The 131030-nt window shown below is 49.0% G+C and overlaps 36 protein-coding genes across 36 annotated transcripts; 20 read left to right on the forward strand and 16 right to left on the reverse strand.

The window, feature by feature from the left end:
- Positions 1–1034: 1034 nt before the first annotated feature.
- On the forward strand, positions 1035–4025 carry BROUX77_006574 (uncharacterized protein; the record flags this gene model as incomplete). The annotated part of the gene is made up of 1 exon (XM_073751573.1): positions 1035–4025. The coding sequence occupies one exon, from the start codon at positions 1035–1037 to the stop codon at positions 4023–4025; it is 2991 nt and encodes a 996-aa protein (XP_073602721.1).
- Positions 4026–4943: 918 nt separating this feature from the next.
- Positions 4944–6200, forward strand: BROUX77_006575 (uncharacterized protein; the record flags this gene model as incomplete). Its single annotated transcript, XM_073751574.1, has 1 exon — positions 4944–6200. The coding sequence occupies one exon, from the start codon at positions 4944–4946 to the stop codon at positions 6198–6200; it is 1257 nt and encodes a 418-aa protein (XP_073602722.1).
- A 50-nt stretch (positions 6201–6250) lies between these two features.
- On the forward strand, positions 6251–9877 carry BROUX77_006576 (uncharacterized protein; the record flags this gene model as incomplete). Its single annotated transcript, XM_073751576.1, has 1 exon — positions 6251–9877. The coding sequence occupies one exon, from the start codon at positions 6251–6253 to the stop codon at positions 9875–9877; it is 3627 nt and encodes a 1208-aa protein (XP_073602723.1).
- Positions 9878–14235: 4358 nt separating this feature from the next.
- Positions 14236–14883, forward strand: BROUX77_006577 (uncharacterized protein; the record flags this gene model as incomplete). The annotated part of the gene is made up of 1 exon (XM_073751577.1): positions 14236–14883. One exon carries the CDS (start codon positions 14236–14238, stop codon positions 14881–14883), a length of 648 nt encoding a protein of 215 aa, XP_073602724.1.
- Positions 14884–20070: 5187 nt separating this feature from the next.
- Positions 20071–21008, reverse strand: BROUX77_006578 (uncharacterized protein; the record flags this gene model as incomplete). The annotated part of the gene is made up of 2 exons (XM_073751578.1): positions 20071–20841; positions 20901–21008. 2 exons carry the CDS (start codon positions 21006–21008, stop codon positions 20071–20073), a joined length of 879 nt encoding a protein of 292 aa, XP_073602725.1.
- Positions 21009–22788: 1780 nt separating this feature from the next.
- Positions 22789–23688, forward strand: BROUX77_006579 (uncharacterized protein; the record flags this gene model as incomplete). Its single annotated transcript, XM_073751579.1, has 1 exon — positions 22789–23688. The coding sequence occupies one exon, from the start codon at positions 22789–22791 to the stop codon at positions 23686–23688; it is 900 nt and encodes a 299-aa protein (XP_073602726.1).
- Positions 23689–24086: 398 nt separating this feature from the next.
- Positions 24087–26399, reverse strand: BROUX77_006580 (uncharacterized protein; the record flags this gene model as incomplete). The annotated part of the gene is made up of 3 exons (XM_073751580.1): positions 24087–25055; positions 25122–26035; positions 26099–26399. The coding sequence occupies 3 exons, from the start codon at positions 26397–26399 to the stop codon at positions 24087–24089; spliced, it is 2184 nt and encodes a 727-aa protein (XP_073602727.1).
- A 412-nt stretch (positions 26400–26811) lies between these two features.
- Positions 26812–27846, reverse strand: BROUX77_006581 (uncharacterized protein; the record flags this gene model as incomplete). The annotated part of the gene is made up of 1 exon (XM_073751581.1): positions 26812–27846. One exon carries the CDS (start codon positions 27844–27846, stop codon positions 26812–26814), a length of 1035 nt encoding a protein of 344 aa, XP_073602728.1.
- A 399-nt stretch (positions 27847–28245) lies between these two features.
- BROUX77_006582 (uncharacterized protein) lies at positions 28246–29985 on the reverse strand (the record flags this gene model as incomplete). Its single annotated transcript, XM_073751582.1, has 4 exons — positions 28246–28977; positions 29033–29433; positions 29492–29800; positions 29874–29985. The coding sequence occupies 4 exons, from the start codon at positions 29983–29985 to the stop codon at positions 28246–28248; spliced, it is 1554 nt and encodes a 517-aa protein (XP_073602729.1).
- A 2875-nt stretch (positions 29986–32860) lies between these two features.
- Positions 32861–34642, forward strand: BROUX77_006583 (uncharacterized protein; the record flags this gene model as incomplete). Its single annotated transcript, XM_073751583.1, has 3 exons — positions 32861–33186; positions 33263–33524; positions 33596–34642. 3 exons carry the CDS (start codon positions 32861–32863, stop codon positions 34640–34642), a joined length of 1635 nt encoding a protein of 544 aa, XP_073602730.1.
- Positions 34643–35125: 483 nt separating this feature from the next.
- BROUX77_006584 (uncharacterized protein) lies at positions 35126–35784 on the reverse strand (the record flags this gene model as incomplete). The annotated part of the gene is made up of 3 exons (XM_073751584.1): positions 35126–35155; positions 35219–35530; positions 35608–35784. The coding sequence occupies 3 exons, from the start codon at positions 35782–35784 to the stop codon at positions 35126–35128; spliced, it is 519 nt and encodes a 172-aa protein (XP_073602731.1).
- An 812-nt stretch (positions 35785–36596) lies between these two features.
- Positions 36597–41834, forward strand: BROUX77_006585 (uncharacterized protein; the record flags this gene model as incomplete). Its single annotated transcript, XM_073751585.1, has 1 exon — positions 36597–41834. One exon carries the CDS (start codon positions 36597–36599, stop codon positions 41832–41834), a length of 5238 nt encoding a protein of 1745 aa, XP_073602732.1.
- Positions 41835–42038: 204 nt separating this feature from the next.
- On the reverse strand, positions 42039–42446 carry BROUX77_006586 (uncharacterized protein; the record flags this gene model as incomplete). Its single annotated transcript, XM_073751587.1, has 2 exons — positions 42039–42195; positions 42259–42446. 2 exons carry the CDS (start codon positions 42444–42446, stop codon positions 42039–42041), a joined length of 345 nt encoding a protein of 114 aa, XP_073602733.1.
- Positions 42447–43604: 1158 nt separating this feature from the next.
- Positions 43605–45735, forward strand: BROUX77_006587 (uncharacterized protein; the record flags this gene model as incomplete). The annotated part of the gene is made up of 4 exons (XM_073751588.1): positions 43605–43827; positions 43919–43938; positions 44016–44099; positions 44167–45735. 4 exons carry the CDS (start codon positions 43605–43607, stop codon positions 45733–45735), a joined length of 1896 nt encoding a protein of 631 aa, XP_073602734.1.
- Positions 45736–45902: 167 nt separating this feature from the next.
- On the reverse strand, positions 45903–47857 carry BROUX77_006588 (uncharacterized protein; the record flags this gene model as incomplete). The annotated part of the gene is made up of 4 exons (XM_073751589.1): positions 45903–46898; positions 46959–47059; positions 47117–47458; positions 47515–47857. The coding sequence occupies 4 exons, from the start codon at positions 47855–47857 to the stop codon at positions 45903–45905; spliced, it is 1782 nt and encodes a 593-aa protein (XP_073602735.1).
- Positions 47858–51973: 4116 nt separating this feature from the next.
- BROUX77_006589 (uncharacterized protein) lies at positions 51974–53406 on the forward strand (the record flags this gene model as incomplete). Its single annotated transcript, XM_073751590.1, has 2 exons — positions 51974–53108; positions 53204–53406. 2 exons carry the CDS (start codon positions 51974–51976, stop codon positions 53404–53406), a joined length of 1338 nt encoding a protein of 445 aa, XP_073602736.1.
- A 116-nt stretch (positions 53407–53522) lies between these two features.
- On the reverse strand, positions 53523–54827 carry BROUX77_006590 (uncharacterized protein; the record flags this gene model as incomplete). The annotated part of the gene is made up of 3 exons (XM_073751591.1): positions 53523–54451; positions 54545–54610; positions 54686–54827. 3 exons carry the CDS (start codon positions 54825–54827, stop codon positions 53523–53525), a joined length of 1137 nt encoding a protein of 378 aa, XP_073602737.1.
- Positions 54828–55156: 329 nt separating this feature from the next.
- BROUX77_006591 (uncharacterized protein) lies at positions 55157–60046 on the forward strand (the record flags this gene model as incomplete). Its single annotated transcript, XM_073751592.1, has 3 exons — positions 55157–55190; positions 55330–58190; positions 58244–60046. The coding sequence occupies 3 exons, from the start codon at positions 55157–55159 to the stop codon at positions 60044–60046; spliced, it is 4698 nt and encodes a 1565-aa protein (XP_073602738.1).
- Positions 60047–60540: 494 nt separating this feature from the next.
- On the reverse strand, positions 60541–62365 carry BROUX77_006592 (uncharacterized protein; the record flags this gene model as incomplete). Its single annotated transcript, XM_073751593.1, has 2 exons — positions 60541–60711; positions 60788–62365. The coding sequence occupies 2 exons, from the start codon at positions 62363–62365 to the stop codon at positions 60541–60543; spliced, it is 1749 nt and encodes a 582-aa protein (XP_073602739.1).
- A 3591-nt stretch (positions 62366–65956) lies between these two features.
- On the reverse strand, positions 65957–67182 carry BROUX77_006593 (uncharacterized protein; the record flags this gene model as incomplete). The annotated part of the gene is made up of 6 exons (XM_073751594.1): positions 65957–66275; positions 66417–66657; positions 66734–66768; positions 66913–66927; positions 66998–67043; positions 67149–67182. The coding sequence occupies 6 exons, from the start codon at positions 67180–67182 to the stop codon at positions 65957–65959; spliced, it is 690 nt and encodes a 229-aa protein (XP_073602740.1).
- Positions 67183–67841: 659 nt separating this feature from the next.
- On the reverse strand, positions 67842–68549 carry BROUX77_006594 (uncharacterized protein; the record flags this gene model as incomplete). The annotated part of the gene is made up of 2 exons (XM_073751595.1): positions 67842–68199; positions 68362–68549. 2 exons carry the CDS (start codon positions 68547–68549, stop codon positions 67842–67844), a joined length of 546 nt encoding a protein of 181 aa, XP_073602741.1.
- Positions 68550–69236: 687 nt separating this feature from the next.
- Positions 69237–74616, reverse strand: BROUX77_006595 (uncharacterized protein; the record flags this gene model as incomplete). The annotated part of the gene is made up of 4 exons (XM_073751596.1): positions 69237–69572; positions 69664–73896; positions 73974–74345; positions 74530–74616. The coding sequence occupies 4 exons, from the start codon at positions 74614–74616 to the stop codon at positions 69237–69239; spliced, it is 5028 nt and encodes a 1675-aa protein (XP_073602742.1).
- Positions 74617–75960: 1344 nt separating this feature from the next.
- On the reverse strand, positions 75961–78707 carry BROUX77_006596 (uncharacterized protein; the record flags this gene model as incomplete). Its single annotated transcript, XM_073751599.1, has 2 exons — positions 75961–77489; positions 77549–78707. 2 exons carry the CDS (start codon positions 78705–78707, stop codon positions 75961–75963), a joined length of 2688 nt encoding a protein of 895 aa, XP_073602743.1.
- A 2332-nt stretch (positions 78708–81039) lies between these two features.
- Positions 81040–82509, forward strand: BROUX77_006597 (uncharacterized protein; the record flags this gene model as incomplete). Its single annotated transcript, XM_073751600.1, has 1 exon — positions 81040–82509. One exon carries the CDS (start codon positions 81040–81042, stop codon positions 82507–82509), a length of 1470 nt encoding a protein of 489 aa, XP_073602744.1.
- A 2770-nt stretch (positions 82510–85279) lies between these two features.
- Positions 85280–86759, forward strand: BROUX77_006598 (uncharacterized protein; the record flags this gene model as incomplete). Its single annotated transcript, XM_073751601.1, has 2 exons — positions 85280–85404; positions 85466–86759. The coding sequence occupies 2 exons, from the start codon at positions 85280–85282 to the stop codon at positions 86757–86759; spliced, it is 1419 nt and encodes a 472-aa protein (XP_073602745.1).
- A 557-nt stretch (positions 86760–87316) lies between these two features.
- On the forward strand, positions 87317–88560 carry BROUX77_006599 (uncharacterized protein; the record flags this gene model as incomplete). The annotated part of the gene is made up of 2 exons (XM_073751602.1): positions 87317–87702; positions 87759–88560. The coding sequence occupies 2 exons, from the start codon at positions 87317–87319 to the stop codon at positions 88558–88560; spliced, it is 1188 nt and encodes a 395-aa protein (XP_073602746.1).
- A 2563-nt stretch (positions 88561–91123) lies between these two features.
- On the reverse strand, positions 91124–93820 carry BROUX77_006600 (uncharacterized protein; the record flags this gene model as incomplete). Its single annotated transcript, XM_073751603.1, has 6 exons — positions 91124–91817; positions 91877–92440; positions 92495–92580; positions 92667–93157; positions 93272–93619; positions 93700–93820. The coding sequence occupies 6 exons, from the start codon at positions 93818–93820 to the stop codon at positions 91124–91126; spliced, it is 2304 nt and encodes a 767-aa protein (XP_073602747.1).
- Positions 93821–103044: 9224 nt separating this feature from the next.
- Positions 103045–104715, forward strand: BROUX77_006601 (uncharacterized protein; the record flags this gene model as incomplete). Its single annotated transcript, XM_073751604.1, has 1 exon — positions 103045–104715. One exon carries the CDS (start codon positions 103045–103047, stop codon positions 104713–104715), a length of 1671 nt encoding a protein of 556 aa, XP_073602748.1.
- Positions 104716–106433: 1718 nt separating this feature from the next.
- Positions 106434–108071, forward strand: BROUX77_006602 (uncharacterized protein; the record flags this gene model as incomplete). The annotated part of the gene is made up of 2 exons (XM_073751605.1): positions 106434–107371; positions 107465–108071. The coding sequence occupies 2 exons, from the start codon at positions 106434–106436 to the stop codon at positions 108069–108071; spliced, it is 1545 nt and encodes a 514-aa protein (XP_073602749.1).
- Positions 108072–109492: 1421 nt separating this feature from the next.
- On the reverse strand, positions 109493–110356 carry BROUX77_006603 (uncharacterized protein; the record flags this gene model as incomplete). The annotated part of the gene is made up of 1 exon (XM_073751606.1): positions 109493–110356. The coding sequence occupies one exon, from the start codon at positions 110354–110356 to the stop codon at positions 109493–109495; it is 864 nt and encodes a 287-aa protein (XP_073602750.1).
- A 2108-nt stretch (positions 110357–112464) lies between these two features.
- BROUX77_006604 (uncharacterized protein) lies at positions 112465–113892 on the forward strand (the record flags this gene model as incomplete). Its single annotated transcript, XM_073751607.1, has 1 exon — positions 112465–113892. The coding sequence occupies one exon, from the start codon at positions 112465–112467 to the stop codon at positions 113890–113892; it is 1428 nt and encodes a 475-aa protein (XP_073602751.1).
- A 3380-nt stretch (positions 113893–117272) lies between these two features.
- Positions 117273–117817, forward strand: BROUX77_006605 (uncharacterized protein; the record flags this gene model as incomplete). Its single annotated transcript, XM_073751608.1, has 2 exons — positions 117273–117304; positions 117388–117817. The coding sequence occupies 2 exons, from the start codon at positions 117273–117275 to the stop codon at positions 117815–117817; spliced, it is 462 nt and encodes a 153-aa protein (XP_073602752.1).
- A 2153-nt stretch (positions 117818–119970) lies between these two features.
- On the forward strand, positions 119971–121784 carry BROUX77_006606 (uncharacterized protein; the record flags this gene model as incomplete). The annotated part of the gene is made up of 3 exons (XM_073751610.1): positions 119971–120083; positions 120163–120417; positions 120485–121784. 3 exons carry the CDS (start codon positions 119971–119973, stop codon positions 121782–121784), a joined length of 1668 nt encoding a protein of 555 aa, XP_073602753.1.
- A 1305-nt stretch (positions 121785–123089) lies between these two features.
- Positions 123090–125063, forward strand: BROUX77_006607 (uncharacterized protein; the record flags this gene model as incomplete). The annotated part of the gene is made up of 1 exon (XM_073751611.1): positions 123090–125063. The coding sequence occupies one exon, from the start codon at positions 123090–123092 to the stop codon at positions 125061–125063; it is 1974 nt and encodes a 657-aa protein (XP_073602754.1).
- A 552-nt stretch (positions 125064–125615) lies between these two features.
- BROUX77_006608 (uncharacterized protein) lies at positions 125616–126477 on the forward strand (the record flags this gene model as incomplete). Its single annotated transcript, XM_073751612.1, has 6 exons — positions 125616–125635; positions 125770–125841; positions 125910–125915; positions 126000–126052; positions 126161–126232; positions 126305–126477. The coding sequence occupies 6 exons, from the start codon at positions 125616–125618 to the stop codon at positions 126475–126477; spliced, it is 396 nt and encodes a 131-aa protein (XP_073602755.1).
- Positions 126478–126987: 510 nt separating this feature from the next.
- BROUX77_006609 (uncharacterized protein) lies at positions 126988–128925 on the reverse strand (the record flags this gene model as incomplete). Its single annotated transcript, XM_073751613.1, has 3 exons — positions 126988–127934; positions 128007–128581; positions 128684–128925. 3 exons carry the CDS (start codon positions 128923–128925, stop codon positions 126988–126990), a joined length of 1764 nt encoding a protein of 587 aa, XP_073602756.1.
- Positions 128926–131030: the final 2105 nt, after the last annotated feature.

The following is a 131030-nucleotide window of genomic DNA, read 5'->3' on the forward strand; positions in this document are numbered from 1 at the left end:
TACCCTAAAACCCTAAAACCCTAAACCCTAAAACCCTAAAACCCTAAAACCCTAAAACCCTAAAACCCTAAAACCCTAAAACCCTAAAACCCTAAAACCCTAAAACCCTAAAACCCTAAAACCCTAAAACCCTAACCCCTAAAACCCTAAAACCCTAAAACCCTAAACCCTAAAACCCTAACCCTAAAACCCTAAACCCTAAAACCCTAAAACCCTAAAAACCCTAAAACCCTAAACCCTAACCCTAAAACCCTAAAACCCTAAAACCCTAAAACCCTAACCCTAAAACCCTAAAACCCTAAAACCCTAAAACCCTAAACCCTAAAACCCTAAAACCCTAAAACCCTAAAACCCTAAAACCCTAAAACCCTAAAACCCTAAAACCCTAAAACCCTAAAACCCTAAAACCCTAAAACCCTAAAACCCTAAAACCCTAAAACCCTAAAACCCTAAAACCCTAAAACCCTAAAACCCTAAAACCCTAAAACCCTAAAACCCTAAAACCCTAAAACCCTAAAACCCTAAAACCCTAAAACCCTAAAACCCTAAAACCCTAAAACCCTAAAACCCTAAAACCCTAAAACCCTAAAACCCTAAAACCCTAAAACCCTAAAACCCTAAAACCCTAAAACCCTAAAACCCTAAAACCCTAAAACCCTAAAACCCTAAAACCCTAAAACCCTAAAACCCTAACCCTAAAACCCTAAAACCCTAAACCCAAAACCCTAAAACCCTAAAACCCTAAAACCCTAACGAACTAACGAACTAACGAAACCCCACGCTCAAACGCTGTTGACACAAAAGGAACGAGAATAGCAGTCAACTCAGAATAAGCTGCATCAACTGCAGAGTACCGAGTTACCTAATAGCGATGATCTATAGTGTGCAAGCCGGCCACACCCGAGTAGATAAACCGGAGTGACACCTCAAGGTTACACAGACCACCAAGTGGTATAACCGTATCATCATACGTCCTTGGAACATTAGCGTGACACAACGGAAGCGGGGTAAGGTGCCAGGCATAACCCTATGCAATGGCAATGGCAAGAATGGCTATTCATGACATTGTTCTCAATAAAACTTGTTCTACCTCTGCCTTCGTCGACTCCGGTTGCCTGTGTCTTGCCACCGTCTCTCCGCGCACCGCCACCCGCGCCCACGCTACTATCCTGCCCATCTGCCCTCGTCCAATTGCTCAAGTAGTTAATGACCAAAACCCACCCGTCATCGATCAAGTCGCCGTTTTTGACCTTGGTCTCGGAGGATTGGACGAGAAACTCTACGCTTACATCGTCCCTGGTCAGACTGAGGACCTCATCCTGGGTCAAGGCTGGATTGCCAAGCACGACGCTTCCCTCCGCCCTGCCCAGAACGAAGTCTTCATCCGCTTGCCCACTCCCCTTCGTCTTACCAACTGTACTGCCAATCCCGATGTCCTCCCTGTTACTGCCCACGCCGTCCGCGCCTTTCACCTCAGAGCCCGCCGTTCTCACAATGTCCGCATCTTCTCCGCCACTCTTCACGACATTGAGAAGGCCCTCAAGGCCAAAATTTACACCGACCCCCGCGCCAACTGTCCCGAGTGGCTCCTTCCTGTCATCGACGCTTTCGACAGGAAGAAAGCTTCCGAGCTCCCCCCGAACCGCCCTGGCATTGATACAGAGATCCGCCTTAAACCAGGCTTGTCCCCGCCCTCGTGCCCTCTGTACTCAATGAGCCGAGAAGAACTGCTGCTGCTCCGGAAAACTCTCTACGACTTGCTCGACGCTGGCTTTATCCGAGCCAGTAGTGCTGAGGGAGGTGCTCCTGTCATCTTCGTGAAGAAACCTGGTGGTGGTCTTCGTTTTTGCGTAGACTACCGTGCCCTGAACAGCGTCACAGAGAAGGATGGTTACCCGTTACCACTGATCAACGACACCCTCCGTGACATCGCTGCCGCCAAGTACGTCTCCAAGGTCGATGTAATCTCCGCGTTCCACCGTCTCCGCCTGAAAGAAGGTAGTGAAGCCTACACGGCCTTCCGCACCCATCTCGGAGCGTATGAATGGCTAGTCACCCCTTTCGGCCTCACTGGTGCTCCTGCTGCTTTCCAACGTTTTATCAATCATGTGCTCTCCCGCTGGCTCGGTATCTCCTGCTCTGCTTACCTCGACGATGTAGTGATCTACAGCTCTGACTCCCGCAAAGAACACCGTAACCTTGTCTGTCAGATCATCCGCGCTCTCGGAGATGCTGGCTTACAGCTTGACTGGGATAAAAGTGAATTTGAGTCCCCGTCCATCAAGTACCTTGGTTTCATCGTTGAACCCGGCTCCGGCATCCGTGCAGACCCAGACAAAGTCAAGGCTATCCAGGAATGGGAGGCTCCCACGTCTGTCCGCGGAGTCCGTAGTTTTCTTGGGTTTGCCAACTTCTACCGCTGTTTTGTCCCCGAATACTCCACCGTCGCTGCTCCCCTGACTCTGCTGACCAAGAAGGATCAACCCTTCAAGTGGGAAGACGAACAACTCCGTTCGTTTGAAGCTTTGAAGAAGGCCCTTGTCTCTGCCCCGCTCCTTGCCACCTTTGACCCTGACCTCCCCACCATCGTTGAAGCCGATGCTTCCGGCTGGGCCCTGGGAGGTTCCCTCAGACAGCAAGGTGCTGATTCTCTTTGGCGTCCTGTTGCTTACTTCTCGCGAAAGCTCAGCCCAGCGGAAGTCAACTATCCTATCCACGATAAGGAAATGTTGGCCATCCACTCCTGCCTCCGCGCTTGGCGCTCCTACCTCGCTGGCATCCCGTTCGAAGTACACACCGACCACCAGAACCTTTTGTACTTCCAGAAGCAAAGAACCCTGTCAGAACGCCAACGCCGCTGGGCCCATGAATTGTCCGAGTTCGACTTTCGGTTAATTCATCGACCCGGCGTTACTCAAGTGACCTCCGATGCCCTTTCCCGCCGCGACCAAGACCTGCCCCAAGACCTCTCCGATGAACGCCTCCAGTCCCGTGTCCACCAAGTTCTGCGCCCTGACGGGCCCGACTTCGTCATTGCCGCCGCCGTTTGGGCTAAAGAGCCTGACAAAGACCCTGAAGGAACCCTGACCCTCGACCACGCTGCCCTAGATGCCCCTTTTGCTGACCCGGAACTCCAGACCCTCTGGCACTCGGCACTTACCCATAACGAACGTTATTGGCAAGCGCGACAAGCTGTCCAAGAACAAGCCCGCTCGTTCCCCAACGAGTGGGGCCTTCCTTGGCAGATCAGCGAGTGTACCCTCGACTCCGCCACCCGTCTCCTCTGGCGTGACCGCCTGTGGATCCCGTACTACGAGCCCCTCCGCACTCGTATCATCCAGCAAGTCCACGACTCCACGCTCACCGGTCACCCTGGAGGATCAGCAACCCGTGATCTAGTCAGCCGCTCCTACGCTTGGCCTGGCCTCTCTGACGATGTCCGCCGCTTCGTTGGTAATTGCGACACTTGCGGTAAAAGCAAGATTTGGCGCGACCAGAAGCGTGGCCTCCTGAAGCCCCTGCCCGTCCCGGACCGTGCCTGGCAAGAACTCGCCATGGATTTCATCGTCGGTCTCCCTGAGTCCGAAGGCTGCACTACTATCTTAGGTATTACAGACCGGCTGTCAAAGAGTAAAATCTTGATACCGCTGAAATCGTATACTGCCTCTGACGTAGCCAGAGCCTTCATCACACACGTCTTTGCCCACCATGGTCTACCCCGCGCCATCACGTCCGACCGAGGTCCCCAGTTCACCGGTTTATTCTGGACAGAAGTCTGTCGCCAGCTCTCCATCACCCGCCGCCTCTCCACTGCGTTCCATCCCGAGACCGACGGCGCCCAAGAGCGCTCCAACCAGGAGATCGAGACCTACCTCCGTGCCTTCACTGTTTTCCTGCAAGACGACTGGGCTGCACTTCTCCCCCAAGCCCAGGTCGCCCTGAACAATCGCACCGCTACTGCCACTGGCCTTTCCCCTTTTTTCTTCACCCATGGTATTACGGATAGGGCCCAAGGAAACCATTAGGGTTCTAGAAAGCCAACGACTCAGGACAATGATAGGTTCCAGAGGTGGACAGTCAGGCCTGCGCGGATATACGGCCGGGAGGAGAGGATAGAACTCTCTAGGTCGTATGGTCGGTTTGAGGTAAAGAGGCACACTCAACTAATTGATCTTATAACACACGGAAGGGAATAAACAATCACAGGAACACTGAGGTAACGAAGACGACAGAAGGTACTGATGCAATGAAGGCTATCAAGAAACAAGTGATAATTAAAGATATAGTACTAAAGAAGAAGGTACTATCGAAGAAGTGATACTATAAACTAGTATACAAAGAAGAATGGCAAAAGGGGTGTATGTGATTGTTAAGCTTGGGGAGCAAGAGTTAACCTGATCACACAGGGCAGAAGGCAACGCTATTTAAGGCGTTGCAGATTCTGACAACAGAGATCTTCCCAAGCTAGAACCAAATCACAGATAACCGAAAGTGGGGACTGTAACGATCTATGGATCGAGGTAGGCTCAGGCTCCGCCCTCACCGCCGTTTACACCGCCGTCCACACCGCCTTGCATACCGCCGTTACTCACCGCCTGCCAAACCCGTGTGCACACCGCCGTTGTCAAGGGTACGCGTCATGCCTCTACCGCGTGTATATAGATAGTGTTGTTTCCGCCCGTTTTCTTGTACATTAGTCTTTTCTCTTTATCTGTTTCTTAATTTATTTCTGCTGTTCTAAAAGCGTTCTCCTTTAGACCGTAAAGCCTTACAATAGAAACAGATCTTTCTTCGTCCTCTCGACCCCGTTCCCTGTCCTCGTTCCTCGACCTCGTTTCTTGTCCTCGTCCCTCGACTACGTTCCTTGAACCAGACCCTGTTCCCACCTTGTCCCCTCGTCCAACGCCAATTACCTCCGTTCCCAACGTTCCTGTGACCGTCACATGTCCTACCGCGTCCCCCCTCAAGACCCTGATTCTGACTCTGACGCTGCTTCTCAAAACTCTGTCTTCTTTGACCCCGCCTCGCCTCCCGCAACAATGTCCAACCCCACTGTCCCCGGCCCGAGCAACGCAGGCCCCTCCATGCAAGACTTGTTCCAAGCCCTCCAGACCATGCGTGAGGAAAATGAACGTGCGCAGCAACAACTGCGCGCAGACAACGAACGCGCACAGCTACAACTGCGCGAAGAGTTCTCCCGCGCGCAACAACAGCGGGACCAGGAGATCGCCAATCTCCAGGCCTTTGCCCGCGCTGCCACTGCCTCCCCTGCTCCCCCCGTTCTTGCTACTCCGTCCGTCCCCGTTGCCACAGCTGACGCCTTTGTCAAACGCCCCAAGCCCAAGATTCCCGACATTCCCCTGTTCAGCGGCAAGAGAGCCGAGTACCGCGTTTGGGCCATGTACGCCCGCCAAAAGATCGCGCGTGACGGTCCCTCCATCGGTGACGATGGGGATCAGTACACATATCTTTTTGCCCGTATGTCCACCGAAGCCCAGAACCTTGTTGCTGTTTACTTTGCCCGTGGCCTTGAGATGGGCTACACCGCTGCCACTTTCCTCGCATACCTGGACAGAATGTTCATCGACCCGTATGCTGCCGAGCGCGCCTCCACGCAACTCCAGAACCTCCGCCAGCGGGATAACGAGCCGTTCGCTCTTTTCCTGCCCAAGTTCGAGAAGTTGCTCGGCGAAGCTGGTACTGACTCCGACCGTGCCAGCATCTCTATCCTGCGCACCGCCCTCTGTCCAGAACTGCGTCGGGCCATGGCGAACCCGAGGACGGATTACACCTACGAGGATTACAAGTCCGAGTTGTTTACCGTCTCTTCCAAGCTGGAGGAATGCAACGTCCTCGAGCGTTCTTCCAGCAGGATAACCCCGTCCTTCCCTGCCAACCCTGCACCTGTCCGCCACCCCGACGCCATGGACTGGACCCCCACCATCACCACCACGGCCCTGAAGCCATTGACCGACGAGGAGCGCGAGCGCCTTCGCCGCAACCGCGCCTGCTTCCGCTGCCGGCAGACTGGCCATCTGCGCCAGAACTGCCCGCTAAACTTTGCTCCTACTACCACTGTCCCTGTCCGCTCCGCCAACCTTTACCAGCCTGCTATGCCGACCCCGGCTCTGCCTCTGCCTCTGCCCGCGCCTGCGCCCACGCCCGTGCCCCGCGACATGTCGGGAAATGGAGAGCTCTAGGCGAACGTCGCCGTCTAGAGCCCCAAGGAGAGAAGATCGCTCGGGAGGAAATGGGGGCTAGGGGTACTTATATAGATGTTGTTCTAAATAAAACTTGTTCTACCTCTGCCTTCGTCGACTCCGGTTGCCTGTGTCTTGCCACTGTCTCTCCGCGCACCGCTACCCGCGCCCACGCTGCCATCCTGCCCATCTGCCCTCGTCCAATTGCTCAAGTAGTTGATGACCGAAATCCACCCGTCATAGACCAAGTTGCTGTCTTCGATCTTGGTCTCGGAGGATTGGACGAGAAACTCTACGCCTACATCGTCCCCGGTCAGTCTGAAGACCTTATCCTCGGTCAAGGATGGATTGCCAAACACGATGCTTCCCTTCGCCCCGCGCAAAACGAAGTATTCATCCGCCTGCCCACGCCTCTTCGCCTGACTACAACCACCGCTGACCCCAACGTTCTCCCCGTCTCCGCCCGCGCCATCCGTGCCTTCCAGTTGAGAGCCCGACGCTCTCCCAATGTCCGCATTTTCTCCGCCACGCTCCATGACATTGAGAAAGCTCTCAAAGCCAAGATCTACACCGACCCCCGTGCCAACTGTCCCGAGTGGCTTCTTCCCGTCATCGACGCCTTCGATAGGAAGAAAGCTTCTGAGCTTCCCCCGAACCGCCCTGGAATTGATACAGAGATCCGCCTTAAACCAGGCTTGTCCCCGCCCTCGTGTCCTCTGTACTCAATGAGCCGAGAAGAACTGCTGCTCCTCCGGAAAACCCTCTACGACCTGCTGGACGCTGGCTTTATCCGAGCTAGTAGTGCTGAAGGCGGTGCCCCCGTCATCTTCGTGAAGAAACCTGGTGGTGGTCTTCGTTTTTGCGTAGACTACCGTGCCCTGAACAGCGTCACGGAGAAGGATGGTTACCCGTTACCACTGATCAACGACACCCTCCGTGATATTGCTGCTGCCAAGTACGTTTCCAAAGTTGACGTCATCTCTGCTTTCCATCGCCTCCGTCTTAAAGAAGGCAGTGAAGCCTACACGGCCTTCCGCACCCACCTCGGCGCGTATGAATGGCTGGTCACCCCTTTCGGTCTCACTGGTGCTCCTGCTGCGTTCCAACGTTTCATCAACCATGTTCTCTCCCGCTGGCTTGGAATATCCTGCTCCGCTTACCTCGATGATGTAGTGATTTACAGCTCTGACTCCCACGAACACCACCGTGACCTTGTCCGTCAGATCATCCGCGCTCTTGGAGATGCTGGCCTGCAACTTGATTGGGACAAAAGTGAATTCGAATCCCCGTCCATCAAGTACCTCGGCTTCATTGTTGAACCCGGCTCCGGCATCCGTGCAGACCCAGACAAAGTCAAAGCCATCCAGGAATGGGAGGCTCCCACGTCTGTCCGCGGAGTCCGTAGTTTTCTTGGGTTTGCCAACTTCTACCGCTGTTTTGTCCCCGAATACTCCACCGTCGCTGCTCCCCTGACTCTGCTGACCAAGAAGGACCAACCCTTCAAGTGGGAAGACGAACAACTCCGTTCGTTTGAAGCTTTGAAGAAGGCCCTTGTCTCTGCCCCGCTCCTTGCCACCTTTGACCCTGACCTCCCCACCATCGTTGAAGCCGATGCTTCCGGCTGGGCCCTGGGAGGTTCCCTCAGACAGCAAGGTGCTGATTCTCTTTGGCGTCCTGTTGCTTACTTCTCGCGAAAGCTCAGCCCAGCGGAAGTCAACTACCCTATCCACGATAAGGAAATGTTGGCCATCCACTCCTGCCTCCGCGCTTGGCGCTCCTACCTCGCTGGCATCCCGTTCGAAGTACACACCGACCACCAGAACCTTTTGTACTTCCAGAAGCAAAGAACCCTGTCAGAACGCCAACGCCGCTGGGCCCATGAATTGTCCGAGTTCGACTTTCGGTTAATTCATCGACCCGGCGTTACTCAAGTGACCTCCGATGCCCTTTCCCGCCGCGACCAAGACCTGCCCCAAGACCTCTCCGATGAACGCCTCCAGTCCCGTGTCCACCAAGTTCTGCGCCCTGACGGGCCCGACTTCGTCATTGCCGCCGCCGTTTGGGCTAAAGAGCCTGACAAAGACCCTGAAGGAACCCTGACCCTCGACCACGCTGCCCTAGATGCCCCTTTTGCTGACCCGGAACTCCAGACCCTCTGGCACTCGGCACTTACCCGTAACGAACGTTATTGGCAAGCGCGACAAGCTGTCCAAGAACAAGCCCGCTCGTTCCCCAACGAGTGGGGCCTTCCTTGGCAGATCAGCGAGTGTACCCTCGACTCCGCCACCCGTCTCCTCTGGCGTGACCGCCTGTGGATCCCGTACTACGAGCCCCTCCGCACTCGTATCATCCAGCAAGTCCATGACTCCACGCTTACCGGTCACCCTGGAGGATCAGCAACCCGTGATCTAGTCAGCCGCTCCTACGCTTGGCCTGGCCTCTCTGACGATGTCCGCCGCTTCGTTGGTAATTGCGACACTTGCGGTAAAAGCAAGATTTGGCGCGACCAGAAGCGTGGCCTCCTGAAGCCCCTGCCCGTCCCGGACCGTGCCTGGCAAGAACTCGCCATGGATTTCATCGTCGGTCTCCCTGAGTCCGAAGGCTGCACTACAATTTTGGGAATCACCGATCGGCTGTCGAAGAGTAAAATCTTGATACCGATGCAATCTTACACTGCCCCAGATGTTGCCAGAGCCTTTATAACCCATGTCTTTGCTCACCACGGCCTACCTCGCGCCATCACTTCCGACCGAGGCCCTCAGTTCACCGGTTTATTCTGGACAGAAGTCTGTCGCCAACTCTCCATCACCCGCCGCCTCTCCACCGCGTTTCACCCCGAGACCGACGGCGCCCAAGAGCGTTCCAACCAAGAGATCGAGACTTACCTTCGTGCCTTCACCGCTTTCCTGCAAGACGACTGGGCTGCACTTCTCCCCCAAGCCCAGGTCGCCCTGAACAATCGCACCGCTACTGCCACTGGCCTTTCCCCGTTTTTCTTTACCCACGGTTACAACATTGACCCCCTCGACTTGACTACCGACCACGAACCAGGCTCCACCGTCTCCCCCGCCACTGCCGGCCACAACTGGCTCGCCAAGCACCGCGACGCAACCGCGTTCGCCCAAGCCTCCATGGCTGTCGCCCTCGAAACACAGGAACGACATGCCAACCGGGGACGCCAGGCAGCGGAAGCTTTCAAAGTCGGCGACCGAGTCTACCTGCGTCTGCGCAACGTGCGCACCATCCGCCCCTCCAAGACACTCGACTGGCTTGCCTTGCCGTACCGCGTGATCCAAATCGTTGGCACACACGCCGTAAAACTCGACACGCCCACCGGTATCCACCCCGTCTTCCACGTGAGTCTTGTCCGCCGCGCCCGTGATGACCCTCTGCCTTCCCAAGTCCTAGCCAACCCGGAACCACCTGCAATCGCGCCCGAAGAAGCCTCCGGCGATTTAGTGGCTGGCGAGTATCTTGTCGACGAGATCCTACGACACAAGGTCGTCGACAAACGTCACAAAGTGCTCGTCCAGTGGACTGGATGGGCAGAGCCAACGTGGGAACCCTTGTCACACGTCAAAGACACAGCAGCCCTTGAGAGATACGAGCAGACCCACGAGTGCCCCTGGAAGTTGCCAGTAGTCCCCCGGAGGAGAGGGAGGAGGAGGCGATTGTAACGATCTATGGATCGAGGTAGGCTCAGGCTCCGCCCTCACCGCCGTTTACACCGCCGTCCACACCGCCTTGCATACCGCCGTTACTCACCGCCTGCCAAACCCGTGTGCACACCGCCGTTGTCAAGGGTACGCGTCATGCCTCTACCGCGTGTATATAGATAGTGTTGTTTCCGCCCGTTTTCTTGTACATTAGTCTTTTCTCTTTATCTGTTTCTTAATTTATTTCTGCTGTTCTAAAAGCGTTCTCCTTTAGACCGTAAAGCCTTACAGGGACATACGTAACTCAACGTTACCAGACGCTACTATCAAACCGGATGTTAGTTCACGAGATAAACCAACACGGCAGCAGCAGAACTGAAAATCCCTCAAGACACCCAGGCAACGATATGTCGCGTTACAGCGATATCGGCCTAACAGGTGTGGGCCCCACGCTCAAACGCTGTTGACACAAAAGGAACGAGAATAGCAGTCAACTCAGAATAAGCTGCATCAACTGCAGAGTACCGAGTTACCTAATAGCGATGATCTATAGTGTGCAAGCCGGCCACACCCGAGTAGATAAACCGGAGTGACACCTCAAGGTTACACAGACCACCAAGTGGTATAACCGTATCATCATACGTCCTTGGAACATTAGCGTGACACAACGGAAGCGGGGTAAGGTGCCAGGCATAACCCTATGCAATGGCAATGGCAAGAATGGCTATTCATGACAGTATGCTCCTTTTAAATGACTGATTTCCACAGCAGTACTAAGATCGCCACATCCTAGACTAGAATCAAGTCGGAGAATTCGCAAAAGGAAGCCGGGCATCTAGGGACACGGAAGTCCACCGGGCTTTGCAGAATCGGAACAGAAGGAATAAGCCAACCATACGGGTCTAGACACAGCATGACTCCGCAGGCAAGAATTGTAGATCTCGATGCACCAACAACATCGTGACGTATAGGGGATCAACGGAATCCCTAGCATGAAAGCTTGTACATCTGATCAACATAAAACAAGGCCTTGAAGTGCAACGACAACTTCGTAAGGGCCTCGTGTCCACAGACAAGAGGAAGGTAAAAAAGAATGGGAATAACGAAAGGCAACCTCATCAACCGAGGGGCAGCACCAAGGATCTTAAGTGGGAATAAGTTGAGAACGCAGCTCAGTACCCGCAAAGGCAAAGGTTTTTCAACCTTGTTGTCCTCCCTAGTTATGGCATTGGTCATAGAAGTAAGAGCCAGGCCTGTAGGTTATAACAAACAACAATCGCTCAGTTCCATAGCCCATAAATCTGTTGCCTGCAAGATGCAGAAGGTCCCCTGAGAACTACCAAGTTCTGGTAACAAGTGTACACCAGAGTGGCTACTCAGTTGGCACAATCATCAATCGCCGCGACATAATCGCCTCCACAATAGCTAAGAACCCCCTGGGACATGGTTCGATGGATGTAAACGAACACGATTCCGGTTGTGGGAGAATAGACTAACATGTGTAATGGGGACTCATCATCGATCGGGTAATTGGTATATGACAACAGACAGCATGGAAACAAAGACGTGCAGGATCCGTAAAGAGTATTGGTGAAAGGGGAAAACAAGAAATTGGTAATGTCAGCTTGTCAAACTTGGCAGTATTTCAGCACAAGATACAAGACTGGCCTGCACCACCATAGGCAGGACTTCGAAGAGGGACATCGTGTTTCTTTTAACGAGAAGAAAAACAACAAGATATTGTCCAAAAGAGAGAGGCAGAGAGTAGGCCCAAGTGAAGACACAAAGAGGTCGCAGAAAGGAGACATAGAGTAGTCGCAAGTAGACGTAACAGAGTCGAAGAAAGTAACAGGCAAGAGAGCTGTCCAAAGTAGAGGACACAGAACATGTCACAAGAAGTAGACGTATAGTGGTCGTAAGTAGACACAACAACAGCCGAAAGAAAATAGTCCGAACAGTGGCCTAACGCATTAGACACAACTGTGGCACGAAGACTAGACATAACTGTCAAGAAGTGGGACAGAAGCGAGCTGTTAACAAAGCGAGTAGACAGCAACTGTCAATACCCAGACAGACACGGGCTGTCAGCAAAGCGAGTAGATATAAACTATCAATACCCGGACAGACACGAGCTGTCGGCAATTATAACCCAGCAGGGGTCAAACGCAAGCACCATAGTGGTCAAAGAAGAGACACAAAAAAAGCAGTCGCCGATGGACACACGGTGTCACAAGGAAGAGGCATTAAGAGGTGTCAACCCAAAGAACAGACACGAGCTGTTCGTAGAACCAACGAGCTCAGCAAAGAACAGACACTAGCTGCTGATATCATATAAATAGACCCAACAGGAGTCAAAACAATTAGGCAAGACAAAGGCCAAGAAATACAGACACAGAGGTCTAAAAACAGACATAAACTGTCCAAGAAATCCCACAAGAACTCAATAACATGCTTTGGCACAATGGCAGGTGTGTGAGTAAACTCAACAACAACACTTTATACACTCAGGTACCATGTTGTAACTCAAAGTAATCTGGGAGTTGGCAACATCATTGCTGCAAGCCAAAAGGTGCATAGCTGGTAGACATGGCTTTCTGGAAACCCCCGTTCAGATGTGGCAAGTTGTAACGACTGGTTGATGCGGGACCAAATGAACAGCTTATAAAATAAGGTAGTTGACCGCCCGTAAATCAACAGAAGATCGTACACTGCCTGGTTCCCGAGGACAAAGAATCGGAGAAGCCAACACTGAAGAAGTAGGGGCAATGAAGCCACGTGTGAGCATGCCATCCAGGTTTTGCTTGACAAGTTGCAAATTTAGATGTGCATCATCAGACGGAAGAGTATTGATATGTTCGGCAGTCGAGACAAGATTAACAGCATGACCTGCGTCTTGACAAGAGGTGGTTGAAGGTACACCATCCCGCAAGAACACCGGACGCAAATCATAATAACTGTCCGAACTGCATTCGGGATATCGCTTGTGCACTTGTTCTAGCCGTAGGTCATCCTGATCAACAGGATCGAGAACCTGCTCAGCGGTAGTGCGGTGAGCCCGCCGGTTCTCATTGCTTGCAGTGGAACGCAAAGCTTGAGACGACATTAGCCTAGAGGAACAAAGTGCTTCAACGAAATTAAAGGAGCTGGGACAGAGACAGTGCCATCAACTGACTGTCCACAGAAGAAGAGAAGTAGATTGAGAAATGGAATCAACTAAGAACCAGAAAGAGCCGAGTTATGACTAGCGGACGAAGAAGGTTGTGTAACAACAGCAGCGCTAGTATGATCATAGGAAGACGGGATATCGGCCGTAGTCGAGAGCCGGAACGAAAAGAAGAATAAGGTGTGCTAAAGAATAACAAAGAGTTGGAAGAATGTGTGAGTCTTTAAATGAAGCTTAACAAAATATTACGGATAGGGCCCAAGGAAACCATTAGGGTTCTAGAAAGCCAACGACTCAGGACAATGATAGGTTCCAGAGGTGGACAGTCAGGCCTGCGCGGATATACGGCCGGGAGGAGAGGATAGAACTCTCTAGGTCGTATGGTCGGTTTGAGGTAAAGAGGCACACTCAACTAATTGATCTTATAACACACGGAAGGGAATAAACAATCACAGGAACACTGAGGTAACGAAGACGACAGAAGGTACTGATGCAATGAAGGCTATCAAGAAACAAGTGATAATTAAAGATATAGTACTAAAGAAGAAGGTACTATCGAAGAAGTGATACTATAAACTAGTATACAAAGAAGAATGGCAAAAGGGGTGTATGTGATTGTTAAGCTTGGGGAGCAAGAGTTAACCTGATCACACAGGGCAGAAGGCAACGCTATTTAAGGCGTTGCAGATTCTGACAACAGAGATCTTCCCAAGCTAGAACCAAATCACAGATAACCGAAAGTGGGGACATACGTAACTCAACGTTACCAGACGCTACTATCAAACCGGATGTTAGTTCACGAGATAAACCAACACGGCAGCAGCAGAACTGAAAATCCCTCAAGACACCCAGGCAACGATATGTCGCGTTACAGCGATATCGGCCTAACAGGTGTGGGCCCCACGCTCAAACGCTGTTGACACAAAAGGAACGAGAATAGCAGTCAACTCAGAATAAGCTGCATCAACTGCAGAGTACCGAGTTACCTAATAGCGATGATCTATAGTGTGCAAGCCGGCCACACCCGAGTAGATAAACCGGAGTGACACCTCAAGGTTACACAGACCACCAAGTGGTATAACCGTATCATCATACGTCCTTGGAACATTAGCGTGACACAACGGAAGCGGGGTAAGGTGCCAGGCATAACCCTATGCAATGGCAATGGCAAGAATGGCTATTCATGACACATGGTTACAACATTGACCCCCTTGACATGACTACCGACCACGAACCAGGCTCCACCGTTTCCCCCGCCACTGCCGGCCACAACTGGCTCGCCAAGCACCGCGACGCAACCGCGTTCGCCCAGGCCTCCATGGCATTCGCCCTTGAAACACAGGAACGACATGCCAACCGGGGACGCCAGGCAGCGGAAGCTTTCAAAGTCGGCGACCGAGTCTACCTGCGTCTGCGCAACGTGCGCACCATCCGCCCCTCGAAGACACTCGACTGGCTTGCCTTGCCCTACCGCGTTATCCAAGTCGTCGGTACGCACGCTGTCAAACTAGACACGCCCACCGGTATCCACCCCGTCTTCCACGTGAGTCTTGTCCGCCGCGCCCGTGATGACCCTCTGCCTTCCCAAGTCTTAGCCAACCCGGAACCACCTGCAATCGCGCCCGAAGAAGCCTCCGGCGATTTAGTGGCTGGCGAGTACCTTGTCGACGAGATCCTACAACACAAGGTCGTCGACAAACGTCACAAAGTGCTCGTCCAGTGGACTGGATGGGCAGAGCCAACATGGGAACCCTTGTCACACGTCCTAGACACAGCAGCGCTCGAGAGATACGAGCAGACCCACGAGTGCCCCTGGAAGTTGCCAGCAGTCCCCCGGAGGAGAGGGAGGAGGAGGCGATTGTAACGATCTATGGATCGAGGTAGGCTCAGGCTCCGCCCTCACCGCCGTTTACACCGCCGTCCACACCGCCTTGCACACCGCCGTTACTCACCGCCTGCCAAACCCGTGTGCACACCGTCGTTGTCAAGGGTACGCGTCATACCTCTACCGCGCGTATATAGATAGTGTTGTTTCTGCCCGTTTTCTTGTACATTAGTCTTTTCTCTTTATCTGTTTCTTAATTTATTTCTGCTGTTCTAAAAGCGTTCTCCTTTAGACCGTAAAGCCTTACACTCGCAAACCCCGCTACTTGACAATCACCATCATTCTTCATTCTTCATTCATCATTTCCATCCAACCTATGCTTGTGTCAATCTTGCCCTGTCATTCATACCAACCACTACACTTGTCCACTTACTTGTCCAACTATTCCTACACCCACGAGTCCACCTATCTATTAAACCACTTGTCCACCTGGTTGTCGACCTATGTAATAAACTACTTGTCAACCTACGTCTAAACATAATTGTCGACCTGTCTGTCAACCTAATTGTCAACTTATCCTGCCACTTATCCACTTAATTATCCTGCCTTTTGTCAACTTGCTTCTCAACTTGCTTGTCCACCTTGTTCTCAACTTGCTTGTCCTGATACTTGATGACATACCTGTTACACACCTTGTCCGCCCATGTCCCACCATAAATCTCCCGTCAGTTGTTCACCTATTCCTGGTCCTCTTTGTCCATCCCCTTGTCCACACCATTGCCACATACTACACACAATCTTGCCCTATGCCACTGTACCCCATGTCCTACCCTGTTAATCTGAATCAACCGACCGCAGCCTTATCCTATGCTCAACACTGAACCTCACCATCACTTCCACTACCTGTAATCAGCCTTTGTTTTCCATATCTTCTGTCGCCTGTCAGTCTTGCCTTGCATCTCAAAACAAGAGAGTATATACTGTACCTACTGCCACTACAGTTGAACGTAAGTCCAGGTACCACAAATATACTCCACTGTACTGTTTGTCGTTACACCCTAACAAACTGCATCGTCACTTCTTCAAACCCGTTAGTTCGTATCTGTTATTTACTGCAGTAGTCTGTTAAACAAAACCCTCGCCTTAGTTCATTTTTGCCTCAGCCTGCCTGTCTGGAATCACACAATCTGCACTTTGTTTTGTTCTCTTGAATGTCTGCGTGTCTGTAACTTGATTCCCGGAAACACCGCCCCGACCATCACCAGATGTTTACCATCGTTGCACATCAGCTACTTGTATCTAGCGCAATCAAGTCAAATAATATCAGTAAGCTCAATGACGTTGGGCCATCCCTCGAGTTCACTTTGGTTTCTTTATTTAAATCTCCACGTGCTTGTCACTTGCCTTACGGGATCACTGCCTTGACTACTACCACACGTTGAACTTCACTGTACCTCAACGATTTATAGCCCGGGAAATTAGACTGCATTAATAGGCTGAGCACTTTCTAGCCATCCTCCGAGTATACTTTGATGTCTCACTTCAAATGTCCTCACGTTCGTAACTTGACTTCAATGATCACCACCCCGATGCCCACCACACGTTGAGCTTCACTGCATGCGGACCACTGATCTCCAGTGCAAGCAAATTATACAAATAAGCCCGTCAAGGCTAGGCTATCCTCTGGGTGTTTTTTCATTTCCTGCTTTCATCGTGTTCATGTCTGTGGCTTGACTGACGAGATCACTTCTCTTAACAGCAAGCATCCTGCGTTCGACCTTACTACACTTCAATTACTCATCGTCAACGTGGTTGGGGTATATCAATGAACTCACCAAAGTTTGTCCACTTTGCCAGTATGCTTGGCTTTCCCAGTTTAAATCGCCTGATTTCTTTAACTTGGTTATTAGAATCACAGGCCCGATCACCACCACACGTCCGACGTCACTGCACCTCAACCGCTTGTTCCCTGCAGAATCCAATTATACCAATAGCCAGATCTTGCTCGGACTATTCCCTAGGTCTGTTTTTATTTTCGTGGTGCAGTGTCGTCATGTCGTCAAATCAATTTCGGCGTCTCCACCCCGTGCATACCCCGGGTCATCCCACCACGTTCGCCTTCACAGCACATGAGTTACTTTTCGCCTCTACATTTCAATTATACTGATAGTTTTCTCTCATTCCGTTGATTTCCCGAGTCTAGTTTACTTTTCTTCTTGCAATGTCTCCGTCTTTCGAAATGGATTTTGGCATCACCACCACGTACACACCTCCGAACACCACCACACGTGTACCGTCACAGCTCAACTAACTCTTGTCCCCTCTGCAATCCAATTGGTTTTTCGTGTGTATTTCAGTTGGTTCATCCTCCGCGCCTGTTTTTATTTTCAACCTGCACACTCCCTGCTCCGCTAAACCAAACTTCGCATCTCAACGCCGCGCACACCTCCGAACATCACAACACGTTTACCGCCACAGCTCAACCGCCTCTTGTCCCCTCTGCAATTCAATTGTATTTCCGTCTGCACTTTAGTTTGTTCATTCTCGGAGCATAGACTTTCTTTCGTCGTGCATTCTCCCCGTCTTGTCAAGTCAATTTTCGTATCACCACCGCGTTCACTGCTTCGAACATCACGACACGTTTACCGTCACAGCACATCGAAAACTTGTCGCCTATGAAATCCAATTATACCGGCGTGTGTGTATCACTCAGTTCATGCTCTGTGCCCAAACTTTCTTTTGTGATTTCAATCCTGTGTTGTTCGCAACTTGACTTCCGCATCACCACCCCGCTCACTACCCCGATCACCACAACACGTCTGCCTTCACTGCATCCCAACCACTTGTCACCTGCACAATCAAATTACACCGATATGCTCCCCCAAACCAGCTCATTCTCCGAGTATACTTTGCCCTCTTGCCTTATCACTCGTCATGATTGTCACTTGCCTTGACCTCACATCCGCTGCTCAAAGGAGATATTCAATTCCGGCCACCACCCAACTCTCGCCTGTGACACTTCACCAGCACCAATCTCAATCTCCAGCCTATACTCAATGTCCCTTTTGTATCTTGCGTCACATCTTGCTCTGTCTCTGTAACTATATCTGCTCAAACTCGGTGTTGTGATCTACCAATTGTCTTGTGTGCACTCCCATTTGTGTGATGTTCATTATGTCAGCCTTGTTCTCTTAACCCTACCCAATATTCATCAATGTGCAATGGCTACCAACAAGCCAAGCAAAAAACGAAGTCAACCAGTCTTCTAACTTTTCAAACAACCACCACACCTGCACCACGTCGTTCCAAAAAAAAAAAATATGAATACTACAGCAACCAGTCCAGTGGTTTATCTTCACTTTTAAACATCTTTTGTTCATTTTAATGCAGTTCTCGTGAGTGCATCGAGCTGTGAAGACAGCCAATTGCCTCGATCACTTCCAATACGAGTATGCTATTCTCTGATTCAGCGGATCCCTGTTACTTCCCCACTGTTTCCTGAGTTGCACAGCAGCCTTGTTCGTCGAATTCTTTTTTCAAACAACTTGGATTTTTTCTTGACTGATCACCCCATCCCGAATACTTTGTCACATTTTGTCGCAGTTGAACTTTCTTTGAAATCTTCAAACAGCCACCACAACTGCAAATATACTTCAAAAAAATCATGGTCTGTAATAGTTTGTCTCTTCAAGCCTCAGCTTCACTCTAATTCTCTTGTTTTCTTTTTTAATGTAGATCTCACCAGTGCATCCCAGTGCAAAGACACTCAAAGGCTGCGACAACTTCCAGGGCTTATCCACTGAAGCACCCACTGTAGCCACTGGAAAGCACAGTGAAGTCAGTCACGTCCAAATGATTTCAGTTTTTTTTTTTTCCGTCATCGCAAAACTTTAGAACTCAGTTCAGAATTCATTTTTCAAAATGGCCCATGCAGTCAAAGGAATCTATACCTGATGTCGCTCAATGCTTAATTCTAAATATGGTCAAGTCAGGGCAACTTTGGCAATCCGCCAAGTGTCTCGTCGCAGGCTTTATCTCTGGTTGCCGCTCTTTTTAATTTCGCGTGCACTGTCTGAGACATCCATATCCTGGTCGCTTGATCCTCGCTCCTTTATTTTCTGAATTCGTCTGGGTCACAACCCTTTGGCCAATGCCAGAACGGTTTCGTCAACAATATTCTTTTGTCTTTCCGAACTCCAAGCTCAACGCAGGGGACTGGCTCATATTTTGTCGCAATTGTGCCGCCTCATCCTCTTTCAACAGCCACCACAGCCGCAACACGTTTAATGCCAGCGTGGGAGTCAGCCAGTAGCTAATGTAATGACCCATCTTCACTTTGCATGTCCTTTTGTATATTTTAGTTTAGCCCCTTTGAGTGCATCTAGCTGCAAAGACACACAGCCATTTTCACCACCTCCAGACCTGCTGTACTTGTTCCTGATTCGTCAGACCCTGTCACTTCTGACATGTGTCCCCACTTGTACAAATCGGTTTTTTTTGCCAATTCTTTTCTTGCCACACACTTTGCCAACCCAGAACGCAGCCGACGCAGCAAACTTTGTCACAATTGAATGTTGGCCAACCTGTTTAGAGAGCCACGACAGCTGCACCACAATGTCCAGGAAACCCAGAAATTTTGCAGTGTAGTACAGTGACTTATCTTCACTTTGCATCTACGGTTGTCCATTTTAACGTAGTTCCCATGAGTGCATCCAACTGCAAACACACTCAGTGCTTGTGAAAACACACCAGTTCAGCATGCCTCCCGCCTGGCAAGCCAATTTTCGTCTGGGCCCACTGGATCCAAAAAGCTTTGAAATCGTTTTGTCAGGAAAAAAGCGGGGCAGACATCCAATTCCGGCCAATCAGAGCGACTGGCTCGAGGAATTGTCCACAAGCCGTGACACACCAAACCAAGGCAGTGGCCAGGTAGACGATTTGGACAATTTCCCCATAATAAAAGGCTAAACCCTCTGTCCCCAAGACATGGAACCGGCCAAACAAAGCTTATATATAGCCTTTAGCTCTGTCACGATCACTATTCTTCCCCACGTTCAGGCAATAATTTGCTTCAGCATGATTCTCAAGATACCTACTCATCCAGAAAGAAATGGGAAAAGAAAAAAGTAAAGTTTATTAAAAATGGGAGGAACGAAGTGAAGGGTTAATGTGTCCAGCTTTAGCCACAGCTCATTTTCACAAAATAGATGGCCCAATGCGTTGGACTCAAGCAATACCAAAAAACTTCAGGTCATTGCTCACTTGCATAGGGATGCTGTGCGTGACGCCACTTGCAACAACACCTCTCACCTTCTCGCCATAAACAGTCGTCGTCCAACCCGAGATGGGCTGATTTGCAGTTACCTTTCCAGCGGCCATGTTATATCCAAAGATCCCAGTCCATTGCTTAAGCGCCTCTTGAAGATTTTGAGGGTTAATGGTATCGTCGGCATCACCATGGTACAGAGTAATAGAGGGACGCGGGCCTTGGTAACCAGGATCCATGGCTTTAGCGATTCCAGCCCACTCGGCAGCAGTATGGATCTCCTGTCCATTGGCACAGGTCGAGTTCCACCCTGCTACAGTTCCAGTATAGAAGCACCCAGCCGCTACTCCAGCGTAGGAAGTAGCTCCTGCAAAGATCTCGGGGTACGTAGCTGCAAGAACATTGGTCATCATGGCACCGGAGGAGATGCCAGTGACAAAAATGCGCCGAGGGTCGGCCGAAATGGTCTTGTCGTTGAGGACATGACGAACCATGTTTGCAATGCTGGTTGAGTCGCCGTTTCCGTCGTGGGTAAGTGTTGCAGGAGACGAAACATCCCAGCAGCCGCTAGCATTAGGAGTTTCGCCATATATGACAGTGAAGCCGTGGCTAGTCGCAGCAGTGGCCCAGGCCGTGTTCGAGTACATGGCGTTAGCTGTTCCGCCGCAGTAATGAAGGACAAGAACTACAGGAGCATTCTTCGGAAGGTTATCTGGCTTGAAGGTATACATCTGAAAAATGAGTTAGTTAACAAACTACACAAGGTTGGAGATGTTTTGACAACACGCACCTTCGCCCCGGTAGGGTTAGAGCCAAAGTTTGTGACCTGGGTGAGATCAGCAGCGTTGGCGGCAGAAACGAGAGCGCCAATGGCGGTTAGGAAAGCTGAGGTCTTCATTTTGATGTTGACGTTGTGGTATGTAATGAACAAAAGAGGGAATGCAACTCTAACCAGAGAGAACGAGTGATGGGATTAAATGAAGATATAGATCTCTAGCCAGAGAGAAGAAACGCCAGTGCAGTATGATGCGATGAGATGGCCAAGAAGAAGATTTCGTCCCATATTCCTCGAGACAGCTCCTCCTTTTATACTTTTCTTTCTAAGTTTCCCAAGTAAACGTTGACATTACGTAGCCATAGTTGACCAAGTTCCTAGCCATCCTCAAACATGGACATGTATGTATGTGTTTTCATGATTACTCGCCTCCAGACTTCGCGGAAACTCGACTTTCCCCATCCTTCAAGCCTTGTCATTTCGGCATCCGAACTTTGGGGTTCCATGCTGTCTTTTGCCCCTGCGCTACTCTAGTTGTCTCAATTAGTTGGGAGAAATTGCCAGATCAGACTAACAGGGACACCCAACTCACCACAATCGCCTGAACCCACTACGATCAGCCGACGTTTGAACATCGGTGGATGTATTCGCCGACGACCAGATAGGAGAAAGTGCGGCATTTGCTTTGTTTGTACAAGTATAACTGACTACCGGGAGGTGAAGGAACATGGGTAGTCCTTGAAAGGTCCAGATTTCCAACAATCAAAAGATCACAGTTTGGATGATTTGAATCTTGTCGATGCATTAAAATCTTCTGATATGCCTGCATACATAATATAAAGGAACAAACCATAATCAAAGTTTCCATGAGCCACGATAATTATTATTCTCACAGCTGAATATATGACTACCATATGCGTAGGTACACACTCGGCCACGCTTGTATGTGTGTCCACTCCACGGACGGAGATAGTTGAGACATGGATACCAAGGGGGGATTTTGAGAACCTGAAAATCGCTAGCCCCAGGGGTGGCCGTGCAAACATCAACCTCACACTCGCTAAATAGTGGCATTGCATATAGCCAAAGCGGATGGGTGATAGTACTTATACAGTGCCATGAAACTTCGTAGAATGAGTCTCTAGCGCCAGGCCTTCTGAGCTCAGGTCGTTATCCGTTCATGGACCACGAAATCCATAGCTTTGTATAGGCGGCACTCCGTCTAGGTCTCGTTGTGCGTAAGTGCTTGTTGTACAAATGAATTTAAATACAAGGATGCTGAGGTTTTTATGGAACTCACTATGCCAAGAATTGGTATGAAACCTTATCGCCCCGTACTCTGTGGGGAAGTTTTGTCTAAAACTGGGGAAGAAGCGCATGCGTACATATCTTGGCTTCAAAAAGAACAACGACGAGCTAACTAACCACAATAGTTAGACACAAGTAGCTGTACATGCTTGTATCAAGTGGCCTTGATAGATTATCAATGTAGAGATGACAGGTTAATGCAACACTCCGAGTGAAGGTGGACCAAGTATAGATAGTTGACTACAACACGTAACTGGTAACTAGGAGATCATAACAAGTTGCACATTTGCACTAAAAACCCAGTTCTCAAGTGACGTAGCCCTATCTAACCCTATCTCCAAGTCAACAATGGGGGGTTGTGATGCATCTCTTCTCCAATTTTACACAAGTGAATGCAGCAAGTTATCCCGACTGAAATTGTTTACTGACAAATTGATCACATGATTCATTCTGTTCTCCATATATTTCTGAACAAGACTTGGCCATTTCCTCTCAAACTTCCGTCTTTCTTTCTGCACTTTAACCCACAGATCTCCACAACCCAACTCTCTCTGCGCGTCTAATAAAAGCACTGTGATCTCAGCCTATCTTCACCATGGCACCACACATTACAGAAACAGAGGCTTCTGAACAGCCCACTCAGACTGTTACGAAAAGCAAGCACACTCCGTATGGCAAAGACGGCATGACGCCCTTGGAAGCCATTTCTCAGGGCCCGAAGCTTGCTGGCATCCCCAGCTTTGTGTCCTTCCATGAACATCGTACCCACATTCTCGAACATATGGCGTGTGCTTTCAGGGTTTTTGCACGCAAGGGATTTCAGGAAGGACTTGCTGGTCATATTTCTGTCCGTGACCCTGAGAACCCCCATACATTCTGGACCAACCCGCTGGGTAGGACTTGGTCGCTGTTAAAGGCGAGCGACATGATTCTCGTTAATTACGACGGCAAAGCTATTGGTGGAAACATGAGCCGCCCAGCTAATGCTGCGGGCTTCTTGATTCATGGCGCTCTACACAAGGCACGCCCTGATGTCAACGCTGCCTGCCATGCCCACACTACTTACGGCAAGGCATGGTCGGCATTTGGGCGGCCACTCGAAATGCTAAACCAGGATGCATGCATTTTCTACGGCAAGGCCCAGGCTGTGTATGAAGACTTTGGCGGTGTTGTTTTCAATGACGAGGAAAGCAAGAGGCTTGCAGACTCTCTGGGCACAGAAGGGAAGATTATGATGTTGGCCAACCATGGACTGCTGACTGTGGGACAGACGGTAGACGAGGCTGCTTACCTGTTTACCATTTTTGAGAAGACCTGTCAGATTCAGCTACTGGTTGAAGCTGCCGCTGCTAATGGCATCCCCAAGTTGATCATTGGCGATGAGGTTGCTGCGTACACCCAGAAAATGACGGCGAATCCAGATAGTCTCTATTGCGGATTCCAAGCTGATTTCGAGACTGAAGATGAGCTAACCAAGGGTGCTTTCCGCAACTGAACAAGATGGTCCAAGCCATAATCACTCTAGATCATGAGTTTCCAGACAGGGCTAGTTATGTGTTGTTAATGCCTGTATTGAGCTACATCTCTTCTGAATAGTTACTATGCTTTTACCACTTTTTTGGAAGGCTGGGGGAAGGGGAGGAGAGTGAATCAGATAGTTGGTGAACAGTTCCTCTTTCTTTTTCATACAATCTTTTATTCAGTATTCGCATGGAACCTGGTTAACTCGTGATGCTTTCATACATCCTAATATCCCTCAACATATTTATGGCATTGTAGGTAGTGTGATGTAGTTAGTTTGGCGGACTTCTAAGGTTATGTGTTGTCCTGTGCTGTCAATGTACTTTCATCCTTGACCAAAAACTTGCCTTGTTCTGAGCTCTCCTGGCGTCTCTATGTCATGACCAACGATAGACGTCGTTCTCGTACAAAATCCATCCATGTCAGGAATGGCTCGTCGCTTTCTCGGCGAAGTTTCCAAAGTTTTGCGAGAATACTCGCCGCGAGTTCAAAATTCCACATTCCGCTGGTCTTTGCATCCTCATGCAGCTTCTTGAGAAACCTTGCCTGTAAAATCTCGTCCATAGCTTCAGCACCTGCAATGAACATTGGCCACACTACACCGCAGTTGACGATGGAAAAGTCGTGCTGTTTCTGCTCATACAGTTCTAGCTCGTTTAATGTCATTTCTACCCAGTGCTGAAGCATGAGCGGATGGACTCTCCGGATGCGACGGTAAAAATATATGAGAACGGCATTATGAAATGCCAGGATTAGGTGCGGCATGATGTTCTGGTTCGCAAAAGAAGATAAGGGATCTTCTACTTTATTTTGGCTCATGGCAGTGAAGTATTTCCATCCACAAATTTCAGCGTCTAGTTTGTTGCAAGCATCTTGAAGATCGAATGTGACTGTAAAGCCAGGTGGGTTTCGTTCTGATAAACACATTTCGTTTGCTAGAAATGTTGTTCTGGAAATAAATGACAGAAGCTCGTGAGGAATGCCGTAGATCTCAAAAAAGTAGGTTGGATGGGGAGTTTTCTCGAAGGCTCCGGGATCACTGAAGAGCCCACGCTCAAAATTCATGCCACACTGCTGATCGAGATCTCGACCAACGCAGAGACTGTTGGTTCTCAAAGATGGGAACAGCATGTTATCGAGCGGAATAGAAAGGTTACCCAAGGGTGGACGGTCAAGGGGGTATATATACGTGCTTTCTTCAATGACACGTAGGAAAAGATAAATGCAGTGAAGCAACTTTAGATTCCGTGACTTTCTAGCTTTCGGTATACCACGAAGACAAATGAAGAGCTCGGCATTGAGTAAAAATGAGCGAGCCTCGTTTTGTTGACCAGTAACAACCTACATGAAGAGTTAACATGCATTATCGGTGAAAGACCCGACTTTGAGTAACTTGGAAGGATATACCGCAATAGTTACCATAGCCAATGTTGACATTAATATGTCTTTGTACTTGGTTTTTCTCTCACCCAACACTTCAACCTCTCCCGCCATGCCCAAGTGATGCTTTGCGCCAAGCCAGTAGCATTTACCTGTGGCACGCCAATAGTCTGTCCAATTACCTTCGGAACGGTGTATATTGTCCCAGTTGAAGGCACTCACAGCAAGGACAGCATAAAAAATAGAGATGTGGGCATGGCTAAGGTGTCTGAAAACGGCAAGCTCAGAGAAGGCTGATAGTGCGCGAGGGAAATGGAGGATGCTCCACGGGGGCTTGCGAGCGCGCAGAGGAGAAAATATTTTGTTCATCTGTGATTTGTAATGGTTTAAAAGAAACTGAAACTGCCATATTGAAGAAGAATCGAGGGTAGAGGCCAGACTATCAGGGATTGGCGCATCAAGTGGCGAGGGGGCTGTGGGTTGCATATAATAGTTGGTAGAGGCACTAGAGCTGAGAGCTAGTGAATCGTGGCGAGCCAAATGTGAGTGATCATCGTCAATGTGATCTGGTTGTAATAGAGCTTGTTCACAGGCAAGCCAAGAAGATGGCACACTTGCAAGTGCCTTGGATGTGTAGTCGGAAAGTGTTTCGAGATGACCCTCTGACTGGTAGATGATACGGGAGTTGCCCAGTATAGAATTTGGTTCTGCCTGTGATGGTGAAACGGGGACACGTGTTGAAGGCGCTGAACCAGACTGATCTGATGAAAGATTGTGCCCTGGCTGGGCAACTTTAAAGATGTAAAATGGCCCGGAGTGAACTGCCGATGAAGGATTTGAATCTTGCTGCAATTCGGACTCTAGTTTGTTCAACAGTGCATCAAACTCATCTGTGTGAACCAACTTCTTCATGTGTTCGGACATGCCCTGCCGCTGATATTCTAGGAGATTAACATGTAAGCATGTCTAGTTATTCAACCCTGTCATCAAGAACGGATACTCACCGGTGAAAAGAATTCTGCGGCCATGGCCGCCGTCACGCTCGCCCTGGTCGCTATTTGGCTGTAGTGTGTTTGGCTGGAACAGAATAAACCGGACTTTTGCCTCATACCCGGCACATTGCAGCCCGGAGGCCTGGCATTGATTACATAGGGGGTGTATCTCATCACACTTGACTTTGCGGGATCTGCAGGTAAAGCAGCCGCCAAATGATCGGATGCGTGTTGGCCGCGGGTTCGCAGCCTGTTTGGTCAACTTGGAACCTGGCGGGCGAATGGCCTTTCTGATTGTATTTCTTGGTGGCATCTTTCTGTCGGCGTACTTCGCCGTGATCTATGTGGTCAGCAACAATGCAAGAAAGCTGTTGTTTGAGATGCTGATTGACGTAGATTTGGAAGTTGGTAGTTAACTAGTTACTAACAACTTCGTAAATCTTGACAAAGAAATGGTCAGTTAGTTAGTTGACATCGGAGAAACCTTCCTCTTTGATGGCTTGTCTCCAAATGAACTGAACCAATCATATCGAAGCAGATTCCTATTAATATGTGGGTCCGTGGTTATTTGTTAGTTGACTATTGGCAGCTGCGGCTAATATTGTCCAACTCTTGCTGTTTGTCTTATTCATCATGTACGGATTTGCTCATAGAAACTCGAGGCTAATCTGAGAGATGGTGGATAATGTTTATTCCTTTGAAGCAACCAACTAGTTACCGCAACATTACCTAAGAACTTGACCTTTGTAAACCACAGCCGTTGCCTTTGCCTCTGGACTATCGAGCAAGTCTCCCCTCACATGAGCCTCGACACCAACTTCCAACATGCGCCTTAAATTTACTCGGGTTTGAGACGAATACCACGCTACATGCGCGGTGATGGTCAGGTTGGGAATTGGTTCTTCTCCACTTGCGGGGTCAGGAATGAGCGGCGACGTGCCCCGCCCTGCTGGCTCTTTCTCAAGGACATCAATCCCGGCACCAAAGATTCTCCTGGATCGGAGAGCCTCGGCCAATGATTTCTCACAAACAATACCCCCGCGGGCAACATTGAGAATCAAAGCCTCTGGTCTCATGTTGGCAAACTCTTTGGATGTAATCAACCCAATTGTATCGGGGCCCTTAGGGCAACATACTACAATCGTGGTGGCAGATTGGATGACGTCATCAAAAAGTGTGCGTCCGACCCGGGGTGAAGAGGCCCCCTTGCGTTCTGCAACCAGTATCTTCCCAAATCCAACACCACGAGCCAGAGTTTCGATTTTTTTGCCCAGGGAACCATAGCCAATGATTCCCAGGGTTTCCTGGCCGCATCCAAGTGGCGGGCCTTGTTCCCAGAGAGAGGTCATGATTCGTTGCTGAAGCCAGGCCCCATCTTCGCCGACAACATCATTGTGAACATGTACTATTTTGCGACGGCAGGCAAAGTACAAGGCTAAGCAATGCTCGCTCACGGAGTTAACATTGCTCTGGGGGCAGTTGGTGACAGTGATTCCAGAATCGGCGAACAGTTTGCGGTCGACAAACTCAATGCCAGTGGCAGTGATGGCGATGCACTCCAGATTTGGCGCCATGGCCAAGTGGGCGGCTGTGATGGGCGTGGTGCTGGCTATGACGATGGTAGCATTTTTGATTCGTTCCCCAATATCTTCACTTGTACTAATCTCGTGGTACTCGATGGTATGGGGAAACTCAAACGAGAGTTTGGGCGAGTTGACAGCCTCCAGAACGACAATGTGATGCTTCTTCTGTGAAGACATAGTGCGAGCGTAGTGGAGGGAAAAAGAAGACTGGAGGGAGTTTGCGTTCCTGGAGAGGAGTCTGTAGATACAACCGGCTAGATGAGCCTTTTATACATGTGCACACAAACATAAATGGCACTTGGCAACAAATGTGTACTAATCACTGGTAGAAGCGTGTACACATAGATGACTAATACGGCTTATTTACTCTTTTACGAAATCGGAATTGATTTGTCTGCAACATAAACCCATAGTTGCATTCTTCTATCACGGCTTGCCTGGGAAAATTGATCGCCTTTGCCATGAATTTGAATGCAGTTATTTAATATTCATTAAGTTGTGTAAAATTGAAGCATTTATCAGAGCATGCCTATCTAGTCACGTCTCCCCCAGACCTTGCCAATCGTGACCATTCACTCACTCCCTTGCTTTCTCCATGTTATCCGAATATTTTGTTCCTGCCTTCATCCACCATCCCGTGATAAGTACTGTCAGGCCACCAATTACTACACAAGTGTAGTTCATGTTCTTCGCCGTCACGGGCTTGACGTATGGGAACGAGAAGAACACAATGGCAAATGTCAACCAAGCAATGGTCACGCAGTTAACAAAAAAGCCAAGTCCTTCGCCCATGTGAAAGACTCCTTTGTGCATGTTCTTTCTGCCTGTGAGAACATTAGTCACAATTGGGAACATATATGCAATGTTGTTGACGGTGACTGCAGTTCCAAGAAGCGAGTTGAAGGCTGTAGATGATCCCAAATAGAGACAACCGAGCAAAGCAACAACGGCCGAAACGACACACTGAGCGTTAATGGGCACCACAAAACGCTTGGACACCTTTGAGATTGTTGAGGAGAAAGGGAGTGCTTTATCACGAGCAAAAGCCCACACAACACGACTGGTTGACAGCTGTGAGGATACCATGCATGGTCCAAGAGCAATAAAGAGGATAAAGGTCAACCCGAAAGCACCGCCAACGGAATCGGTAGCCTGATGGAAGAGCTCGGTTAGAGGCAGGCCAGTGTTGGTGGTGGTGAGGGCGTCAAAATCTTGGATGGAGAACATGAGCGCAATCAAATATGTCAAGCCTGTGACAAATGCGATGCATAATGTTATGGCAATGGCAAGAGGGGCGTTTCGCGAAGGCTGGGTTACGAGTTAGCGTTGGTAATCAAGAGATTCATGGTACAGAGCAACATACATTGGGCATTTCCTCGGTGACGTGAGTGATGCCATCGAGACCACCAAGCGAATAAAGCGGGTTCACAAGACCTGTGATAAAGCATATCACATTGTTCTCCCAGCCCGTGTTGTTGATCCACGTACGGAATACAAATTTATCGTCGCGGTAGCTGGGTGAGCATGAAACAACAGTCACAAGGACCACGATCCAGCTGATTTGCAGATAGAACAATGAGAACTTGTTAAGCGCTGGAATTATGCGGTTTCCAAACATGACAACGCTTGACGTAGCTATGTTGAGGAACTGAAACACCAAGAAAGTGTGCCATGTTTTGATCTCAAAGTCGGAGTGCCACAACGCGGCCAGCGCCATGAGTAGTTGAGCATACATGAGATTAGTAGAGGCTGTAGTGAAGATCCCTGCGTATAGGTAAGCATTTGAATGTAACAACAGGTCCTTGAAACATGGCCGACTTACATCCAGAAACACTAAACCAGCCAGTGAGGAACGATAGTGTACCGCTATATTTCTTGGGAGCCACAGCTGCAATCCAGTGATACATACCGCCTGACGTTGGATACGAAGAAACAAACTCGGCTAGAGATGCACCAAGGAAACACTGCAAGACTGTGACGAGGATAAAGCCGTAGATCACGGCTCCTGGGCCACCTGCGCCAATCTCTGTGATCAAGGCTAGACCGAGACCAGTCCATGAGATCGTTGTTGTCGATGCCAATCCAATTAGAGATAAGATGCCAAAGTGACGTTTAAGCTCCTGTTGGTGGCCTTGGGTCATGTTAGCATGTTGCCTATTGCTAGCATATGAGTAGTTGTTGCTTTTTGCTATGGAAACTCTTACCCATTTGCGCAAGACGTAGTGCGTCTGCGTCACCATTTCCGCTTTGTGCCTCCAGGCTAGCTCTGACGTCGACCTCTTTGGAGGTCACTGGGGTCAGCTTTGAACTTGTCATGGTCGATAGGTACTATCAGAAGAGTGCAAGAAAAGAAAATGAAGTTGTTGGAAAGGTTGTTGAGAGAATTGAAGAAAGTGCGGCCAAGATCCAACAAGGGGACGATTTCCGTTAGCTATATACTTTGGCGTCAGGTTTCCTTCGCCGTCCGGTCCCGTCACACACTCCGCTATGTATTTGGTAGCAGGACGTAGCATAAGTAATTCAATTCGCTTCCACGCCCACCACACCTCCCTGCCACACTTTACCCCAGACCTATCTCGTGGTTCCCGTTCACTGGAACCGTGAATTGGCTGTAAGTGCCACTGATACTATTCTCCTCTCCTTATCAAGGAGATAGAACCCGGCCAAGTTTAGCCGTCTTTTGGCAAACCCTGAGTGGCTAACAGCGCTAAACTGGTCCGGCAATATAACTGTCTTTGAATCCAAGGATCGGGGAACTCGACCGGGTTTTAGTCTACCAGAGGATTGCCGGCCAAAATTCTACTACGACCCCATCATGTGGCCACTCTCACGTGAGAATTTCACGGAAAAGAAGACCGCTTTTCCGAAGTCTAGAAAGAGGGGCCGTGGGGTGTGCAACTGTATAACGAACAATGTACAACCGAATGCAAGTAAGGCTACCTCAGATGTACCATACAGTAAGTTGCCACAAGTTTGTCCCCACTAGTGACCAAACCACCATGGGGTTGGATGATGATGCATCCTTGTGTAGAATTTTCTCAATCATATGAAATTCAATTCGTATGTTCTTTATACGAAATTCAAGCTCTGCTTCTACTCTGCAAGATGTGATATACTAACCCAAGGCTAGGGGCAGATTTACGATCCTTTTTCTAATGAGGTGATTCGCCCCAAAATCAGAGGCTGTAAAATCTCTATCTATATTTTCTCGATGCAACGACGGAGTTCAACTCTACCATCTGAATTATTCACGGCATTTTGGAGGATAAAGCCTTCCGCATAAATCCATCTCTCCAGAATTCTCCCAGTGTTTCGACGAAAAAGGTTATGAAGCTTGGAAGAGGTTCGTGGTATTTGATAGTGATAATCAACTAGAATCACGAAACTTGCCCGAACTCTGAGACGCCATAACTCAATGAACATTCTGATATATTTGATGCAAGCTTGATGTCCATGTATCCTGATCATTTTTCTATCAGTAGCATGTCTTTGATTTAAAAATCTTTCCATTTGCCCGTGTAATATAAAGAAACATCAAGTTGGTCGGTTTCTCGGGGGTCGGAACGGTCTAGGTTTTCTGAAGGGTTTCCTACGCGATTAAGCGTTCATTATTGAAAGGTGACATGATAGATCAACTGTTGAATGAATTGCGCTTCTGTGGATATCCATATTGGAGCTTAGCCTTCGGTGTGGAAGTTTTGTTGGCGGTTTGAAGTATATGGGTGAAGTCTTGTGGTTTATCTGAGCCTTTTTCGCAATGGACATTGCCGATGTTTCTTCCTGTGAAAGCGCAACCATCGCTTTTTTTGCTTCCGGGAATATAATTCTGGCTTCTCTAGTGATTGGAGCATGTAATGCCACAAAAAAGGCGTTCTGAAGTTATTTTGTTGAAAAGCTGTCGTGGCTCAAGTTGAAGTGATGATTACCACGGTGTTAAGAATTTCGCTAAGTTTTTCAAAGTGGGGACGAACTTATGGCAGCTAACTGTACCTACTGGGGTTAGGGTCTTTTATTCTTTGCATGACATTTGCCAAGCCAAAATCGACTCCCAGAAGCTATGGCCATGTAGAGGGGCCAACCCCATGTGATTCATAGCATGTAGACGTAAGGCGAGTGTTGGTAACAGAGCGGTAGCATGGCTATATATTACTTAGACATCTAATCTACAGTGCTAGGCACATTTATCAGATACTAAGGCGGGCATTGTGCGAAGTTCTCGCTGGTTCAATTAGACATCTGACCTACGCTTTAGACTAACTATGCCATGATCCAGCCAATAAATCCACTAGATAGCTAGCTACTCCAGACAATTTGGCTCATGATAAGCACATTACATTGCACGTACGGTTGTATGTATGTACATACGTACATAGTTATATGCATATGTAACTACACTTGACTCCAAAGCTACAAGCTCCTGTGCGTGACTAACTAACTAACTCCAGATTGTCGGCCAAATCCGGCCCGGGCCATGCTACAATTTAAGCTTCCTTCGTGAATTACTAGAGTTCTTTTCTTTCCGCTATTAGCTCGTTAGGATGTCACAGGAGTAGAATCGGCCGCCTTCAACTCAAGCAACATATCCTTGTTCTTGTTGAATTCAGACTACCAGTTTGAGCTGCTTGTCATCCTATAGTTCAGACTCCCTTGATACATTTGGTAGCCAGAGTGGCTGGCTGTAAATGCCCGGTTCTCGCAAGATATATTCGGAGCAGCCCATCCTACCATTAACCGGATACACTTAATAGACGGGTTCTTACTAGCCCGGCAAGAAAAGCCCGGACGAGGACAGCTTCCTATCTGCTATAGACCGTTTAGCCGCTAACTACTCCGGAGTCCAATCATGGGGATTGAGCCGAATGTGTACAAGCTGCAGATAACCATCTGGAGAGTGGCAGCTAACCATGATCCATTGCGCCCTGCCCGGATCCCACGATACGGATGGTCATGTGTCCAATCACCAGAACACCCACACCTTTGGTTCTAGAAATCCATCGCCATGTTTTTGACATGTATAATTAGGCTGCTGTCCCCAGATTGAAGGTATTGTCTTGTATTACTTGAAGAAATGACCAAGCTTCCACCTTCGAGCTCTTTTACAATCTCTAGCGTTATCGTTTAAGCCCTTGGCCCTTTAATCATCGGTTAGCCCTACTTCACCCATTCTCAATTGTTCCTTTTACTCTCAATCATGGTTATTCTCAGCAAGATCAGTCTCTTGAGTACAGCCGCGCTGGCTGTCGCTGATGTTGGTGCCCATTCTTCCAAGCTTAAGCTAGGCAAGAATGCGCAGCAACTCCTTGACGAGTCTATGAATTGGATGGATGACTTTTATGATGAAAAGGCTGGTTACTTGTACGACTTTAGTGCTGCCGTTGCCCTCCGTCATGAGACTCGCAGTTCTGCGTGGTACGCCTTTGGACTTCTTGCTCGCAATCGCAAGTCTGATGTCAAGAACGCCGAGAATATCATTACCAACATTATCAGTGGCCAGTTTAAAGATCCCAAGGATCAATGGTAAGACGATCCCTGTTCTCCCCCATCGTGTGTTCAAGTGAAATAGTTTCACAGAGATTGACTTTTTTCTGTCTAGGTATGGTGATTACCAACAAGAGCCTGAAGAACCCGAGGTTGGCTCTCCGCATTACCCGCCCACAATGTATGGGTCGTGGGACCCCAATTGGCGTGGCTTCATTGGCACGACCTTCATCATGATGATGGAGGAGTTCCCTCATCTGCTGAGCAATGGAACTCAAGATCTCATCCTTGAGTCTTTACATAATGCCACCAAGGGCGACGAGTATCGCGTCGGTGGTGTGGATGATGACAACTTGTACCCCTCATATAGCAATCCTGTAAGCATTGTCACACTTTCCTCGCTCCCTCGAATTCATTCATGCCTCTTGCTAACACACTAATACTGCAGTCTATTATGCGTGCCTTTGCTTCAGGCTGGACTGGCCGCCGTCTTGGTGAGGCCAACATGACCACCGGAGGCGAGAAGTATGCACAGGACATCATTGACTTGTTCAATCGCAACAACACCCTTTCCGAGTTTAATTCGGGAACCTACACTGGTGTTTCGCTGTACGGAATGCTCCTGTGGTCAAAATACCTCCCCGAGGACTCCATCATGCGACAGAACGGGCCTCGCATGCTTCTTGAAACTTGGAAGGCTGTCTCCAAGCTTTGGCACCCTGGCATGAAGAACATGGCTGGTCCTTGGGATCGCTCATATGGCTATGACATGAACCGTTATGTCTCGCTAATGTCGCTGTGGTTCTCCATCCTGATTGGCAAAGACAAGTCGTCGCTCATTGAAAAGCCCTACGTCATGTCTCACATGGCGGACTATGCCTATGCGCCCCTGTTTGCTGTTCTGGGCAACTATCACAAGTCTCTACTACCTGCCGATCTTATCAAGGGGCTGTCAACCTTTAGTGGTGAACACACCTTTACAGCTTCGACATACTACCCCCCCTACGACTACTATCCCCGCAACATCACAACCTGGCTCTCCGAAAACATCACAATTGGAGCCGAGGCATTCAACGAGGATGTTATTGGTGGCCCAGCCCGCTCACCAACATCGTTCAACCCTGCTGTTGTCCAGTGGAAGAACGGTGACGAGATCATGTTTATCTCGCTGTACTCGACGGAAATGTCTCTGCAGGTTGATGTCGCCCCTAACAAGCTGAAACTCACCTACCCTAACGGCACCGCGGATTCGATCTTCAGCTTCGTCGTTGCTTCATCACCTGACAAGGTAACTTACAGCGGCTGGGATGACGTACCTGGCATCACTGTGACTGCTGAGGGCAATGTCAATCTCACGCACTCGTTAGACTTTGCTGGTACTTATGGCGGTGCCGACAAGCCCATACGCGACTTCGAGTTTTGGAATTTCACATACTCTATGCCTGGGGGTTTCCAAGGAACCCCTTACATTGAGCTTTCTCTTGTGGAGGACTAAGCTCTTCTAGGGCTTGTACTGACCAGTTACGGGTAGCTACACACAGCCATGTATATATGTACACGTGTGGATATCAATGTACAGTAGTTTGTTGGATGAGAAAGGAGTTGGAGTGGGCTAGGCGTGTGTGGCTGGGTGTTGAATAGCACTAATTGGTTATGGGGTTAATGATTCAATTCGTATAATTAGTTAATCAAATTGTTTGCTCTTACATTATGACATGATATGACTTGTCCTGGCGTTTACAGAATTACATGAGCCATGTTTCTATTTGGCGTTGAAATCCACAAGTTCCGCACTTTTTGAACTAAACCGTGTTTGTCGGTAGCATAACTAACTAATAGCTTTTGTTATTACTACGAAATTTAATTCTCTGGGGACTTGTCCCAGTGTATACTGTACTACAACTCTGGTTGATATAGGTAGGTCTGTTCTGTGGCCAGCTTCATCCAAGTGTTCATGGACAAAAAATAGTCTATGGGCTCACGGGTCTGGGTCACCAGCCATTCTTGCCTGTGGGAAGTTAGAGTGCGATTCGTACGAGAAAGAGTTTGTGACTCGATGGAAACAACGTACGCGTTTGGCCCCAGGACCACCCAGCTCTCTCTCCAGTCCACCCTCGAACTCACGCGGGTATGACTTTCTGTCTGGGTAGATCGTGGAGACTCCCGAGATTACAGCAAGGAAGACAGCAGTTACAGCAGCAAACATGACTGCGCCCTTGCCCGCAGTTGTCCAGGTGTATTCGTAGGGAGAGAAAATCGCGAGTCTGTCATTATCTTCGTGAATCGGCTCACCAAAGTTTCGGCGCTCCTGTTTGTCCCACCAGTCGCCGTAGGGATCACGGAACTGGTGCTTGATGTAGGGAGGGTTGATGTAGCCACCGTTCTATCAGTATGAAGCCTGGTTAGTCTTGGTTCTCACGTGCCGACAGGCCGGACTCTATGCCTGCGTCCATCACTTGCCATCTCGGGATCTTCCAGCTCGGTGAAAACCTTGCGCTGGGTCTCCTCGGAGTAGTGCTTGTCGATGGCAGAGCGACCGACAATGGACTCGGGGAGGAAAGTGCGCTTCTGAATCATGGGCAGCCGTGTGCTGGAAGCACGAAGCGCCCGAAGAGTGATCAAGCGGTTAGGGACCATCTAGAGTGAACAAAAAAGAGAGTGATTAGAGGGGAAGTCAATTGAAGCAGCAATTTGAGCAGACTCACCGTGGCCGAAGATGCTGGGCGCGATTAGTCTAGGCGAGTAAAGTAAACAAGAGGCGTTTTTCTGGTCACAGCGACGGGGAATAAAGACGAAGATTTCATGTCATGAGTGAATGGGCTGGGGCCTCACGATTGTGAGAAGTGACGATGGATGTGGGTCCGGGAAAGACAGGCAGGCAAGGCTGAGAGTTTTTTGGGCGAGAAAAGAGTGGGGGCTTGTAAGCTATTGGTATTGGTGTTGCGGCAGTTATCTTGTCTTGAGCCTTGATCTCCACTAACCACCACTGTAGCAACTAACCACATAGTTGACTGACTAGTTAGCTAGTTGAACATTTCACTAGGTAAGGCACCAACTTCGATTCTTCGTGTTCTGGCTCCTTGGAATGCCAGCAACTCTACCACACAATCCTAGGTACCCGTGACCCATGCTTCCATGTCCAAAATTCCCACCCTAAGCAAGGCATCAAATCAGGCCTTTTCTCTGCATTACCAATCCTCAACTTCGCAGCCTTTCCATCACAATTTTTTTTCGCCTTGTCCACACACACACATCACCGCAAATCCATCTTTGTTTCGCCATAACTTTCCCTACAGAGCCTTGGCCATGCTGAAACTTCACCACAATACTGGCTGAACTGCGACGATTCGACCGACACCCTTTTTGCCGCAAGATCCGCCAATTTCAGCTGTCACGGCGCCCAAGCATCCCCCATCTAGCCGCCAAAGCCACTACCAAAACAGGTTATTATGACCGGTTTCGCGTCGTCTGAAGGTTTACACGCCCCCCAACACTCAACTTCGCCGCTCTCCGATTCGCGACCTCGAACCCCAACACCTCCACTGGACTTTTCATCATCGCGCGCTGAAGATGCCAGCCAGGCTGCTAAAAATGGCTGCAGGTCGGAATCCCTCGCCTCACCCGCACCACCCGCACCACCCGCACTTCCTGCCGAGCCGACCTCCACCGAAGACCGCCCGCTAAAGCGCCGTCGCGTTGATGCTCTTCCCAATGGCAACGTCACTCCCACCAAAAACTCACAGCCGCGCAAGAAGGTCGAGTCGCCCCCATGGAAGAACGCCGCTGCCGATGGCCCAACCACAATTGTCGAAAACGGCCGCCGAAAATCCGGCCGCATCAGCACTGTGCAGTTGCTGCAGCGCACTGCTACCACAAGCTCCCCGTCGCCCCCTTCTGCCCCGCAGTCTATTGCCACGCGAATCTTGCGCGCTGATTCTACACCCTCTGCTGCCTCGAAGCAAGGCGCAACCTCGCACCAGACGCCCATGTCCGGTGGCCGGAGATCAGGTCGGACAACGCCCAGTTTACTGCCGCCCACCGCCACCCGTTCAACCCCTCGGAACCTGCCCACACGCGATACTCGGCCAGCTTCTAGAAATTCCCAAAGGCGTTCGCCGTCGCCCACACCTCAACCCACCCGCCAGTCCTCGAGAGCTACCCGAACTACCCGGATTTCCCTAGTCTCTCGCTCCCAACCAAGCCCAGATCGACCACAACGTACATCGTCTCGAAAACTACGCAACACTACACTCATACATACCGAAATTCCGCTGGTACATCCCGCCCAAGTCCCCCTCCACAATCGAATCGCTTCATCTTTCGAAGAGTTTTGGAATGTTGCCGCAACTCGCTCTGTTGAAGATGGTGGGCTCGTCACTGCCGATGATAGTCCGTATTACACAGAGGAGATGGCGTTAAGTGATGCCCAGGCTATTCTGCGCATTGAAGATGAGCTGGAGCCTGGCGGTCTACTGTCACAGGAACGCTGTTCGGTTTTTGTTCCCGAGACCACCGATGAGCCTCCGCGCCAGTGGGCACACTATGACCATCTTGTCAAGGCTTCTCAAAACTTTCGTCGCCTAATGTTTGCCGAACAAGCCCGTCATCGCTTCACTGCAAAGAAGCTCGCCGAAGCATGTCGCGACGAGTGGGTTCGTAGACAGCCCAAGTCTGACCATCAGCTGGAGGTCGAGGCACATGTTCGGAATATTGCTAAATATCGAATCGTTATGAGATCCATGGCAGGCATGTGGGAAAATGTCCGTGTCGAAGTCAACAAGAAACGCCTAGAAAAATGGGAAGCCGAGGAGCAAAAGCGAGTCAAGGCTGCCCTAAATGAAGCGGTCAATATGTCGGAACAAAAGCTTCAGGCCCGGCGAAACACCATGGGCGAAGGCGATAGCGATATTGAAGGTGCTGTTGTCAGTCCTCTTGTGAGACCCGACCTAGGTGACGCCATGGATATGATGACTGATTCTGCCGTGTCGTCTGATAATGATGTCAACAATTTGGAAACCAGCGCAAGTGAAGTGGACGACGACGAGATGAGCGACAGCGGTAACGAATCCGATACCAGGATGTACTCCGAAGATGCTGGTAGTGAAAAGCCCGATGTCGATGCCGATGACGCCGACGATGAAAACCTTACGACTGAGCAACTTCGTGCGAAATACTCCAGCCTCCCTGATTTTTCTGATAGAGCAAGTCCCGACGAAAATACTGTCGTAATCAAGGCCGATGATGCAGAGACCTCAGACGAATCCATTGACATGGATGACGACCTTGGCTCTAGTGACATGTCGGAAAATGAATCAGATGTTGATACTGGCTCAGACGATGATTCTGATTCAGAAGGCGATGCCACGACTGGCCTTCTCGGCATGCTCTTTGGAAAAAACGAACTTCTAACTTTCAGACAAGAAAAGTCACCAGATGACTATAAGTCGAATGCAACAATGGGAGAGACAGATATTGAGCTGGTAACCACCAATGACACCGGCGGTATGATAGTCAAGCATGATGAAAGCCTGAGCTTGACTCCGATTTCCCAAAATTGGATCGATAATAAGAATGCAGATAGGGAATGTACCCTGGTCGAACAAAATGTAAACCTTTTCTTCCCATCATCATTCATGGCCCATACTAACCCGATATTTTCTCAGGCTAAAGGTTCTCCCATCCCTGATTCTGGGACACCACCTATTTCTCAAGATCCAATTGTCAATGCGGTCTCTGCTGTGTCTGCATCAGAGAAATTTGTCAATACGCTACTGCCTACACATTTTGATCAATTGGAACCGAACCACATTACTTCCCCTAAGCATCCCAAACCGCTTATGAAACCCAATGGACCTGTTACAACCAGAGATGTCACTAGTGACCTTGATCTTCCCGTGCAAGAATCAAGAAGCGACATGCCGGACCAGATGTCACAAGATGTCCCACCCTCTCCCCGGCCCATTCAAAGCCGATCGCCCTCTATGACGCCCGAAGATGCACCAAAAACAGAAATCCCATTTCTTCTTCGTGGAAAACTCAGGGAGTACCAACACTATGGCCTAGACTGGCTTGCTGGCTTGTATGCCAATAACACAAACGGTATCCTAGCCGACGAGATGGGACTGGGAAAGACCATTCAGACAATATCCTTGCTTGCCCATCTTGCGTGTCACCATGGTATCTGGGGGCCACACTTGGTTGTTGTCCCAACTAGTGTCATGTTGAACTGGGAAATGGAGTTCAAAAAGTGGTGCCCGGGCTTCAAAATAATGGCTTACTATGGTAGCATTGAGGAGCGACGGCGCAAGCGACATGGTTGGAACAACGACGATCTTTGGAATGTCTGCATTACATCTTACCAACTTGTGCTTCAGGATAATCAGGTATTCCGGCGGCGGAAGTGGCATTATCTTATCCTTGACGAGGCCCATAACATCAAAAACTTTAAGTCGATGCGGTGGCAGACGCTATTGGGATTCAATACGCAAGCCCGCCTCCTAATAACTGGTACACCGTTACAAAACAACTTGACAGAACTTTGGTCACTTTTGTTTTTCCTTATGCCATCTGAGAACGGAGTAGGGGGCTTTGCCGACCTTCAGGAGTTTCATGACTGGTTTGCAAAGCCAGAGTCTCAGATCTTGGAAAACGGTAAAGAGCAACTAGATGAAGAAGGGCGAGCCATTATTTCCAAGCTTCACAAGGTCCTTCGGCCTTATCTTTTACGCCGTCTCAAGGCTGATGTCGAGAAACAAATGCCCGCCAAGTATGAACATGTTGTGTTTTGCCGTTTATCCAAACGGCAACGTGAACTATACGATGGTTTCCTGGCGCGTAGTGATACAAGGGCAACACTCGCTGGCGGAAACTACCTTTCGATCATCAACTGCTTGATGCAATTGCGAAAAGTCTGTAACCACCCCGATCTGTTTGTCGACCGACCTATCCAGACTTCCCTTCGTCTAGAGAAGAGTGTGGCCTCCGATTTTGTTTGGACCGAACAGGTGGTCAGGCGTCTCTTCTCTCCATTGGACTCAATGTCTTCAGTCAGTCTATCTTTTCTTAATCTTGTTCCTGTTGAGCATGAAAGAATTTCGTCGGAACATGCGCGACGGATCATGGAACTCAGTGCTCAGGATGAATTGATGGATTTCCGCGAGATTCAAAAGCAGAGAGCAAAGTTAGCATCTTCCACACTGGTTCCTACAACCGCCGAGACAAGTCTTGCTTTTCTGGAGGGATCCGCTCGATGGGGTCGGTTCGAGGAGCTTCAACACTGCGTTTATCTCAATGCCCTCCGTCGTCAGCGCACACCTATTTACGGCAAAAATCTGACCGACTTTTTGACCCTCGGCGTAAACGAGCGGCCCCGAACCCAACGACCTAATTCCCCGCAGAAGTTGATGGAGTGGTTCGAGAAGAAGTCCTTTTTGCTTGAGTCTATCATCAAAGACGTCAACCAGCGCTCAGACGAGCTTGAGACATCTATTCAAAAATTTGCTTGTGTTACTCCGGCGGTAGTTACACGAGATATGTCAGATATCTTTCTAGGACGTCAGCATCTGAATTATCTGAAGAAAACAGACTTTGCGCTTTCGGAACCTGTGCGCTGGAGTCCGTTCATCTCCCCGAGAGCACCCCTTGACCCATGGCACGAGGCGCGCATCCGTCTGAGTATCCAGTTTCCCGATAAGCGACTTCTCCAATATGATTGCGGTAAACTCCAGGCCCTTGATAAGCTTTTACGCAAGCTACAAGCGGGAGGACATCGTGCCTTAATCTTTACACAAATGACCCGTGTCTTGGACATTCTTGAGCAGTTCCTCAATATTCACGGCCACAAATACCTTCGACTAGATGGTGCTACTAAAGTCGAACAACGCCAGCTTCTCACCGATCGGTTTAATAGTGATAAGCGTATCTTGTGCTTTATTTTATCCACTCGGTCTGGCGGTCTGGGTATCAATCTTACTGGTGCTGATACAGTTATATTTTATGACCAGGACTGGAACCCCGCTATGGATAAGCAATGCCAAGACCGGTGCCATCGTATTGGCCAAACACGCGACGTGCATATTTACCGACTTGTCAGTGAGCACACGATTGAGTCCAATATCCTCCGCAAAGCTAGTCAAAAACAGATGCTTGACGATGTCGTCATTCAGGACGGAGGCTTCACTACAGACTATTTCAATCGGGTAAAAGTGCGTGATGCCCTTGACGAGGACGATCCTGAAGCCGACTTACAAGATGGTATTGCAGCAGCCAGTGCGGCCATGGACAGAGTTCTTGGGGGTGGGACAGGCGGGAATTCTTCGTCGGTTGGCCATCAGCTCGAACAGGTTGAAGACCGCGAAGATGTCACTGCCGCTCGGGCGGCCGAGAAGGAAATTCAAGATGACGAGGCCGATTTCAGTGAGCGCGCAATCCGTGATGATTCTCGATCTGCTCATCCTTCCAACACACCATCCGAGGGCCCAGGCACGCCTGGTACCATGGACATGGCAAATGGGATCGAGATCGTCGCTGAATTTGACCTAAGCGCCTATGGAAAACCAATCAAGACAATTGATAACTTCATGCTTGGCTGTATGGGCTGGATTCTAGAAGGTGTACCCTTAGAAATACCCAAGGATAAAAAGAAATCAAAAGGTCGCAAACGAGGCAAAGATATGCGCAGACGGTAACTTGCTTCCCCCTTTTCATCATCACTCACCACTGCACACACTCGACGCCGTCACTCCTCGGCATCACATTCAGCACATAACCGACAAGAATACTATCCACATTACGATCGAAATTCCTTTTATCTCTGTCTGACTAGCGTTGTTTCTTGGCCTGGCATCGGCCTCATGGTTGCTTTTTTAGCTGAAATATTTACCAGCATGCTTTCATTTTTTCTGTCCTGTAATATTATTTGTGCTCATCAGCTCGCCAATATATTTTTGCAGAAACACGTTATTACTATCCAGTCGAGTGTATTCAGACTGTATGGCTTCGATGCGCTGCAATGTTTTGAGAAGAGAATCTTGCAGCTTTTTCGTATCTCTGTAGATTATAACATCAGCACTTCGCGTACAACAGGCGTCAAAGACATGATGATGTACTCACTCATGAAGTTTTGCTCGTATTTCGGGTGATTCAGCATCCATATGTTGTTCAACAACCTCTGTTGCAAGAATTTCTTCCGGAGATGCACCTGCTACCCCCCCCATAGAAGTCTGTTGGGATTGAATGGCTAACGAAGAATCCCGCTCATATGCCAGATCATCAGAACCCTTATCGCCAGGGCGTTGCATTTGTTGGTCGTCAGGCTCGGTTCTCGAGTTGACATGATATGGCTGGTCTGATATGTCTGCCATTTCGTTTTGTCGTGACCTAGATGCTATGTAGATATCCAAATGGATATGTTTAAGTCGCTTCGTCGCGTGCTGGAGTTGTAATGTCGATAGAGTAATGAGGGAGCAACGGAACCCTTGATAGTAAAAAGATATCTTGCAAGGGTAGAGCAGATGCTAAGTATTCACGATATGGCAGTTCCAAACCAATTGCAAAGATGCGTAGAAAGTCCACGTGGAAGAAACTTGTGATAACTAGGCTTTATTCGATGTTGTTGAGTTGGCGTAAGGGTACAGCCAGGGTACATGATGACACGTGACCCAAGGGCACGTGCACATGGAGACCCACAGTTCCCACGACCTGGGATACAAAGGCAGGGAGAGGGAGAACATAGAACCTAGGGAGAACAAGAGAAGAGAAGTAACGATTCACTGACATATTCGCCCTCACCCCAAAAGATATTTTACATTGTCTAGAGGGTATGACGTGCATTTAAGAGTCGAGTTCCCCACGTGATTTAGATTATGAGGCTATGAAAGCTGGGTTAGCTCTAACTGGTGCGAACCCTAAATGAGTGTGAACTTGAACTTGACTCCTGTTGTGTATAGTTAACTACTTCTCTGCATTTCAACAAATACCACTATCGACTCCGTTGTAATTACACGTTATCGACAAATCCTTTTCTGGAATCACTTGCTCAGGGGAGCGTCCCCCACCTATCTCTAACTCTTTAGCCCGCCTATGTGTAGTTGTCTATAGGATGTAAACCGGAATCCCATCCTCACCAACAGCTCCTTCGGGCTTCTCACAAATATTCCTACATGGACTTGGTGCTGTTAATGGCTAAACACAGGGATGCTTGATAAGGCGGTAAAACCCGGAAAAACCGAGGGCCATGTGACATAACATGGTACTTGAGTCGGCTTGATGCTGGACTCTGAGATGGACAAGATACTGCCACTGCTAGTCTTGCGTACTCTTAAATATTCTTTCAAAGAATTCGGATTATACTTCTGGTTGCACCGATATCCGCTTGTCGCATTTACAAGCACAGCGGATCGCTATCAGCGATTTACAATTACTTGATCTTGAGTCACCTGCTATCTATTGCAGAAATCATGATATCGCTAAAGCCACGTTTAGAAGAGACTGTCGAAGCAGCTTCATTTACCTCATCGATTTCAAACTCGGATGTTGGTGTAGGTGCTAATGTTAACGCCAGTAATGACACCAACAACAGCAACACCGGCGCTGATGACAATGGCAATAATGGAGTGAAGAGCTCATCAGGATCGCTCCGGCCCGGAAGCCCGTTGCAGCCCAAAGCCCGGAAGGCCTGCCGTAAGTATCACCGGAACTGTTTTTCCAAGTTCGCTTACAGTCAAGGTTCAAAGAAGAAAATACAGAGTACTAATCGCATCGACCTTGCCAGTCAACTGCAGAAAACAAAAGGTGTGTGAATAGCGACACCACCGTAAAGAATCATGGATTATGCATGACACAATGGCTGACACTTAGCGACAATGTAGATGAAGTGTAGAATTGACAACGGCGAAACCTGTCGGCGATGTTTCAAGGCCGGAGTCCCCTGTGTTTTTGTGCCACGGGCAAATGTATGTCGTTCCCGGCATTTTTGTACTGGCAGCGATACAGGAAACTAGCTAACCTGAGTTTGTGTAGGCTTCGTATCTCCGCGATCTCATTGCATCTTCAGAATCCCGAGAACCGGACCAGACGTCTTTCAATCGGTCTGTCGAGTTCCGTTTGAAGCGGATTGAAGATTATCTTGGTCTCTTGGATGACCTTGCTGTTAATTCACCGCCAAGTGCCCAGGAATCTGATGTGGCTGCACCTACCGATATACCCTCTAGCCCTGACAATGACGTCTTTTGTGCTTTATGGCCGGCAGTTATGACTTTGAAAAAGTCCTGCAATACGAATGTCTCAGCCTGCATCTGGGACCGTGGTATAATCAAAACCTTATGGCGGACGTTTCACGATGCCATGCCTGGTCTGCATTTCTTGCCATCAAAACCGACTTTCTCGTCTCCCCGGCCATTGCTTTTGGCGGCCATGTTATTTTGCTCTAGCGTTCGTGGCTCAGCAGAAGCGGCCATATTCTCGCCAGACTATCTGTCTGTACTTTGCTGCGCAATCTCCCAGCTGTGTGTGCCTAACAGTGACATCGGTACTCTTCCTGCAGATCCCAAACTCCGTGAAGAATGGGCCTTCCAAACTATCTTGGGTCTTATTTTGGCTGGACTACTGAGGGAGGCTGTCAATACAGAGACCGGTCTATGGATTTCCCTGGCGTACCGGCTACTCTTGGATCACTGTCCATCTGAGTCTGATGTAAATATACACGGCCATGAGTGGCGGTTCCTGTTTTCTGGCCTGCAGATTGTCGACCTTGAACACGCATCGTTGGCATTAGCTTGTCCGGTGATTCCAATGACAGCGCCGTTTCTCCGACTACAAGTACCAATACATGATCAGCTATATCGCCTTTCACGTATGATGCATACGGGGCTAACCCATTTTACCGGACGCGGCCTACCGACAGTTTGGTCCGTCTTTAGCCCAGACCCTACTGGAACATCCTCAACACCGCTTGCACTCCAGATACAGAATCCCCAGCAACCACAGACTTCCCAAGTTCCCTTCACCGCAGTTGATGCTGCCGTGATTCGTGATTGGGCCAGGCAACTTGATGACTGGCTAGTTGAGTTCTCAAGCCGTGCCTATGAGAGTGAACATGAAAAGAAACTGGTGTTCCGACAGTATGTTCTTCATCGCCTTTTTGTGCTTTCTATCTACCATCCCGCTCGGGGTTGTAACTTGTTCGCCAATGAGATTACGCCAAACGAGCAACATGAACTGTTGATATCAGCAAGAGCTGCAGTGAGATTGCATGTGAACGACTCGTCTATCTGGTCAAACTGGGACCTAGTGGTCATCACATGGGCTGCACTGATTGTGCTTCAGGGCGTAGAAGGAGGCATGGGCGAAGCCACAGATATTGAACATGCATCCATTCATCTCGAGAATCTGAGGAACACGAATGAACTCAAGCCGAGCATACGTGAGCTCTTGGCCACAAACTTGGAAACCCGATTGAGAAACATGCACTCGCCGGTAGATTTGATTAGTCAACAGGGCCCTGCTGACTTGGCCGAAGATGCTTCAAACTGGTATATTTTCAACGAGGCCAGCCTTCAAGCTGGCTACGAACTATGGCAGTATGATTAAGTAACAACTATACAACTATTAGTTACCTCTGGCTGTAAGCTCTACATGTGAATGCTCAAGACGCTACGCAATATATTTCCCCCTATCACGTATTATGATATTCTTTGTTTCACGCACGGCTTTCTTTTTCTAAACTGACCCGCCGTCCCTGTTGTACTCTCTCATTGCTAACCAACCTTTTTCTGTATGTTTTTCCAATCAGCTGCTAATGAGCCAACTGTACTGATTCCTGCTGTGATGGCACACACCATAAAGACTTTTCGAAGGGCCTCGTTGTAGGCAATGACAATCAGCCCTACATCGCTCTCTGTGCCCAGATTCTTCACCGCCGCTGCTCCGACTTTTAAAATCATCTTTGCATCTATCGTGGGTACGTCTTGCTCTAACTTCTTGGTCAAGGCTTGAGCAAGTACTGTTTGGCCAACTGCGACAAACATAGAGCCACCGAGAGTTTGGAGAAACACCATTGTGCTAGTCCCGGTGGCCACATCAGAAATGTCCAAGACACTTTGTGCTGCCATCACAGGCAGCTGGAGACCACAGCCCACACCGGCTCCTGCGATTAGCTGAACTCCTACCCACAGTGTGGGGGGTGAGTTCAGATCTAGGATTTCGAATAGGCTATACCCAGCTGTCATCAAAACACTGGAGAACACCATGAAGGGCGCAAATAGTCCTGTAGCTGTAACTGCCATGCCAACGATGACGGAGAAGAAAACCACTATCAATAGGAGTGGTAGGTTCATGAGACCGCTTTCAAGTGCGGAGGCTCCCTTGACTGCCTGAAACCAGATTGGAAGATAATAAACGCTAGCAACATATGCAGCGCCCAAGTTGAATGTAAATATAGCGGCACTCCACACTGCTCTTTTTTTCATGATTCTGAGCGGAATCGTAGCTTTGTCTTTGAGACTAAGCTGTAAGACCACAAACATCACAAAACAAACTCCAGATGCAGACAAGAGTCCAATAATGCGTGTGGAGCTCCATGGGGGCTTAGTTCCCACTTGTTCCAGGGCTAACATAAGGCACACAACAGACGGAATGAAGAGTATGTTTCCCGCAAGATCCAAATGGGTTGCAAGAGATGCAAGGGATGGGGCTGGCGTTTCGTGCTTTGGAATCTTCAACCACACGGTCAATATAGTTAAAGAGACCATGCCCTATGGAGGATGGGTTAGGAGGGAACCGAAACTACACAAAGGTTTTGTAGTAAAACTCACTATTGGTATGTTAATCCAAAAACACCATCGCCACGTCAAGCTGTCTGCAAAGAGCCCTCCAAGCAATGGGCCAGCTAAGGAGGCGATACCCCAGACACTACCTGTCCTCAAAAGTTAGAACTCAATTTGGTCATATAACGGGGGGATGTCATGCATACCAACATATCCAGCGTACATTGGGCGTTGCTCAATAGGTACCAAGTAGGCTAGGATCACTAAAGCCCCAGAGAAAATACCAGCGCCGCCTGCTCCGGAAATCGTCCGACCCAGAATAAGAATTAGACTTGTTGGGGAAACTGCGCATATGAGGCTTCCGATTTCGAATATCACGATAGCTGAGATGTACACAGTCTTGATGTTGAAGAACTTATAAAACTTGCCAAAAAGGAGCTGTAGAGAGGCAGTAGCTAGTAAGTAGGAAGTCCCATACCACCCAACATCTTCCAGACTTGCGAAGTCATCTGTGATTTTCGGAATTGCCGTCGCAATGATGGAGTTGTCTAAGTATGAATTGTGTGAATTGGTGTCTTTATCATGGGACTGTGAACTGACTAACCAAGTGCCATAAGAAGCACACTCAGGCAGAGCGATAGTAAGATAATCATGCGTTCACGCTTTGGTGGATATTTTATATCCTGGGTATCATTGACTACAAGACGCTCCTCATCTCCATTTGCATCATGGTCAATTTTCATGGCCAATGATGTGGATGACTGTGTCAACTCAAAGCTAGGTGACTTTTCCGAAAAGCTGTAACTTAGGCTAGGCCTAGAATAGGATGAGGCAGAGTATACAGGACTAGGGCGAATTAGTCCGGTATGTCGGCTCTTATAAATAATAGACTGAGTCGTATCCGGGCTGAGGGTAGTGAGGCTTGAGAATCGGTCTTGAGAATACATCAACTGTGACGTTTTGGCGTTATTGCCCCATGAGAAAAGGGAAGTCTTGTGAATCATGATGAATAGATAATAAATAAAGTCAGTTTGGGGCGAAAAGAAACGAACCCGGCTTATTTGTATCAGTCTCCAGTATAAAAGCTGTTGAAGAGGATTGGGTGTTTGTGTATGCAGTTGCAAAAAGACAGACAAACACGGGAAATGCGGGATATTCTGCGAGCAACTCTCTGCTCTTTAATTGTATTGCTAACATATAGTTCGTTTTGCACATGTCCCTGTGCCTGCGTCCACCGCATTGAAAAAGTACCTTGAGATGTGCAATGCGGGATGCCCGACTCGGGTCGATGCATCCACCGAAAGATGTTATTGGGATTATTTTTAAAAAGAGCCGAAATTCTCCGACTACAAGAGACATTGACGGCAAGAGACCGAGCTGAATTCCTAGAACTTTAGAGAGACATGGCTTAGAGTCATCGCAAGACACGCCGGCTCCCGTCAATATACATACATGCGGCTACAGTCCAGCCTTGATATCACCCGTAGATTAGATTCAAACCCGCCATTTCTAGTAAATCTGTACAGAAAGCCCTAAAAAGTCTCTGAAATTACCGGGCATCACTACCCACCGCTAGTTTGCATTTCCTTTCAGTTGTTCTTGACCATCACCCAAGTACCACATCGTGTAACGACTACAAAAGGATTGTGTAACATAGGCATAGACTGCCTCTAACATCTATTCCCATTGAAAGAAACGGTACACTTCATACCCTTTTCCTAACAAGAGAAATGCACATAACAAACTTGAAATTACTGGGTATAAATAGAAGTTTCATGTCGATATTTATTCCTAGACGGCTTGCTTGCTTTCATTGCATTAGGCTTGTCTTCTCTCATAGAGCTCCACAAAAGAACACAGCTCTAGTCTTAGAAGCGGTCAGTATACCCAAACAACCGCCAAGCCAAGTGATGGGTGACAGGCACAGTGGACGTATCGATGACATACCTACCCCATTTTCGCCTGGCTGTCCAAATAATGCGTTAGTTTTAGTCTTGTTGTCTCTGTAGTGGCATTTCCCATATGTATGACAGGCGGCTTCGGTCTGCACGACGATTGATGGCGCGCTATATTTCTATGACTAAGACATCCGAGTCAATGTGTGTCGCATTCATAGAATCTCAAATTTTCTGACCAAATAAACCTGAATGATCGGTACAGGGTTATTACCACAAGCTTAGTTTCCCCTTGGCAGCCAATATTTATAGAACTAATCATGAAGCTATGGCGCTGGAGAGTTGCCTAACTTTGATGAAAGAAAGACCTTTGTTACAGCCGCGACGGCGGTACCGTGATAATCAGTCAATCAGCTTTGTACAGCAACGTAGCAGGTTTTCCAGCTCCTAGTTTCAATATCAAGGTTTCAAAAAAATGAAACTCTTTTATTCATCAAGTTTCTGCAGGCTCGCGTGCTTGTACCCCAATGTCTTATGCAACGCCTCTGACCTTGCCGCATAGGCGACCTGCGATTCGACATTGAACTTCTTGCATACAACAATGGCCTTCTTTTCAATTTTGCTACGGTTACTTTCCCCTTGCCAGAATCCATCGCAACTAGCTTTGTCAACAGTGTCACTGAGAAGCGAACAAAAGTTGGCTTTTCCCAATTGGACGTATTCCACCACATGACTTGGAAACAAAGAGGAAAGAAAAAGCTAGATATGACGGCAAATAATCATGAGCTTTGTCAAGTTGGATTGGCAACATGACCAAGGTGAAGATATTACGCCATCGCACTTGATGTATGAGAGTACAAAACCTGGTAGTAATACCTGAATGTTCTCATGCTTCTCCAAAGGGCTAATAGTGTGGCTTGTATGTATGCACAAGGGTACTCACTTTCCCCAAGCCAGTAACACAACCCGAACCGCGCAGCTGTGCTCTGTCAAACAATCAAATAAATGGATGTATAGATGCGTCCCAGGGACACCCAAGATTACTAGTATACGGAAGCATAACAACAAGCTGTTCATTGGATATCCCAGATATCACGTTATGCCCTTTGCGGCCTCGAGATGAGATGCTATGGCCATTAAAAGCCAAGTAGCTTGTAAAGAAGGTGATATTTAGCCTCGAGACATAGGACGTCCACCGAAGGGAGCAAGTCGATATACTCTGTATTGAGGAAGGAGCCTTTACTTGTTTGGAGACAGAGATGGCACGTTAGATAGAGTTAGTTTGGTTCTGGTTATTCTGAAACGATGGGCGACTTGATCCATATAATGCATGAATTTTAATTCATTGGCAGAATTCAAGACATAATACTCATTCATAGCTAACTCAATTTAAGGCTGAGAAGATTCGGCAGTAACAAGTATCATAAGAGAGTGAGAGCACGAACTTGAGCGAAGACATGAACCGAGAATATAGCACCGCCTGGAATAGTAACAGATGCTGAGACGGGAAGAAAGGAAGAAGGGAGCCCAGTTACTAGAGAGATACCTTCATCAGCCGGATAGCTGGAAGGTGATATGAGCGACTAAAGACAACAGGGCCTTTAGTCGAAGAAGTAGGCCCCAAGGTGGTATTGCCTTGATAAATCCTTGAAGATTCCTTGACTGACATGAGCAAAAACTTAAAGGACTTTATTTGCTTGGGCTCGCATAAGGTGCCTGGGTATAAAAGTCATATGCCAGTAGATGGGCAGAACCCAGAAGGTGATATAGTTGCACCATGAAGAGAACTCAGAATACCGAGCTCTTTTTCAGAGCGGCGTCCCATCAACACTAGGAGATGCTTACCATTTTGTCAAGGTTGGGACATAGAGAGAAGATTCCCCGGAATGTTTAACACATGGCAGACATCAAATAAGAGGATAGAAACCTTGGGTCCATCCAAAGTCCAAGTATCTATTTTGATGGTTGCCATACCGATGCAACGAAGGGTAACTCCTAAGCCGTGAATGGGATGGACTCTTCCGTGTTGTAATCGAAGAAAAGGGACCGATTTGAAGTCATGTGAAAGGAGGCTTCTGAATCTACGATCCAAAGATCTGGGCAAATAATATCTTTTTCCTTGACACTCACTTGACAAGGAAAACATGCGAAGAGTAGAATTAAATATGACTTATTTGCATCCTTGTTTGGTGAAACTGACGTCCTTGGTGATGGGGCTCGTGTGACAAGCCTCATTTGTATGATTAGCTCTTGGAAGACGAGGACATTTTCCTCTCTTCCCCTTTTTCTTGGTTTTTTTTTCGGCCCGCAGAGTATTGGCGAGCGCATTAGGGGTTTTCTGCCTCTCTGGTTGGCTGATCTCATGATTAACAGAGCCCATCACTTTGTCTAGTTCTGTTAGATGACGAAGGTGGGTGTGTTGATGTATTGCAAGTGCAAACCCTTGAACCCACTAAGCTTAGGGTTACCTCACAATTCCATCTCAGTTGTCTCCAAGATGGTGACAAAACTTCAGCCCACATTTGACATGGGACAATGAATGCGCCATCATCTTTTTGTAAGTTTTGCCCTCCGCCTCCATCGTGGCATGGTCACGGACATCACCTGTCATCAACATTATAGTATCAGCAATTATCTCTTATGCTAGCAATGGAACTTTGCCTTCCGCAGCGGAAGACCTATGGGCTACCTCGTCAGGACTGAGGTCTGATCACAAGGACTTGGATATACAGAATGGCTCTTTCTCTATATCTGGTGTATGTAGCTATTGGCTTGGAACTTATCGATCACCGTTCTTCTTTTCTGGGATAATTGATCCATTACCTTCATCTATCTCTTTGAACTTGTGACGGTCCAGAAGCATCTTCTGCGAAAGACAACAGTGAGTCCTCCAACACTGACAGGGTGAAAGGGGTGTAACCCTATTATATTTGCCCAAAATTCATTGCACGTGACTGATCCGAATCCTAGGGTTAGAAACCACAAGGCTCAGGTATGTGTCTCACCGTCTACAACTAGTCGATGAGATCAGTTGTTTGGTATATTCTAGCCTAGATCATCCTTTCTCTGATATTTCTCTTTTTGGCAGCCCACCTCAACTCCGAGGCTCACAAGACTCCTTCCTTGCTATATCTGTGGGCTCTATAACAAAGTCAAATTACACACATCATGAAGCTTGCCCTGTCCTCACTGCTGCTTGTTAGCAGCCCATTATCGTTTGCGGCCCTGAACCACAACGCCCAACAGGAACCTCTCGGCACTATTGTAGGTTTGGGTGCCGAATCAGGCCTGGCCCCAGATGATGCGTCACTTGGGACTATTGAAAATGACACACCTTCCTATCGCGCCGAGCTTCTGGATCTGCACAAATCTCTTGTTTCTATTTCTTCGACATCGCGTAACGAGACCACCGTAGGCTCCTTTCTCCGCTCCTATCTTGCTTCGCATGGCTTCACTACGCAGATCCAGTCACTGGCTGATGGTAAGCTAGTTAGCTCTAGTGGAGATAACTTCTTGGCCGGAAAAGCTACTACAGGCGGTACTCATCGCTTTAACATCATTGCTTGGCCATCTTCGGTCAAGAAATCGACCGGCCGTGTGCTCCTTACTTCTCACATTGATGTTGTTCCTCCACATATCCCGTACTGGATCTCCGACGAGGCTCCAACCAGCAAAACCCGCATCGGTGGTCGTGGCAGTGTCGACGCCAAGGGCAGTGTGGCGGCTCAAGTTATTGCCATGCAGGAGCTTTTAGCTTCTAATGCTATTGATCCCAGTCAAGTTGCTCTTGTATATGTGGTTGGTGAGGAGATCAATGGTGATGGGATGGAAGCCTTTGGGCACGCCATCAATGCCAATACTATTGAATTCGCCGCCGAGTCTGCCATTTTTGGTGAGCCCACACGAGGTAAGCTCGCCTGTGGCCACAAGGGCGGTCTCTTCTGCAAGCTTTACGCCCACGGCAAGGCAGGTCACTCGGGATATCCCTGGCTGGGGAAGTCTGCCAATCAGGCTCTAGTTCTGGCGCTTGCCAAGATAGCCACAGTTGACCTCGGAAGCAGTGACAAGTACGGCAATACGACAGTCAACATTGGGCGCATTGATGGTGGTGTAGCTGCCAATGTTATTCCTGACAAAGCTATGGCCGATCTTGGAATTCGAGTGGCCATTGGACCAACACAAACGGGTGGAGAGATTGTCAAGCAGCGAGTGTTGGACGTTTTGGCGAGTGTGGATGATGAGCTGGAGCTTGTATGCTCGGCAGGGCCTTATGGCGTTGTCGAATGTAATTGCGATGTTGATGGTAAGCCTTTGCCTTTGCATTCCCGTTGTCATATGTTGTACTGTTTCATTCAGTGTTTCTACCATCTTCTTCTATGGTCTTGCTAACCATCCTAGGGTTCGACACCACGATTGAAAACTACGGGACCGATATTCCCCACCTCCGCGTCAACCAAACAAACTACTTGTATGGTCCTGGATCGATCTTTGTTGCTCATGGTGACCATGAAGAATTGACTGTATCTGATCTTGAAGAAGCCGTTGAGGGCTTCAAAAAACTCGTCATCCATGCGCTCGATGAGTCAACCCCGAGCCTGTAGATACAGCAAACCCCCTTAATATTTTATAGCAAAGTAAAACAGCCAAGATTTAGGTTGGTTAGTTATGCTATGTTCTCATTTCCCGGTCTATCTCATGCTACTGTAGAATTTCCAGCTTATGCAAAAATCGAGGAAAAGTCAAAAACGCCGTCGGCGTTCTTTTCCACTACACCACTTTCCGTGACAATAACATCAATCAGATCTTGCGGAGTAACATCGAATGCAGGGTTCCACACGCCGATTCTCTGGTCCGCGATCGCCACTCTGACAGTGTTGTTGCTAATCTTTCCATCGGCATCAACCACAGCACCGCTAATCTGCGTCAGCTCCTCTCTTTTGCGCTCCTCTACGACAATGTCATCACCATGCTGCGTGTTTAGATCAATACTGGTTGTAGGGGCTGCAACCATGAATTTGATGCCATGGTGTCTAGCCAGAATCGCCAACTGGTACGTGCCAACCTTGTTAGCCGTGTCTCCGTTGCGTACGACACGGTCGGCTCCGACAATGACAGCTAAGATGTTAAGCTCGTTCTTGCGCCGTTTAAAAAGAGCAGCTGCCATGCTGTCCGTGATGAGAGTGCTGGGGATGTTTTCGTAGCTGAGTTCAAACGCTGTCAAGCGACTACCCTGGTTATAGGGACGAGTCTCGGTGCAAAAAGCATGCTTGAGAGTTCTCTCTTCATTGAGTGAGCGAATTATGCCCAGGGCCGTTCCATGACCGGCTGTGGCCAGAGAACCGGTGTTGCAGTGTGTAAGAACGCTGACCGGAGTTTCAGTTGAGGCGCCTGCATTTGCAGACAACCAAGCAGCTCCATGGGCCCCGATGGACCGGTTGGTAGTGACGTCCTTGGTGAGAATAGCTTCGGCCGCTTCAATGAAGGCGTTGGTCACAGAAGATGCATCGGTTGCCACCTCTGGTTTTCTAATCTTCTTCTTTAGGAGAGTAATGGCATTCGACAAGTCGACAGCAGTGGGCCGACTCTCCTTGAGGTAATCAAGGCGCTTGTCGATGTATGCGATGGTGTCAGCAGCCGAGGAAGCCGCTATAATTCCCAGTAGAATTGATTAGCGGTCTTTTGAGTACAGTTGTTTTGGGCATCGGTGATGTATCAAACACTGCTTCTTCTCTTACTCACCCGATGCGCCTCCACTCAGCTCCACGGCGAGTGCAAGACTAGCAACAATAGCAATAGCCGGAGCACCTATATCAATTCCATGCACAAGATCAGCAAACGAGACTTGCAAGCTCAAGAGAAGTCGGTTCTATAAGTCGGTACCTCTAACACGCATAGAATGAATCGAGTCAAAAGCCTCCTCACAGTTCTTCACTTCGTCATGGTGAATTTCGTGGGGAAGGCGCAGCTGATCAAGAACCTGCAAATGGCCCCGAGAGTAAATGACGGACTCAAGGCAAGGCATAATGTTGGTGTCCAAGTCAGGTTCACATGAGACGAGTGATGCAAGGAGAAACAATGGTCTTTGACTGGATTTTAATGACGTTATATCACTGCTAGCTAGTTATCTATGTAGTACGAACGAATATTTCATCATATCCCACTCAACCCTAGTTTCTTTGCGGGGTGGCTGTCGGCTTGTTGGCAGCTGTCAAGACTTCCCCGATAAGATAGCATAGGGAGCTTCATTACCACACAGAGAAATCCACCAAGGTTCAACTTAACCAGTTCGATCGATGCATCGCCCTTTGCGCCCAGAAACATAACAAGCGCTGCGTCACGAATCATTTCACTATGGAACAACCGTTTTCTACATCAAAGGTCACAGGTAAATACGGGAAAATGGGCTCTTGTTTCATTAAAGTCTCTCTCAACCCCCCTTCCCTACTCTCATCTGATTACCCAGCTATCTCCATCTTCGTCACTTGTGTCAAGCACCACTAACAACCCCCCTCTGTGTACTGCAGTGGAATATTTCGATCCCCATGACGTCTTCAAACTCATTGAATCAAACTTACTCCCGCGGCTACCTTTGCGACACTTGAATTGGCAGTCACACTCCGGGCCTATCCGATCAATCGATACTCTCCACATTGACCTTGTGCCGTTCGGTTCCGCAGCCGCTATCGCTGCCACAGCAGCGCCTTCCACTACATCCGATGACGGTTTTCAAACACAGAGCGTGAGCGGAATCAAATCTACTGCAACGACTTCTATGGTATCTACCTCTGTGGCCGTTGACGACGGCTCTATACACAGCTCTCGAGCCTCTCTAGGCCCTGCTCGCCGACACCAAATTCCAGGTCTCCGACGCACCTCATATCTTAAGCTTCTACTTGTTCGATGTGATGACAATGATATTTACAAAGAAAAAGTCCGTGGCGAAATCAAGGAATGGCTCAAGGTGCACACCCCTAAAGACGCCGATGGCAGACACAAACTATCAAAACAAGAAGGCCATGATGCATTTGAGTGGCTGATAGTCCACGTTGTCCTTCCAAATACCGTCGCTGCCACACAGCCCCGAACTACTGCAAAGACCGGCGACAGCATTACTGTTGAAAACAAGACAGCAGCAAAGTGGCGCGGAGGAGGTAGTACACTCCTGGAAAGACTACGCACGGATTTCAACACTACCGGAAAGCTGGCCCCAGACCGAATAGCACAGCTTCGTATTGGAATCAATGATGTGCCTTACGACCTTCTTCCTCGTGTTGTCCCTGCGGTTCCTTCTGGCTACGTCGAGACCCGTGAGGATGTTGATGCTGCCTGGGGAGACTTCATGAACAAGCTCAAGAATCAAATATTGCAGTCTTTTGACACGCGAGTACACTTTTATGAAGAAGACATTAAAGAAAAAGATGCACAACGAGCATTTGCCGGCTGGAACTTCTGTACCTTTTTCATACTCAAAGAAGGCCTCGCGCGCGGCTTTGAAAGCGTGGGCCTAGTCGAAGACGCTCTTGTGGGCTACGATGAGCTCAGTGTTGGTCTTGATACCATTACCAAAGAGCAAGTTAGTTCGGGGACCCCAAGTTTACTTCCATGGACACCAGAGCTTTATGAGAGGGCCAAATTAGCTTTAGGTAACCCTAGTCCGACGTCGGGAGACGAGGAGGCGGTTGATCTACAATCAACCAATGCGGATAAAAAACGCGAATATGATGACATCCCGCTCAGTGCCTCCAAGAAGCCGTACCGAGAGCTTATTTTAGCAAATAACGTGTCTCTATTTGACTTTAGATGCTACATATTTGCGCGTCAGATTGCTTTGCTCTCTCGTCTCGGAAACGCCATGTCCACGCGCGAGGAGCTTCTTGCTAAGCTTCACAGCCAACAGGAAGCAATCCAGCCTGGTGTCGCGCCCCTAATAATTGTTCCGCCACAGAAAGGAGATGACACGGAAAATCTTTCTCATCTAGCAGAAGTATGCCGTCGTACACTACAGTTCATCCCTGCCGCCTCAGCCATCATGCGTGCCGATATAATAGCCTCCTTTACGCCATCCGATGCCGCTCAGGCTAAGCAATGGAAACCTGACGCCCGACTTTTAGATGTCACGGAAAATCTTGTTTCAGCGTTTGCTTTTGCTGCTGCTCAACAAATTCTGGCACAAACTTCAACCTCGGCTGTTCCGATTCCGCCGCCAAGTACACCCAACACACCCATTATTAACACCAAGATTGTTTTCCTTGACCCCAAGTCTCATTCTACAAAGAAGAATAATTCTCTTCCTATTTCTCGGCCTTCCAACTCGGTACCACCCGGAAAACTGTCACCAAAAAGCCCAGGCATCTTTCCTGGTCCAGCAGCCCATGAGGCTATTCAGGCGCTTCAGGCGCAGGCTACCAAACAGCAAAACAAAACAGGACTAGACGACCTAGCCGCTCGTCGGGCTGAACTTTATACTTTGTGTCGCAATGTACTGGAACAGCTTGGGAAGAAGAAGGGCTGGATGAACGGCTGGGCAACAACGCCAATGGTTGGGTCGCTGAATATCAATGACGACTACACCAATCTCGAAGACATCGATTTGTCCGACGACACTGTGGGGTCTCCTATGACACCTGCCTCTCCGTTTGCTGATGAACTCACATCAGTTTCCGTCAACTCCTCTCGTCTACTCGCTGCAGCGTTGGATCGCCAAGAAGGCTTCTACAGACTTTACGAAATGCTAACCGATAAAGCACTGCGGCATTATACAATTTCAGGCTACGATAGCGCGGTACAAACACACATGGCAGACCTCGCTGTTTTTAAAATGCATCTGGGTGACTATGCCGCAGCCGCACTATATCTTCAAGTCAGTATAGATTTCTTTGGAGATCGCGGATGGAGCATGGTAGAGCTTTCCCTCCTCGTCCAGTATAGCAAATGTCTGAGGCAACTGGGGTGGCGAGAGGAATTCGTGAAAATAGGTCTCAGGCTATTAACAAAAGCTGCGATATGTCGACTTGAAATGTTACAGCCCGGAACATCGATGCCGCCACAAGCCCTGATCCGACCTGACCTCCGGGTCATCTCTGGCCTTGTTTCAGAGCTTCTTTCCATCTCTAAAACCCTATCTGTGCCTCAAAGAATAGCTTTGGTGGACTTCTTTTCTGGCGCAGAAATCTCTGGCCCGCCGGAATATCTTGAAGGCAAGGATATGTTCAGCCTGCCATTAACCTTTACAAGTCTTTTGATGGAGGACATTCCCATTGACTCAGCTACCCTCAGACTATCGAGTACAGCTCCTGGAGTTCAGCGAACTATTGTTCTTCAAATATCCAAAGACCAGGTTTCGACTCTCAAGCCAGGAACGTCAATATTGAAGTTTGCAGGAAGTGTAAGTTCATCTAAAATAATCCATATCAAACCACCGTCACTAATCATCCACAGGCCGCAATTCCTGGTCACTATAAAGCCAACCATTTAATTCTCAGTTCTGGTAAAGTTCAGTTGATTTGGGATGTGGCGTCCTTGCAACCCTCTGAGTCGGATGGTCTATTCAAGCAGCCATTCATTACAGTTTTCCAACGCGCCAATGCTTTTGATGTCGACGCAGCGGCTTCTTCACATACACATCTGCACACCAACAATTGCGTGGATATTACTCTTTCGACAGGTTGGAACGCAGTTTCATCGTGTGAGGTCATTATCCGTCCAGCAAGCGGTGGGTTGAGGATCTTGACATCCGAAGTCATACTCATCACTCCCGGAGTATCCTTTGCCAAGAAGCCCGAATCAGGCTATTTCAAGTTTTCGGCATTGGAGAAACAAAGTAAGGTTACTTTCCGCTTCCCGTTCAGCCTCGAAACCGATGGCGCCATGACGATCACCCTACGTCTTGAAGCCTCGTACTCAACCACCGATGGCACCTTTGCTTTTGCCCGCATCAAAAACATACCTGTCAGTCTGGCTGTAGGAGTCAATGTGCAAGATGTCTTCAAACATGACGCATTGTTCTCGCGGTTTACCGTTTCTTCAGCCACTCCTAGTCCCATGCGTTTGTTCAGCAGCTCTCTAGAAGAATCAGACATCTATACTGCCAAGTCGAATTTTGTGGCGTCAGAAGAAAATCCAGTGGTAATCTTCACCAAACAGCCTGCCAGTGTTCTATACCGCATCTCCCGAGCTGATATGCCTTTCACCTCCTCCTCAGCGGCATCCATGACCCTAAATCTAGCATATGCGCTTGTTCGGGATGAGGTGTCACTTGTTGTTCAGCAATCTATTAACCGCGCTTTCGCTGAAGCACCATCTCCTCTCGGTGAATACTCGGTACTTATGGCAGAGATTGCTTTAACTCACGCCCAGACTGCTCTTTCACCATACGACTTGGAAAAAAACACGCTACTCGGATATCTTCCTACTTCCTTTCTCAGTGCAATCGATTGGCCATTACAACTGGCAAAGCTCGGTGGTATCCCTTCTAGCAGTGAGGTTGTGAAAGAACTGGCGTCCTACATGGCAACTTGGCTGTCAGCTACGCCAAAGCTGCCCATGGTTCCTGAAGCTGACTCGGATGGCAAAAACCCTTCGGCCCGTAGCATCGAAATACCCGTTGATATTCCCCCTCTCAGCATGCTAATCACAGCTGACATCAACGTTGACACTTCTGATGCAGCCCACAATATTTCACTCTCGCACGAGCCATCCAACACCGAGGTCTCAACAGCATGTGTCAATCAAATGCTTCCGGCTACTCTCCGGCTCAAATGGACCCGGCGATGGGCAGCTGAAGCTTTGTCCACTACACCTGCCAGTTCCGCACCAATCCATTACGCCTACGAAGTTACTGCGCCTCCCGAGACCTGGCTTATTGGTGGGCGAAAGAAGGGCGTCCTCACCATCAACAGATCAAACGCCATTTCCAGTGACGAAAACACGGCAGTTGAGGTCCCGCTGATGCTTGTGCCGTTGCGCGAGGGCTGGATCACATATCCCATTGTAGACATTCGTGAAACAGCTGCCTTAGGCCCTGCGGGTGCGCCGGTTGAGAGCAACAATGGCACTGGTCTTGCAGCGTCAATAGCTAACGGGGCAAACACTATTGAGATTGACTTTAAGAATCTTGGACAGGTCCTGCGGGTAGTCAATGATCGTGGAAAGGTCACGCTCAGTCTCAACTCTAGCGGGCCCGGCGGTGGGCCGCTAGTTCTTGAGAGTGAACAAGTGATGGATGAGCGGATTGTGGTGTAGAGTTGAAATTACTACTAGCCACACGATTAAACCGTCCTTACACTTCATGGCATGTTTCCCATAAACTCATAACTATTGTAACCACAACTTAGTTAACTAGTTGATTAGTCAAGTTAACTATCAGATAAAAGCCCTTCCTGTACAATTCATTTAGAATTCAATAAATCTTGTGATAAAAAAAGCTCTACTATTCATACAGTGCTCCAATCGGGACTTGTGTAGAACGCAGGTGGTTTGTAAGATGCGTAGAAATTAAAAGCTCCGCTGCGGATTTCTCTCAACGGGTGCATTGGTTCATGCTGCTGTAAAACAAAGAGTACTGTATCATGTCCATATCAGATGTGACTGGAGTTGTAACTTTCCTTCGCCGAATACCCATATTATCATAGCCCAAGAACAAGCAGTGACTTGTCTCGTCTTCTTTCGAATGATACGTCGTGACTATATTCGGGCTCGGTGCGGTGTTGTGCACAAGATGTTACTCTGTGTACTTCTCACTCGCCATCAATGTTCGCACGCTGTAGAACAACCTCGCGTGCATAGAATTCTACCAACATGGTAGCATATGCTTCAAGATCCTCGGCCGGGATAAAGAGACGAAAGTCATTGAGGAGAAGAAATTGCACCTCTAGATGGTTGAGCTCTGCCAAAGGAAGCCCGCCAACCTACAAGGGAACAAAAAAAAAGAGGTTAGTATGTAGATACACAAGACTCAGCTCAGCGGCGTGCTAGAATACTAACTTTAGCATATCGTGAGTTGGTGTAAAACACGTCAGAAAAGAACTTGCTGGCGCACGTAACGCCTGCAATAATCAAACGATGTATGTTGTAGCTGTCAACAACAAAATATGTAGATGGGCCATTAGCTACAGCCGAGAATGTGGTCATAGAGGGTTTGATTCGCGCCGAAGTCGTGTCGTCTGAGCTCTTAGCAGTATCGACGGTGTTTTCGCCGTCATCGGCTATGTCGGAGTCGCTACTGCTGCTGTAAGAGTCAGCCCTATAACCATGGCTAGACTCTGTCGAAGCTGGGTGCGATGTCGGATGATTCGAAATGTCGGGTTTGGCCAGCCTTTCGGCCAGTTGCTTTCCCTTCTCGCTCTTCACAACTTTGCTATTGACACGTTCGGTCATCCGATCGAAGTAGACCAGCAAGCTTAGAAACACTTCGTAAGTTGTAGGGCAATAACGGTGAACCCGTGATAGATAACTCAGTATGGTAATAGCAGGAATGTTCTTGCCATGAAACGCGAGTACAGACGTGCTCGTAGAGCTCAATGTAGCCGAGGGATCGGTGTAGCTTGTACTTCGCTGTGTCGGATCATGGTGCAAATCATTAGTTGATGTGATTTTGGTTAGCAAAGCAGCGGCCATTTCAATGACATCCTCAACAGGCATGCCACTAATGTCGTAGCGCACGTGTTCAGTGTCCTCTAATGGCGTGCCTGTCAACAGCTCTGCCCGGACAAGCCCGCGGACATGAGACAGGTCACGGATCTTGACCACGTGGCTCTTGGGCTGAGGAACGAGGGTTGACCTTGGTACGGTAGCGGAAGGTGATGCCTGATTAGTACAACATCCTAGTGCTTGCTGAGACTCAGTCTCGGTCTCAGTCTCTGATTCGTATTGTGAGTCGGTGTGGTGAGCCGCTATACCATCAGCAACAAAAGCGGAATCCATGTAGGGCTCCGTACCGTCATTCTTTGCGCAAGCGGTCTTATGGGAAGAGGATGGCCTAACTAAGGCTCTGTCTCCTCTTCGGTCGCTCAAATCACGGGTAGACACAGAATGTGGAACAGTGGGCGAGGGGCTGCGCAAAGACGAGCGGTCCGAGGTAGCAGGGTCGGTGGCCTGGGTTGTGGCTGACCCAACGTTGGATGCCAAAACCGACACTGAGCCTGTGGAGGCTATTGATACCGACGATGACCCAGGAGATAGCGTGGCGTGCGTGGCGTGTGTGTCGCGGGTGGTGTGGATGATGTGGGTATCGTTTGAGGGATCGGGCGTCGACTGGGGGCCCGAGGCAGCTCGGAGGGGTTTTGCGGATGAGCGGGCGATGGGAACGGATCGGTCGCTGCTAGTATTGCTAGTTCCTTGAGAAGCAATGGAGGGGCGTCCCCGGCAGACAGGGGACAGTTTGCGGCTGGATGGCGGTGACGGCACGGCGGCGGCGTGTGGTTGTGTGTGGTTGTGGGTGTGGGTATGAGCGTGTGGATGGCTGTGTGCTATCATGGCATGCGGAGCAACTAACGATCCCGAGCCAGAGTTAATGCTGAGGTGGTTATGGTGGTGGTTATGATTGCCAATCAAGATATCCATAGCATCAGTTTTGAAAAGCCGGCAGAGAGTTGTCGGAGCAGGTGTCAGGGTTTAGGAGTCGGGATCGGAGCGGCTGGCGAAAGTCTGTAGAAAGCGATGCTAAAGACGACGATGGAAGCGATATCAAGCGGTGTTTGTGGTTACAAGCGGTCGTGATGATTTTTGGTACGATGGCGATGAATCATGACCTTTCTATTGAGCCAGGAGAACGGAAGGACGAGGAGGGGGGTTGGTATTTATCGCTCAGCTGATAGAGGAAGTAGTTACTTGTACTTGTCGTTAGTTATCTGTACCTGTACTTTTATGTACAAATGTACAAGGAAGGCATGTACGTAAAGCACAAGACAAGGGTGTCCTAAAAGAAGCAGGAAGTCGGGTTGCTGTTTCTGTGACTGATAACGGGTTGGGAATGGAGGAAACCACACAGACTAGAATCCGGAAAGGGACGCAGGACGGCTATTCCAAGCAAGCATGAAGAACAAGGCAAAAGCGTAGGAAAATTCAAAGCTGAAGGCAGATTTCACAAAGCTCAAGGACAATCAAGTACCAAATTAGCAACCATGAAAGATGGCAAAACCGAGAGCATGAAGGAAATCAAAAGCTACGAGAGAGGGAGGAAAGAAAAGATAGAGACGACTTCACGGTAAGCAACAGGAAGATGTAAATATCTAGCAGCTGGTGCATAGGCCACCCAGCCTGTACCTGTACAAGAATACAGTGGGACCTGTGTATGGGCAACTATGTACCGGTACACGGCTTCAGCACGGCCTGTATAGCAATGTCAAGTACTAGGCTAGCTCTGTACAAATAGCCAGTTAGTTACTTGCAGTTACAGATAGTTAACACAGAAAAGGAGGAAAGAGCAGCAAATCCACCTGCCAAAGGCGGTCCAGACCTGGCTCTTCTTCAAGAGAAGGAGAGGGGGAGGGGAAAGTAAAAAGGAAGCCCGGAAGGAAGAAGTTCTGGCAACTGCAGCCACAGGAAATCAACGCAGACCTGGAGCACAAAGATGAAGGCAGGAGCTGAGCACACTTAGGGAAGATCCGGAGAACCAAGATGCAAAAGCCGTGACAGCCTGCTTTGTTTTTGGCCCTACCCAAGGAATGGGATGGAATCCCCGAAGCAAATAACGACAGATGCAGACAAAGGTAAACTTGACGTTTAGCCGCGTCCAGGCTGCTGTCTAGTCCATCACTGGGCATCCAATAGCAGCCCATATGATGATGCGGCAACAGCAAGCAGGCCATGGTCCGGGATTAGTGGGGTTTGGCGAGTCTAGCGGAAGGCAAAGGAAGGAACGTACACCAGGCCAAACAGAAACACACAGGGGGTAAACAGAGACATCAAAGATAAACCTCGAAAGTAGGGACCAGGGTGTGAGACATGGCCTGACTGATTTGATATTCTGCTCCTGGATCGAGACTGATTCGTCTGCTGCAAGGACAGTACAGATGGATGTGAATGTGCGGCCGCCGACTAGGTCGAGAGGCGGGCAGACGAGGAGTTCTGCTAAAGAGCCAACCAAGCCTTCCGCCCTGTCCTGTCCTGTCCTTTTCTCAACTCCCTATTCTTTCGTCATGACTAGGAGGTAGGCCAGTGATGGCAACTACCCCAGCCGCCCATCCCAGCATATCGTCGTTGCGATCACTGGTAGTAGTACAAGTATCTACATGCTACATACATGTATGTACGAGCCGCTTCCCATCCTGGCCTCAATATAGACCGACTGAGCCCGGGCTTGAGATCGGGCCCGGGCTGAGACTGAGGCTGAGGCTCGGAACCCAACCTTTCTTTCCTCTTTCTCTCGCTGCACCCTTCCGCACAGAGAAGGCGAAGCAGACAGCCTGGGCTATTGGGCATGAGGCAACTAGTTACCCACTTGTACAAGTACATAGCTACATCTACATGTACACTGGTAAAACCTCCTTGACGACAGGCTCTCGGATCAAACAGAGGCATGATGACACAGTGAGTGGGAGGGCACCACCTCCGGCAACTAGTTATACCATTTACACACACACATTTAGTTCTTTCTATGCACATATACTAACACTTTCTTCACGTCTTTCCAAACGACAACACCTGCTCTGCTCGAAGCTCCTCTACACCCGGTTCTCATCAAAGTGCACACAGACAAGAATTCACAGATGAAAGATAAGACGCTGCCCCATGCTCTTTCTCTCTCTCTCCTCTTTTTGTTTCTTGTCGTAGCATTCGAATCGGAGCCATGCTCTTCATCACCTTGTAATGTGGGAAGGATTGAAATCTTTGTTTTGAATGGAGAGGGGGAAGGAGAGTGACAACCATACAAGAGGAAAGATAGGGGAGGTCCTTGAAGTCATGAATCTCGGTGTAATGACTTCATCATGCCCACACATATATATGTGCATATGTACTTGTACTTTTGCATACCCGTGATCTATAACAAATAGCATCACCTTTCAAGTCTTTATCCATAGACACATGTAACTAGCTATATACATTGGTAACGGGTAGTTATCTGCAAACAAGTACGAATATTCAACCTTGGGTCCGCCACACAACCTGCCACCACGCACCAACTCTGCCACGTGATCGTCATCCACAGTCCTGTAAAGCCTGCAGGCGCTTCTACCGAATATCCATCTACACAGTCTCTCGTATGGATATTGAACTGCAACCAACCATGGCTCCATCAATCCAACTCTATTTTACAGCCTCAACCCCCAGAGATCGCAGCGCGCATGTTCATGTTGCATGTTGCATGTCACATACGCCAGAACCTTCTAGGGGCCCAACACCCGCGACACGGCAAACACAACACCCACGGTCCTTGGCTTACTCTCCTCGCTCACGCGTTCGTCCTTACGAGGCAACCTCTCATGTGCCTTCTCCTCTTTATCTAGAGTCCAAGCCCTTGTCGTCAGCGCCTTGACCGTTTAATGCTCAAATACTCGACTCCTTACCAAATCGCCCATCCATCCCAGATCCCAGAACAATGCCATTATCCCGCCGTCAACCAATACCAGTTGCAGCTTTGCACACGGGGTTTAAAGCGCGCAGAGTCAGTAGGCGCTGCTTTCCTATAGCTAGTTGTGCATATACTTGTGCACACTTTAAACCCAGATGGTTCTTATCGGTTAGGGTTATCTTATCTCACCCCGCTTTGTTGATATGCATCGCGACTTTGCCACTCGACTCGCCCTTGCTTTCCCTCATTGGGATACACTACGCAAGCCGTTGCAATACAAGTATGTACATACTGGTACAATTAACTACAATCCTTGGTTCGCCAGTCGCTTGTTCCAATAGTATGAGGCATCCGACTAGAGGAGGCAACTTGATGCTCTTGAGGCCTAACAGCCCAGAGAGGTTGGCCAACACTTGGAATATCTGGCAAGACCCTAAAACTATCAAAGTACGTGGGTCTGGCACATCCTAGAAGTTCTTGCGTCATATCAATGTCATTCATTAGCTACCTGCTTGGATGGTGGCTCTCATGTCAAGCCGTCCCTCCTATCAATAGAGCTGCATCGCTTGGAGGAATGTTGAGGCGAACATCCACCAAGAGCGCCAACTTTCTTCTGCCATTGCACTCTCTCGAGGTTCTCTCTACATGTGTCGCACTTTGTAGTCGGTATCCGGCAGATACAAGTGTCTGTCAGCGCCCTTGCGCGTCAGCACCACCATGCGGATCACACCACCCGAGCTGCCATCCCATTTTATAGCCTCGCGCAGCGAGCCCTTGACAAACTCAACTGCTTCCGCCTCTTCCATGCCCTCTTTCCAGTGCGCATCGGTGTAGCCGTAGATGTAAGTTGATCCAGATCCGCCAATAGCGAAACTTTGCTTGTGTAGCGAACCGCCGAGGGGGATGGAGTAGACCTGTCCGCCGTGCTGCTCGTCCCAACCGGCAATGATTAGGCCAGCACTATTTTAGGAAGGGCCATTGTTAGCGCTTGAATATTGTCTGAAATAGAATAGAGTAAATGCCAATTTGTCTCGCTGCGTCACCACACCAAGACATGAGACTCCTGGATTTGTTACAGCAAGTCCGCATGTTCCAACCTACCTCAATTGGTCTTTGTTATCATAGCAAATCTCCTGAAAGAGCGCTGCTGCTGTCTGCGTGGTGGGAGGCTTGCCGTGCATGGCTGAGTACAGGCCAAGGTGATACTGAACGATATCGGCCACGGCCTGGGTATCAGCCGCCGAGCCGGAGCGGCAGCACCAGATAGTGTCGTGAACACGAGTGAGTTTGTCCGTCACTCGGTTGGCAATGTAGGCGCCAGTTGTTGTACGAGAATCGGCACCTGTTATGACGAGTGTTGGATTAGCATAAATGAGTCTAGATGGGAGCTTGCGCCAAAACCGAACAGGAGAACACACCCAAGATAACACCGTCTTTAAAAGTAATGGCCATACTAACAATACGCGCATGTCAGCATGGGACATCTTTTCACTTGGTATCATTGCCTTCTCTTGCGCATCGTGCTTCACATGAGGATGTCTCTCTCGTGGTTAAGAAATGCCTGTAGAGGCTGCATAGTCGCGGCGAAGCTACTTACATGGAAGTACCGAGGCTAGAAAGAACAGACTGTTAGCATTGAGTTTTGTCTCGGGGTTTTGTACGGCGATATTTCAGAAACTCACTTGACCTCGCCCTTCTTTAACCGGTCCATGTCAACATGAATGCCATCTACAGATGCATAACAACGTTAGCTTCTACCCACGCCAACTGCGTCCTTCTAAGTCTCAAACCCCGAGAGACGTAGACCCGACCGCCAGTTTACATAGGTCGCACCTTCGTTAATGACGCCAGCTTTGCCGTACTCCATGTTTGCGAGGAGAAAGAGCCACGATGGGGGGGCGAGAGGGGGGGATATAAAGCGAAGCTTGAATGAACCGTTGGTGTTGAAAGACCGAGCAACAGCCAAAGATTTGAAACTTGAAAATATATCGCAGCAAGGAAAAAGCCAAAGCAGCGCTGGTAACTGTGGACGTGAGCAAGAGTTGGTGGAGCTGGCTTGAAGTTGCGAAGTTGCAGCTAATGATCAGCTCAGTAAAGCCATTGGGCAATAGGCAGCTCAACAACGCGTTGCTGAAAGGTAAGGTAGAGCTTCTTGCTCCGAACCCTAATAGTATGGTCACGTGATAAGGCTGAAGGGGGGGGGGGGGGGGGGGGGGAGTGGGGGCCAGGGCTCCAAATCAACTTGTTTTCTACGCAGAATAGTCAATGGGGATTTATAGTGAACTGGTCAATTGTAAAGAAAAAATGGCTAGATTTCCACATAGTTAACTAGATTAGGTAGGAGTTGCAGAAAGCCGGACAAAACGAAGCTACAGTGTCTGATGTGTAGTCGGCAGAGCTCACTGATGAAGCACAGGCGGCTCCAAGCTTCAGATGACCTAATAGCCCAGATTTATAATCCTAGATCTACTACACCGCGGCCGCTAATGCCCCTCGGCTTATCTACCTGGCTAGCGACCAGCTGGTCTAATCTAATTCCAGCCTTGTATCATGGCCCTCGCGCATGGCCTTGTCGGAATCGGCACAGCCGCAGTCATACGCGTCTCCGATATTGGCACAGTCGAAGATGGGTTTCTTCAACCGCTCGTTGACGATGTTGTGGGCAAAGCAGGCCCAGCCCACGGCCGCATTCCGAGAGCTGACTTGCGGCGGGTACTTTGCCAGCAGCTTGCGGAAGTGAGCTGCGCACTCGCCGCACGGGTACAGGCGCGAGAAGAGCGTGATGTAAGTCAGCAGCGCTGTGCTTTCGTCGTCGGTGGGCTTCTCGGGGAAACGAGCCATCATGGTGTGAAGGACCTTCCACGAGGCACGGCCGAGCTCGGCTCTGGTAATAGGGGAGAGTGGTTAGAGCGAGGCCCAACACATGGGAGTAGTCGATGGGGGCAGCGGGGGCAGGAGCGGCAGAGCCATGTGCGCGGAAGAGGGGGGCGGGGGTTTCCAGGGATTCAACAATATCCGCAGACAGATGCCAAAGGGCTCTACTTACTTCGCTGTCGCATTGCCGAGCTTGGGCGCAATCGATCCGCCCTTGAGAATGTTGTCGCCAATCTGCGACAGATCAAACTTGGGCATCGCATAGTCAGCGGCACTCAACCCGCTGCCCGAGCTGGAGAAGAAGTACATGATGCTGAGAAGGGCAGCGACCGCCAGCAGGATGGGAGTTTTGCGGGTCATGGCTGTTGAGGGCGCGGGAGTAGGGGAGATGCGCAATCGTGAGATGGAAATAAAAATGCGTGTATCTGTAATGAAGGACGGTTGGTTTTATTGTGTACTGTATACACGGATGGTGACAAAGAGAGTATCAGATAACGAACGATGATGGGAATCCGGCCCAACGCGAGAAAAAAAAAGGTTAAAGAAGAAAAATGAACTGAGGCCTGAAAAAGAAAGGAAAAAAGGAAAAAAGGAAAACAAATCAATCCCCCGAACGCAAATTGCAAGACCAGCGAAGCACCAAAAAGGAACAATGAGGCCAAATATTTCTAGAAACAGACCACACGGGTCCAAGACCTCGTTCGCCCAGACCACCAGCCAGGCTTCCCCCCCCCCTCTCAAAGCCCCTTAGTCAACGTCAGTCAGCCAGAAGTCTAGTTTTATTAAACTAACTATTACTAGCATGCGATTATTAGCGCAGCGGCGTAGTTATCCCGCATATTGCAAGATAACTACTAACTTCACGAAGTGGTCCGTTTCTGTGCCGAGACATGCCCACGCATTCTTTTTCACTCATTGTGCTCACAAGCCATGTTAAGAACAAATATTTACTTCAAGCATCTCGATTCACCAACGCCACACAAAAAACATAATCAGAAAATTACAGACCATGCTTAGAACCCATCCTCCAGAATTCCCCCAACAAGCCTAAAAGGCACCAAAACCAGTGGGCTGCGGAGCAAACCCGTTCGCCGGCATGGCGCCGCCAGGACCCGCTGTAATCATCAGCCGGTTCATTCCCAAAATTGGACCAGTGGCTTCCTCCGTGCTGTTCTCCGCCTCTTTGGCCTTGCGGGCTTCGTTGTCTGCCTTGATAGCTGCAAGCTCCTTGGTTTGCTGCGCGAGCATGTTGATCATGTACGGCATCGTGAAGTCCTGGAGGCCATTGCGCCACGAAAGCTCCATCACGAAATCGGGCCGCAGGAGTTCATAGCAAGCGTACAGCATACCGACATAGCACTCACGCGATCCAATATCGACAAACTAAAATAAAGGAAACACACACAGGTTAGTATATAGTCTTCATCGTTCCAGCCTTTAGTCATGGCAAGCTTCAGAGAAACAAAGAACTCACGTAGCGAATCAGGTCTTGCACAATCTCAGTCTTGCCTGAGATGGCAGCGGTCTCAATAGCATCCTTGAACAGTTTGTCCTGCTTAGATAACGCAATCGACTTCTCCCATCTCTTGTTCTTGCGGTAGATGGAAGCAGCAATCTGGCGGAAGAAAATGAGGTCGTGCTTTTCCAATCTACCTGCCAGATCCACTGCATCATAATTGTCGTAGTTTTCTACAGAGTCACGAAGAGTCTTGTAGTCTTCCTCCTCGATAAGCAAGTCGTTGATGGCGTCATTGACAATGCGCTTGTTCTGACTCTGGACATTGAGCAGGAAGGGCTTGATCAAGGGGAGATCGTCACTCTTCTGGAACATTTTTACCACACGGTTAACATCCACACGGGGTGTCAGGATCTGCAGCAGGTCCGTCAACAGAGAAGGGTGCTGTTCCATATAGAACTTGATGGCGCGGTAGTAGATTTCGAGATTGGCAACCTTGACAACAATCTCTTTGAAGTGCTGGTGCTCCCATGAGTTCTCGGCACGTTCAATAATGGCTAGAGCCGCGTTGTCAAACTCATCATAGTGCTGGTAGCAGAAAACTAGCTCAGGCCAGAGGTTGGCTTCCTCGCAGGCCTTGATCATCTTGGGCATGTTCAGGCGCGACCAGAACAAGTTCAGGTGCTCCATTAGCTTTTCAGGACGGTACTTGGACAGGGCAATACCTAATTCAGTGAACATACCCATGTGAGCACGCTCAAGGCCTAAGCCCTGCTCCAACAGGCTGATCAGTTCATCAAAGTTGCCATTGCGCTCGTACTGTTTGACAAGACTCTGCAACTCCTCGGCATCGATAATGAGATTGAGGCCGCAAATTTGAGCCAGACGAAATTCTTGCTTATCCACGCAAGCACCGTGAACCTCCTTCCACACCTTGATGTTGTTGGCCTTGCGAGCAGATTCAACGGCAGCCTGGTAGTCGTTCAAGTACACCAGTGTAGTAGCAAGCTTAGCCCAGTTAGAAATACTGGAGAAGAAGATCTTGGCAGCCTCATATAGACCCTCAGCATAAGCCTTATCACCAGACTCCTCAATGTTGGCTACGTTGGTTCCACGGAGGAAATCTTCGAGCTCGCTCAGTTGGTCCAAGCGGGCATAGCAAAAAGCAAGTGCCGTATCAATCTCAGTCTCCCGCAAAGTTTTGCGCGCCATGCGCAGATACTTGATCAGGTCTTCATCCTTGCCGGCGTGAACACCAATCTCGATGACCTCGGAGTAATTCTTAGGGTCCTCGGCCTTGATGTAAGACTCAATACCGTCGCTAACACGGAGACCATCGAGCTGGGCCTTGGCAACCTTGCTCCACACTTCAGGAAGATCTACATTTTCAGCAAAGTCCTGGGCACGGTCAATACTGACAATGTTCTCAATAAGAACACCAACGGCTGAAAGCTTATCGTCAGTCTTCCTGTAGATCTCAAAAGCCTCCTCATGAAGTCCGACATCAATGCAAGCAGTCGCAATTTCGGGGGCACTGAATCCGTCAAGCTTATGAATGTAATCCATGACGCGAGCCTTGTCGGCTTTGGCAGCAGTAAACATGAGCAGGTTCTGCAGGTTCTGGTTGTCGCTGAACGGCGAAGGCTCAAGAACAATCTTTTCCAGGAGCTCAATCAATTCCAGGGGAAGGTCGCACTCCAGAAAAGCAGCGACAGCCTCTGAAACCTTTGCAGGATCAGTGGACTCGGGGACAGCGGTAGAAATAACCTGGTCAATGACAAAGCGGCGATGAACATTGTTTTCGCTCAGAACAAACTTCCACAACTCACGGTCGGCACGCTCTAGCAGGTAACGGCCTTGGGCACGGTACATAGAGTTTTCGTTGGTAATGTTGACCAACTCCAAGTCGTTCTGGCCCTTGGAGTACGCAATGTACGCAAGTTGGGGGTCACGCTTCTCGCAGTACTTTCCAACAACAAGAGAGTCGTACTGGCTGTTCTCCTTGAGGAAGCGCTCAGGATCATTGTTGGAATCGATGTAGATTTTGGCCAGGGCATTGTACAAAGCCTGCTGTTGGCTACCTGCAGCGAGGGTGGCCTCCAGGAAAGGAAGAAGAATCTTGAGGCGGTTGCGCTTCTCGACCTCTTCGACCAGCTGGTCGATGGCAATGGACGCAGGGCTCACAGTGCTTAGAAGCTTCTTTATAATCTCCTCATCACAGTCAACATCAAGAAGACCGCCGATAACCTCAGGAGTTCGTGCAGCGTTGACTCTCTGCACATAAGCTTCAATTGCAGTGAATTGGCGGTTCTGGTAGAGGTAAAGAACAAGATCATGGACAAAGCCAAAACGGTCGCATACGATAATCAGAGGCAATTGCTCAGCAAGTTTAGCCTCCTTGAGGAAGTTCTTGACCTTCTCGGGATTGTAGTAGTTGCTATCACGGCAAATACGCTCAACTTCATTGAACTGGCCCATCTTAGTAGCAGCCTCAATGTACTTAAAATGCACATCGGGCTCCTCAGATAGATTGACGATGCTGCCCAGGTAGTAAAATAGACCCTCCGCAGTCTTGTACTTTTCGAACAAATCGATAAGATGAACGGGACCAAGAAGATCAGAGTACTTGGTAGCAACCTGAACAACAGCCTGAAGATTCTGACGAATATTGTGTTTCATCATGGCATCCAAACAGGCCAGAGACTGTTCAACCGAAAGCTTTCCAAAGAAGGAGGTGAGCCAGTCCAAGTTGAAGTTCGGGGTACCAGCGATTCCAACAACGACACGCTTGACAGCCTCAGGATCCTCGTACAGTTCAAGGGCACGCTGAAACAGTCCAGCTTGTTCGCACAGGGTAGCAATGCGGCCCTTGTCAAAGTGTGTAAACATGTCGTTACCCAGAATGGCATCAGCAACTTGAGGAGCTTGAACCAAGTTCATTTCCAGTAGGCGAGTCTGAAGATGGCCATGCTCAGGGTTGTTGTCCTTAAGGGCATCTAGCAGGAAGGCGGTGCCCTGTTGAATCATGCCTTGGGACTGGAAAATGTCGACAACACGATCCAAGTCAACGAGCGACCCACCCTCATTGTTGGCAAGGGAGGTGGCAAACTCGGCACCCTTTTCGGGATTAACGCGAACGATGTGCTGAAGAAGCTGGATGTAGTCGGGAGTGAAGCCAACCTTGGAGCTATAGGGAATGATCTTATCAAACTGGCCAGTTTCGGCAAAGGCAGCAACGACCTTGTAAGGAACGTTGGCTTTGAGGTAGATAGTCAGGGCCAGGTTCAGATCGTGGGGTCGTACCAAGTCACCAAGCTGCTCGGAGCAATCCAACTTTCCCTCGCCAAGCCATTTTTCCAGCAGAGCCTTGCGGTTTTGCGCCAGAACAGGCTGTGCGAGCTCCAAGGTTTCGTGTGTGTTAAGAGAACCCTTGTCCAGTAGAAGACCAAAGTACTGCAGAATATAGGACATCTGGCCATTAACCGCAGGCAAACGTTTGAACTTTTCGATTGTCTGGGGGGTACGCAGGAAACCCCGGGGTGAGTTGGCAGCAATTTTGGCGGCTTCCATGTAGTTTCCACTGTTAAAGAGCTGCTCAAACTGCCGACCATACAAGTCATCGGCACCAGCAAGACCGCCACGCGATGCCAGCTTAATAGCTATTTCGGTGTTGGCAGGGTTTTGCAGCAGGTAAGGAACCATGTTGGTCTCGTCGACAGTCACAAAGAGCACCTGGCCCTTGCGATTGATTCCAACAATGCCACCTCCTTCAGTCTCAGGGCAAGTAGTGAAAATCGTCTCGCTAGAAATGCGATTCATGAAAAGGCAAGAGCCAGTTTCAAGATCATAGAGATGGATGAAGCCGTACTTGGTGACCATGTAAATAATTCCGTACTTTTGGGAGACCTGAATGGCTACAGGGAAATCATTGGTCGCCTCGTCGGGGAAATACATGTCGACGGCCTTCTTGGGAAAGACGGGATCGCCTTCCACGTGGTCAATTTCTACAATGTGGATCTTAGCTCCAGTGGCAGTTCGAACCGCAAAAGCAAAGACTTTGGTTTCAGAGCTGCAGCCGTCGCGTTGAATAGTGCCGAAGGTAGCAGCGTGGCCCTCAATAGCCTGGCTAATACCACGGTCCTTGGAGTATAGCTGGAGGGATCCGACGACACGGCCGGCTTGTTGAGAAATACCGACAACAACCATCCACTTTCCATCCGAGTTGATGCGATAGTTGATGATTTGGCAGCCCTGGCAGTAGCTTGTTAGTCCCAATGTTATGCAGCACAAAATCATTGCGCAAGATACGGTGAAGTAAAGGTGCTTACAGAGAGGTTTGGATTGCGCTCAAACATCTTGACAGGCATGGCCTGGCTAGGGTCAAAAACATCCCAGTGATAAACGGAGGTATCGGTAACCAGACCAAGAGAGGTCTCGGTGATCCATTTCCAGTACTGAACATCTTCGTTCATTGTAGCAGACTTGATCTTGGATTTGTTGGCCAGATCAAAGATCTGGAGTGTCCTAGACTGGGCCTTCAAGGCGATCACTTGCTTTGACCAGTGCATGATGGCGCTATCGGCCTTGATGGGCCGTCTAATGACATTGTTGCCATTCTTGATGTCAATGATGACAACTTCAGGCTGAGCAGCCTCGTTTTTCTTTTCTCGCACGCAGACGAAGGCATCGGATTCGAGTGTCTAGATGAAGCAAAGAAGACAAGTGTTAGCTACAGACTGAGTATCACAGAACGTATCAGACATGCAGCGGATAAGCGTGGAAATGTTGCTGGTAAGAACCTGTGGGCTACAAATTGAGGTATTCGGGTTGTTGATGAAAGCTTCTTGTACTGCATCTTGTTTGAGGGTGCGACTGGCTACATACGCAAGCATTAAAAGTGACGGCGGCAGGGTCGACACCAAGGCTGGTCAGCTGCACCAGCTCAGTAAACCGGATAGGTAGAGGAGACATGGTAGACGGTTCGGGATGTCACGATGGTGTGGTGTGGTAGATTGAGATGGAAGTCGAGGAGAATGCCGTGGAGAGCTAGCTCCCGGGGGGAACAGGTGGCGAGATCGGGGAGAGCTAATCAAAGACGCCCAGATCGCGGACAAGGAGACGAAAGACAAAGATAGGGGAAAGAATGATTGGCGATACGCTGGCGATTAAAGCGATTACGAGATTTGATGGATGGAGTAGTAAAGGTAAAGGTGGCTGTTCAATGGCCAACGTGGGAGGAGATGGAGAGTCGTAAAGTGGGAGTTGTAGAGCATCAAGAATGAGCCAAGGAAGGATGGTGATTGCCAGGAAACCTAAAGCCCGTTTCTTTGCAATTGGGCACGTCCGCGCTAATTAGAAGCTGGCCGTGACAGGTGATAAACAAAGCACATAAAAAGGGAAAAGGAAGGTAAATGAACAAAGACGTGGAAATCATCTAGCGATTTAGTAGTAAAGAGAGCAAAAAAGAAGAGACCAACACAGAATACAGAGAATAACAAGAAAAAAGGAACGAATTGAGGGAGCAGCTCGTGGACAGAAAATAGCTGCTTGTCTGCGTAGGCAACAAACAAGATCAAGACACACGTAATTAGTAACTATACAGTAGAAGCTTAGTGTAGCTTGGTGCAGGGCTAGTGATGAGTGGCCCTGTATACAGCTTCAGCTTCAGTGGCTGCGAGCACTAACTGGGAGCTTGGTTGACCACTATCAGTTCAAGCCCTCTGAAGCTATGGCTACTGGCCCAATCAGCCCACCCAGCTCAGCCTGCTCAGCTCTCAGCTCTCACATTCTTTGCGGGTTTGAGTCACGTGTAAGGTCACGTGGGGTTTGTTTCAACATGTTGCCGCAACCAAATAACCCGAAGTTATGTGCGAGGGCCGAATTCCGAACGACTCCGTAAACAAACTCTGCACAGCCTCATGCCCTCGCCTTGCGCTAAGAGATAGATCTCTTTTCAAGAGCTATGCACTACCATTTTCTTGGTTCTTTTGACCAACTTGTTGCTACATGTGTACATAGTTAACTGGGTGTTCTTGCTTTGTGTTACTACACTTGTCCATGTACATACATACAAGTAGCATATGTGGCTCCATCGTATGCACACTTCTTAATCTAATAGGGATAGTAGCATGCCAAACAGCGTTCTATCACGACGACGTATATGTAAGAGTTTGGCGATGCGTGTAGTTCACGAATACGGACAAAGCCATGACTATAATTCTCATAACAAATTGAAATAACAGCCACACAGACAATCCGCCATACAAGGAAGGTAAAAAACAAGACAAGACCAGACACCAAGCGACGCCTTCGTCTCTACATGCTGACGTCACGCTTTCTCTCTGGCTTTGGTGTAGGGCTGTTCACCTTGAGCCATTCGCCGTTGAACGCATTGATAAGCCAGCTGCTGAGCTTGTCGTACACAATGCGGTTGGCGTTGTGGAAGTAGATTCCGTGATCGCTGTCTGGGAACATGTGTACATCATAGTTCTCCACATTAGCAAGATCCAATTTGTCCAGCAGCGTCAAAGTATTTTGCATGTGTACGTTGTCGTCGCCCGTGCCATGCATCACCAAGAAGCGCACATTTTCCCCAAGGGCCGTAGCATTCATGACAGCGCTACGTTCATATCCGTTGGGGTTGTCCTGTGGTGTGAGCATGTACCGCTCCGTGTAGACTGAATCGTAGTATCTCCAATCCGTCACAGGTGCCACAGCCATACCATAGCTAAATGTCTTTCCAGCATCTTGCTCCAGAGTCTTGAGTGTGTTGAAGCCACCAAAAGACCAGCCCCAAATTGCGAGACGGGAAGCGTCCACATACGGAAGGGTTGCCCAATGCTGTGCCGCGGCAATTTGGTCATGGGATTCCCAAACTCCCAGCTCGCCACGAACAATCACTCGGGCTTTTCGTCCAATGAAGCCGGTACCTCGACCGTCAACAGTAACGCAAAGATAGCCAAGAGAAGAGGCAACATAGGTTTGAAAATCAATAGAAAAGCGCTTGCTAACGGACTGCGAGCCAGGTCCTGAATACTGCTGAAAGAGTACGGGATACTTCTTGTTGGGGTTGAAGTTGGATGGACGACGCTCAACATAATTCAAAGCCACGCCATCAACCTTGATAGTGCCATAGACAAAGTCGGGAAGATCCGTCTTGGAGACCTTTTTGGCCAAACCAGAATTATCCTCAATGACACGTGAATAGGTGTTGGGGTTTCCGGGTGTTGATATAATCTTTTGCCATGGAATTTCTGGACCGTGGTAGCTGAGGAGGGCAAACCCAGCGCCATTGGAAAAAGAGACATCATAGTAGCCCTCGCCAGACACATTAGTCAAAGGTTTCAGGCTAGAGCCATCAAGCTTGACAGAGTAGACGTGGCGCTGGATGGAAGACTCCCGTGTAGAGATAAAGTAGACAAGATTATTCTTCAGGTCCACTGCAGATGGCGCATCAACGACCTCCCAATCGCCCTTGGTCAGCATAATGGGTGTAGGGTTCTCCATTGGAGTAAAGTAAGCCAAGTGATCCCGATCTTCGTAGATCACTGAGTCAATATAACCATCATGGGGACGGCCATTGTTGGGGTCCGCTGGAATGAACCTAGTGTTTGTAGAAATTTCAAACCATCCACCATCTATCTCCTTGACGTTTATCGTCTGAATGGTCTTTCCCGTACGAGCACCTACATCAATGAGAACAACGCGCATTATATCACTTACACGGTTCGTTTCTTTGACAAGAACCTTTTCACCGGCCCAAAGGACGGTCGTGATGAGGCGATTGTCGTTGGAAAACTCGCCCTCAATATCAATTGAGAAGACATCACCCTTTTCAACAGAGACTAGACGGTGTTAAATTTCAAGTTGCGGGACGATACCAAGAAGGGGATAGGGCACTCACAGAATAAAAGATCAACAACGGGGTTGTGAGCCCCGGCTTTGGGATACTTGATCTGGCGAATATCAGGGTATGACTTCTCGCCTTCGTCAGCATCTCCGTTGGGACGCGAGATATAGTAGTCTATGGAATACTCAGGCACACCAGACTCATTCGTGCGGAGAAAAGCAATGAATTTCCCATCATCACTCCACCATGTGGCAGTTCTCCCTGCAAAGACTTCTTCCTCGTATACCCAATCAGGAATACCATAAAAGTATTCCCGTCCACCATCTTTCGTAATTTGAGTGATGGACTGCTTGGCATCAGAGGTTATCGAGCGCAAGTATAGGTTGTTGTCGCGAGTATACGCAATGGCATCTCCCTTGGGGCTCCAAGAGGCGAGCTGTATGACAGCTGATTCATCATCTGGGATCAAAGGTTCAACGCTCTGCGACTCAACATCGACAATCCAATACGTAGCGGAAAACGAGCGGCGCCAGTTCTTTTTGACGTTGCTGGCCACCAAAACCTTTGTGAGAGGAGAGTTTGGGTATGTTTTCTGCGGGGTAATATCTTCACCGTTGTAAGACAGCGTGGGCTCCCGAATGAGGGTGCGTGACGAGTCGGCTCCCTTCCCCGCAATACTGGAATCAACAGAGCGTACGTCTTCAACAAGCAAAAAATCTTTGCCAGAGGCTCCGCGTTCCATCAGAAGACCATCCTCGCCATTTGGACCAGCAATCCAGCTGATGACATGTGACTTGGCATACCACTCGCCTTGGAGCACTGAGTCCAGCGTCACCGAGTTTCCTACAGCATGTCTCTGGGTAGAACTTGATGAGTTAGAGCCGAGGAATGAGAGCATTGCAATCACCCACAAGGCAGCCAGCACACAAAATCCTATCAATCCATATTTGCGCAGACTGCGATCCATACCACGCTGCACGGATGGCATGAGTTCATCGTCGTGGGTAGAAGACGGCAAAAATCGCGCCGTTTCGAGATCTGTGCCGTCGTTGACCGGTGCTTTTTCGGCGTCATCGCGATTCGAGGCGTAGGACTTGATCCGAGCGGTTTTGAGGTGGTTTTGCTCGTCAATATGGTCAAAGACAAGGCTTGTGGTCGAGACGGACGATAGTGAATCCCGTGAGCTACGGGAGTCGTCCGTGAAGGGAGCCATGTTGATAAGCAGCGAATGTATTGTATGGTGTGAGGCTGAGAAAATATTCGAGCTGGGTTGGGCTGTAATGAAGCTGAATATTCAAAGGCACCGAGGTGCTGGCGCCATGAACAAGGGCGTCTTTTTGTTGCGAGTAGGAAGACGGCTGAAGGCGTACAATAATGAGGACGAGTTCGAGCTATCACGGTAGAGTCAAGCAAGAGCGTCTCTGCGCAAGTTTTATTAAGCTTGACTCTACAATACCTTGGGGCGAAAGAGGTCTAGATTTATTGTATTGCGCGAGTTGAACAAACTCAACAAAGGACTCTATTACATGATGTTTTGGAATGGGATGCGACATGATGTGATGTGATAACAATCGTAATCAAGGTCAATGTGGCTTAGTGTTACTGAGTCAGCAAAAAAGCACGCCTCAAACCCTTGTATCTCGTAACCCTAAAGTTTATCCAACAGTGTTGATCTGACTATAGTTATTCATCTTTAACCAACTTGCCCATAGAAAAACTTGGATAGTTACTAGTATCAATTGGCAGATAGTTGGATGGTGGCATCTGCATCGTCATCCTTTGCTTCTCCGGCACAGTGCACTCCGTGACGTTGCGGCAGACCTGTATGTATTACATGCATATTCACGATAGATACATATGCGCATAGTTCTATAACTATAGCTAGTTGTGTATGCTTACATCCTGGGCGTGAACCGGCGCAGGTCCCCGCTCGTCACGCTCTTTCAACAAATGGCCATGCTGGCCGCAATATTGCGGCTGCAGCTGGTTAGGCCACTAAAAGCACCGGGTACTGACACCACGCGATAGTCTGGGAGATCCATCATGGCTGGCGACAAGGGAACAAGAAAAAAAAGGGTGACGCCGCACATGTCTGACAACATACATACATATGTATGCGTTAGCGTTAGCGTAGTTAGTTAGCCCTACGTAGATACACAGAAGAGTAGCAAGAAAGGCAGTCATGTAACATTATCATGTACTTGTGTGTGCATCAAACCATGCGTGTCGGCAAGGTATTCTTGTGTGCGCAGGTATCGGCTATTAATGGAGCTCTGCAACAGGCTCGGCTTCGTGACCATGGATGGCATGGAATCTTGCAAAATGCACTGTGATTTTTGAACAGCTGTGGTTGTTTGTGGTGGTTGGTTGATGTACATATGTGTGTACATACATTACATAACGACTTGTAGCTAAGGGTAACTAGCCAACTAACTAACTAGTAACTAATTGTACGTCGGACTTGTTTTTTCCCCGTCTGATCTAGAGCCAGCCTTTTTCTCCCTTGAGTCTGGGCCACCCTCTCCCTTAATTGCCTCTTCCTTTCTCTAGACTAACAAAATACCGCCAGGCCAGCCCCTTCCTCCTCTTTCTCTCTCCTGTTCTTGATTTGACTTGCTTATGAAAAGAAGCAGACTTGCTTTGATATAGCTTCGTAGGCCTTGTCATAACTATCAGGCCTCCAGAGATTGATCCGGGGCTGATTATTACAGGCGCCTGTGAACGGGCCTTCTTGTTTCATCCCCCCTTTTCTCCCCCTTCTCTTGCTCCCACGCGAGGCCCGGCTTTTGCTAAGTAGAATGCCAAATACAGGCAAGCCCAGTCTAGCATGCCACGAGTGCCGGCGACGAAGGGTCAAGGTATGCACAATCGAACCCCCTCCTCAGAGCTTGCGGCTTGTTACTATGCTCTACACCCTTTGTCCACACCCAAGGGAATCCATCTCATCTCCCTGTGCTCTGCTTCTACGTGTACAGGTGCACATTTAATAGGTCCGAATCTTGGGGTTTCTAGAAGCCTTACACACGGGACTTGGCCGGTTGTTACATAGTTGCTAGTGCCTGGCTGGCTTCTATGTGTGTGACATGAGACAACGTCCGCATCGTTATACTCATCATAGCCATTGTGAACTGTGAAAAAAGCACGGACTAGATTGTCAAGTGACATTCTGTGAGATCAACTCGGGATATCGTGTGTCTGCATGATTCTTAAGATTCAGAATCTTTTGCCCGCTATTCTTTCTTTACTTAAACATTGCCAGCTTTTCTTTCCCTTTGTCTTCTGTCATACCCGCTGACTTGGATATCTAGTGTGATCTTGGCCGACCAGGATGTACTCGGTGTGCCAAGTATGATCTTGTCTGTCCAGGCTATCGAGATGAAACAGATCTTCGCTTTCGTCATAGCAACACTGACACCATAAAGTTCAAGACATCAGCCGGCAGTACACGTCGCGGTCGCCGAGGAGGCAGAGAAGGGCGTGCTGATAGAAAGACTCAGCCAGATCAAAAGACCAACAGTACTGTTGCGGCACAGTCTGTACGGAATATGTTTGGTACAGCCGAAGAGTCCATCCATGTGATAGCTGAGCGTCTCGATGAAGAATATGCTACACCCCTGCCGACATGTTCGACATCTACCGAGCCTTTTGCAAATGAGTTTGCATCCAAGTCTACGTTAAAATCCACGCCTGCTGCGGTATCTTCGTCGTCACATTTGTCGACTTCCTCCGGATCCTTCTGCCCCTGTTCCGCCTCTAACAACCTAGATGATCTAGCTACAAAAGCCATTGGGGCTGTTTCGATAAGGACCCTACAGGGCCCTGCCCATGCCTGGCACTCCCACTCCCATCGTGTCGTGATTGATTGTTACCCATGGGTGTCTGTTTTGGAGCCTCTGATGAACAATGCCCAGCGGGATAGTCCTCTACATATGTCAACTCTGATGCTCGCACGGGCGTACCTGGTAAATAGACGCATGCTACAGGCGTCAAAAGTCGAAGAGAATCGTATCCGTGGCATATGTTTAGCTTCAGTGCGCTCCGCGCTTGCAAACCCTACCATGGCTACCAAGGACGCAACCATAATGGCAGTTTGGCTTTTGGGGACCTACGAAGTGCTTCAGGGTTCTATCAAATGGCCACCTGACAAGGCCAACAGCTGGGGGATTCACCAGACAGGCTTAGTCTCTTTGATTACCGCACGAGGGATTGACCAGTTTAAGACAGCACAGGGCCGGCAAATATTTTGGCTATGTGTTGAATCCGTGCAGATATACCACAATGCGACATCGCAGCCATGTTCGGCGTCGCTGCTTGCTTGGCTACACCGGCTGAAGCGGTGGAAGCTGAGTAAGGCAGAAAACCTAGTGCTAGCTGGTGCATTTTTGAGTGCCCGTGTGAGTGAGTTGTACCCGCACATGCGAGAGGTCGTTTTCAGCAATAGTCCCGAGTTTGCCGCTGCAGCAATCCCGGCCTTGGTTGCCGAGACAAACTCCATCGAGCAGGAGTATGCAGCGTGGGCTGAACTGGCGCTAGACCCGGACCTCTTGGCACAGGCGCGTTCGCAGTACAAGCTTCCTGTATGCCGAATGAAGCTACACAACTTTCTTGTGTACTGTATAAACTTGGGTCTACAGGCCGGTAATTTCTCACAGTCGTTGCCGGAGGCGGAGCTTAGATCCCAGCGACACCAGTCGATGATGCTGATTCAGGACATAGCCGAGCAACTTCTTGAGACAGCACCGCCAACGGCCATTACACGATCAAATGAACAGGCGTTGGGCCATGAGTGGACCAAGAAGATGGCCATGATGTACCCATTTGCCAGCATCTGCCACATGCAAACACCGCGGTTGGAGCAACGTGTCCGGGCACGTGAGGTCCTCAAGTTTATCGGCCGTGAGTGCGGCATTTTACAGGCGTTGCGGCCATCGATGGGGACACAAATGCCGGAACGGGCAAGTAGGGGGATGCCAGACGTGAAACTTGTTGGTGAGGAGGGAATCCCGCTGACTTAGAGCAGGCGATGGCGAAAGCTTTAACTATTAACTGATTAGTTTCAATGTTTTACATACATACGCACACGTTAATGAGGGTCCATGTGTGATCACATGTGTATCATCAAGGAATGTCCACGAAGTTTCGTTGCCAGTGGATGAAGCACGAAGTAACTGACTAGTTGCCATGTCCTACATAACATGTCCACCTTTGTCTTTCAATTCCATCGTTACTCATATGTATCTTCCTTTGTTAAGTTGTGTGCACAGATCATGCTTCTCCTCCTGGCATAGGCCTTCATTGGGCCCGAGACAAGCCGTGACCTTTTATCAATCATGTCATTAGCTTCTCGCTTGCTATATTTCTCTCTTTTGCTAGTTTTGTTTTCCCTCTTTTTTTTTCTACCATCTTTTGCGTGTTTGTTCAAGTCGCTTTGATACGGTCGGGTTGGGGGCTCCGTTGACAGGCTTGAGTGCAGCCCCCCGTAAGTTTGGAGGCCGGCATGCCTACTCTTAGTGCTACTGATATCCTAGGTTAGTTACTGATCATAGAGTGTTAGCAAATCCTGTGGCTAGCAGCCTAAAGAAAAAGCTTGACTAAGAACTGGCGCACGAAAGGGGGCTGTTGTGGAGGAGCTGGGCGTTGTTCATGCGGCAGATCACTGCACAAGTGCGCGATGTTTGCCTTGCTCATGACCGGATAAGGAGCGGTAGCAGCGGTTCATCTCACATCACGGGCTTATTAAGTGAGAGATTTGCCTGTTGGAGGCGAGGGATGGGAGCAATCGGAGATGGGAAGTGGGCACCATCGCTGATTTACATGACTATTATGGATGCAACCCTTGGTGATCTTGAGCATGTTTGCTTTTTCTTGCCTCTTTTTAATTTTCCAGAGCCTTCGTTTCGTTCCCCTTGCAGCAGCATTAAGGATTGGATGCTAGCTTGTTCGCGTGGAGCTTAAACTTTACCGGCAATCTCAAAGTTTGTACTTCGATACAGGGGAAGGAGAAGGGGAGAGGCAAGGACATGGGTTGACATGCATACTAATCTTGCATCATATGTTTAGTTAGGTATGATTGACTTGAGGGATCGAGATTGGGTAAGCAAAGGCAACGGGTCTAGTTACATGTAGCTATAGCCACGCACATACATACATACAAATAGACATATATCATACGGTACCGTCCATGTGTGGCCAGAGATGAGGCAATGGTAGAAACAAACGGAAGAGACAGAGTTCTTGGAGACAGCAAAAGTGCAGAGAAAGCATTGGACTATTTGACAACTTATCTGGACGTGTGTGTACCTGTACTTGTATGGTTGCAAGTTTATGAGTCTTTGCACACTAAAAATACCCTCGAATGCAGTCTTGAATGAACCATCTGAATGGTCAACTCTTGCCGGTTTCTCCTCATGGCATCACCGGGCAGCCAATGAAGCAATGAGATATGGAAACATCCATCAAGTCAGTACAGCGCAGAGCCAGTCTGCAGCCTTTGTGTCCACACAAAAAAAGCAGACGTCGAGGTCAATGCACCTTGGTTTGCAGTGGCAAAAGGAAGCAGAAGGTTTGAGCTTTTTAGGCAGTGCTTGGGTTAAGCCTAGTGTTGCTGGACATTGCACGTTACTTATCGCCTGTGCCACAAATTAAGACGCCGCGGCCCTTGTTCGCGGAGTCTGGCATACATATGCACATATACCGTGTATGTTTACGTCTTGTCGGGTGACATGGTGTTTGTAATACTTGAGCGCAAGCAAAGCAAGGTATTATTTTCCAGGGGAAGGATCGTGATGAGCACTATCTAAGACCGGCGTCGTATGTGCCTCATGGTCGGTACATATCAGCAGGAGCTCAAGTGCCGAAACTGGTGGCACTCGTTTACAATAAAAAAGGTAGGATATGTACCCACAGTCGGCTATTTTAATCGCAATGCCGCCGGTTGCGGTTTGGTGGCTCCTGGTTGTGTTTGTTTAGAAAGGACAAGAAGCACAAAGGACCTGTTGGCTCGGATGTCTTTAGCCATTCCCCCAGTCTTGAGCAGCTCCCATGGGATCCAGAAGAGGCCTGTGCTAACTCGCAATCCCATATGCCTATACACAGAGTCAAAACTGAGAGTCGTAAAGCCACGGGCTTACTCGGATCTATGTACTTCCACAAGTAAACCCTACAACTGGTGTAGAGAGGCAAAGAAGACGTCTCCCAAAGGTTGCATTAACGGGGGCACCCCTTGTCAAAAGGAACAGGGAAAGGGGGTAGCGAGACATGACCAAGTTCCCACAGCCATGTCCATGCACTCACAACCCACACACCATACACACACCCTGCTCGTACCAAAATTCTTCCCTGATGTGTGTACTGCGCTGCGTACTGGTTGCTTGTTGTCTTTGCTTGGTGTGCTGCTCTAAGATGAGACTCGGGGAAAAGTGTCCAGATACAGCCAGTGCCTTGGTAATTCTACAAGTATACTTGTACCCAAAGGTGAACATGAGGAGGTCCCAAGAGAGGCCCGTCCATATTGTGTATAAGAACCTGACACTGTCGCGATTCCTCTCCTCTCATTCACTTCCGTCTCTACTTCACTGACAGACACTACACTTCCAGCAACTCTTTGCTGTGTCTCTCCTTTCGCTTGTTCTGTTTTGTTTTGCTCGTCCCAAAGCCTTTCCTAGTGAAGACTTTTGCTCACTCTCTTTTGCTACTTCGCAACACCCATTCCAATTTTGACGCTTGAAGCATCAAAAACCACCATCACTTTTAAATTACAACCCAAAACATCCCACACATTCCAACATGTCTGTTAAGACGTTACTTGCCGGCGCTCTGGTTCTTGCTGGTACCGCTAAAGCTGCTCCGACAGATTCGAAAGCCAGCGCTAACCCTGATGGATTCATGAACATGGTCTACTACACTGACTGGTATGTCATTGAAACGAAGCACAATGCTGTATCTACTTGTTTCTCACTAACACGTGCACAGGTCCATCTACGCCCGTGACTTCCCGGTTGCTAACATGACCGCTAACACGCTGACCCATGTCAACTTCGCCTTCCTGAACGTTCACAAGAACGGCACCGTTTTCTCGGGTGACGTTTGGGCCGACATTGAGAAGCCCTTTAGCGATGAAACCCCGGCTACCTATGTCGACGACAATGGTGTCACCCAAACCAAGGCATACGGCTGTGTTGGCGAGTTGTACAAGCTCAAGGAAAAGAACAGACGCCTCAAGACCCTCCTGTCAATTGGTGGATGGACTTGGTCTACTAACTTCACCTTCGTCGCTGCTGAGGAGGCCAGCCGTGATGAGTTCGCCAAAAGCTCCGTGAACCTGCTGCGCGATTGGGGCTTTGACGGTATCGATGTTGACTGGGAATACCCTAAGAGCAAGGCCGACGGTGACAACTTTGTCACTCTTCTTAAGCGGGTTCGCCAGGAGCTAGATGACTACGCCGCCAAGTACACGCCTGGATACCACTACCCATTGACCATTGCTGCTCCTGCTGGTCAGGCTAACTACCAGTACCTTGACATGAAGGGCCTCGGTGAAGTCCTTGACTACGTCAACCTTATGGGTTATGACTACGGTGGCAGCTGGAGCGCGGCGTCTGGATACCTGGCTAATGTCTACCCCTCCACGGAAAACCCTGCTTCTACTGAGTTCAACACCGAGGATGCTGTTGAGGCTTACCTGAACGGCGGTGTTCCTTCCCACAAGCTTGTTCTCGGCATGCCCGTCTATGGCCGCTCTTTCGACCAGACCGACGGTATGGGCAAGTCCTTTGTAAAGCCTGCGGATGACAAGGTCTTCGAGGCTGGTGTCGATGGCACCTGGGAGATCGGTGCTTGGGATTACAAGGCTCTTCCCCTCGAGGGCGCCGAGGAGTTCGACGACAACAAGGTCATTGGCCACTACTCCTATGACAAGACCAAGAAGCAGCTCATTTCCTACGACACTCCCAAGATTATTGCTTCCAAGGTCGATTACCTGCGCAGCAAGAAGCTTGGTGGCTCCATGTTCTGGGAAGCTAGTGCTGACAAGCTCGGCGAGGGCTCTCTGATTGCCGCAGCCTACGAAGCCCAGGGCGGCACCTTCCGTGCTTCCTGCAGCCAGAACCAACTGAACTACCCTGACAGTATCTTTGTCAACATCGCTGCTGCTGGTAAGGGTGCTAGTGAGGGCAGTGACTCACCTGCCACTACTTCTGCTGCTTATGCCTCCAGCACTGCTTCCAGCACCGCTACTGCAACTGCTTCTGCTGCCAGCTACGCCTGAGCACTTGGCTAAACCTCCCTTGTCTTTTACTGTTATAACTGGCGGAGTACATTTGACTTTCATTTCCGGCACTTTTGTTAGGTGCATATTTCAATTCTTTTTTCTTTTCCCAGGGAAGATCGTCCGTGCTTGGACCATTGAGGCTGAAGTCGCTAGATCTGATACCAGGGGCTTCTTTCCATGTTTCATCTTAGTTTATTCCCACATGAATCTCAAATCAGGCTGTGTGTTGAAGAATCAGCATTGAACTTAATCTCCGCAAAGTAGGCTCTAACTATTTTAAACCGCGTACATCAAACGTTCTGACGTCACTTCCATCTTTGGATAATCAGTGCTGTGAGACGTCACACAACATGTTGTAGTTATGTTGTCTGAATAACATCGTCCGGGGTTATTGGTTTAGGGTTTTAAAGAGTCAGCATACACCTGGCCTGTTCAAACCCCTGCAACTCAGGGTGACTTTGTATAGTTACTTCTTTGGCTGCTTGCGAAAGGTTTTTCCCCAAGCACATTCGCTCTTCTCTTTAGGTTCACCGTCTATACCTCTGTAACCTCTCATGTCTAACCCAATTTTTCTTCTCCGTGTGTTATGGGCTGACCCCCGACCTTTTTTGCCGACCATATTTCTCGGCAGCTTCGTGCTGGCGGGGTACTATTGTCTTGTCGATTCTCAGCAACGTCGGGGCTATTTTGACTTCCTCGCTCATATCGGAGCTTCCGATACTTTACTCGATGGGGTGTCACTTATGCGCGAGTTCACTGGAGTGCCTGAAATCGATGAAGTTGCCCAACACGTAGTTATTTCCTCGTGGCCATTAGTCAGTGGTGAAATGCCAGCCTTGACGCTGTTTGGCGTTTACTATCTCGGGCAACTGATGGCGTTGCATTCGGTGGTAACCATTGGAGGCCTAAGAGCAGGCAACGTGCAGACAATAATTGCATTGCAAGTATTTTTCAAGTGTGAATGGAATTTCAATTCTTGGCTCTAACACATTTTAGAACTTCTATCTGGGGCATCTTCTACCAGTGTATTCCATGGGGCATTCTGATGCCTGTATACTGGATCTCTTTCCTTTGGATTTCGCCGATTGCTACCGCACAGGGCTTGGTTGAAAAAGTACAGACTTCTTACATCAATCTTGCTGCAGCCATGGTTTTACCATGGTCTATCATCATCGGATTTGTTATTCCCTCTGTATTGGTCGCCTTGCCTACCTCCGTCGTCCCCAGCCACAATCTTAAACAATTCTTGATCGCTGTGTGGCAGTTATATCCCGTGTATATTGGCGTTCTGCAATTTACCCTCACTGAGCTGTTCAAGCTCGTGTTCCGCGTACCCGTAGCAGAGAAGCAGTCTGCCGAGAAAAGACTGGCAGCCCAAACACGCATGTATGCTATGCTGGCTAACATGACCAGCCTAGTTCACCTCGGTGTTCTCTGGGTCGCGCTTTCACCTTCGCTTACATCCCGATTAGGGGTGAGTCCCGACTCGCCGTGGACACAGATTTCATTCTATGATACATTTGTACCGGACCTTCCCAACAGCCAGACTGTCTTTACATCAGTATCACAAGGAGCTTTGACACAGCTACAGTATGATATGCTTTTTGCGACCGGCAGCTCTATGGCATTTACATTGTATAGGGACGGGTTCAAGTTAGGAAGCATTGTCATCATGCTACAAAGAATGACGCTCTATGGACCGGCAGGTGCAGTACTAATGTGGGAACGGGAACAGGACGAAATTGTGTTAAGGGCAGCCGCGCAGATTGAAAAGGCAGACAAGGATCATAAGGATTAGTTCTGTTAGTGAAGGGAAACAAGTATCAAAGAAGTGAATTTTTTAACCTCTGCTAAAACCCCCTTGTTTTTGACAATATCAATGATCAAAGAGTCAATTCTTTGTTGAAATATGAAGTTTTAACTAGAGAGTGTTTGTTAATATGAAGATTTAGGTTTGTTTCACAGTAGAACTTGAAACGTAGTCATTGTTTTGTTGCGCCTGTCTTTATGCTTTTGATGATCTTTGTATTTCCCGTAATGTCGTTTCTCAAAAGCTCTCCTTTGGTGTGTCGTTGCCACGAAGAGATCAACATGGCTGTCTTTGAATCTAGGAATTGTATTTGCCAATATGAGAATACTGCTGTTTGAAGCCTGCTGATTATATGAAGGCTCTGTGCAATATAAAGGCCGGATTGATCCACGTTGAACAAAAATTGATCATCCCATCACGCTCATCACATTGTGTGTAGTAAGATCCCATTTCACTCATTCTTTCAACTGTAATCTGTAGGCTGCATTGACTGGTAAGTCCCTTTCCCCCCATCTTATCTACTAAACTGTTACAGGATCTATCCCCCCATACAACATGAACCTATCAAGGGAAAATTGCGAGCCCACTCGAGGCCAGTCGATAATAGACCTCAACAGATACAAATGAGTTATTGGTAAGTTAACACCCCTTTTCATCGTTGCATTAACAATCGATAGTTCCTGTGCATTTGTCTAGTGAATGAAACCACTGAAGCCCTGTCTTCGAAAAATAGAGGCGCTTCCATAATACTGTCAAGTAAGTACTCACCCCTCCCTCCTCAGTTGAACCTCACAGATTGGTATGTAGTACATCGGTTTCTGGGAAAAGTATGCGATTATTTTTTTACTTTTTTTATTATATTAGCCTAACCATATTGTAAGTCCCTCCCGTGCCACCCAATCCGTATTCACTAATGTCGCGCAGATTCTTGAATTATTTGGACGATTTTCTTGACGTCAAAGCCGAGTCGACTGGTCAGGCTTTCAGTCTTCTTCTCCGCCACATTAAGAAAACAGGTGTTCGATGACGTGCATAAATACCACTGCGACAAATAACGGATGGCTTTAGACTTGATTAAACTTTGGAGCCTTCGTGGGTCAATCCAGTGAGTCCGTTGCTTTCCAGTCTTCAAAGCCTGATCACATTTATCTAACACCAACCACCAGCGTCTAAAAAACCATTATAATGACCTTATTCTTCGCCTTTCTACTGCAACTTGAAACATAATCTTTGATGTGACCCGAAGTAAAGTCTGTGTAGAAGTATTATGAAATCACAATGCCATACGTGCAATTGCCTGATGGAACAGTGGGTGTTCTTGAAGAGATTAGCAAACTTAGAAACTACGCCGTTTGAATGGCAAGTCCATTTCTTCCAGATCTATTGGACTCGAGAATAGCAACTGCCTCTCACAATGTAAATATTTACCAATTTTGATTATCTTCGAGACCAGCTACTTTTCCACCCTCCCCTCTTCAAACCTGACCTTGGAATTATTAAAACTCGGTACTTCCTCCATATCGCCCATCGTCAAAAACATGCCGGTCGATTTTGCTATCTTTTTTCTTTTCTTTGCCATGACTTACAAGTCTTATCACTGGCTGATTGCGCAGCCACATACTCCCAGAAGAAATTAATGCCAATACGGCAGTGATAACAGCGAAAATGTGAGTGATTGATGTCAAACGGCCGGTCATCTGCTTTATACCTGTTAAGTTCAGCAGCTGTTCTAACTCGTGTTTTACCTACAGTGCTTCTATCAGTGTTTAATAGGAGGACTCACTGTTGTCCTGTACGGAGAAGTATCCGGAACGTCACAAGTTCAAAGAGTTCAATGAAAGAGAATGTATTCAATGAAGGGGAAGAAAGGCGAACGATGATCGATGCCTTCTATTCTAGATACTATGGAAGAGAGGGAGAGAGCAGCCCTTTTATGCCCAGCAGTCCATTGATGTCTTGTGCTAGAGTCAAGTAGTAGTCGGAGGAGAATGCCTAGTGAAGCTTAGAAGCAAAGTCTAGTCCGAGCAAGAAAAGGAGAAGTACGGCCTTTTGTCGTTCAGCTTCCACTAGGTTGGGAACTTTTACAATGGCGTTCCTCTTGTGGCGATTTGTGATGTTAGAACGTGAACGAGTTGAAGGCAATTCCGATGTAGTCAGAGGAGCACAACCCTAAGATGCTTCTATTTGTAGGGTTGGCATGCTGACAATATCAACAGCTTCTCCTCTCCAACCAACTCTTTCAGTCCCGGCTTGTTAATCTACTCCATGAACTCTACAGGGCACAAGGATGCTTTCCTCGTATAGGGATAATCATTACACCGTCAATGTCAACACTGGAGTCAAGCTTTAAAAGACATATCACGAAAGTAGTAAAACTATCAAGTATGTCTGAAAACTGTATGTATATGCTAGCCTAGGGTCTAAATTTATAACTGGGCTAAAAAGAAAAATCAAAATAGGCGAAGAAACGAATTGAAACGAATTGAAAGAAGAAAAGAAACGCAATATTTACATCACAAGAACGATTGACGTAACTGACCCAATCCTATACCTAGACATAGGATGTTGCATCGGGAGAGTCACAGGGCTCCTCCGTAGTATACGTGACCGTAACGGTTGACTTGGGATTCTTCGTGATGGTCGAAGTCAGTGTCTTAAGGGTAGTCCACAATGACTGTGGAGTCGTTGTGCCAGTTACAGTAGGGGTGACAGGACGAGTGTAGTTTCCAGTGGAGGTCAGCGTGACGAACTTGGAGGTGTAGACAGTAGACAGTGACATGGTCTTAGTAGTAACAGGAGATGTTCTAGTTTCGGTTGAGATGCAAGTTGTGCTCTTGGTGGAAGTAGGAGGAATGACCGTGGGGGGAAGTTGAGTATGCTTGGGATCAGAGTGGCTCGGCTTGGAGGGAGAAGGATCATTGTTTCCGGGGTTGGACGGAGCAGGGCCGTTGTTTCCGGGGTTGGACGGAGCAGGGCCGTTGTTTCCGGGGTTGGACGGGGCGGGTCCGTTGTTTCCGGGGTTGGACGGAGCAGGGCCGTTGTTTCCGGGGTTGGACGGAGCAGGGCCGTTGTTTCCGGGGTTGGACGGAGCAGGGCCGTTGTTTCCGGGATTGGACGGTGCGGGTCCGTTGTTGCTGGTGCTGGAAGGTACAGGAACGTTCGAGGTAGGACCATTGGGTTGAGGGCCAGCAGACGTAGCACTGTTGGCACACATGGCAGACTCTTCTGCAGCATCATACAGGGCACTGTAAGAAACAAGCTGTCAGTATAGTCTTCACTCTTATCAAACAGGTATAAAACTTACCCATGGTCCGGAAGCATCGGTGTGTCATTGGCACCAGTCAGATCGAGAGGGTCCACAACGTTGCCGGCAGCATTTCCCTTATTAAAACCACACGCACAAACATCGAAGTGATCTTTGGGGACAACCAGGCTCTTTTGTAGCTCCAGCGGGGCGGTGACGAAAGTAGCAGTGCCGCCCATGTGAACGTGCCATTCCATGTGGCAGTGGAAGATCCAGGCACCGGCACGCTTGGCCAGGTAGCGAATTACCACGTACGAGTTACCCTCAACAATGACGGTGTCACGGTACAGAGGTGAAGCAGGAATCTGAGAAAGCGTGCCGTTGAAGATGCCGGCACCGTGGGCTCCGCGACCAACGACCTGGAAGTGGTGACCATGGAGATGGAAGGGGTGGTTGGCAGGGGTACGGTTGTTGAGAACAATCTGGACTACAGCCATCTTGTCGGTAATAACAGTGTTGGTGTCGCCATAGACTACAGGGTTGGTTGCATCCTCGCCTACTGTGAGAGCAGTGTAGAGCGTGGGAACCTTTTGGTCAATGTACATCTCGCCGTTGAGGTAGGCACTTGAGGAAGAGTTAGAAGTAGTACACAGTTGGGGATAGTTCTGGGATACTTACCGAGGCACGCCTTCAGCATCTAGAGAAAAGCTGAAGTTCTTTCTGTACTCGACGGTGTAGTTGTGTGCGGGCTCGCGATCATAGGGCTGGTGTAATCATGTCAGTACATTGTCGCACAAAGTCTTTGTTTAGTAGACTTTATTCTCTTCTTGTAACAACGGGAAAGGCTTACACTCAGAGTCCACTCATCCAGAACCGTAATAGGAGAGTGGATGACTATCGGGGATGGCTGCGCATTGGTCGCTGAGTACTGAAGCAGACCGGTAGTATTGACGGGAAAGCCCAGTTGGGGTTGGCGGAAGTTGGGGTTCATATCGAGCATCACAAGGTAGGGGTAGTTGGCACTAGCATCAGGCTTGGCCTCAATAATGACGCTGTAGCGCTGACCGGCACCGACAATAAGGCGATTGGTAGTCGTTGCAACAACTGGGATACCATCGGTTTCAATTACAGTCATGGAATGACCGCCGAACTCGATGATAGTGTTGGCCAGGGCTGAGTAGTTGATGATGCGGAAGCGGTACTTTTTGCTAGGGGTCATGGCAAAAGCGGAGTTTTGGCGTTCATTAACTAGTGCCGAGTCGGCAATCGGGGGACGGAAGTTGGTGTTGTTGGTGCTCAGTAGCTCTGATAGCAGGGTGGGGACTTCATCGTTGTACCAATCTGAATAGCGTAACAGATGTTAATATTGAGTCGTGTTTCATCAGAGTTTGTGTCACGAAGTGGATGTCACTCATGGGATGGATATAGTATCATCGTGGCGGGCTTATCACTTACCAGAAACGCTCATGAGATACTCTTCATCGTACTCGGACTTGTGAGGGTCTTCGGGGTCATGCACGATGAGAGGTCCACGCAGTCCATCGGCGTATTGACCACCCTCATGCGAGTGCCACCAGTATGTGCCGGCCTGCTCCAGCTCAAATTCGTAGGTAAAGTTGTGGCCGGGAGGAATAGCACACTGGCTGACAGCTGCAGCACCGTCCATGTGTGGAGTATCAGTCATGTACAGACCATGCCAGTGGAGACTGGTGGTCTCATTGCCAAGGGCGTTGTGGACATTGACGATAATACGGTCACCTATCTGGCCTTCAATAGTGGGATTGGGCCACTGGTTGTTGATTCCTGGGCGGTTTTATGATTGTTAGCATACAAAAGAATTCGGGAACCACACTTGACTACTATACAACAGGAAGATGACTGACCAACAACGGGACGACCGAAGCCATTTGGTGCCTTATTAACCCAGGTGACCTGCCAGTCATAAGTTCTAACAGCTGCCATGGCCACCGAGGCAAAGGCGGCAAGCGAGAGAGAGGAGCGCATGGTAAGAAAATTAGAATAGGCAGAACGAGTGATGTGAAGTTAAGCAGAGAAGGTGAGAAGATGAAATTAATAATACAGATTAATGCAAGAAAGAAGCCGCAGCGCGGCAGAAACGAGTGTCAGAAGAAAGAAGATTGAACAAAAGAGGCCGATCTCACAGTGGCCCTGATGATCAACTCTGTTAGATTCTGCCCCAAACGGCGTTGCGATCAGAGCTTCTTATACATGTTACCTTGGCTGATTTTCAGCGGTGATAGCTCCCTGGGCATCGTATTTTTGGCCTCCCTTGGACTGACAATGGCTTCGTCCATCAAGTGTCCCGTCTTTCTTTCTCCCTAGCTCGCCCAATTAAGCGACGCCTGGATGGATGCAACGGGGAAAAGAAGGCTCCCTGTCCCGTCCCTTTGTTTCTTTTTCTTTGCTGATCCCTTCTTCTACCAGTTGCAGCATCTGACCTTAATCAAAGTTGGCGTGCCGTGTCTCAGCGACGACAGGCTTTCATAATGCATCTTCACTTGCACTCTAAATCCGGGCTAAAATCCAAGTGTCTCTTGAGCGTCAGATTCTATGCGGGCTGTTGGGGATTTGGCTGCAAACATCATAACATATCTGCATCCAGTCAGTCACCCGACTCAACCAGAGCCTAGGTCACGTTGATATCCAACTTTCTTCGTTCGTATCTCTGTGTGACGCTAGGTCGCTTAACGCCTCTGTCAAATATCTGCTAAACAACCAAAAAGGATTCGCTAATGGGGATTTGTTGTCCCTTTCAGTCGGGCGGATTTGACCATGCACTTCCTTCGACAGCTGCAGCTGCCAACGCATACAGCCTAGGGTCTTACGTCTGGCATGATGTCGCTTTGTCGTTGAAGCAAGCTCAAGGTGTCTCTAGCCTTTTCTAGCCATGGACAATAGATAATTAAGATTCTCGACCCGTGAGATTCTCCAACCAGTCACGTGCATGCAAAAACCAAAGCTAGAAGCACTTAGTCCATTTGCCCCTGTGGCCTGCATGAGCCCCTGCAGTAGCTCAATCTGTCCTAGTCTACAGGTCGCCATTTCTTTGAACATGTATTTGTGGATGTTAGTTAATTAAAAATAAGGGCAAATGAAATATGTAGTGCGAGAGGTGAAGAGCCAGTCAGTAGCTGACCAAACATGCCACAAATATACCTATGTATGTAGTATTGGTCAAATGTGTACCTGCATGATCAAAGACGAGGACACTGCTCCTAAAACAACATGCACGTAGGCTATTTCCAAGAAGCTGTAGATAGATGCAACTAAATGAACATGCAGAGTTGTAGCCACATGCATACAGGTCTCTCTTCGAGGAAAGACATGGCTTACACGATATAGCTGGAACTGCGGCTCGGAAAAAGACAAAACAGGGCAAAGTGGATGTGCATGACGATGTGATCTCGTATAAAATTGCACTGGGGGTTTGGGTTCAAGTCTATAGTTTGTTTTGTCGAAGCCTCTCTATACAAGTGCAGGTGAGTGTACTCCAATGACACACACTAGCTAGAGACCTTGGCTTCCTCTAGCCGCTTGACAGATTTATGGATTTATTCATCGTACTTCTTGTGATGATCATTATGTGTCGTATGTATCGAAGGATGGCTTACACACAAAAATGTCAATTCGATCAATTCATTAGTGTGTGTGGACTCGAAATCCTCCTTGTGCAACACTCGCCCCTTCCCCACGATTCCTCGGCTTCTCGTCTCGTCTGTCTTTTAGGCATTATTGTCAACACTCGCTCAACATCCATTCCCGGACTTTCTTCTGCTCAAAACACAAGAGGCAAAATAGGGCTGCGCTCGTGACCGAATCCATCCTCTAGGTGCATCAAAAATGCGGGTCAATGACATGAGACATTTCAGGGTTATTGTTTTGTACTACTTGTGCTTGGGTATACATATACATACATCCGTACACATGCATATTTTGCACATTCGACTCCGGAGGCAATGTCTCATTTGAGAGACAACGTCATGTTACCATCAGTAGCATTAATTCAGACTTGCCTAATATATGCTGTCTTACCTATTGGACAGGAACCATTGCTAATACGAGCCCAAGTGTAGACTTGGGCTTGTAGGGTTAAAATTGAGTTACGGCTTGTAACAGTCAAGCCATGATGTAATGTACTACCCCTCACATCGCCCCAATTGCCCACAAATAATGGTAATGGCACAGTGAGATTGAACTGCTTGTGTGTGCTCAACAATAATCCCTACCTTTTCATGCATACTACTCCCCTGTACTTGCTTATACTAGTACACTCGAAAGTCGTTGTTGATGGTGCCCTCCTTCATATTCTCTCCCCTTTCTGTTTCCAGGTATGCTTGTACAATGAAAGAGAAAGTCTTCATTGGACAAGTATCAAAATCTGGGCAATGATGTTCCCTCTTACACTTCTTACATATAACTAGTTCTAGTTCTGTAAAATCGCCTGTTTTTGAGAGAAAAAGACAAGTTGAATCATTACTTGGGGATAAGAACTAGATGGCATTTTTCGACTCTACAGATCATGTCTTGTCAAAACCCCTTGTGTAGTCTCGTGAAGCATAAACTCTATCTGCACTCCGAAACCCTACTGATTGTGTTTGCGTTCGGTTACTTCAAAGTAACCTAATTCAGCCAGCCTCAAGTCTAATCTCTTCAGCTTCAAGTTAAGAATGGCTCTGAACTCCTCGATGGTGAAACTCTCAAAGACAACAGGATTACTAAAAAAGAAACCGCCCTTTGGCTTCAAATAGAAGAAGCAATATTTACTATATATATCCTGCCTCTTTGCCCAATAGGCGCATTTCAGAACTCATAATCGTTTTGTTCATGTTGAACTGAGGTTAGGCTTTATTTGTAACAACTCCAAAACTTTGAACAACCAAGCTGGTAATCCAAAAATCACACATGATATCTGTCACGATGCCGGTCGTATGTCGAGAATCCCTCGCGAGTAGACAGGTTAATAAAGACTTTTAACATCAACATCATCATCAACATCTGTCACGATGACCCAGCCATGACACCCTCCCTTGCCTTGTACGATAACCCGGATTGCCTGGAGCTTACACGTAAATTTAGCTGGTTCGCTTGCCCGTATCGGACTTTATCACCAGAGCTCTGTTGCTACATGATTTGTGAATCCGTTGGGCTTTGGATTGCTATATCTCAGCTCAGGACCTTCAACGCGATGAAACTCGAGACGCCAAAATCCGCCTAATGCAGGCCTGCTTCTGTTCGCCTAGATTTGCTCAGCCTTGAGAGCTTCATTTCTTGATCTTGTCTACGATAAGGCTCGTCAGTTTCTGGGGTTTCTCGAGCCATATACCCAAAGTGGCCACTTGAGGGCCCTTTTTTTAACTCAAGAGTGCTTCTCCAGGATATTGTTCTAGAAAATATAAAAAATCTTTTGCAAGACTAAATCAAATCATCCCTCAGAAAGATGTAAAGCTGAACACTTGCTCTACTATGTCAATCTCGAATTTTCACATATACTTTAAACATGATTATCACGAATAAAAAGAGCTGCGTTTTACACTCACTTTTCAGACACGCCTTTGTGTTTTTCCATGATATACGCTGAAAGAACACAGAAGATTCAAGTGAAAATAACAAGTCCATTGTGTCAAACTCCAAAGCTCGGCCCTATATTAGCCATAACCAGTTCTTCTCTTGGTGATCTTCTTTGTTGGAAATCGGGTCGGGTTACACAAGTACAGTTAGTTCACGACAGGCTCACTTGAACCTAGAAAACCACATGTAAAACATTGCTTTTCGAACCACACATTCTATGCGTCATACAAGTTAGGCTACATGCTTCTTGTATCATACAGCGTCACCTTCGCACGGCTGCTTTCTACAAAGAAGTCCGCGTAATCATCTATGGAACTACGCCCTATAAATTGGACACTTGACTGTAACTCGTACTCTGGCCGAGGACGAGGGACAAGATCTTAAGCATACAATGGCTACTCTCTTTTTCTCAACTTTTGGGCTTGGCCTATTGTACATCAAATCCTCATGATCATTCCGCCAGTATCCAATAGGAGGGATTATCGCTGTTCTTGGGCAGAAATAAATGACCGGTAATGTCACAAGTTCTAATACACATGATGATGAGATTCAATATTCGGGAAGAACAGAACGATAATAGGTGCATGTCCAAGAATTGAGGTTTTCGTGTAGTTGAATTCGTGACAAAAACTACCCGAATATTACAACATGATCACAGCTAGCATTGATTTATCGAATGGTCAAAGTTCGCATCAAGCATATTTTCCAAAAAACGTGAAAGCTGGAAGAAGTAACTAGGTATTCGACAAAGCTACTTGAAAACATGCTAGTATACAAACCCCAAATAATCATCCAAGGCCAAGTACTGTAAGATATAATCGAATCCTTTTCAGGCATTCAATGTTTCTCATTATAATATTTTGTTCGGAAGTACAACTACCGATGGACAATAGTGCATAGCTACGAGGGGTATGGTATTGCATTCTATAAAACTTCGCTAAGCCTTGATTCTAGATAATCAAGATTTCTTTCGTGTAAAGCTCAAGCCCGTTCTTTCTTGTTAAAATTGTACAGTCTCTGCCTCTTATGACTGAGTCTGCCAATGCATTGAATCAAAGCATCATAATCAAAGGCTGAAATCAGTTGTTTCTCCGGAGGGAAAAAATGATAGTTTGACGGCGTAGCTATATTGGCGGTTGAGTACTGGATACTTTTTCACCTGCTTGCTTGCATACTGAGTTTGATCATTGTAAACAGTCTGTATGTTTTTCATTGTACTCTTCCTGATATTGATGTCTTGAGGGTAAAAGCGTCTGTCGCCTGGGTTTTGCCTACCCCATCAACCCTATGAAATAGCGGAAATTTCGACATTAAACAATGCTTCATGAAATATACTTCCCTTCATTGGAATACAGCTGTAACGTAGTTTGCTGTTGTTCAATTTTCTTTGAAGCTTATCTGTTTTGCCTACGGCTAGACTGGGACCGGCGCTGGTTGTCGGCCCTGAAAGACTTGCCGTCGCCCTCCCCATAATTCTATCGTAGCTGGTCATTTTCTTTTGTTCTCCGTTCTAATTGGACTTGTACATTCTAGATGCCCTTAAGGAGCGAAGAATAGCTCCGATGGCAACCGCAGCAAAACGTCATTCGCGAGGGGAAAGCTCGCACCCAGCGCGGGACACAGGGTGGTCACGACAGTGTCTGAAGGGACATGAATACCTTCTCCATGCATTTTTTCGATGAATAGTGGCGTGTTTCCACTCGGTGTTTGAGAACTTGAGAGCTTTGAATATCCGGTTCGCTGTGCTTGCGTGCTTGTGGCATTCTTGTTGAAACCGAACAGGGCACTCAGCGAGCAGCTCAAGTCATGTTTGAATATGAGGCCAAGCCGGAGAAACGATTGAATGGAATCACATCTGCTAGTTCACATGCGACATGTTGTTTGCTTGAAGCCACGAACTCTCTCTCTCTCGTATCCTAGCGCCCATGGTTGCAGAGTTCCCTGAGACGTACAGCAAATCTTGGTGGCGATTTGACACCCAAAACAAGACAGGCCAGGGCATACAACCTTACTTTGGTCAGGGCTCCTTGTCCATGAGTAAGAAAACAATGGATGGAATCAGATGCGCTAAAAAGAAAAAAATCGGATTTCTGGAGACTGGCAGCTGCGAAGGACCGAGGAAAGGCCTACGGCCTAGTCTAGTAGCCCAAGCTAGCAAATCTGAAATTTGCCAGCAGTCACATTCAAAATGCTGGTATATACACTTTAGATTAGTATTACGTACTATTCCTCACTTGCATCTATGTATGTACAGGCACAGGTTCAAGTCTTGGGTTTTCTTAGATTCGTAAAGCATCGAATTCATGGTCGCAACACTCAAAAGCCTCAAAAGCCGCACTCAGCCTTAATAATGCGGGTAAGCCACAGGTCACAGACGAAGCACTTGCTGACCGGGCTTTCCAGTATATTTTTCATTACGGAAGCAAAACGGCTCCGGAACACATGCATAAAGGGAAACCGCAGAATGGAGAACCAATGGTATTCCTGGCCCTGGGCTGGGATGTATTTGGAAGTACGCGACTCGTAGTTGTGGTACCGAGCCTGACAAGCATGTACACCCACTGTAACTACATACTTACATACTTGCATGCATCCGCTCATGCAGCATGTAATAGTGAATGTAGGTACACAGAGATGGGCTGGCCGGCTACGATAAACGACGGAATTAATATGAGCCACACAAAAATGCCACTGTACATGCGTACGAACATGCAAAAAGTGCCCCTACCGCATCGCACGCCCACGACTTTTGAGACCCGAGCGCCGTCACCGGAGCCAGGCGCCGGCCCGGGCTCAAACGTATCAATAGAAAGGATTCAAGTTCATCCATACAAGCCAGTTCTATGCAGCGTACTTTTTGACTGTCTCCCTGTCGTAAACAACACGATAGTGAGCACTATATACTATCAAACCAGACGCAGTAGCCTGCAAGACGAAACATGATCAATGTCGACGTTGCCGGAATTGGAGGCGCTTGGAGTGCCGAGTGTTCACGGCGTGCAGTGCAAGTTCATTGTTGTAAAGGGGCGAAACATAAGGAAAGTAACTGGAGAACAAGGAGGGAGAGGCGGTGGATAAAAGACGATGTGGAGGGCGGCTACGCCGCTACCGGGAACAAGAGTACGAAGAATAGTGGAAACGGAGAGGCGGAGAGATGCATAACTGGGTGGGAGAATTCTTTTAGACGAAATAAGGCTAAGGCTAAGCAAGAGTGGTTTGCTAGGCTTAGCGACAGAAGATCAACTTAGAGCTTGCAAATCTTTGAGAGGTTGAAAAGATCAGCTAGGCGTAGTGAGTACACCTGGGCAAGCATTATGAAAAGTTTTCATGTTGTGTTTTTTGGTGTAAACACAAGTAGCTACTGCAAAGCGGCTTTCGGTCTCATAGACAGCCCAGCCAAGAAAGTCAGAGTAGACCCGAGAGACATGAATAGAGCTAAGGAGCGGCTGGAGGTACTTAGGATTGTGTAATTCAAGAAAAGACCAAAAAAAGAGGGCAAAAAGGGAGAAGAAACCGGCTGTGACACGTGTGGTGGCAAGTGCTGTCAAGTCAAAGAAAGGCACGTTGCGGACTCGGCCTCGAGTCACGCCTCCCTGTGTGTACTACTTGCCTAGATCTAGATAGTAGTTGTATGTAGACACACTTTCACAGGAGGCAGCTGCCTGACACCGGGGCAGCATTTGCCCTGTCATGCAGTCTTGTCGCGTGGTGAACCTGCCATTTTGGCGTGAGGGCACAAAGAAAGTTATGGAGTTATGCACGATCATGCACAAGCCCGTTTGCAGGTACCGGTACAAGCCCATTTGCAACCCACTGCACGTTTCAGGGCAATCTTGCAGGTACTAGTACATGCTGTGTGACTGTTGGATTTATGTCGGGTCGTGCATAGGACCGACGACATCTCTCCCTCTCTTTGTGTTTTTGTTGACCACCACTGTGAAAATTGGGTACAAAGAATTTCACCTCACTTTACCACTCAGGCTCTTTTACACACGTTAATAATTCTCCTTCCGCTGCCAGGGCCTTTCTGTTAAAAACTTGCTCTGGCAGCTTCCAAGTACGACATATGTATCTACCACCACTTCGATGGCAGGCATGATTCTGGGTTTATTTTTTGTTTGTTTCCGACCTTCCCCATGCCGTGCTGTCTTACTTCTTCCCCCTTCCTTGGAAGCTCTGGAATCATTCGTCCGGTCCGTCCTCACTGCGGCTACCAAGGCAACGCCCAATGGAGAATAACGGAAGAAAAATGTTTAATTTTATCCCTGCATAAAATATCATCTTAGCCTTCTAAGCTAGCCCTGATGCTAGGGCCAAATGAATACCCAGCCTGCGGGCGCCCCCATTTTAGCCCATCAATTCACGAGCTCCAGAAGCAAAAGAGCAGAGAAATCTTTGCTGGGCGGTGTCTTGCCATCGATTCCCTGTCCGCGCCTCGCCACGCGCCGGCGATGGCAACATGTGGCTCGGCCTGCCGGGAGTTTGCTGTGGATTTCTTTTTTAACTTTTGGCTTTTGTTTCTCTCTTCCTTACCCCCTTGTTTCTGTAGGCCTTCTTTATGTCTTCTGTTGCTCATCGTACCATGACATCCGTTCACTGATGGCAAAAACTGCATCACAGCGCAGGGGACCCTTGGTCGCTGCACAACTCAGCTACTTGTACATAATGGTACTATAAATATTCACCACAGTAGGTCTCGCATGCACTATAAATACAGCATCTGCACTGGACCATGTGCTGGGAGGCACTCGGACTATCAATCGCCTCACGCTTCTCAACGGGGGCGTCTAAACGGCCATGAGTACAACATGCATATAGACAGGCCACCTGCAGCCAAACACGGATGCCCAGTAGGGACGAGCTGGCTGGAAGCGGTGGACTTCTGCACCCCAATATAGTAATTCTCTTCATGAGGGGTGCTTACTTGGCTTCTGGCCTGTTTGAACCTTTGCATGTATGCTTGCTTGGCTTGGCTGTTTGTTTGCCTCAACCGCTTGCGAGGGCTCTCCGCCATCACCAACTCATGTACTTGGCTCAAGCTTTGCTAGCTAAACAATGGCGCACCCATCAAGCAGGCTTGCTTGCAGGGACTAGCCCAGACAATATGCTGCGGTCACTTAAACAAGTATGCTTCAACGTGTGTACTTGCCAGGAAGGACCAGCTCACATATAAGCCGGCGCCGGCCCGCTGTCTTGATACCAGTTATTCCCGTGCTCTCTTCACGCTTAGCTCATTCGGCTTATTCTCTCTTTTTCATTCCTTCGCAATCCATCCAACTGCCGCCTACGCCTACACAAAACAAAGCAGTAAAGCAACGTTGTCTGGTCCGTCTTGAACAGGGAAGTGGAAGTCCAACACGTACAGAACGTTCCGACTCAACAAGGCCTCGTCCCCTCCCTCTGGCTCGTTCATTTTCCTCTCCTTCTTCCATTCATTTTCATCGCTGCTTAGCTAGCCTATCTTTTTCTCCTCCTCTTCTTCCCTCTACCAGCCTATCTTTTTCTCCTTGCTCTCTTCCACACTCTTTGCTGGTTTTGTTTTATATCTGCCTCTCCTTCCAGTTCGATTCTCATTCTTCTCCTTGTTCTCCATTCCTTGTCTCTCTTAGCCACACGCCCCTCCCCTTCCCTACTCCACCATGTACGACGAAAAGTCTGCTGCCGCCGGCAGCAACCCCAATACCACGGCCATGTACGACAACAAGTCGGCTACCGACAGCACCTCCAAGTCCTTTGCCGACGTCGATGCCGCGCCGGCCTCCCCTGTCGAAGGCTCGGCCCTCGCCGCCGCTGAAGTCTCTGGTGAGATGAAGCGTGACCTGGGCTCGCGCCACCTGCAATTCATCGCCATTGGTGGTACAGTTGGAACTGGTCTTTTCCTGGGCACCGGTAACGCCCTGGCGACTGGTGGCCCTGTTGGCTGCTTGATTGCGTTTGCCTTTATGGGCTTGGTTGTGTACTCGGTCATGACGGCACTGGGCGAGATGGCTGCGTACATTCCCGTCACTGGTTCGTTTGCTGCCTATGCCTCACGCTTCGTGGATCCCTCGCTGGGCTTTGCCATGGGCTGGATGTACTGGTTCTCGTGGTCTGTGACCTTTGCTCTAGAATTGACGGCCGCCGGTATCATCATCCAGTACTGGAACGACTCGCTGAACATTGCCATCTTCATTACTCTCTTTCTCGTCATCTTCACCGCCCTCAACTTCCTGCCCGTCAAGATCTACGGTGACGTGGAAATGTACTTTTCGCTAATCAAGGTCGTCACCATCGTCGGTTGGGTTATCTTCGCCATCTGCGTTAACTGTGGTGTTGGCAAGCAGGGCTACCTGGGTTTCACTTACTGGAAGAACCCTGGTCCCTTTGTCGAGACCCAGGCCGAAGGCCCAACTGGCCGTCTGATTGGTTTCTGGGCCGTCATGGTTACTGCTTCCTTCTCGTACCAGGGCGCTGAGCTCGTTGGTATTGGTGCTGGTGAGACTGCTGATCCCGGCAAGGCTGTTCCTCGTGCCGTCAAGTGGACCTTCTGGGGTGTGCTCACTCTGTTTGTGTCTACCGTCTTCATGGTTGGTCTGGTCGTCCCCTCTAACAACCCGAGCCTGAACTCTGACGCCACCGATGCCTCGGCCTCGCCTCTCGTCATTGCCGCTAACCTGGCCGGCGTCCCTGTGCTCCCCGATATTCTCAATGCTGTTCTGCTGACTGCTGTTCTGTCGGCCGCCAACTCCAACGTTTACTCGGGCTCGCGTATTCTTGTCGGTCTCGCCGAGCAGGGCCATGCGCCTGCTTTCCTGAGCCGCAGCAACAAGCATGGTGTGCCCATGGCTGGTGTTCTTTGCACGGCCGGTGTCGGTCTGCTGGCCTACATGAACCTGTCGGCCTCGGGCAGCAACGTCTTCAACTGGCTCCTGAACATTGTGGCCATTGCTGGACTTATCACCTGGTCGTGCATCTCTGTCAGCCACATCCGCTTCCTGCAAATCCTTAAGCAGCGCAACATTGACCGCAACACTCTGCCCTACAAGGCTCCTGGTCAGCCGTGGATGTCCTTCTTTGGCGCCTTCTTCACTATGCTGGTGACCCTCACCAATGGCTTCCAGAGCTTTATCGACTGGAGCACCGAGGGCTTCTTCACGGCTTACATTAGTGTCATGATCTTCATTGTGCTTCTGGGTGCCCACAAGCTCATCTACCGCACCAAGATGATCAAGATTGAGGATGCCGACATCAGCTTGCCCGAGCGCGATGCCCAGGGCATGCTCATCAAACGTGATGCCCAGGGCAACATCATTGTCCACACTGGCCACTAAATCTCAGATGCCTAAATCGAGTGTCAGTGCCAATTCTATGGCCACACACCATATCTGGCCAATCTAGCCTGGAGGAGTGCGAGAGAGCAACGCACAATAAAGGGCAAAGGTTTTTGAGTCTCATTTTCTCTTCAATCTGTATCCGTGATACTGTGTTTGATTTTAGCCAGCATCTTTTCATTTCATTTCCTTTGTCTGCTTTGGGGGCTCGTTTCACGTCTTTTTACTTTCTTCTACTTTCTTTTATGCATTTTCCTGGTCTTTTCACTTTCTTCTGCATTTTGTTAATAGAAATGATTTTTGCATTATTCATTTGATTGACATTTTCTTTGATATGTATATCCGTACTGTCTATGTTGTTTGTATTTCTTCGATGAGGCTTTATTTGTTTATCAGAACATGTGTACTTTGTTGATTATATCAGATCTTACTGATAATCGGGCTATTCAAATAGCGACGTCGAATTCAACATGTAAAAAAAAAAAAAACTCTACCAAATAGGCTCACCTTGCTCGGCCTCCAAAGAAGAAAACCGTGGCAAAGAGTTGCATTTTCCAAAACATGCAAATGCAATTCAAGCTTTTCCTTAGGGTTGTACTAAATCCTCCGCCGCTGTCAAATCCTTCAGGGTTATGCATACAGGACCAACGACACTTGGGTTTTCCGCGGAAATGTCTGATCACACATTCGGGCTAGCTGCCACGGAAAAAGATGTCGTGATCGTGATATTTTCTGCACTTTCCATGCTCCGTGCGCTATCGGTTTTTATGATGATCCCGCCCTCCTTCTCCCCACACCAAAGCTGCAGCCAAGTGGTCGATATCAAAACAACCATCAGTGTCTCACCTAAGATAAGACGTGGTGCTACATACGCTACCTTCTGCCTCATGTATTGGGTATGATGTCCGAGGAAAGGTGGTTTGCTCAGTGTGTATATGCAATCATACGCAGATCTTGTGGGTGTGTGGTAGTAGATGACACCGTAGTATACAGCCCGCTCCATCACTGTGCTGGCTGATTGGCCCTTCGCGGCGTACACGGTGAAGGTCTAGTCGAAGGACGGCCCGAGGGTTATATCACTCCATGGCTAATATCCTGTGCTGTGTATGGTATAGGTCTGCCTTCTTTCCCGATCAAGCTAACATTCCGAGGCGCTCTCTGATCGAAGGGGGAAAAAACTTGCCCTTGGCACCACCCGGCTTAAGCGATCTTGGGAACGTCTTCTCGGCGTATTATAAGAGCTTCAGCTACTGAAGAGGAGGGAATATAATCGGACAGCGTGTAATTTGTTGGTTAGAAGAGGAGAGTAGTGAAGTGAAGATTGCCAAGCCTTCAGCAAAAGTTTTATTCACTGTCGCTGATGTGCTGGCCAAACTAAACGTGGACGTGATACATAAACCTGGGCTCTGGCTCTCTTTAAACGATAAATGGGTCATCTTCTAGCTTCACTGGCCCTTCTTTACAAACCGTCTTATTTTGTCCTGTGTTCCTGGGTTTCTTTTCATTGTTTACTCTTCACCGGAAAACCTCGGCCAGTCTCCGCAACGGGATCAACTACCTCTGCTCTCTAAATCCTTAGTCTGTCTTTCTCCCCTCTTTTTCATAACTACCCACAGATCTAACGTATCATTCCTCTATTCCACCAGTTCTTTTTCTATTCTATCTATACGATAACCCCACGCTTGATCTGTGGATGAGAAACAATGAAGCACACCACCATGGAACAATATTCAGATTCCGCCTTCACATCTCTTGCTCGTGACACCATCGCATCTACAGCCGCCACCGCCGCACCAATCACTTCATGTCTAGTCGAAGGTGTTCAAGATCCTGAAAAGAAGTCTTTGCCATATACCCCCATGCCTCCATCCTCTGCTTCTCCTGCTACTAGTCCTGCCGCTCACGACACGTGGACCGACCCAGAAAATAAGATTCCCGCGAACGATATCACACCCACTTCGCCGGGTCACATAACTTCCCGCTCCGAGTCTGAATCTGACTCTGATTCACCACCCAAAGACTCTTATCTAGAAGCATCACGGCTAGCTGACTCCGAGGTTCCAGATGGCGGTTATGGTTGGGTTGTTGTGGCAGCTTGTGCTGTTAACTTTTGGTGGGCTCTAGGAACTACTTATTCTTGGGGTGTCATTCAAGAGGCTCTCGGGTCAGAGAACCTTTCTTCGCCTGCCACCCTATCTTTTATTGGTGGCTTGATGGCTGCCATGATCTCAATAACTGGCTTTGTGAATGCACGTTTGGTCTACCGCTTCGGAACTCGTCTATGTGCCTTAGCTGGTGTCATATGTATGGGCTCAAGTGGAATCATCAGTTCTTTCATTACTAAAAGTCTTGGTGGGCTCTTTTTCACATCTGGCGCCTTGATGGGTCAGGGCATCAGCTTAACCTTCATGGTAGTGTCCCTTCTTCCCTCTCAGTACTTTTCTCGGCGTCGTGGGCTGGCCAATGGTATGATCTTTGCTGGTGGTGGCTTTGGTGGTGCCGCTATCAGTGTTGGTATGGACAAGTTGATTAACAGTGTTGGCTTGCCGTGGGCCTATCGTGTGCTCGGATTAACAACGCTGGCTACCGGAATTCCTGCTTCATTCTTTATCAAACAGCGAGTTAAAGCCAAGACCCCCCCAGCTCTGCTTGATTGGTAAGATATAATCTCGTCTAGTTCCAAGTCAGAGCTATAGCTATGAATTTTTCCAAGGCAAGACTAACCGTCCCTCTTCTTTCTTTAATCTAGGCGGCTTTTTAAATCCAAGTCATTTAGCACCGTGTTCATCGCAAGTGCCATTGGTTGCTTCCCTCTCTTTGTACCTCCCTTTTTCCTGCCTTTGTACACAAAGTCACTGGGATTTTCATCTGGCGTCGGGGCTGGTCTAGTTGCTGGCTTCAATTTATCTTCAGCCTTTGGTCGCATCATGTGTGGTCTCTTCTGTGACCGATTTGGTGCTTTGAATACGCTGCTGCTGTCCCTCATTTTGACTACAATTAGTATTCTAGTAATCTGGCCAGTCTCCAAGACTATCGGACCCATGTGTGTCTTTGTCATCATCAATGGAGCCGCGAATGGAGGCTTCTTTTCTACCATGCCAACTGTCGTTAGCAATGTTTTTGGCAGTGCGCGAGTCGGCAGCGCCATGGGGATCATGGTCATGGGCTGGTTCGGTGGATATCTATTTGGCGCCCCAATCGCTGGATATATTTTGGATGCGTCAGGTGGTGAGGACGGTGGTCTCGAAGCCTATAGACCTGCTATGTATTATGCTGGTTCTTTAGCCGTGGTTTCTGCTGTGCTAGTTGTATATGTGCGATGGCTCAAGACGGGAAAACTCGTCGCACTGGTATAGAAAGGACGTTTGGAGGAATCCATACAGGATGTCGATAATAAAAAAGGGAGATAGGTAGCTCGTTTTGAAAAATGTATGCTTATGGTTGAATTCTTGCGGTGAACATCCCGACACAAAGCTTGTCAAGTTGGCAGTATTCGTGAATACAAGAAAGTTATGACTGCTGTTATGCTACAGCCAAGTCATCATCTGTAAGAAGCTGTTCTTCGCAAAGCTCTTCATAGACGACCCTTGATTTGCTCTCATGCTCGCTTGAGATGCTAATTATTAGTCATTTGTGTTCCTCTGCCCTTTTTTTCGTAAAACCACGGCATCCTTAAGTTTTTAGTTGGACAATACAATTTTCAGATACAGAGGCAGCCGTTGAGAAACTACATTTGCCACTTGCATCTTCGACTTGGAGTATTAGCGGAGCTTGTTCTTACTACAGTTCTCACTTAATGAAGATAATGCAGGCTGAAAATTGATAAGTCAAGGTATATAGTAGAGGATAAAAATCAAGGCACAATATACACTTGGACAGGCCGATTGGGTAGGTTTCTATGAAGGATCGTGTTTCCCTCTTCGAGTGCCAACAAACTGCAACCATTCCTTGTCGCACAAAGCAGTTCCGTCATTACCAGGTTAGGAAATAGCCTATTCGTCTATCAACTCATCAACGCTACTCACAAAAGATCGGACTGCGAATCCAAGCTCTTCTGTTTGGTGTATAAGAAGTGTAAACATGAAGATAAAGGAGACTTCAGAACCAAAAGCGTGAAGCTTTCCATCTTATGCAACTGGATAGCCATGCTATGCTTAGTTGTGTTCAACCCTGATTTGATTTGAATGATTTTATTCTTTTACGTCTACCTACTGTTATTTCGCAGCAATACGACGGCATATTCCGGACGGAAGCAGTCGGATGATGTCATCTTCCAAACTACTCCCGGGCGGTCAGCGATTGCAGGTGCGCATAGACTTCAAGCATCTCCTGTGACTTTTTAGGGTCCGGCATTGAAGCCAGGAGGACTCTCTGTCCAGCGCAGCCCGGAGGCGAACCTGCGGGGTTCCAGGGTTGGTTACCTGGTGTTTTTGGTTTGCAACAAACCGCGTGTAGTCTAGTCTAAAAGGCCACCGGCTCTCGGCACGGGGTTTGTCCCCGGCGGATTACGCATGGTTTTGTCCTCTTGCGGGCATGGCCGTTGCTGCATTTTTTTGAGAGTTTTCCCTCCTCTGTAGTTGGTGGACGGGAAAAGGACCCCCCAAAACCTCCTCATGGAATCCTTCTCGACATCTCCTTCCGATCCTACTACCTCGTCTCCTCCCAATCTAACCTTCCTCTCCCATCTCTCTTCCACTCTCATCTCTCCTTCAAAATCCCACCTTCATGTCTCGATGCTGGCAGTGGGTAGTGGCCGGGTAGTCTCGGGGCGCTCGGGCTATTGTCTTTCTTCAAGGAACTTGAGATTGCGGCGTAAAACGCTGGCAACGTGACTTGTTGCTTTTGTTGTTTTCAGAAGCTTGTCAGCAAATCTCTGGCTCCACGGCCTCGGCAGTGCCCTGCACGTCCACCAGTGTCCTCGTTCCTTTGGCCGGTTGCAAGCTCGGCACCCGCGTGGACAGTTGTGTTCCCATCGGTCATGGTACTCGTCAAAGTCACCATCTCCGGTTCTGGCCGCCAGGATGTGGCCTAGCTCAATCCTGGTGAGGCCGTCGTAGCGGGAGACACGGAAGGGGGGTTTGGCGGGGACACCAGTTCCCAGTGGTCGGTATCCTTTTTGCTTCTGCCACCATTCTCCGTATTCGAGACTTAGACGGTCTCGCCTCCATCTCCGTGCTCCAGCCAGGCTGACGCGGGGTTCTGTTGTCGTCTGTTGGCACCCCAGTTTTGCTTGCGCGTCTGCCAGTTCGTTGCCTTCCAAGCCCATATGGCCTGGGACCCACAGCACATGGACTCTCCTCCCAGGACTCTCGCTCGCCCAGCGGCGAAGGGTTGTCTTTGTCTCACCAATAACATCCTGAGATGTGCTGTTTCTGGTGGATGGGTTGCGGAGGCGGTTCACTATTCCTTGGTTGTCCAGACAAAGCCAGATTTCCTCGGTACCATCGCGCGCCGTGACCCGCCTCGCTGCTTCGAGAGCGCCAATCGCCTCTGCGTCGGCCACTTCCATCCATTTTCCCAGAGCTACGTGCCCTTCCTCTAGCGTAGCCCCATCTTCCGTAATCACCCAACCCGCGCCCGCATTTCCATTCTCGTGCTTCGATCCGTCGGAGTAGGCAATGATCGTTCCCGGGGTGGCCATCTCAACTTCCGCTCTGTGTGCCTCTGCTTCTTTTTCCTTGTCTAGCCACGTTCAAGACGGCATGTCTGGCCCAGCTGCGTTTAGCCTGAGCCTGGTGTGCTTCTCCATTTCAGCAGGTAGCAGTTTTCGTAGCCTCACCACCACTGGATTGTACTGCGGCCCTCGAAGTAGATGCTTGTCGTCGAGTCTATGCCACCGTACCGCCTCTCGTCTCTTTTCATCTTCCAGGAGGAGCTCGAAAGGTGGGAAGCTTGCCGCATGGTGTATGCATTCTCTTGGCGTGGTGCGATACATAGGGAAAGCCGCCCGTAAGCATTTTTTAAGGGCAACATGTGTTCAACCCTAGCCCTAACCCCACTGATTTGATTTGATTTTCTTCTTTTACGTCTACCTACTGTTATTTCGCAGCAATACGACGGCATATTCCGGACGGAAGCAGTCGGATGATGTCATCTTCCAAACTACTCCCGGGCGGTCAGCAATTGCAGGTGCGCGTAGACTTCAAGCATCTCCTGCGACTTTTTAGGGTCCGGCATTGAAGCCAGGAGGACTCTCTGTCCAGCGCAGCCCGGGGGCGAACCTGCGGGGTTCCAGGGTTGGTTACCTGGTGTTTTTGGTTTGCAACAAACAGCGTGTAGTCTAGTTTAAAAGGCCACCGGCTCTCGGCACGGGGGTTTGTCCCCGGCGGATTACGCGTGGTTTTGTCCTTTTGCGGGCATGGCCGTTGCTGCAACTTTTGTCATTTTCCTCCTCTTGTAGCCGGCGCAAGGGAACAGGACTCCGCAAACTCTCCTCCTCTTGGAATCCTCCTCGACATCACCTTGTCCTCCAGATACCACCTCCCCGTTGAACAAAGGAAAACTTCCACAAAAACGCACCCCAAAAAGTGGACCCACGACAACAAAGCCCTGTGTGGAGCTACCATCCCCACCAACATTCGTTCGTCGGGTAAAAGCCGGCGTGTTCAGGGGGCCCAAAAAGCCAAACCGAGATCAAGCGAGCCTCCAAAAGGGCTGGCGATCGAGTGTCCGAAAGAAAGAAAAAGTTGGACGTAATCGCGGCGTGTGCTATGGATGGAGCACAGCGTCGAGATCCCCGCGCCGCGGGTCGGACATCCGGAACCTTCAAAAGAGGCTGCCCTTCGAGTGTGCCCTAACCCCACTAGACATATTTTCACCTCTTAAGCACACTTAGGACGTTTTTGCGGTACAAGTCAGTCCTCAATAGTGTAGTGGTGATCATACCTGCTTGTCACGCAGGTGACCTGGGTTCGATTCCCAGTTGGGGAGACTAATCAACCGATCAAACCAACTGCTTGAAAGCTGAAGTTGGTCTTTTTGTCATGGTTTGAAATTTTTATTAGGGTTTAATTGGCTCTGTAAGGGTTGCACTCCGCGATGGTGGTCCTTCCGAAACCCAAACCTTCCCTCCTACAACCCGGGGCCACGCGGACGAAGGACAGCCTCTGCGCTGGGCAGGTGGGAGACCTCCTGTCATTATACTTTGGATTGTGGGGTTTCTGTATGCATGGTTTTAGGTTTTGGTTTTTGCTTCTGTTATGTATTTTTCTTGGTACTAAAAATAGTCCCCTGTCGTATGCCGAGAATACCTCGCGAGTAGACAGGTAAATAAAGAATCAATCAATCAATCAATCAATCAATCAATCTAGCCCGCGCTCCTATCGACTAATCTCGCTGTTACCCACACTAGGCAAAGCACTAGAGCGTCTCATCGCCAAAAGACTCTCATATGTTGCTGTGGAAAGAAGCATCATCCCTCCGCGCTACACGAGCGCACTGCCCAAAAGATCGGTTACCGACCTCATCCTCTCCCTGTATGACGAGCTTGAGGAAGCCGAGAACCAAGGCCGATCGACATCCATATTTACCTTCGACATCAAGGGAGCCTTTGACTCCGTCACACCCAACCGCATGGTGAACCGGCTTATCTCACAAGGATAACCCGCTTCTATATGCCGCTGGACAGCCTCCTTTTTGTCAGGTCGCACCTCCACTATCTCCTTGGATGGGTTCCAAGACCAACCAACCCCCCTCGGTGGAAGTCTGCCCCAAGGCTCACCAATCTCACCCATACTCTTTCTCCTCTTCATGGCCCCACTATACGAAAGAGTCCCTACAGCATTAGGCTATGCAGACGATGGGTGTCTCGTAGCCAAATCCTTAACACTCAAAGAGAATGCTGCTCTCCTCAAGATGGACCTCGAGGAGGTTCAGTCCTGGTGCTCCGGAAACGGGCTCTCCTTAGACTGGGCTAAATCCGGGTATATTCACATTACCCACAAGCGAAACATGGGGAACCCCGAGGTCATCCTCCCCAACGGACAATCCCTCGCTCCAGTCGGCGTCAACGAACCCCTACGCTGGCTAGGCGTCCTCCTCCACAGAAAGCAGTCTCCGCGCCCCCAGGTCGCCCTGGCCGTGAGACAAGCCCAAAAGGCTATCAGTGGGATCAAGGTGCTCTCCAGAGTCTACAAAGGGGCACCAACAGAGTCCCTGATACACGCAGTGCGTGCGTGTGTCATACCAATTCTAACATTTGCTGCAGTCGCATGGTGGCCATTACGGACGCGCAGGCGGCAGATTGTGCATCTAGAGTCTCAACTGGAAAAGACATTACGGGCAGCCCTCCGGGTGGCCCTCCCGGTGTACTGCACGACCTCGGCCGCCCTCCTCCATCACGCAGCCAAAATCCCCACGATGGAACCCATCCTAGACGACCTCCATCACCGAGAAGCCATCTGGCTAGCAACCCTTGACTCCAATCACATGCTAGTCCGGCACAAGAGAGACACGCGAGTTTACGCACTCCGCAGGCTTCTACCAAAATCGATACCACAGGCCAGCTACCTGTATGACAAAACAGCTATATCACCATACCCTAGATCTCTGCCCTTCGCCGACAAGGAGGAGGAGGTGCAGAGACACGCCGAACGGCGGAGCAGGTGTCCCGACGACATATGGGCGTACTCGGATGGTTCCATGCTGGCCTCTGGTTTCACCGGAGCAGGCTGGGTCGTAGGGTACCCGGAGGACACGCTCGCAGGGGCTATACCAACGGGTAAATGGAATGAAGTCGCAGATGCCGAAGCCATCGCAGCTCTTCATGCACTTGAGTGTGCTGAAGTGGAATACGTGGGTCAAAGCAAAACTCTGCACCTCTGCCTGGACAACAGGAGTGTCGTCGACCGCATTCTCAACCCAACAACAAAGATCGGAACGTCCCAAAACCAGATCGACAGCGTCAAGTCGAAGCTTCGCAATTGGCACATCCACAGGCCCGGCTGTACCGCCTACGTACACTGGGTCTCTGGCCACATGGGGGTGCAGGGAAACGAAGCGGCTGACAAACACACGAAAAGAGGCGCTGCCAGGAACCACACAGAGACAGAGTTTATGTCGCTTGCCCGGGCCCAGCGGTGGCGCAAAACATGGCTCCAGGAAGGCTCGGACAAGTGGTGGAACACCCAGAAGAAGCCCTCCCATCTAACACACCAGTTAGATGCGCCAAAACTCTAGAAGCACGAGTATAAAAGCTTCAGACGACAGACGGTTGGTCAGGTGCTAAGTGCGAGATCCGCTCATGGAGACTTCGCCCAATACCACCGCCACTTTGCTCACAAGGACGCCGAACTACTCTGCCCAGACTGCAACGAGGAGAAATCTGCCTTCCACGCATGGACCTACGCCCATGTCGCTAGACCTTTCCAAGAAAGATTCATTCAGAAGCTGATCGACTCCGAGAAGGGCTTCCACACTCTCGCAAAGAAGTTGACGCCCAGCGCCACGCAGGCTGAATAAACCCACACCACCTTCTCACATATTTCCTTTTTTTGCTGCGCCATCTTTCGAGTTTATGGTTTTTTGTTTTGCCTTTTGCTACCATATGCTCTACGGCGTTCGTTTCTGTATACTCTCTTTTTTTTTCTTTCTTTTTGTGGGTTGGCTCTTGTCCTACTTGCGTGGCAAAATACGGAAGATACGTCGTACGGTGCTAGGTGCAAGGTAATGGTCAGGGAGTCAATTTTGTTCAGTCGTCGTTCTTCTATTCTTCTCCTTCTCCAGCCTCATTCCATCCATCGTGATAGCTATATACAGGCACAAAGTGGGTAGCACCAGGGTTGGCACTGGAAGGTGCTCACGTGACCCCAACCCTGTAAATCTGCCTTGCAACCAAGGTGTGATATTCCGACACTTTTGTTACTTGTTTCCTTGTGCCACACATGCAGAATTCCACCCACTAGATGTCCTACGCTCGCGCGGGGGTTAAAAAGCCCCGATCTCTAGGGTTTTCTCATGACTAGCAGATCTGCTAGGATCTGTGTCCGCCTCACGGCGGGCCGTGTAATGCTTTTCATGTAGCTTAGTCACGTAAAATAAAGTCAAGTCAAGTTCGTATACCATACGGCCATGTCCGAATATTGAAAAAAAAAAAAAAAAAAAAAAAAAAACATCTTCCCGACATTTAGCCGGCGAGGGAAGGTTGTGGAGATGGTGAGGTCTGTGTCCAAATTTTGAGTCCGTTGTTATGGCATAACATTAGCAGGCCTCTAATCACGTTGAATGAAGTCAAGACTGGTCAGGATGCCTTTTGTTGTCATTTCGCATATCTCAACATCTTTCGTGTGGTTCAGTTACGCCATGTTCACAAAATTAAAAAAAACGCCTGGGCATAAAGGTTCATTTTTGTCAGTCAATGTGACTTTCTTGGTTCGATATATTGGGGTTACGTGCTTTCCTACATGCCAGAATCAAGAATTTTCTTTTCTTTTGTGGGGAGGGCGAATAAATTAGTAAATCGTTACCCTTTTACTATCTGCTCCTCTTCTCTTCTATGCCCGAAGCCTTGCCTTTTATTCCCATGTCGTGAGATGTTGTGGGTCCTCATGGCACGTGATCAGGTGTCACGTGCTACCCTTGTACCCTTACCTCAACTCAACATTTTCTCAATCTTTGGTCTTGTTCTATGAATTATGCGGTTGTATAGACATGAAACAGATGGCAGTATGTTTTTTTTTTTTTTTTTGTTTTATTACTTTTTAAAGTCACGCAGGGTGTTGTCACGTGCAGAGCAACCCTATAGCACAGGGCTTGGGGTTGGTGTCACGTGAGTCGCACCCTCATCCTGGTGGGGACATACGGACCGTGTGGGAGATCTATGGCTGGCGCCCGCATTCCGCTGGGCGCGTGGGTATAGCCGTACATGGGTAGGCTACGAAACTACTGGTTTGGTGGCTGAGGTCTTTCGACCGGTTCAGCCACAGGCAATGGAGCTTTGGGGTGGTGGTGTATAGGCACTGCGTACTCTGTAAAAAAGTTGGATGCTGCGAGGTATTTGGCGAAGTGGATGGCGCCTTCTGGTGTTCCGAGGAGTCGTTGGATGCTGCCAAGCTTGAGGTTGGGCGCGGCGGCTTTCGCCTGCCAGCGTGCGGGTTTGCACTGTATGAAGTGCACGTTGCTTTTTAGAGCCCCGCATGAACAGCCGAAGCTTTCGGGGGGGGGGGGGGGGGGGGGGGTTGCCCGATGTGTTGGTGATACGTGGCGAAGTCGCCGTGGGCTGCGCGACACTGCAAGAGGTAGCTGAGGTAGAATCGGGGCAAAGATAGTTCGGGTGGGGCTTTAAAGCACCAAGGTATTTCAAGCTTCTGGTAGAAACCTGGGCTGTTTTTCTCCCAGTAACTGGAGGTGGCGGCGATGTGCTGTGTGCGGGCCCATCTTTCGAGGGCTGCAAAGCTTACTGGCGGGGGAGACCCGTCCGATGATGGCAGTATGTTGTTGTGTCATATCGGCTTAGCCACTCATCCACATCACGTGACCTCGTCTGTAATAGCCCTTAGTATGTTATACTATTTTCTTAGAAAATCCCTTCAATAAATCATTCCTCATGCAAAATCACCACACAGTATGATACGTACTTCTAGCTGATGCATGAGTGATAGTGACAGGATGACTCTCAGTAACATATTTCTGTTGCGGTTATTGCATAGTATGTAAGTCCAATCATTGCGATCCTCCCCAATTGTCCAGTTGGACGTTGGAAGCACCGCACCCAAGATCAGGCTTTAAATGTTTTAGTCTTCTTTTCCCTGTCTCGAATTCAGTGGTCGTGGAGATATTTCTGCTTACGCAGATGTACCGTCTCGCACTGAATATTTGAAGAGATAGTATAGAAAGTGATTATTTGCGTTGTTCATAATGAAGAAAGAAAGGGAAGAAACGTTTCGAAACAAGAGGTGGCGGTAGTCTTGGTTTTATAGGTAGCTGATGAAGGAATTGTGGATACCCATTGGACCTTGCAGCCTCAGGCAAACAAGAAGTGGATAGGACATCCCAAGCAGTTACCAGTTTTGAGCCTAACCCGTTCTTGACAGGTAGTTTACGTGGGGGGTGCTCACAAGGGTTAATGTGCATTGAGTTCGTTAGGCCATTTTGATGATGACGAAATCTAGCTCGCATCACCATTTTGCGCTCGAGTTTTGGTGTCTTCCATGTTAATTGAAAGGCTTATCATGAACTTGTTTTGCTGTACGCAAGGTGCGCCTCGACTTTTTACCTGCCAAAATGGTGTCCTTTCCAGCACCGGCTTACAACCCGCCAGCACATCACCCAATGCTGTAATGACTCGACACCTTCACAACCTGACGAGGATCTCAAACCGGAACCAGCTGCCAGCAGCTTCAACCCAAACATTGACACCCAACCTTATGCCACAGTCATCATTGGTAGCTAAACTCTATCGAAGGCCACTTTGCATCAACGGAAGAACATTGTCAGATGCACAAACACGGAGAGCCTTTCATGTGTCCGCACCGCAGAGGCTAAACCACCATTTTGATACACTCAAATTTGTGCAACGGCTTCAGAGTGAGGGCTTTACAGAGGAACAAGCAGTAGCCATGATGAAGGTGTTAAACGATGTGCTTTCAGAGAGGTAAAGTCCAATTTCGCCCGTATTAACTAGCCAGGGGTGCAACATAAGCTAACGTAGCAACTCTTGTGCTTTTCATCAAGCAGTATCGACAATCTTACTCGAACAACGGTGCTTAGAGATGATGCGGCCAAGGCCACATACACACAAAAGGTCGACTTTGCTAAACTGCGGTCAGAGCTGATTGCGGCGACATCGACAGAAGCGGATGCGACGCGCTCGGCGCACGAGCGGCTCACCAACGACATTGCTAAGTTGACAAGCCGACTCAAAGATGACGTAGGCCGTACACAGGCAAGCGTACGACTAGATCTCAACCTGGAAAAGGGCCGCACGCGAGAGGAGGCGGTGGTTCAAGAACTCAAGATCAAGGAAACAGAGGCTAAGATTGAACAAGAGGTGGCCAGTTTACTAGAGAAGTTGGAACAGGTGAAATTCCAGACGCTCCAATGGCTGATTGGTGTATGCACAGGATTTGCAGCATTGATGCTTGGTGCTTGGAGACTTCTGATGTGAAGGTGGGATCAGAGTGGTGAGAGCGGGGGGCGAACAGACAACCAGGAAACCGGAGGAGAGATGCGATGGAACAGAACCTGGTATGATTTCCACATGATTGATCTTGGCCTGTAAAAGCATGCATAGCTGGTTATAATTAGCTACGTACTTGAGTACGACAAACACGAAAAAAACGAGAGTGTATGTGGTGTGGTGATGGGCTAGAGTTGGGTGGCTGGCTCACTTCCATGGCTTTTTTTTCATGTGATGTGAACCAGCGGTAGTTGGTTAGTTGGTTCATTCATTAACTGGTAGCCAAAGAAAAGTGGCTCTGCACGCAACTATCAGCTACATACTATCAACTAGTTACTAAATAGCTAGTTACGACATACAACAAGCAGTGTTACTTGTAGCAACCAGTCGTTAGCATAGAGAACTATGTAGTGATGTGTAACTAGAGTTACATGTAACTTTGTATTCCTCTTTTCTCTTACAGGGACATTCCAAGTCACTGACACAAAACGTTTCACGACTCCAGAAAGCTTACCATTCACCTGGTGCTTAAATTTACAAGCACTAAGAAGGGATGAAGAAGAACGTCTTAAAAAGCCAAATGTATTCTCTCTGAACATGACCATCCGGTCACAAATTCTAGAACCAATATGCCTTTTGCCTACACAGCTGGAGAAAGACAGGCATATCAGAGAGAAATGTGTTGTGCGCAGCCACCTCCGGTTTGATCGGCTGTCTCGAGTCCGGGACTCCGAGCCAGAAGGCCCAGGACAAATGAACAAAAACACACGACAAATCAGGCAAACTCTGGCTGTGAGTCGACAAAAGCCTGTAGGTTTGCAGCGAGGACAAGGGGAGAGCCGAGGGACAAACCTTGTCTTGATGTTTGAAGAACAAGCGCCTATGCCTCAGGAGAGCATCATGATAGGAGCGGCCCCGCTTTTCACAGTTATAATATTGGCCACAGCCAACTGTATCTGTGCACATGGAGCAAGGGGAGAAGAACAGCTTCTGGACCGTCATTGGCTGGACCAACAACAGTCGTGGAAGCTCGGGCGGTGATTGGCTGGTTAGCCACTTCTGTTGGCGGCTAGGTTCATTGACACCAAGCTTGGCATCTCGCAGCAACGAGGTGAAGCTGGGCATGATCACTTTGAACGGAGCAAGAGCGCAGCCAGTAAAGGCAGTGGCCTAGACAGACCATACAGAATACAGAAGCTACCTGACAAAGCTCCCCTCCCATATGGTAAGCCAGAGACAATGCCAACATCCAAACTGCCGGTTCCCGGTTTCGTTTTCGCGTGTCCGCTCCACGCTACCAGCTCCCCATGTTTCGGCTTCTGCGTTTTGATACAAAGTTGTCAGTATTTTGCCGTCTTTGTTGTGGCGTGTTCTAGCCCTTTTTAGACCTCTGGCATCTAGCTGGCTGGCCATTGTGCTGCTGAGGGCAAGTGCGTATTTCCCAACTAACATCCCATAGCTCAATGTTCATGTGGTGGTAACTACATATAGTTCTTTCCCAGACTGCCGTGACCATCCGTTCTTTGATATCTCTGTGTTTGCTCTTCCTTCCCCTTCTCCATCCAACCGCCAAGCCAAACAACCACCTGTCTGTACTTGTAGGGATTCTCTGTTCCATGTAAGAGCAGTTACCTGATCAAGCGGCGCATACCTACCGCACTCCTCTGTTTTCTGTTTGGTTTTGACCCCGCCTTTCCGAGCCCTCCAAACCTCCCGCCAATACATCATCCCGCGCTCTTCCTCTTCCCAGTCCACGGCCGACTTCTCTCTTCTTCTTCCTTTTCCTTGTCATCTTCGTTACCGGCCAATAATTGCCTGTCCTTCATACGTCCCCTTCTTCTCTTCCTTTCTTGGCGTCCTTCTTTCGCTTCTTTTTGGTCTGCAGGCTCAGATATAATTTCTTTCTTTTTCTATATTTTTTTAGTCCGTTCATCTAGACATCGTCATCTAACCTACGCCACGCCATACATAATACCACAACAAATCTTTCGACCAACAAACTCCCCATATACGCGCATTCAATACCGTCGATATTTAAAAGTCTTCATACTACGACCATCTAATATCTCCGTTTCTTACTCTTCCTTGCTTCTTTCTCGATCTAGTTGGTACTTGGTCAATTTTCGACCCCTCTCTACATCATGGGTGCCGACATGTCGACCAAGACGCTCATAAAAAAGCAGTTTACTGCTTCCAAGATGACCTTCAACATTCTTTTTTGGGGTGTCCATTGGGGACTGTTTGGTTATGGATGGTAAGCCCAATCCAATTCTCAGCCACCTGAACCAATCCATCAATATCTCGAATACGCTAACAACTCAACACATAAATAGGTGGAAGCAGAATAACGATGTACGCCTTGCAGGTCTCAACAGCATTGGATTGTCCGTCTGGATGTCCAGAGGTGCCGGTCTAGTTCTCAGTGTAGACGGAACCCTAATCTTACTGCCCGTGTGTCGTACTCTTATGCGCTGGATTCGGCCCAAAATTCGCTGGCTACCTCTTGATGAGAACTTGTGGTTTCATCGGCAGGTCGCCTACGCCATTCTTGTGTTTACTTGCATTCACACCTTTTTTCATTATGCCAAGTAAGTTGGTCATGACATTTGAACTTCACATAGAAGCATGTGCGGTGTCTAACATACATTCAACCAGCTTCTACATTGTCGAAAAGCGCCAGCTCCGCCCCGAACGTGCCCTTGATATCCATTACACGCAGCCCGGTGGCATCACCGGCCACACCATGCTTTTCTGCATGCTTCTAATGTACACCACCGCCCATGCTAAAATCCGCCAGCAGTCTTTCGAGACATTCTGGTACACCCACCATCTTTTCATCCCTTTCATGCTTGGTCTTTACACCCATGCCACTGGCTGTTTTGTGCGTGATACGCCAACGCCTTTTAGCCCCTTCGCCGGTGCTAACTTCTGGAACCACTGCATTGGTTACCAGGGTTGGCGATGGGAGCTTTGGTCTGGTGGTCTGTATCTGTTTGAGAGATTGTATCGCGAGGTTCGTGCCCGTCGCGAGACCACCATCACCCGTGTCATCCGCCATCCGTATGATGTGGTTGAGATCCAATTCAACAAACCCTCGTTCCGTTACAAGGCTGGTCAGTGGCTGTTTCTGCAGGTGCCAGCCGTGAGCAACTTCCAATGGCACCCCTTTACCATCACTTCATGCCCCTTTGACCCCTACGTCTCGGTTCATGTGAGACAGGTTGGCGATTTCACCAAGGCTCTCGGTAATGCCTTGGGTGCTGGTGAAGCTCAGTCAAAGTTGTATGAAGACCCTGAGGCTGACCCCATGGCCATGTATGAAATTGCTTTGCGCAACGGAGATGAGATGCCGCAACTACGAATTGATGGTCCCTATGGAGCGCCAGCCGAAGATGTATTCGAGAACGAGATTGCTGTTCTCGTTGGTACTGGCATTGGTGTGACGCCTTGGGCGTCTATCCTGAAAAATATTTGGCATCTGCGCAATGGTCCGAACCCCCCCACTCGTCTGCGCCGTGTCGAGTTCGTGTGGGTGTGCAAAGATACTTCCTCGTTCGAATGGTTCCAGAGTCTGTTGTCCAGTCTTGAAATGCAGGCATCGGCAGGTGGGGCCGAGGGTGACGGCTTCCTCCGCATTCACACATATCTGACGCAAAAGCTTGATGCCAACACGGCACAGAACATTATGCTTAACAGTGTCGGCTCAGACGTGGACCCGCTCACAGAACTCAAGACTCGCACCAACTTTGGCCGGCCCAACTTTGACCGTCTGTTTACATCAATTCGCGACAGCATCATGAACAGAACATACATGAGTGGTTTCGATGGAAGCACCAATACGACAGTGGGAGTGTACTTCTGTGGTCCATCAGCAGCCGCCCGCTCCATCAACACAGCAGCGAAGAAGGCGACGATTAATGAGGTACGCTTCAGGTTCTGGAAAGAGCATTTCTAAGGGGTTCTATGGTTATAGGGAAGGAAAGCTTTGACAGCAGGGCGCGAAAGGAATATGCCAGAGGAAAGTTTTGTAATGCGTTTCACATATTTTTTGTTTGAATGTGAGAAGCTTAGTTATGTCACCTGATTTTTACCCATGGAGTATTTTCCGACCCCGTTTCTGTTTTGCAGCGATGACCAGGGGTACTAGGCCGCACTTACACGGATATAAATAACCCTACCCCTTTCTTTTTATGAGGGTTAAGTGCGACTATCTCAACACACTGACAACAACAGCAAAGCCATGTTTGCTCACAAAAGTAGTTATGTAGTTATTGATGGGGTTCGCGGTGAAGCAAGGAACACCAACTCCTCTAGTTGATCTTGAGTATTTTCATCAAGTTGTATATTTCTGTAATTTGTAGTATTTTATGTGACAGTCATAGATGTTCCGCATCACCTCAGCTTGTATGCTTCTACCGGCCCCCGAGAGGTACAGTTTTCCTTTTTTTGTTTCGTTTCTTTTTTCAGTTGAATCTTCGCTCTGAAGAAAGCCTCATAGTACATGACTGCGATATTTTTTTCAGCTTGAAGTCGGAGTGGATCAACAGACACGGACCTCTTGTATCTTGTCCAAGGACAGAAGGACATCACATATGCACACATGCATGTTGTGGCCATCCGCTTTTGTCTGATTGCGATAGAGGTGCTTTTGTGCAGCCCTTATGGCCGTTGTCATCGCATCACGACCGGTGCAAGGCTGTGTTTGTCGATCACAATATGCTTACAACTGTCATCGAACAAGGCTGGAGAACGCAAGCCGAAGGGAGATGAGGCGCATGGTGCCGCGGGTTCCGAAAATAACTTGGACATAGTATCAAAGAACCAGCTGCTGGTTGCCTGTTGTTGAAAAGCTGGGGGCCAGGGAAACTGTGTTGACTGGGTTCTTCGGTTCGTTTACTAGCGCCCGCGCCCGGTCTAGACTGCCGCACGACGGGGGTGCCTGGCCCTAGTCTTGCATTTGGCTGGCTGGTGCGTGATCATGATCGCCTCGATGTTGACGACGACACGGTGAGGCAGAGTGACAAAGGCAGCGAAGACAACAAAAATCAAACAAGACATAGAAGACCTTGACAAAGGGGAGGGGGAGGACTTATAAAAAGACGATGGCATCGTCCGTTGTCCACGACCAATTTACCTCACCATCATCCACCCCGATCTTACAAGAGTCCTTTGTCGTCATTCCAGCTACAGTCACTCTTTTGTACATTCCCTTTTCTTTCTCTAATCCTGACTCTAACTTCTAATACCCTATTCTATCACGATGCGTGCCACTCAGATGTTCATTGTCGCCCCGGTCATGGCCGGTCTAGCTGTTGCTACCAGCGCCGCCACCACTGAGGGTTGTGATGCGGACAAGGGCGAGAACTCGTACGGCGGTTCTGTGTCCAAGCCCAACGGTCCTAGCATTCCTAGCACGACTACTGCCAGCTTCGCTGTTGGCCAGACTCCCTCTGTTACTCTGAGCAACAGCGGCTCGTACGCTACTGGCGCGACCTTGAAGACTGAAGGCTCTGGATCCAAGGGCTCCAACCCCAAGGGCTCCGGCTTCGAAGACTGCGACTGTGACGGCGATGAGTCCTCGGGCTCGCAGCCCAAGAAGCCGAGTTCCGGCGCCAAGACTACTCCTAGCGTCAATGTTGGCTCTGCTCCTTCCATCGCTCCCGGCAATGAAGCTTCATATGGCTCCAACAACGGGCCCTCTAAGCCCGAGGGATCTGTACCCAAGGCCCCCGAAGGCTCCGACTCCAAGAAGCCCAGTGCTAGCACCACCTCCACCAGCGCTAGCGTTGTTGTTGGCACTGCCCCGTCGATTACTCCCGGTGCCAGTGGCTCGTATGGCTCGGGCAATGCTCCCACGCCCCCCAAGTCATCTGATGGCAACTTTGGAAACAAAGATATCCAGAACAAGGGGTCTGACAACAACTCCCATGACGAGGACTCGGACGACGAGGACTCGGATGACAAGGATGGTAAGGCCAGTACTAGCTCCAAAGCCGACAAGGTCTCTTCTGTTACAGGCGGAAACGGCGGGTCATACGGCAGCACTGATATCCCCAAGATTCCCGAGGTCCCCAAGGTTCCCGGCCACGAGGGCTCTGAGTCTAGCACTTCTGCTAGCTTCGCCGTCGGCACTGCTCCCTCTATTACCCTGAAGCCTACCGGCTCTACTAATGCCCCCTCTATTACTCCCGGAATCGGCGGCTCATACGACAGCACTGATGCCCCCAAAGTCCCCAAGGTTCCCGGCCACGAGGATTCTGAGTCCAGCACTTCCGCCAGATTCGCTGTCGGCAGCGCCCCGTCCACAACCCTGAAGCCCACTGGATCGCAGCCTACTGACGTTGTGCCCAGCGGATTTGCTACCTCGGTCACCTCTGCCTTTGGAGGCGATAAGTCTAGCTATGGCAATGATGTCGTCAATGGCTTCAAGTCCGGCGCATGGACAAAGTTTGGCTCTGGAAGCGGCGCTGTTCCCACCTCCATTCCGGGTTCCAGCTACGGCTTCAACCTCGGCAACAAGGGCGATGTCAACAACAACGGCCTGGGTGACATTGTCGCCACCATTGACGAGATTCTGTCAGATGCTGCTGAGACTCTGGGCACCGTCTTTTACGGTATTGGTTCGCGCCTGGAGTCGGACTGCAAGGAGAAGGACTGCTGGGACAACGGCCACTGCAGCTTTGTTGACTACGACTTGCCTGCTGGCATAGATGGCACCGCGTCCGTCGCCGGTGACATCTGGAACAAGGGTTCCAACTGCGGTGGTTGTGTCGAGGTCAAGCACGAGGGTCAGACTTACACTCTGATGGTCACCAACGAAGCGAGCTCGGCCGACAACGCTACGCAGCTGGAGCTGACTCCCAAGACCTGGGACCTGTTCACCACCAGCCCCGACACCCACGTCGTTTCTGGTTTGAAGTGGAACTGGGTGGCCTGTCCCATCGAGGAGGAGCCGCTCTGGGTCCGCCTGCACGCTGAGGCCAACAAGCACTGGTTCGCGGCCACCATTGAGAACGGACGTGAGCGTACGGCCAAGATGGAGGTGTCTGCCGACTCTGGCAAGACCTGGGTCGACTGCTCGGTCAACGACTACAACCTGCACGTCCTAGACGAGTCGCTGGACGTAGAGTCTGTTTATGTCCGCTGCACTTCCATCACCGGCAAGATTGTCACCGTGCCTGATGTTTCCATCGCCGGCAGCAAGGTTGCCAAGGCCAAGGACAACTACTTTTAAAGGTTGGTAATGGTAGCTGAAAGACAGGGCCGTGGGATACTCGACAGTCGTAGGATTTAATCTGGTTGAGGAGGACCACTACAGAACCCCGACCATCACACTTAGACTTTTCCGTTCATAATAATACACCTGCACATATTTGATTAGTTATGTTCACAGCTGCGCCACAAGTAAATATATCCTGGCCATCTGAAATGTCTAGAAGTAGCCCCGCTTGCGCCACTTAATCCGGAAAGCGGTGAGACTCAAGCTTCCCCCTTGTCGCCAAATAAATGAAGAGCTTCGTTTTCTGCCACATGCGCAACTGGCCTCAACGTCGTTCAACAAAGGAGACGCTGATCAATTCTCGTCTGTAACATTCCCCCCCTACAGCATCGTCGCAATCTGCATCAGCCCGTTCACCTTTTCCACTTACCCTTTTTTTTCTCCCCCCATTTTCTCAGCTTCCGTCCGGACCGCATCTCCTTGACTTGTTGCGTCACCGCCTTCACCTACCCGACCGCTTCCGCCTAGCGCAATACGCCAATTTCCTTGTCCTCCAACACCACCACCATGGAGTATTCCGAGATTATGTGAGCCGCATTGCGAACAACGAAAAAAATAAACGCCCCTCAGCACCTCGCTTGTTTTTGTGGCTGGTTAAGGCACATCCACTTTGAAGAGGCAAAGACTGACCATGTATCTATGTCCGCCTTTCTGCCTATAGCCGCCTGGCCAACCTGGCTGTTGCCGGCATCGCCGCCGTCTCTGGAGCATTCTGGATCCTCAGCTTCTCCTGGTGAGTCTCTGGCACTATCGATCTGCTCTGAACGCACATTGCTAAAACAACATTTCACATTTGCACAGGCACAAGTAAGCACTTTCTGCGGCTACCACTCACTTACTACCCGCCGCCGCTCCGATAGACGTCTCGCGACTAACCACTCTCCCTTTCAGCCTGATTCTTGGCCTGTACCTCATGGGCTTTGGTGGAGGTATCGGCCTGCTCGGTACGTTCATCTCCCGTTTGCTAGCCTGTGCGCAGGCTCTGCTCATGGCCCAAGCTCCGGCCACACACACTCCAACGTGGCTTTTCATTTTTGCTAACAACCTTCCAGAGGTCCAGGGCCCTACTCCCCAAGTCACCCGCTTCGCCTCTTTCCTACTGTCGTTCCTGGGTCGTGGTATTTGTAAGTCCCTGCGCTACTACTGCTATATTGATACGTTCGTCTCTTTCTCTCTAACCCTGGCTTGTATTCTAGTCTACTTCTTCCTCGGCTCCATCATCGCCGATGGCATGATCCTCTTCCAGATCATGGGCGGTATCACTGGTCTCATCGGAATGGCTTACATTGCGCTCGAATTCTTCCCCATCATTGAACCCCCCGTCAGCATGCGTGAGATTGATGCTGGTTGGGGTGCCGAGGGTGTGTAAATTCGCCCATAAAATGTGCCTCTCTTTCACCTTGTGTCCCCGGTTTAGCGACCCTCTCGACTCGGATTATATCTTGTCGCAAAGAACGACAATTACTTCTCTTTTTTTTTTTTTCAATCCTCCGCCTTGATTACCTGGAGCGTGGACGGTGGGTGCTTGCCATGTCACTAAATAGTATATACATTCTATAAATCTCGTCCATGTCAGCTTTTGCTTGTGCGATCGGCGTTATCCTTTGGCCAAAATCAATTTTGCTATTTTAATTGTAGTAACTAGATAGTTGGTGCTTCTAATCACGAAGATTGGCTTTCAAGCGACGGTTTCTCAACTGTTGGACGTTGCCCAAGCGATGACGTCACAAAACAAGCGAGCCAATGTGCAAAAAAAAAGGAAGACCCTGCTTTTTGACTTTCGAAATCACCAGAAACGCCAATGGGTGGATCAACATGAACCACAAAATAGAAGAAAAAAAGGAACAAAGTCGGTACATCATAATTTGTATATAATCATTCAATGCCCATTCTCAAGTGCTGCAAGCTCCTCTTCCTTGCGCGCAAGCTCTTCACGCATGCGCCGTGCTTCTTCCTGCAGCGTCGCGCGTCGCGAACTGACTGCTTCCCGGTCCACACTGTTGTCGCCGGCACTTGACAGTTGTGGTTGTGCTTTGGATTGCGGTGGTGATGGCGACGGTGCCTGAATTAAGGACACTGGAGGAAGGCTCAACGGCGGAGGGAGTTGCGACAGCACGTTCGATGAATATCTACTATCGGGGTATACAGACGAGTTACCAGGACTGGCAATGAAGCTTCCACTAGTGCTCATGGGTGACCGGAGGCCTGGATAATCAGACGGCGATCCAGTTGTGGCTATGGTGGTAGTAGAGTAGGTATTTGCATGCGCGCCGTGGTATCCTGATTCGGCTGCTTCAAGATCATTGGCGGGATTGAGAATCGAGTTAATGGAGGAAATTCGTTTCGAAGAGTCTGTAATCGATTGTATTTGTTGATTTGGTGGAGGTAAGTCTTCTGTCGCCGAAAATGAACGCTTTCGTGAATGCGCTACCAAAGAAGACGGCGAATTTGAAGCATGGCGCTCGCCTTTGACACCCCTTGGCAAATGGCCAGTATTTTTTTGCCGGGCAGGAGAGGTTTGGCTCTGGTTCTGAGTCCGCTGTTTTTGTGGTGAATCTTGACTTGGTTTTGAGTCTATCAACATGGCGTCGCCCTCATTATCGGCTGCCTCGTCAGACTTTCGTCGCCGGACTCCCAAATTCACTGATCCATCTTCATTGAGCGTTCCCCTCTCCATACTAGGTTCCGGAGATCGACTGGGAGTGTTAATTTCCTCTCCGCCTTCAGGTTCTGAGTCTTGGGCGGGGATGATGCGCTTGCGGCGCTTAATAACAGCTTTTTTCATAGTTACTGGTCGATGGGAGCCATGCAGCTTGTAGTAAAGACCTAGATAATAGTGTTAGTTCCTACTTGCCAGTGTACAGACCCTATGGATTCAACAAAATTATACAAGCTTACCGCAGGCATTACAAATGGTTCGCCCAGCCTCATCCCTTCGCCACAAAGGAGTAATAGTTGTGCTGCAATTTTGGCATGCAATAACCACAGTAGGATTTGGGCTTTGCGTCTCTAGAGCCGCAACGTCAATCGGTATGGGGCCATCAGGCCTGGTTTCCGGAGATGTTGACATAGCACTCTCTGAGACACCTGAATCAGCTTCTGATTTTCCTTGACCCTTGATTAGGTTCAAGCGCGCAGTTTTGGATACACGGTTATTGAAGGCTGGACACCCCCCGCATCCCTCAGCACCTCCAGTCCCGTTACACCGGCCACCACCAGGACAAGTGCCGGTGGAGTTTTCAGCAGAAACATAGGTTGCACCCTTGACAGCTGTAGGCTGGCGAGAAGACGAGCCGCATATCTTTACTCGGGAAGTACCAACATCTGTAGGGGTAGAATTGGTAGCGGTTGATTTTTTGAGTTTGGTTGGTCTGGCTGTATTTCGGGCTTTGAGATATAAGCCACAAGCGTTGCATATAGTTGCGCCTTGGGGAGATCTGCGCCAAAGGGGAGTTTGTGTAGTTCCGCAGTTGCTATGTTGCACAAGTTAGTTAGTTGTCATTTGTACTCAAATTTGCCATCCATTGGTAATATAGATTGCTAGTCCAATACTTTTTTTTTGGAACTCTACTTACCTACAGACCTGGCCTGTTTGACCTGAGGGAAGTGTTGAAGATGAGCGAGATGTCGACTTTTTTGACGGTGGTGGGCCTGGTTCAATGCTAGCCGAGGCAGTTGAGCTGGGGCCTGGCTGGGTTGATGTGGTGTCTTGCATGCGAATGTCGCCATTTTCGTCGGTGGTATCGCCAAAGCCAGGCAGCGGGCGTCGCTTTTCTGAAGACTGGGCGCCTAGGGCTTTTCGTTCTTTAGACGTCATTGGGCGGGTTGGTAGGGCAGTACGCGATGATGAAGAGGCGGCGGGCGCATTGGCATCGGGAGCAAAGGACCCCACAGGCGGAGACCGTGGGCTACCTTTCATTGGCATACACACACGGGGCAGGTATAGATTTGATATGGGGTAAAAAATGCGACGTAGATAGGGCAGATCCAGAACAAAGGAATAATATAATGAAAGAGGATTTTCCGTACTTCTGAGTGCCCTTGTAAAAGAAGAAGCAGTGTTGCCTGGAGAGTATTGCTAGGAAGTTGTTTGAAGAAAGTGCACGTGTGGCGGGGTGATATCGCCAGGCCCAGGGAGGATGAAGGCAACAAGAAGCGAAAAAGAAGCACAAGGCAAGAAAAGGGAAAAGCAAGCGAAGAAGTTGATGATATAATAATGCGCTCGGAGCCACAGAAGAGTGACAGGGATATGGTGAGTTGGCAAGCACCAGACCAGATAGAAGCAGCAATGGAAGGGGAGAAGAAAAGACGTCTAGAATGAGACTAAATGGCAGATGGGTTGTAGCCTTGTGGAGTGTGTCCCATCAAGCCAACGGATGTTGATGTTTGTTTTGGAGAGCTGCGGTGCAGTGGGCTGTTATTTTTTGTGGTTAGTTGCAGTTCATGGAAGAGGTGGTGGTGTGAGAGGTAGAGTTTGGTCAGAGCAGGTGTTTCGGTGTGGACGGTGAAATCATCACAGGTGATTTCTTTTCTTTTTTTTCTGTAAACGGGGAAAAGAAGGGGGAAAACGGATAACTAGCTCCTGGAAAAGAAGGAAGAAAAAAAGAAAAAAAAAAAAGAACCCATTTGACGGCTCTTGTCTAGGTTTAGTCAACTTTCCAAGGGGGGCGATAGGATGCAGTGCGCCTGACCAAACAAACCTATAGACGAGGGATGGTGTTTTAACTCTGATGAGCTAAATTCTAGCCTCGGTGATGTAGATTATTAAGACTTACGCTGGTGATGATAGTAAACATGCCAGTAGCAGAGCGAACAGCGCTGGGCGGACGATCAGACGGCAGCGGGCTGGACAAAGCATCAGAGCTGGAGCCGCAACTGGAACTGAATGGACCTGGACCTGAATCGGTACAAGTACGAAAGGCTATGGGTGTAGCTGCGTCCGTCTAGCTGGGACTCTCGGGCGGCCCTCTCCTGGCGCTGGAACTTGATTTTTGATACTTGTACGAGTAAGTTCGCCAACGCTGCGATCTCAACAAAGACAAGCCCCCTGACACAAGTGACGGGGTTTGAAGCGAGGATGTTTGAGAAGGAAAAGAGCCGGGCTGAAAAGAGCTTGGGCGTATTTGTGGTTTGGGCTCCAGGCGTTAGGGCTGGATCTTTTCAAATGCTCGGAGCGCCAGAGCCAGAAATGTGCCGGTTTAGTCAAGTGCCGATTTTGCTGGGTGAACAGGGGGTGAAGGCGGTGGGAGAGTTGGAGGCCGGATCAACAAGCCCAGAAGAAGGACAAAGAGGAGAAGGCCGGGGTTTCCGACGTTCTGGAGAGCCACCAATGAGTCCGGTTGCGCCAGAGCAGATTGCTGGCGGTGAAAGACGGGGACGGAGTCACGGGCGGCGGCGGTGTTGGGTCAGAACAGATATCAGCTGGGTCCAGCCAAAATTCAGCATGTATTTCGGTATAGTTAGCCAGCAGCCACCAGCAGTGGCAGTGAGTGGCAAAAGGAACCCGGACGTGCTGGGCCAGTCTCGTGATGCCACGCAGGGCCAAACAGGGCGAGCGGTGGGTGCAGAGTTTTCGTGGGCGCACCAAAACGGCAGTAGCAGAAGCAGAAGCAGTTGCAGAAACGCGAGATGGGGACACACAAACCCTCGCTCTTTCCTGCCGTAGTAAGTCCAATAAAGTCGGATATGGGGCCGGGCTTTTTGCAGTGGTGGTGTGGTGTGGCAGTTGCCTGTTCACGAGTTTCTTTTTTTGCAGCCTCGTGGCGGCTCCTACCCTCGTGAGATTCACTATTTATTTAATCGACACGTTCACGCACACATAAAACGCACGCAAGTCCTCGCTGGCATCACAACCGCAAAGGCTCTCCTCTCCGGGCCCTGTGTATTGATATTGTCTCTTTTTTTCTTGTCTCTAGGGCTTCT

This window comes from Berkeleyomyces rouxiae (assembly GCF_048999995.1).
Source record: "Berkeleyomyces rouxiae strain 22BRR77 chromosome Unknown BrBRR77_ptg000009l, whole genome shotgun sequence".
Classification (NCBI taxonomy): domain Eukaryota; kingdom Fungi; phylum Ascomycota; class Sordariomycetes; order Microascales; family Ceratocystidaceae; genus Berkeleyomyces; species Berkeleyomyces rouxiae.